Source organism: Chelon labrosus (genome assembly GCF_963514085.1).
Source record: "Chelon labrosus genome assembly, chromosome: 4".
NCBI classification, from domain to species: Eukaryota; Metazoa; Chordata; class Actinopteri; order Mugiliformes; family Mugilidae; genus Chelon; species Chelon labrosus.
In genome coordinates this window covers 6,027,651-6,149,546 of record NC_140340.1, presented here as the reverse complement: position 1 = coordinate 6,149,546, position 121,896 = coordinate 6,027,651, and the positions used below count along the sequence as shown (strand labels likewise).

General features: G+C 43.8%; 9 protein-coding genes across 14 annotated transcripts; 2 read left to right on the top strand and 7 right to left on the bottom strand.

The window, feature by feature from the left end:
* Positions 1–5,311: 5,311 nt before the first annotated feature.
* LOC311486880 (thiol S-methyltransferase TMT1A-like) lies at positions 5,312–11,054 on the top strand. Its single transcript, XM_084542898.1, has 3 exons — positions 5,312–5,868; positions 7,757–8,290; positions 10,500–11,054. The coding sequence occupies exons 1-3, from the start codon at positions 5,374–5,376 to the stop codon at positions 10,731–10,733; spliced, it is 1,263 nt and encodes a 420-aa protein (XP_084399024.1). The 5' UTR covers positions 5,312–5,373; the 3' UTR covers positions 10,734–11,054.
* Positions 11,055–11,187: 133 nt separating this feature from the next.
* Positions 11,188–13,697, top strand: LOC311487129 (thiol S-methyltransferase TMT1A-like; the record flags this gene model as incomplete). Its single annotated transcript, XM_084543273.1, has 2 exons — positions 11,188–11,843; positions 13,461–13,697. Exons 1-2 carry the CDS (start codon positions 11,346–11,348, stop codon positions 13,695–13,697), a joined length of 735 nt encoding a protein of 244 aa, XP_084399399.1. The 5' UTR covers positions 11,188–11,345.
* A 793-nt stretch (positions 13,698–14,490) lies between these two features.
* Positions 14,491–22,039, bottom strand: atf1 (activating transcription factor 1). Of its 3 annotated transcripts, none has more exons than XM_084542412.1 (8): positions 21,272–22,039; positions 20,367–20,470; positions 19,104–19,226; positions 18,870–18,967; positions 18,649–18,782; positions 17,532–17,714; positions 16,401–16,554; positions 14,491–15,362 (listed from the first exon to the last, which is right to left on the bottom strand). In XM_084542412.1, the coding sequence occupies exons 2-8, from the start codon at positions 20,463–20,465 to the stop codon at positions 15,218–15,220; spliced, it is 936 nt and encodes a 311-aa protein (XP_084398538.1). In that variant the 5' UTR covers positions 20,466–20,470; positions 21,272–22,039; the 3' UTR covers positions 14,491–15,217. The 3 variants fall into 3 exon arrangements, with proteins under 3 accessions (XP_084398538.1, XP_084398539.1, XP_084398540.1); XM_084542413.1 differs by lacking the exon at positions 21,272–22,039 and adding an exon at positions 21,122–21,138; XM_084542414.1 differs by lacking the exon at positions 20,367–20,470 and having other exon boundaries at positions 21,272–22,013.
* A 441-nt stretch (positions 22,040–22,480) lies between these two features.
* On the bottom strand, positions 22,481–69,501 carry dip2bb (disco-interacting protein 2 homolog Bb). Its single transcript, XM_084543869.1, has 38 exons — positions 69,177–69,501; positions 50,309–50,380; positions 48,829–48,975; positions 44,013–44,138; positions 43,601–43,921; positions 42,676–42,822; positions 41,931–42,050; positions 41,000–41,197; positions 40,274–40,365; positions 39,165–39,275; positions 38,945–39,068; positions 38,662–38,771; positions 38,467–38,569; positions 38,311–38,375; positions 38,114–38,207; positions 37,909–38,028; positions 37,701–37,815; positions 37,398–37,537; positions 36,146–36,282; positions 35,953–36,033; positions 35,730–35,857; positions 35,415–35,529; positions 34,460–34,661; positions 34,218–34,330; positions 33,448–33,528; positions 33,224–33,347; positions 33,013–33,134; positions 31,507–31,618; positions 30,828–30,937; positions 30,543–30,673; positions 30,291–30,459; positions 30,021–30,191; positions 29,875–29,936; positions 28,550–28,607; positions 28,383–28,457; positions 28,081–28,255; positions 27,173–27,296; positions 22,481–25,934 (listed from the first exon to the last, which is right to left on the bottom strand). Exons 1-38 carry the CDS (start codon positions 69,259–69,261, stop codon positions 25,682–25,684), a joined length of 4,833 nt encoding a protein of 1,610 aa, XP_084399995.1. The 5' UTR covers positions 69,262–69,501; the 3' UTR covers positions 22,481–25,681.
* Positions 69,502–72,003: 2,502 nt separating this feature from the next.
* Positions 72,004–78,757, bottom strand: atf7b (activating transcription factor 7b). Of its 3 annotated transcripts, none has more exons than XM_084543873.1 (12): positions 78,686–78,757; positions 77,294–77,355; positions 76,714–76,810; positions 76,413–76,540; positions 76,134–76,271; positions 75,867–76,024; positions 75,153–75,249; positions 74,906–75,028; positions 74,547–74,696; positions 73,850–74,038; positions 73,654–73,759; positions 72,004–73,507 (listed from the first exon to the last, which is right to left on the bottom strand). In XM_084543873.1, the coding sequence occupies exons 2-12, from the start codon at positions 77,339–77,341 to the stop codon at positions 73,266–73,268; spliced, it is 1,476 nt and encodes a 491-aa protein (XP_084399999.1). In that variant the 5' UTR covers positions 77,342–77,355; positions 78,686–78,757; the 3' UTR covers positions 72,004–73,265. The 3 variants fall into 3 exon arrangements, with proteins under 3 accessions (XP_084399999.1, XP_084399998.1, XP_084400000.1); XM_084543872.1 differs by lacking the exon at positions 78,686–78,757 and adding an exon at positions 78,450–78,668; XM_084543874.1 differs by lacking the exon at positions 78,686–78,757 and adding an exon at positions 78,450–78,665 and having other exon boundaries at positions 73,395–73,534.
* Positions 78,758–79,031: 274 nt separating this feature from the next.
* On the bottom strand, positions 79,032–91,254 carry larp4ab (La ribonucleoprotein 4Ab; the record flags this gene model as incomplete). 2 transcript variants are annotated; one of them, XM_084543871.1, is made up of 15 exons in its annotated part: positions 79,032–81,891; positions 82,019–82,196; positions 82,278–82,435; positions 82,533–82,694; positions 82,818–82,869; positions 83,147–83,332; positions 83,448–83,551; positions 84,303–84,518; positions 85,297–85,350; positions 85,576–85,686; positions 85,951–86,054; positions 87,136–87,272; positions 88,124–88,367; positions 88,680–88,818; positions 90,852–91,254. In XM_084543871.1, the coding sequence occupies 15 exons, from the start codon at positions 90,852–90,854 to the stop codon at positions 81,514–81,516; spliced, it is 2,226 nt and encodes a 741-aa protein (XP_084399997.1). In that variant the 3' UTR covers positions 79,032–81,513. The 2 variants fall into 2 exon arrangements, with proteins under 2 accessions (XP_084399997.1, XP_084399996.1); XM_084543870.1 differs by lacking the exon at positions 90,852–91,254 and having other exon boundaries at positions 88,680–88,824.
* Positions 91,255–94,120: 2,866 nt separating this feature from the next.
* pfdn5 (prefoldin 5) lies at positions 94,121–96,464 on the bottom strand. Its single transcript, XM_084542172.1, has 6 exons — positions 96,375–96,464; positions 96,012–96,114; positions 95,737–95,768; positions 95,549–95,623; positions 94,741–94,846; positions 94,121–94,447 (listed from the first exon to the last, which is right to left on the bottom strand). The coding sequence occupies exons 1-6, from the start codon at positions 96,438–96,440 to the stop codon at positions 94,362–94,364; spliced, it is 468 nt and encodes a 155-aa protein (XP_084398298.1). The 5' UTR covers positions 96,441–96,464; the 3' UTR covers positions 94,121–94,361.
* A 1,179-nt stretch (positions 96,465–97,643) lies between these two features.
* espl1 (extra spindle pole bodies like 1, separase) lies at positions 97,644–110,974 on the bottom strand. Its single transcript, XM_084543790.1, has 30 exons — positions 110,813–110,974; positions 109,985–110,734; positions 109,789–109,890; positions 109,582–109,693; positions 109,345–109,472; positions 109,035–109,228; positions 108,705–108,947; positions 108,415–108,559; positions 107,830–107,989; positions 107,534–107,673; positions 107,196–107,330; positions 106,967–107,083; positions 105,417–105,588; positions 105,171–105,302; positions 104,930–105,086; positions 104,638–104,747; positions 103,278–104,422; positions 102,780–103,185; positions 102,375–102,506; positions 101,884–102,097; positions 101,586–101,791; positions 100,675–100,802; positions 100,326–100,448; positions 100,047–100,196; positions 99,783–99,950; positions 99,522–99,626; positions 99,296–99,411; positions 98,664–98,747; positions 98,388–98,552; positions 97,644–98,229 (listed from the first exon to the last, which is right to left on the bottom strand). Exons 1-30 carry the CDS (start codon positions 110,921–110,923, stop codon positions 98,028–98,030), a joined length of 6,252 nt encoding a protein of 2,083 aa, XP_084399916.1. The 5' UTR covers positions 110,924–110,974; the 3' UTR covers positions 97,644–98,027.
* Positions 110,975–112,080: 1,106 nt separating this feature from the next.
* Positions 112,081–119,151, bottom strand: pfkmb (phosphofructokinase, muscle b). The gene is given in 23 exon segments (XM_084543435.1): positions 112,081–112,483; positions 113,005–113,110; positions 113,213–113,312; positions 113,415–113,526; positions 113,619–113,680; positions 113,768–113,932; positions 114,025–114,177; positions 114,262–114,349; positions 114,452–114,522; positions 114,627–114,777; positions 114,779–114,857; positions 114,860–114,930; positions 115,021–115,085; positions 115,219–115,344; positions 115,425–115,517; positions 115,604–115,699; positions 115,810–115,918; positions 116,095–116,139; positions 116,245–116,410; positions 116,522–116,711; positions 117,431–117,508; positions 117,717–117,790; positions 119,045–119,151. Coding segments are annotated over 23 exon segments (2,427 nt in total). The 5' UTR covers positions 119,130–119,151; the 3' UTR covers positions 112,081–112,341.
* Between the last annotated feature and the right edge of the window lie 2,745 nt (positions 119,152–121,896).

The following is a 121,896-nucleotide window of genomic DNA, read 5'->3' as shown; positions in this document are numbered from 1 at the left end:
AGAATAAGGTGCCGCGGTGCCTTCTGAGGACTGCCAAACTAAAGACGCACCTACATCCTCACGCAATACAGTCTCCAAAGAGATTGCAAGAAGGAGGGAGGGAGGGAAGGAGGGAGGGAAAGAGGGGGGCATTGAGAGAGAAGGGGGAGGGGGGGGGGTGTGGGGGGTAAAACTACCATAGTTAGAAAATAATGGTGGAGAGAAAACTGCTGCCTGAAAATGATTTCGCCAGCGACGCATTAGTCGTGCACTTTGGAGCATACATCCCCGGCTACCGCGGGCGCTCAGAGAAGTTTGACGTGGTCTCACTTCTGTATCCCATATGCGTATGTTTCATATTCTGACACAGTGAAATGACATTCCATGCAGCGGCAGGCCAACTCCCCGAAATAACCTCCCGTCTGCCCGATTTTCTACCGCGCAGCGCGGCAACATCCGCGCATTTCCCCCCTTCCTTCAAAATCCCCATCTTCCCCTACTTCTGCCCGGTGCCTCGCTACCACAATCTGCCCGTGTACTGGCAAGGAGCCCTCCGCGGATGCTAGGAAAAGATGCTGAGGAGAGAGGGACCGCTCTGCGGCACTGGGATGCAGTACGGTCGACAAAGTGGGACCGAGATCCATCCCACGGCGGAGAATGTCAGACAAAGCAGAAAACAGATTGTCTACTTACTTTTTCTCGCATTAACACAAATCCGGACAGCTGTCACTGAACTGCAGATGTAGGAAAGAGTCGGGAGTAACTGCGGCTGTCGCCATATTGTTGCTGCTATCTTCCTTCCCAGTGCGTGCGGCTACCCTGCATAATTGATGACTCTCAGCAAATTGTTAGGGAGTGTCGGTAAATGCCTTTAGTTTCAATAACGGACAAGAGACCGCAGCATCGTAAGCACAAAAAAAAAAATAAAAAAAAAAATGTTCATGTAACAACAGTCAGTGATATTCTGGCAGTGGCTGGTATTGCAATTGACTGCATATGTGTTTTGATCTTAATATTATTTATTACATTTTTTTAACATACATGTATGTAAGATTTAGATTTAGACCTGGAAGTTGCAATAATACACTATAGCCCCAGATACAACTCTGGGGCTATAGTGAGAAGTCTGGGGTTTGAAATTGCAATAAATGATGTCTAAACATTTATTTATGACACGTTATTGATTTAGGGGTTTGAAACTGCTATATAAAATAAGACTAAGACCAGATTTGTGACATTTTGGGTCAGAAAAGATAAGAAAACAAACAAAAAAAACAACGAATGAATGAATGTGTGACCGACCTAAACACACAACTTCTGCTACAGAATACAGCTGACAATTCTAATAGTTGCATTATTTAATGCCCTTTGTTGGGGGCTTTGAAAGGCACCGGGGTTCTTAATATAAATTATTTTTTATATATGTTGTAGTCAATAACAAATGAGAGAAACTCAACCCTAATGTCAATGTGTAAACTTGTGCATTTTTTCCAGACTTGTATTCTGCAAAAACAAAAAAAAAAACAAAGCAACCAAAAATAAAAGGTGAGATCCACATTGTACGAACCCCGTAAGCAAAGTTTTAGCTTCTTCTAAATGTCATGCAGTGTCCGTAAAAAGTCTTACATGGATCCATATTCTGATATCTGGCCTATATGCACAAGACCTCTAATGTAAGGGGAAAGCCCAAATGTAAGTTTGCCAGCCCAACCAAAACGATGCAATGCATATAATAATACAGGGAAGCTTCACATTAGTGCACACATTAGTAATAGTTTTTGATTCCAACCATTAACTGTTAATAGTTCTGTGTGTGTTGATCACATTAGCCCTTAATTCAGAGTCAATAAAAAGCAAAAATCTTTATATAGTTTAGTGATATGGGTTTCAAGCCTTACTTTAACATATACAAGTCAGTAAAATAGTCTATGGGCCATTCAGTTCACTGAAAAGAATCTTTTTTAGTATATATCAGTCTGTCGGCTTCAGCATTCAAAATACCGAGCTATGAGGGCTTTATAAAGGATGTTTTTTCTTTTTTTTTTTGTGACTGTATTCCAACAATGTCTCTATCTGGTGGAATACTGAAGAACTGCACCTTACAGTCTACAGGAAGCCATTCAGCTGCTAAGCGGAAACACAACCATATAAAGCAAACGTGACCCTGTTCGGTCGCCGGGGCAGCAGGACGTTGACACATGTCTGTATCGGTGCGAGGTCTGAACGCCTCCGAGTTGATGACAGCTGAGCGAACTTCATTAAAGACTGTGTGGAACAGTCCAAGCTGCAGCGGTACTCAAACGTCTTTGTCAGTTATCAAGTTTGATTTAAAGGTGCAGGCAATATGAACACAGCGAGGTGGACTCAGATTAGGTGATTTGGTTAATAATACATTATATGACCAGTGTGAACTGCTGTGAACTCAAGACGTGTGTTTAAAGGAGCCATCAGTGAAAACGAACAAATCATTAGCAGAGACCAAACAGACAGTTTTGTTCATTCTGACACTGGTGAGCTCAGCGGCGTCCGCAGAAGACAACAGAGGTGGACGATTGTGGGATATTATCAATGGTAAAGAAAAACAACACCAAGGCATGAGAGGAACCAGCCGCTAAGTCAGTGCAGATCAGGACTTGTTTTTTTTTGTCTGTTATCTTTAGTCTGATAAAAGTATCATGAACTCCCATCTGAGGCATGACCTGCTGACTGATCGTAATTCCACCTTGTGCCACGTGCACATCTTATCACGTCCTTGCTGCCTTAACCTGAAAGGAACCGAAAACCAACTTGCTGTACCCTCCGCTTGCAGCCTCGGTGTCCTTGTCCATTCATTGATACGACTGAAAAACACTCCCCTGTCCTTTGCAAAAGACACTTAGCTGGAAAGGTGCTATCAGAACCACTGAGGTTTGTCCCACTACTGCAGATCCAGCTTAACGCACCTTGAGAATAAGCAATTTCTTTGCCCCATTTTAATTATATCACCAAGCAGATTCATTTAAGTTATTTAAGATTCATGAAGTTGGGTTTATTGTCACTTCCACAACACATTAATAAACACATACAGAGGTGTGACATACTGTTTCTCCTCGTCCAACTGTGACGACGGTATCGATATCTGATCAAGACCTGACACTGGTACTGTGCAATATGTGTCCATATATATTCATTCCTGCTGCTTTGACCTATTTATTACTGTCGAGTTGTTGTTGTTTTTTTTTTGTTTTTTTTACAATATATACTGTGTTCTCTTACCTGCGTCTTATTGTAATTTTTTATACTGTGTTTTTTTTAATGCCGTCTTCTTTTGCTCTTACACAAACCACATAGGAGACGACTTTAAACCCTCGTTGTACTGGGACGACAAAAGCATCCTGATTCTGATTCTGAAAACTATTTCCTAAACGATGTGGGTATACAGGATCTACAAGTGGAACTTTTAACTATACGGTGAATTACGGTGTAAAAAAAACTTTGCACTGGCATTGACATCGACTGACGTTACTAACATTTCCAGCTGTACAGGACGCAGGTCTGCAAGTTTAAGAGGCATCTATACACTGAATGAATTTAAAGTCAATTAATCCAACAAAAACAAACAAACAAAACCGTACAATATAGTTCAACTCCTCATCTGTGTGTGAGAGATGACGCTGGACTGGATTTATTGCACTGCACATTTTTGCACATGGATGTTTGGTTGTGAATTCATTGCAGTTTCATTCTTAATATTCAGTTATTGTATTTGTCTTGTAAATATTGCGTATATACAGTTGCAAGAATAAAGTATGTGAACCCTTTGAGATTACTTGGATTTCTGCATAAATTGGTCATAAACTGTGTTCTGATCCTCATCTAAGTCACAACAACAGACAAACACAGTCTGCTTAAACTAATACAGCACAAAAAAAAGATATGTTTTAATGTTTTTATTGAACGTGGTCGTCCTGTAAAGATGACCGCAAGAGCACGACGCAGAATGCTCAGTGAGGTGAAGAAGAATCCTAGAGTGTCAGCTAAAGACTTACAAAACATCTTTGGCACATGCTAACATTTTAAATCTACAATAAGTTAATCATTAAACAAGAATGGAGTTCATAGGAGGACACCACGCAGGAAGCCACTGCTGTCCAAAAAAAACATTGCTGCACACTTGTAGTTTGCAAAAGAGCACCTGGATGTTCCACAGCACTACTGGCAAAATATTCTGTGGACAGATGAAACCAAAATGGAGTTGTTTGGAAGGAACACACGCCGCTATGTGTGGAGAAAAAAACGGCCCAGCACACCGACATCAAAACCTCATCCCGACTGTGAAATATGGTGGAGGGGGCATCATGGTTTGGGGCTGCTTTGCCGCCTCAGGGCCTGGACGCATTGCGGTGATCGACGGAAAAATTAATTCCCAAGTTTAGCAAGACATTTTGCAGGAAAACTTAAGACCATCTGTCCGCCAACTGAAGCTCAACAGGAAGATGCAACAGGACAACAACCCAAAGCATAGAAGTAAATCAACAACAGAACGGCTTCAACAGAATAAAATTCACCTTCTGGAGTGGTCCAGTCAGAGTCCTGACCTCAACCCGACTGAGATGCTGAGGCATGACCTCAAGAGAGCGACTCACACCAGACATCCCAAGAATATTGCAGAACTGAAGCAGTTTTGTAAAGAGGAATGGTCCAAAATTCCTCCTGACCGTTGTGTCGGTCTGATCTGCAACTACAGGAAACATTTGGTTGAGGTTTTTGCTGCCAAAAGATGGTCAACCAGTTATGCAATCCAAAGGTTCACATACTTTTTCCACCCTGCACTATGAATGTTTACATGTTGTGTTCAATAAAAACATGAAAACATATAATTTTTTTTTGTGCAGTTAGTTTAACCAGACTGTGTTTGTCTGTTGTTGTGACTTAGATGAAGATCAGAATACATTTTATGACCAATTTATGCAGAAATTCAAGTAGAATAGAATTTTTCATTCTTCATTCTGTAGATTTTTATTTTCCTATTTTAGTTTTATTGTTTATTTTGTTATATATTATGTTTGGTATGCTGAGTGCCTGTACAATGCTGCTGCAACAGTGAAATTTCCCAGTTTGGGATTAATAAAGTATTTATTTTAAATTATGTTTTCCCCTTTTAATACTTTTTCACAAATGAAAACATCAGTAATATATATATACCCCCTTCAAGACAATATTGTTTGTAAAAAAGAAAGAAAAGTGTAATTATATTGACCAGGGAGCAAAACTAGCAGAGTAGGTACTATAAGTAGTGCTTCTCGACTTTTATTTTGAAATCGCTTCCGGTCACACTTCCGGTTTTACTTCCTACAACTAGCTTGACGGGTTGTTGTTGACGCCACTGGTCGCCACCAGCCACAGGTCGCAGAAATGACTTTCTTCATGAAATTTTGGTCTTCGGTCGTCAATGTCTTGTGCTTGCCGCTTCACGTCATCCACGCGGTCGGTCTGTACGAAATATACAAACGCATATTCCCAATTTGCCTGTACCGGATATCGATAAATTACAACAAGAAAATGCACGACAAGAAGACGGAGCTGTTTCGCAGCCTGTCAGAGTTCACCAAGCCCGGCGGGCAGCTCACCATCCTGGAGATCGGCTGTGGCACCGGCACCAATTTTCAGTTTTATCCGCCCGGCAGCAAGGTGATCTGCACCGACCCGAACCCGCACTTTCAGAAATATCTGAAGAAGAGCATGGACGAGCACGACCGGCTGAAGTACGAGAGGTTCGTGGTGGCGTCGGGGGAGGACATGGGGTCAGTTGAGGATGAGTCGGTGGACGTTGTCGTCTGCACCCTGGTGCTCTGCTCTGTTGTCGACGTGCGGCAAACCCTGCGGGAGGCTCACCGCATCCTCCGGCCGGTAAGTGTTCAGTAAAGCCTCCCAAAACCGATCATAAGTCCAAACCGAATGCAGTCCCAGGGGCACGCCGTGGCCTGCAGCCGTGGCCTGCAGCCGTGGCCTCTAAATATAAGAGCTGACCTCAAGTGCAGCTTCTGGATTAATGAACCCACCGACCGAACCAGACAACAGTGGACTCATATTGTACTTGCTTTTACAAAGCACAGGCTTGATTTATTATTGTTTGCATTTTAAGGTGCAATGCTGAATAATTAAAATCCAAGTAGATCATTACAGCAGACATGATGGTACAGATATGATCTTTTTAATGTTATATTTAGTGAATGCGCACACTCATGCAAATGGCACAGGGGGCAGGGGTTGTCAAAGTCAAAGGGATAGTCTGAATGAGGTGTTTTCCCCTAGTTTAAGTGTATTACTGACTGTACACGGTGATCGGCACGCCTCCAGTTTGGAGCAGCAGGCGGAAATGCCAGCACAGAAGCCAAGGAATGAATGAAGTGTTTCTAAAGGGCGCAGCAGCAGCAGCAACGTGTCTTTTCAACGCCTTTTAACAGGGAAGAATGCTCAGTGAGGTGATGAAGAATCCTAGAGTGTCAGCTAAAGACTTACAAAACATCTTTGGCACATGCTAACATTTTAAATCTACAATAAGTTAATCATTAAACAAGAATGGAGTTCATGGGAGGACACCAGGGAGGAAGCCACTGCTGTCCAAAAAGAACATTGCTTCACACTTGTAGTTTGCAAAAGAGCACCTGGATGTTCCACAGCACTACTGGCAAAATATTCTGTGGACAGATGAAACCTTAATTGAGTTGTTTGGAAGGAACACACGCCGCTATGTGTGGAGAAAAAACTGTGAATATGGTGGAGGGGGCATCATGGTTTGGGGCTGCTTTGCCGCCTCAGGGCCTGGACACATTGCGGCCATCGACGGAAAAATGAATTCCCAAGTTTAGCAAGACGTTTGGGAGGAAAACGTAAGACCATCTGTCCGCCAGCTGAAGCTCAACAGAGGGTGATGGGTGATGCAACAGGACAGTGACCCAAAGCATAGAAGTAAATAAACAACAGAACGGCTTCAACAGAAGAAAATTCACCTTCTGGAGTGGCCCGGTCAGAGTCCTGACCTCAACCCGACTGAGATGCTGAGGCATGACCTCAAGAGAGCGACTCACACCAGACATCCCAAGAATATTGCTGAACTGAAGCAGTTTTGTAAAGAGGAGTCCTCCTGACCGTTGTGTAGGTCTGATCTGCAACTACAGGAAACCAGTTATGAAATACAAAGGTTCATGTACTTTTTCCACCATGTATGGTCAATGTTTACATGTTGTGTTCAAATGAAAACATGAAAACATATCATTTTTTGTGCAGTATTAGTTTAAGCAGACTGTGTTTGTCTGTTTTTGTAACTTAGATGAAGATCAGAATACATTTTATGACCAATTTATGCAGAAATTCAAGTGGGATAGAATGTAGAATTTAATTTTTCATTCTTCATTCTGTAGATTTTTATTTTCCTATTTTATTTTTCTGGTTTATTTTGTTATTTATTATGTATGGTATGCTGAGTGCCTGTACAATGCTGCTGCAACAGTGAAATTTCCCAGTTTGGGATTAATAAAGTATCTATTTTAAATTACGTTTTCCCCTTTTAATACTTTGTTTTCACAAATGAAAACATCTAAAATAAGTGAGCATATATATTCACCCCCTTCAAGACAATATTGTTTGTAAAAAAGAAAGAAAAGTGTAAATATATTGACCAGGGAGCAAAGCTAGTAGAGTAGGTACTATAAGTAGTGCTTCTCGACTTTTATTTTGAAATCGCTTCCGGTCACACTTCCGGTTTTACTTCCTACAACTAGCTTGACGGGTTGTTGTTGACGCCACTGGTCGCCACCAGCCACAGGTCGCAGAAATGACTTTCTTCATGAAATTTTGGTCTTCGGTCGTCAATGTCTTGTGCTTGCCGCTTCACGTCATCCACGCGGTCGGTCTGTACGAAATATACAAACGCATATTCCCAACTTGCCAGTACCGGATATCGATAAATTACAACAAGAAAATGCACGACAAGAAGACGGAGCTGTTTCGCAGCCTGTCAGAGTTCACCAAGCCCGGCGGGCAGCTCACCATCCTGGAGATCGGCTGTGGCACCGGCACCAATTTTCAGTTTTATCCGCCCGGCAGCAAGGTGATCTGCACCGACCCGAACCCGCACTTTCAGAAATATCTGAAGAAGAGCATGGACGAGCACGACCGGCTGAAGTACGAGAGGTTCGTGGTGGCGTCGGGGGAGGACATGGGGTCAGTTGAGGATGAGTCGGTGGACGTTGTCGTCTGCACCCTGGTGCTCTGCTCTGTCGTCGACGTGCGGCAAACCCTGCGGGAGGCTCACCGCATCCTCCGGCCGGTAAGTGTTCAGGAAAGCCTCCCAAAACCGATCATAAGTCCAAACCGAATGCAGTCCCAGGGGCACGCCGTGGCCTGCAGCCGTGGCCTGCAGCCGTGGCCTCTAAATATAAGAGCTGACCTCAAGTGCAGCTTCTGGATTAATGAACCCACCGACCGAACCAGACAACAGTGGACTCATATTGTACTTGCTTTTACAAAGCACAGGCTTGATTTATTATTGTTTGCATTTTAAGGTGAAATGCTGAATAATTAAAATCCAAGTAGATCATTACAGCAGACATGATGGTACAGATATGATCTTTTTAATGTTATATTTAGTGAATGCGCACACTCATGCAAATGGCACAGGGGGCAGGGGTTGTCTAAGTCAAAGGGATAGTCTGAATGAGGTGTTTTCCCCTAGTTTGAGTGTATTACTGACTGTACACGTTGATCGGCACGCCTCCAGTTTGGAGCAGCAGGCGGAAATGCCAGCACAGAAGCCAAGGAATGAATTAAGTGTTTCTAAAGGGCGCAACAGCAGCAGCAGCAGCAACGTGTCTTTTCAACGCCCTTTAACAGGGAAGAATGCTCAGTGAGGTGATGAAGAATCCTAGAGTGTCAGCTAAAGACTTACAAAACATCTTTGGCACATGCTAACATTTTAAATCTACAATAAGTTAATCATTTAACAAGAATGGAGTTCATGGGAGTTCATGCTGTCCAAAAAAAAAAAAAAACATTGCTGCACATTTGTAGTTTGCAAAAGTAGTTTGCACCCGGATGTTCCACAGCACTACTGGCAACTTATTCTGTGGACAGATGAAACCAAAATTGAGTTGTCTGGAAGGAACACCTTCATCAAAACCTCATCCCGACTGTGAAATATGGTGGAGGGGGCGTCATGATTTGGGCCTGTGTTGCTAAAGGGTGCAGCAGCAGCAGCAGCAGCAACGTGTCCGTCAACGCCCTTTAACACAAGGCCCAGTTAGATTTAGACTTAGATAGACTTTATTGAACCACAAGGGACATTGCTTGGTCATGGAATCTCAGTTGCACATTAAAAAACAATACTTAAATAAATAAAATACAATAGTATAGGCAAAAAAAAAAAAAGATAAAGTGCAATAATATGGATGGAAAAGCTTTGGCATGAATGAGACAGAGTTATCTGTTACAGAAAGGTGAGTTGTTGTACAGCTGGACTGAGTTAGGCTTCACTCTACTGTCAGACAGTCTTCTGGGACAGGTGTGATCCCTGACCCGACAGGAAGCCTCTTCCAAAACGGCTATTCCTGACTTCAAAAAGCGCCTCCCTGGTCTGTGATCTTAACCGAACACGCGATAGGATGAACAAACTGGCGTCAGGCTAGCCACAGAACAGTTTATGACCAAGTTGTTGACTTCACAACACATTGTTTGCCAAGTTACTACATTGTGAAAACACTGTTGCTCCATAACGGGGAGAAGATATGATTGCCTTTGCCTAATCAGCTGCTGAAGTTTCACATTTATAACTAAAATAAATTACAATAAATAATGGCTTCTGATTGATAGGTATGATTTCTTTTTTAAATATTTATAAAAATGCACCTAGCTTTTTATTCCTTTCTATATTCTGATGGTTTTCAGAGGATAGGTTTAATCATTAATCATTTACAACCTGAGTTGTATAACATGCTAGTCCTGAAAACCAGTGGCTAAATTGATTTATTTATGGCTGTTGAGTGTTTTTTGAGTTAAGGAGTGATGAAAAATAAATGTCCCAAAGTACCCTCGTATGTCAACTACGTTAAACAAAAACCTTTACCCAATGAAAATGTACGCACCGGATAACTCGCTTTTCCATTTTTAAACGTGAAATGAATCAAGAGAGAAACGTTCGTGGTGTTTATTTCACCATATTAACTTGTAGTGTCCTTTTATATGACGCCAGCCTCTGGATAGACAACCACTCATTTTGTATAGTGAAGCTCAAACATGCAAGAGAGATGACAATGACCAAAAGAGCCGGAATATTTGTGTTGGATTATTTGGTTTTCTTAGGAACACAAATTGAAAAGAAATGCAACCGGAATAATTGATTTGCTCCAACATGCTGATGCAAAGCAGAGAAATCATCCCCTACACATGCAGCTAGACTATTAACTAATCGGGCTTCAGAGAAAAACAACAACAACAAAATAATAAAAACAAAACGGTAACATTGGCTAATTGCTCTCTTGCAGGGTGGAGCTTTCTTTTTCATGGAGCACGTGGCCGCGGACCCCTCGACCTGGGCCTACTTCTTCCAGCACGTTCTGCAGCCTCTGTGGTACTACTTCGGCGACGGGTGCTGGGTCGTCCGGGAGACGTGGAGCTACCTGGAGGAGGCCGGGTTCTCCGACCTCAAACTGAGACACATCGAAGCGCCCCTCCCCGCCTTAATCAAGCCGCACATCGTTGGCTATGCCGTAAAATAGACGACGCTCCCTTTAGCTTCCTAGAAGGCCACACCCGCAGACCCGCAGTGTGTGAACATGCCAAGCATTTAAATGCCTCTCCTATACCTGTTGTGATCACCACTAATAGAGACACAAGTCACTTTGAAACTAATTTTATTTTTGTATTTGGGGGGGGGGGGGGGGGCTGAAACAGTGATGTTTTGGAGAAAACGTAACATGAATACCTTACATAGAGAGCACACAAAGCTAATTTTGTATACAGTAACAGTCACAAATATGTCTTGGTGTCACTTGGTTCCTCATTCCTCAACTGCTTGCCAATAAACTGATACAACACTCCCTATTGTGTCAGTGTTTATCTGTGAGCACTGGAGTGGTTTGCAACTTTTCTAATAACTCACTAAAAATGTATTTTTTTGCTGTGACTGGGTCAAAGTGTTGAAGGAGTTTTGTCCTGCGGCATGATTTGATTTAAAATAACATAAACAGGCCTCTTTATGTCTCCAGTCCACTTGCGCCGCCGTGTGGCCAAAGTGTGACATTGTCGGTCAAGCATTAAGAGTGTAATCTTATGATCTCCCTAAAGTCCGTCCCGGGGCGTCCTGAGAAAGAAGCCTGAGAGGAAAAACAATGAAGTCTTGTCTCATGAAACTGTGCAGACTGCTTTGTCTGACGTTGAGTTTGCCCTTACGCCTGATGGAGACCACGGGCCTGTACGGCGCCTACAAACGCCTCTTCCCACTGCTCGCCTACAACATAACGTTTTCATACAACGACAAAGTGCACAGAGTCAAGAGGGAGCTTTTCCGGAACGTGGGCAAATTCGCGGACGCCGGCGGCACGCTTCGCCTGCTGGAGATCGGATGCGGCAGCGGCGCAAACTTCAAGTTTTACCCGTGCGGCTGCACGGTGGTCTGCGCCGACCCCAACCCGCACTTCGAGAAGTACCTGCGGATGAGCATGGAGGCGAACAAGCACCTGACTTATGACGGGTTCCTGGTCGTCTCCGGGGAGGACATGGAGGGGGTGCAGGACGAGTCTGTGGACGTCGTGGTCTGCACCTTGGTCCTGTGCTCTGTCACCGATGTCCAGCGGGTCCTGCAGGAGGCCCGACGAGTCCTCAAAACAGTGAGTCTCAGTGTGCTGCCTTCACGTGCCGTAGGAAAACACCGATCATGCATAACATTATGACCACCTTCCTTAAATTGTGTAGGTCTCCCTTGTGGTGACTCATCAGAGAATGGACATGGGCCTTCTGAGGGTGTCCTGTGGTGTCTGGCAACTGAATGTTGTTAGCGGGGGGGGGGGGCTTTGAGGGGAGGGGCCACTATGGATCATCCCACAGATCTAGTGAATTTGGAGGCCAGGTCAACACCTTGTGCTGTTCTTCATGTTTTTTTTTAGTTGTTCCTGAAGTGTTTTTGTGTGTGTGTCTGTGTCAGGCTGCATCCTGCTGGGGATGGCTGCTGCCATCAAGGAGTGTCATTGCTATGGGGTGGGGGTGCCTGGTCTGGTCTAGGTGGGTGCTACATGTCTAAGTAACATCCAGACCAATGGCTCCTTGCCTTCCTCCACTAGTAGGCTACATCCTACGCAAACATCAGTGAGCCTTGGCCTAGGCCGCCCACGACCCGGTCGTCGGTTCCCCGCTTTTCCTTCCTTAGACCACTTCGGACTATGTACCGACCACTTTAGACTGGGATCACCTCACAAGAACTGCAGTTTTGGAGGTGCTCCGTCCCATAGACATACATACACAGACGCCTCATTGAGCGGGTTGGCCCGTTGTTGCGCTAGTCAACGTCGCCGCCATATTTGGGGAGGCAGCTCTGTCCCGCGAACCAATACGAGTCAATGGAGTGAACTTTATTAAGCGTCTTCTACAAAGGGCTGTAAGTTAATGCCTCTCATTTACACATTCACACACGAACGTATATATTGAGGAAACCGATAGGAACCAAAAACAACGTCTGTAACATTAACTACTCAGAATGTAATCAGACGTTGTTTTTAGTTCCTATCGGTTTCCTCAATATATACGTTTGTGTGTGAATGTGTAAATGCTTATAGTACTTTGTAGAAGGCGCTTAATAAAGTTCATTCCATTGACTCGTATTGGTTCGCGGGACAGAGCTGCCACCTCCAATATGGCGGCGACGCTGACGTACGGTCCAGCGCTCAATGAGGCGTCTATGTATATATGTCTATGCTCTGTCCCAGTTGTCTAGCCATCACAATTTGGCCCTCACCCAAGTTCATCCATCCCCTGCGTTTCTCTTCCAACATCAACTTTGAGGACAAAATGTTCAATTTCTGCCTCACTCCACCTGTCAGTCGTCAAAATGTAATGGCTGATCAGTGTGTATTACCATCATCTGTCAAGCTCTACACGGTGTGTGTGTGTGTGTGTGTGTGTGTGCACCCTGCAGCATCCCATTAAGCTTAGTGGCATTGGCAACCTACCAAAAACAAGTGAATGTTTCCTGTTTTACTGGTTCTGCATGGGTGGGTGGGTTCATAGGAATATGCCGTCACTACGAGACATGTTAGGTAATATTGTGTAATGCAGGATCCACATTTGTTGATACTGCGTTTACTTTTTTCCAAATACCAGTAAACATGCAGTGGATCCAGGGCCTTTGACGGCAATTTTGAGCTTTGCTTGCATGTCAGTCTATGAACACGACCACTAAACAACGTGATTTGAACACACTGCGATCTGTTTTTGTTGGTTCTCTCCGACAGGGCGGAGCCTTCTACTTTTTGGAGCACGTCGTCTCAGACCCCTCCTCGTGGACATACTTCTTTCAGTATGTGTTTGAGCCGCTGTGGTACTACCTCGGTGACGGCTGCATGATTACCAGAGCAACGTGGAAAGACCTAGAGGCGGCTGGCTTTGCGGAACTTCACCTAAAACATTTTGAGGCTCCAGAGGTCACTTTAATGATAAGGCCGCACATCGTGGGATATTCTATTAAGTAAACGCAGCGGAGAATGGACAGTTTATATTGCAGCTTGTGGGCTGTGAAAGTATTTTAAACGTGCTTGTATTTACGAAGCTCCTTTACTGGCCGCTAACCAGCAACATTTTCAATGGTCTACTTATAGTTTGTACGGACGTTACCAAAACCCCGGATCCAGTTTAAGGCTGCAGGGGTCATTTTAGCAAAAGCAGTCGACCTGTGTATATTTGCGTGAGTGCAGAAAGACAATTTTGAGAATGATGACTAGAAAAGGCAAAGGCACCATAAGTGTTGCCTATTCATAAACAGGGAGAGCCTCATAATATCTTTTGGCCTTGAAGCTGTTGATTATTTATTTACACTTATTGAAGAGATGTTTGCTGCAAACAGCACAGCAGTTACTTTACTGAGTATGGACACTTCCTTGGTTCATTCTGAGCATTGTGCAGGCTTCTAAAATAACTAATGTCAGAGGAGGAATAACTGCTAAAATCATTGTGTGTAAACTTTCAACATTTTTTATCATGTTACCATGTGCACATACAACAAACAGCACTGTTTGTGGTTCTGAGCACAGCAGAAGATAGTAATCCATTGTTTTGAGACAACAGATGTTGCTGCACAATATCCTATTACGCCCCAAAATGATGGTTTAATTGGTTATAAAGCGCGAACCAGAGACCAAGTTGAGACGCATTTTAATGCTCGGTGTCAATATATGCACTCGCACGCAGGGCACGGGTTACGTGTGAACAGGGCCAAGGATTAGTGAGAGATTTCCATTTTGCATACAGTAGCCACAATAAACGTACTGAGTGAAAATATATTTATTTACTTACAGAATGAGCAACATTTCATACACTGTTTTGTTCTTCTTTCCCTCCCATCCCAAGAAGTACATAATAAATATTACCTGGACACTGTGCTTTTTTTTTTTTTTTTCCCTGATTGTCTAAATAACTGCCATGAAACAACCAAACAGGCCACACTTAATGTCATCTTTTCTGTTACCCTTTAGATTCCATTGCACAAAAATAAGGAATGACAATTGTAACATCTCCTTATAGGGAAATGAGGGGAATTGCTGGTTGACAGAATAAACTGAAGTTATCTCTGTGTTGTAATTAAAACAGTTAAAAATCTGTAGAGGGTGTTAGATAAAAAAAAAACTCCAACAGCAACATTTTTAAAAACACAATCAAAAAGAAGAAAAGGGACACATTTAGAAACTGGGACTCCGCGTTAAAGCTCACAATTTCAAACCTCCCGTTATTAAAAATGTACACAACTATAAATGTTATAGCGTTAGCAAATTTTTAAAAAACAGCAGGTGGAAAAATGGCCAATTTCTTTTTATTTGTAAATCTCACTGCCATAAGTCACTTTTATATCAAATAGAGTAAAAAAAAAAACAAAAAAAAAAATTACAGAAGATTCTCTGCCTGAAATGAAGTGTTCCCAGAAACCCCGTCACGTCCAAATGGCTGAGCTGTGCCACTGCCACACTATCTCTCAATCCTCGAGCTCTATTCAAACAGGTTATCCCGTTTTGACACAATAAAGATCCTTTAATGTTTTGAGTTCTTCAATGAGAGTCTTGTTTTGGTTCTCAAGAACAGCGACGCGGTTTTCCAGGCATTTAACATATTCCTTTTTCTTCCGTCGACACTCGCGAGCTGCCTCTCTGGAAGGAGGGGGGGGGGGGGAGAAACGTGTAACTGTTTGTCCGATTGAAAGATTACGTAATGAGAGCACCCACAGAGCATCACAATGTACCTGATATCATAGCTGTAACTGCTGTTTTTTCATTATAACAACTTAAATCAGTTTTAATAATTTTCAGGTTTGTACTATGGGTTGATGTCACTGTTAATGATTATGGTGAAATTTCTCCTAATTTTTATAATCCAAATTATTCCTCAATCAAACATAGATTAGTTGCAGTCCACAAATGATAAACTACATCTGCAAAATCCCGCTTATACGCAAAATATAATTATCTAAACAAAATCACAGGGGAAACATTTACTTTTTACTTATTTTCTGATTATGGGGACAAAGATTTCTGAAGTGTGTGGTAAAGTAATTATTATTTTTTGTTTTTTTTGTTTTACCAAAGTCAGGTTAACACGTAGAGTGTAGACGAGTGGGAAAACAAGTCCCAGCAGGTTTCTGCAGACACAGAAACAGGCCTATAGAGAGGCAGTTCAGTCACTTTATAAGCAGAGCAGTGACAGAACACAGGCTGTGTGTTGTGTTTGCTGTCACAGAAGTGAAATGTAAAAGGAAGCCCCTGCCACCACTGTTACTGAGGTGTCCTCCACAGTTTTCACACACACAGCTCATCAGCACTGAACTATTTCAGACATCATCTGGAGGAGCCGTATGTAACAATACAAATGTCTGAATCAGTTAGACCAGTGCAACAAACTGAAACTAGTGTGAGTCACGCATGAAATTTTAGGAAGTGATATGCAGAATTGAAATTTAAACATGTTACTGATTATACTTCATATCATCCTCTGAAACCTTTATTCTGTCTAGTTTGTTTTGGGTCTGTAAAAGCTTCCCTGTTCATTCTGCAACACTGCAAAGAGGTTGCAAGTCCTAAGTTTGCTTAGGGTCATTATTGACGAAATGAAAATGACGTACAGCTTCTCAAAGCCACAACCGGGTTGTGATTGTGATACTTTCTGACATTTACCCAGAAATAAACTCTTACCTGTTTTTTGCAAGTCTGATTTCTCTCTTCATTGTTGGATCATCACTCTTAGTTTGGGACAGTCCCACAGGAGACGTCATGACTACAGTCTGAGGCAGAGAGCTGGACGCGGACGCTGTGCGGATCTGGTACGTCTGCATTTCTCCTCCTGCACCTGAGTGAAACACAGCGGTCATTGAATGACAACAGTAGTTATACATACAACTCAAACTGATCGAACTGATCAAGTATCTGTGGGATGATCTACAGAGGCTGCTCCCCTCAAAGGCCCCCCCACTAACAACATCCTGTTGCCAGACACCACAGGACACCCTCAGAAGGCCCATGTCCATTCTCTGATGAGTCACCACAAGGGAAACCTACACAATATTAGGAAGGTGGTCATAATCTTTAGTCTGATCAGTGTGTAAAGTTTTGGTAATAATGTTTCTTTTGATAAACACCAGCAACCTTTAATGATCATCAACTCACGTAGATCAGAAACTTTGTAATATTTGTTTATTTTTTTGGCCTTATTTCCAAACCCTTCTTGTCTCAGAACTGAGGAAATTTTAACTCTGAATGTCCCATGAGAGGCGCAAACTAGTAATTAATGAGGACATCCTTCTAAAAATAACGATCCCTCTAATTAATTAGACAGTAATCAAATCATCTTGTTAGAAGTAAAGTACTTGAAAGTAAAGTGGCATTTCAACAGCAACAGCACCGCATCACGGAAAAAGAAAAAAGAAATCAATGAGCTGTGTTGGGCAAGTTACTACAGTTAAGAGGCGGTAGGCAGATACAAGTACTAGATCCAGTTTGAAGCTTATCAGTCACAAAGACACTACACAGCAGCTCCTACACCTGAGAGTGGCATTTTTACAGCTCTGGAAAGCCGCCAAAGAGGCAGCCTGTTTTGACACTTGTCGGGTAAACGGAAGAATTAGCACAAAGCTGTGTGCCCGTAGCAAGTATTCAACATGGTATGCGTACTTGCCCGTTTTCTCATCTCCGTGCAAGGCCAGTCAGATTGCAGTTGAACGCATTTTTGTATGGCTGCCTGGCAGTTATTTTGCAGCCGAAATCCCAAGAGAACACTATATCAGCAGACAGACATGAATTTTTTTATTTTTTTTTTTATCAGCTCACCTTGGACAACAACCTGATTGCTGGGCACCAGTATCTGCTGGCCGTCAGGTGTCTGCGCATACTGAAGGATGGTGGTGCCTTGCTGGGACCCACCAGAGTTGGCCATGGTCACAGCCTGTAGTCCCTGAAGGCCATCGGAGCCTGGAGATGCCAGCTGGATCGCGCCATTAGCAGCTATGGTAACTAGAAAAAAATCACACAGATAGCACAGATGGCATCAGAACTGGGTAAGACAATTAAAAAAAAAAAAAAAAAGAAAATCACATTTGAGCCGACCAGGTTGTCATTTAAATAAAAAAATAAAATAAAAAGCCAGGTCTCTGATAATGGCTTGAGGCGAGTTTAACACAAACAAATGGTAAATGGTTTATACTTATATTGTAACTTAGTGGTAGTCTAAGCGCCGTTTCATTCAACCATTCAGCCTCAGGTTCAGTTTCTAACTCAAGGACGCTTCCACAAGAAGACAGGTGAGGGATCTAACAGCAAACGCTGGGATTAGTGGACAACCTGCTCTAACACCTGAGCCACAGCTGCAAATAACAGCCAGCTCCCAGATACAGGATAAGCCCAAGCTTTTCCCCTACCACCAGGGGATAGCTGCTGTGTCTTTTTCCACAGCAGGCGAAGTGAAGACAACATTACTTGAGTTGACGACAACTTGTTACGTTAAGAGCTTTCCATAGTGGCAGCTCTCCTGCTGATAATGTTACACCTGCATACCCCCCCAACGAGTTAAAATATTCCTTCTAGATGACCAATAATGTGCACTTGATTCAACCCTATACAGTCCTGACTTATTTAATGTCTGTCAACTCAAGAACCTAGTGGGCTTATATTGTAAACAAAAACAGGAAGTGATGGATGGTATTAATACCATAATGCATTACCTTTAACAGGGCAAAAGAGGGAGGTAATACTATAGGTAATACAAAAATATGACACTTTCTATACAAGCAGGCTTTAAATAAAGTGCCTTTAGCTTCTGTGGTTGAGGTAAACAATGGATCCAGTCACTGTTTGAGGAAATATGATATATCCCACTTGAAGGCATTCTCAGTTTCAAAGAACAACGGACTCCACTTTGATGCTCGCTCCTTTTTATGGAGATACTTACTGTACTGGCCGCTGCTGGTCTGGTAGATTGGGGTGGTTGGTACTGTGACACCTGTGACTACTGTGGATACCGGACTGTTATCCTTTCCCTCAATGTGAGACACTTCCTCCGATGAAAGCTCATTTAGGATTTTTCTACATGGCGAGAAGGGGAAGGTTCCTTGAATCACAATTTGTATTTATCAAACGAGAAGTTTGTTCTTTCAGCGTTCGTTCTTATACCTGTACGACGGCCGTCTTGCCAGTATCTCTCTGGTCTTTTGAGCTGCTGCCCCGCTGTCTGATGAGTCCTGTGAATCGTCACTGTCCGAATCCTGGATCTTGGAAGAGGAAAGGTGGATTAACAGAAGCACGGGAGTGCTTGTGCAAAATGCTATCCTGACAGTTTATTATCAAAATGAATGATCTGGAAGCTGTCATTTAAAATCATTTACTACACCGCCAAGGAGGTCTCACCTGTGCAGTCTGCACCTGAGGGGATTGAATGACAGACGACTGTGCAGACTGGATCACCCCTTGAACCTGAAACTGACCGCCTGGCAGTTGCACAACGGTAACGGCAGAACCACCCAGTGACATCTAGAAAAAATAAAATTGACAACATATTGCACATTCAAAGGCTTTGTGTGTGTGTGTGTGTGTGTGTGTGTGTAAGCATAAAAGTGAGCTCAGAATCATGTTGAAACTTCACAAAAACATAAATTTACCAAACTACAAACAAGATACTCTCTCATTTACTCCTAGTTTTGCTGAGATATTTATTTGCTTGCATTCCTCCGCAAATTGAAAAACTGAGCGGCCATTTGCCTAATCAGAGACCACGTCCCGGTTACTTTGAACCGCTTGCACTTTTTCTCTTGAAGACTTACCCTGACGATAATCATGAGTAACTGTGTGTTATTTTTGCAAAGAGAAATATCATCTCACTTTTTAGTGACATAGTGGCTAGAATCTTCATAAAAAGTCCGTATCAGTATCATGTCAAAATGCGGAAACGGTTGCACAATCCTTAAAAATCTATTTTCAGAAAGCCAATAACTGGTGGACGGATTATAAGTAATTGCACGCAAGATAATCCTTGTTTAGAGTTGCCATCAATCACACGCCTTAGCAGTTTTTAAGAAGCGCATGCTTTAAACCCATAAATATTAGGACTGTCTTGAACTCGGGATAATTCTGGTAATTGATGCTTTTCTACAAACAATATAATATTTGAGACGGCTTATGGGACTTAAACAAGGATCAAGCAAAGAGTGCAACAAAGCGACGAGAGTGACTTGCTATACTAAACCGCAGATCTCTGGATCTATCTTGACTTTTTAATCTATTTTGACTTTAATCTCACCATCCCATATTGAAGCTAGAGATATTTCGTAAAGATGTCAGTGACAAAATGTGAGCATACAAACAGGACATTTTTTTTAAAAACATTACAAAATATCTTTGTGCAAAAATAAATGCGGAAAATCCACCCCAATACGTTTCGGTGATTGGAAAAATACCGTTCTGTTCAGATGGGACAAAAGTATTGCACAAACACTGACCACACTGTCAAAAAATTTATACAAAATAAACCTGCAGCTGAAAGAATAAGTCAACATTTGACTTGTGCTTTCAGGAAGGCATGTATAAGCGAAGCTATTGAGCTACTACTAATATAGTATTTTTTTTAGATTTATTTATTTCAATGGCATTTTAAAAAGGGATGTTTTAAGTTACCTGCTGGGCTATCTGTGAGAACTGAGAGGCAGTGATGGTAGTGGGAATGGTTGCAGTCTGTGACTCAGTGCCATTGCTGCCCTGCTGTACTTCTTCCATAGTAACTGGGAAGAAATAAATCAGTATTACCCGTTTTTACAGTGGCTCTAAGGCTGAGACTCCCTGCATGTAATCACTCCGCTGTGGCCTGCACACTTCTTATGATACCATTTACAGCTCCTAGCGAACAGCATGAAAGATAAATATGTGCGATATCAAATCACACTTTCTCACTTGAGACAATTGTTTATTCAGAAGTTTATAAAGCAGGCGAGTTCAAGCTAACAAAATTAAAAAAAACACTCGACTTCCTCTTTAGTCGTGTTAGCCTGTGCAAGTTAACATGGAGTTGCGAAACATAGCTAGGCCCAACGGTCAACACTCTACTTTTCCCGCCCTCCATTATTTAATGCTTAAAATTACAGTGTGCAACTTCATCCCGAGCAAAAAATAAATAAATAAATACAAGTAACACAAGTGTGGAGGGAAAATGCAAGACAAGCCAGAGCGAAAGGGCTCTCTAACGTTCCCGCTGCTAGAAAACGGAGGCTAACGTTCGGTAAAAAACTGGACGTCAAGCCGTTCAAAGCGTTTAAAAAACGGCCGTTTTAAAAGCGGCACGCGGGGCAACTTTCGCCGCTCCCGGTTCGCAGGATGGAAGAGCTTTAGTCTCAATGAGCAAATATGTGTAACTCTGTCACTGGCACGCAAGTTACCGCGTCAATAGACGTCAGCGATACGGGGAGCCATTAAGCTAACTACACCTTCCCTCTTCGTCAAAGCGGCGATGAGCTGACGCGGCCGCCATTACCGCCGCGGCGGAGCTGAGCGAGCACAGAATTACCGCACGGCGAGGCACAATTTACCTTTTCAAAGGCGGCGTAACTGCTCTCGTTCACGGCGCGGTGGACTTCGGGCGATTCGTGAATGTGTGCTTTTAGTCGGGAGGAAGCAGCCCCGAAAAAAAGTTACTTAGCAGCGACGGCTAACAAGCTAAAAACACAAAGATGTCAGCTTTAAAAAAAAAAAAAAAAAAAAAAAAAAAGAAAAAACGCTGAGCACTTTCACAGGAAATGGGCGGAGCTGCTCCGCTGAGGAGGATTACGTAATAGTTTCTGTCGGGGTTGTGATTGGTTGAGAGAGTTTGAACAGTCAGTAAACAAAGAAAGCTGTTAAAAGTTCACTTTATCAGTGCTTCAGATTTTATTTGCTGATTTATATCTGCACTTCAGCACATTTCATTGGAAGATATAGTATTCTTTCCTCTGTTAAAGGGCTTACCTACACCGATCAGGCATAACATTATAACCGGAGACAGGAAGAGTGAATAACATTGACCATCTTGTGACAATTCAGTGTTCTGCTGGGAAACTTTTGGACCTGGCATTCATTCATGTGGATGCTACTTAGACATGTAGCACCTACCTAGACCAGACCAGGCACCCCCACCTTATAGCAAATAATAGTTTCACATTCTGCCTCACTGTGCGGCTCAGTAGGTAGAGCGGGTTGTCCACGACCCGGAGGATTAGCAGAAAATGCAGAAGTGTCCTTGAGCAAGACACTGACGCCCCAGCTGCAAGAATGTCACTGTGACTAAAAAGCATTTTTAGTAGCAACAGGTAGAAAAGTCCTATATAAATACCATATGCACACATATCCAAAACATTATAATCACTAACAGGAGAGGTAAATAACATTGACCATCTTGTGATAATACAGTATTCTGCAGGGAAACTTTTAGACCTGGCATTCATTCATGTGGATGTTACTTAGACATGTAGCACCCACCGAGACCAGACCAGGCACCCCCACCCCATAGCAATGACACTCCTTGATGGCAGCAGCCATCCCCAGCAGGATGCAGCCTGACACAGACACACACAAAAACACTTTAGGAACAACTAAAAAAAAACATGAAGAACAGCACAAGGTGTTGACCTGGCCTCCAAATTCACTAGATCCCAAACTGATCAAGTATCTGTGGGATGATCCACCCCCCCCCCCCCCACTAACAGCATTCTCACAGGACACCCACAAAAGGCACATGTCCATTCTCTGATGAGTCACAACTGTTTTGGAGGCACAAGGGAGACCTTCACAATATCAGGAAAGTGGTCATAATGTTATGCCTGATATGCATGCATTTCAAAGCCAAGATGCATGCCCACTCGAGACTTTGCCCTCATGTGATCATCTAATAAAACACGATGCATTATTGTGGATTAAACAACCCAGCAGTGCTGAAAATTAGTTTATAAAGCAATGCTTCAGAAACATAGGGCCATTCTGCGTATTCATGCCGTACGTGTTCTTTCCACACTGATCCATTGCTACATCACAAATGTTACAGCGTCTTTGAGTTATTGCAGTAACACTGAGGACATCGTTGCTAAATCCACAAACATCCAGACACCTGAAATGATTAAATGCTTCTGTTTATTCCGTATTACTTATACATAAAGTATAAAACAAAGTACAACAAACCAAAATAGAAAACAAGTGAGAAAAATGGGAAGGGGTGTACCACCTTGATTTATTGATTTATTTTTTAACTATACTTGTTAAAACACCTCCGTAGCATTAAAGAGTCGTCAGTGGACCACACCCTCCCGGAGCAAGTTTAGATTTCACCAAGTAATTAAAGTACAACATACTAAGAGTGCATACACAAAGTACTGACAGAACAACTCAAGAGATGAATACAGTTTTTAAGTACACTACTGGTTAAATTTCATCAGTCCTCTGTTCTTAGTTATTACAAAAAAAAAACGACAACAATGTATTAGCATCATGTTTATTTCACCAGACCGTGCAAGCTTTGAAATTAAATTGCACCGTCGTTGGGATTGCATAGTGTGTAAGATCTCTGACGGAGAAAAAGAGTGGATACCAGAAGAAGCCCTTGCAGACTTCCCAGCGAAGCAGGCAGATGGTGGATGGACACTGGTTGTCAGTTAACCTCTCTTTCTGCTCATCGGGTTCGCAAAGGTCTGCAGTAATTACGAGGAGATTCGTTTTTGACGGATGTCTACATTTTGTGGGTTCTATTCACAGATTGCACCAAGGGACCGCCGGGTCCATCCCTGTGTTATGAGTTTTGTTCCCTGAATAGTTTCATACATATTTCTCTCTCTCTTCCGTTTGTGCCTCGAGACGAGATGTGCCTCAAGCCAGTTTCTCCCTGTGCTTGGCTGAGTCATGCAAACATTCTGCTGCAAATGCATGATGCAAGGTTAAAGCTAAGACGAAGTGCTATTAGACTTTTTTTTTTTTAATCGGTGGGCTTAAAACTGGACAAAACCAAATGTCAAGCAGTGTATATATATATTTATATAGCGAACAACGTGACATGAAAGAGGAGAAACCCACTGTAAGTACCATTAGTGCAAAGTGCAGCAATTAAATGGTCATCATATACCTTAAATGATTAAAGACCTTTCTAAAGTTGTGTTTGGCATGATTGAATGTTATGATGGGAGAGCTGTAAAAGTCCAAAAAGAACAAAAAAAAGAAAGAAAAAAGCTATTTACATGTTGACATTAAGGGTTCATCACTGAACTACAGTATAATCCAAGAACCTATAAATTATTATGGCAAGGAGCACAAGGAAAGCACAAGATTGCAGGAAACCAAACACATTTTTGCAAATATATCTCTTAATGCAATTATTATTATTTTTAAAAAACTTTATACATTATTCTTTTTTTTTTTTTAATTTGCCAATCACCGATGTTTAAAACCTGGCTCAGCTTTGCAAACTGCATTCACAAGTGCTTAGAAATCCAGTGACTGAAAACAGGAAAAAAGAAATCCAGATAAATGATGATGACCTGCCTCACAGCACCAACAAAAAGGCTTTTGTAATCCAGAGTACTTATTTACAAAGTCGCACAAAGACTGAATGAACCTTTCAGTGCCGAGAGGAAAAGGGCCAAACTATTAAACACGTGCTCTTATGTAAAACCGAGAAGGGCATGGCTGTCCAGCAAAGCACAAAGGAAAATGGATCATAGATGAATAGTTGTAGCCTGCTTTTTAAATTCTTTTTTACAAAACAACCTGGTAGCCTGAAAACAGTCATATTATAGATTTTAATCTTCATTTCTTTTACTTTTTTTTTTTTATTTCCAGTGGCCGACAGGAAGGATTCCTAGCATAAACAGTGACGGCCCTCCCAGCGCACTCTTCAAAATAATATACGCCCCGTTGCTTGTAATGCCTCGTTGTTATAATAAAATAGACGATTTCTCGAGAAAGTGCAATGTTATATGTATCCTGGCTAACAATGCTTCATTTATTTATCTCTACCCTCCGTTATATAGCTATTGTCTTTCTTCAAAAAGTACTTTGAAAACCGTTTTATTTACACATTAGCTTCTTTCTGCTACTATTATAGTCTCCCAGCTCGGCTAACTGTCCTGAAACCATCAACTGAGAGAGGCGCATTTATACATTTATACAATTAAAAATATCTATACAGCAACGTACAGTATCTAAAATACAATGAGGCCCTCGTTAGGTACAGTACAGAATATGGCCTCTTTCCTCTTATCCCTTTGGATATCTGTCAGGAGTTCCTCTACTGGTCAAACCCAAAGGAGAATAAACAGCCACTAATAGTAAATTCGTTAAAAATTAAGATAGGAATGTATGGCTGAAGTTTTATAAGGCAGGAAATATATTAGTGAGGAAAATCTATTTGGCTTTAGTATCAAGGGGGAAAAAAATATAAGCTTTTGGAAATAATGCACACATGATGCGGTTTCGCCCCCTGGTTCATCCGTGTTGGTGAGAAATGGGCTCAGCGCATGCGTTTGTGTGCGTTTGTTTGCGAGCTGCATGTAAAAAATATTTCAAGTTGTCGATTTCAGTTTAGTAGCTCCACGTGGACACAAAAGGGAACGTGTTTGTCGTATCTACAGAATAAGAAAAACGTTCACAAAGACACTAGTACAGTATTCATTATAAAGTGGTCCTGTTGTTAGTGTTGTTTCGCCCTTTCTCCAGAAAATTAAAATAAGTGCAGCAGGGACTTTTCTTTTCTTTTTTTTCATTGCAATGTGCAGAACATGTCGCCTCTGTCCCGTCTGCAGATTTTTATCTATTAAAAAAAAACACAGTGAACAACTCCAGACATGGCAGATCCAATCACAGACATGCAGTGGCCACGATATGCTGGTGTCACACGGGGCTGGGCGTCTGTACACGTGGTTCATGCGTTTGCTTTACACCCGATGGCGCAGAAGGCCGCGGGCGGCGGCTCGACGGGCCCCTCACATGTTGTAAGCGACGTAGATGGGATCCAGCTGGTCGGCGAGGAAGGAGTCGCGGAGGTGCATGCGCTGCTTCTCCCCCCTGGAGTTGATGGGTATGACCCCGGGGTCCACGATAACCACCACGCCCACGATGAGGTGGTGCTCCTCCAGGACCACGTTGGTTATCAGAGGCACCAGGTCCAGGGCGTCCTGCTCCGAACCACACAGCTCTGACACCACCACCAGCAGGTTGGTCCATGTAAACACAGCACTGAGAGGGAAGAGGCATAAGAGATCGACACGATATTATATGAGGATGTTATGGCTAAAGTACGCCAAGACTTTAATCTGAGGGATAGAGCGATCAGGCGTAACATTATAATATTGTGTAGGTCTCCCTTGTGCCTCCAAAACAGTTGTGACTCATCAGAGAATGGACATGGGCCTTCTGAGGGTGTCCTGTGGTGTCTGGCAACTGAATGTTGTTAGTGGGGGGGCCTTTGAGGGGAGGGGCCTCTGTGGATCATCCCACAGATACTTGATCAGTTTGGGATCTAGTGAATTTGGAGGCCAGGTCAACACCTTGTGCTGTTCTTTTTAGTTCTTTTCTTTTCTTTTGAGTTGTTCCTAAAGTGTTTTTTTGCGGTTGTGCCTGTGTCAGGCTGCATCCTGCTGGGGATGGCTGCTGCCATCAAGGAGTGTCATTGCTATGGGGTGGGGGTGCCTGGTCTGGTCTAGGTGGGTGCTACATGTCTAAGTAACATCCACATGAATGAATGCCAGGTCCAAAAGTTTCCCAGCAGAACACTGAACTGTCACAAGATGGTAGGTGTTATTTACTTCTACTGTCTGTGGTCATAATGTTGTGGCTGATTGGTTTATACAGTATATAACAGTAAATATTCATAACACATGTATATGTCTTTTGGTCTTGTCAATTTTTAACACTAGAGCCAAAAGTTCTTCAACACAATGTGACTAAAGACGTTATAATTTGGCTATTGGAGCAATAGTCCCTGTATTAAAAAGTCTCACCATCTTGCTATCTTGACCACTTCAACTATAAGCTATAATATCACCAGACAAATCTGATGAAAAACGCTTTAAACGTTGGCTGACTTTAATAAAAAACAAATTTACAACAAATACACAAGATTTAACGACTTCATTTACGGCTCAGTCAACAGCGCCCCTCTGCAACCGACGTCTCTGGCTCAGGTTCAGCAAAGCACCTGAACATACTGATTTGCGTCACAGACGTTGTGAGCCAAGGAAAACAAGCCACCAGATAAGTCAAGAACACTTACACCACCTGTTGTCTGTCTGCAACTGCATCCAGACAACTAACTGTCCAGCACCTTAACTGTGCACACATGTCCAGCTGTTATATAGTTTTTGGTGGAGGGACGAGAAATGTGTCGCGAAGTGTATAAAGTGTGTGTGTGTGTGTGTGTGTGTGTGTGTGTGTGTGTGTGAAAAGTAGATCATGTGTATCAAGAGCATTCTCACCTCTCAGCAATACTTCGGTGAGCCCGTGACACTGATATTTCAATGTCGATGGGGTGGTAGCGCAGACCTCGCAGCTCCAGCGTCTCGTCCAACGAGCCGACGACAAACAGAGCGTCGTGTCGATCTGGCAGCAGAAAGGCAGGGAGCGTGAGGAACCGAGATAGATTAAAGTTGAAGAAGATGTGCCGCTCTAGGACTTGCTGGGGTAGGTTTATAGGCTTAAAGTTATTTGCTCAAAATCTGGGTTCCAGATGTTGCATTAAGCTCCAATGTGGGACAAGTGACCAGCTTTAGGTACGCGTGTTCAGACCTGTCATTAATATACGTCCCCAGATCCGATCTCGACATCATCTGGGGCTCAGTAGAATATTTTAACAGCTGATGTCTGTAATGGATCTCTACCGCTGCTCCAGAACCGAGAACAGCTCTGTTTTATATGTGCACGTCATGACTTTGGCTTCACACATTAAGTTATTATTTATTGAGCTCCACCCTGACGTTGGTTAGACCTGCACAAAACTCAGATTATAACTCCAACCCCGGATGTTTCAATATGCACCATAACCTCTGATAATAAAGGGGAAATAAAGACATTGGTGATTGAGGAAATACGTAAGTTATGGTGCTTTTTCCACTTCAGGTTGTATGTTTTTTTCTTTCTTAATGAATGAGTTTAGGAGCCCCCCTATTGACTATAGGAGATCTTAAATGAGACTCAGGACGCACTGCGTTCACACTACCAAAGGAATGAGGACACATGTGACCCAGACCACCTCCAAATGTGTTCAGAGATCAGATCTTTCAAATGAGATCTCAGTGATCTCTTTCACGGGATCGGATTGCCCAGATCTGATCTCAATGCAAGGTCTGAACAGGTCCTAGGTTTTAGTTCCGTTGGATCCACTTACCACCACTGGCATCCAGCAGCTCCGTCCTCTTCACAAATCCCAAGTATCCAGTTCTGGCCCATAACGTCTGCGGGTCGCCGAAGCTCAGCTTGGTGTTGAAGTGGTCGGCCTGAAGACTCTCCTCTCCGTAGATGGTGTAGTAGCCACTGGCGTTGTGAGGGCTGTTCACCCAGATCTTAAACAAAGAGAGAGAGAGTTTCAGAGAAAGGACGACGTTACCCTCATATGTTTAGTCTTTATTCTGTCACGCAGTCAACGCCAAAGAAGAGCGTAGCGAAGAAAGAAGGTTGTTTCTCTCCCACCTCTCCTAGATGAGAATCACCAAGCGGGCCTTTGGTCTCTGGATTTACAATTATCACCCGAACACCAGGTAATATCTGAAAATAAAAAAAAAGAAATGCAATATAATATAATATAAAGGTTTGACAAACTGACTGCACACCACAGAAATGAATGAGAGCTATCTCACCTTGCCAGACTCCATTAGCGGAAGACTTTGAGGGGCTCCTCTCTCCACCAGCCTCACTCTGAAAAAAAATCACAAAACATATGCAGTCATTCATAATTAAACACAGGGGTGACAAACGTGCGGCCCGCAGGCCAAAACCGGCCCGGCAGAGCGTCCAGTCGGGGTCCTGTGGGATGAATTTGCAAAGGAAGAGGGAATAAGAGGATGAGGAGAAGGATATGGGTAAGGAGAAGGAGGAAGGACGAAAATGAGAAAGAAGGGAGAAGGGCGAGGAGGTGCAAGAGGAGGAGTAGGAGGAGGGGGACAATTAGGAAGAGGAGAAGAAGGTGGAGAAGAAGATGAGGAAGGAGAAAAAGGAGGCGGAGGACTGAAACAATTGAGAAACAACTGAAGAAGAAGAAGAAGGGGGGGGAGGAGGAGGAGGAGGAGGAGAGGGAAAATGAGGAAGAGTAAAAGAAGATGAAGGAGAAGAAGAAGACGAAGGAGAAAGACGAAAAGGAGGATGAGGAAGATGAAAATGAGAAAGAAGGAAGAAGAAGAAGGGGGGAGAAGGAGCAAGAGGAGGAGTAGGAGGAGGGGAGAAGTAGATGGGGAAGGAGGAGTGGAAGGAGAAGAAGGAGAAGATGGGGAAAGACAAAAAGGAGGAGGGATTGAAAATGAGAAAGAATGAAGAAGAAGGAGGAGGGAGAGGAGGAGTAGGAGGAGGAAAATGAGGGAAGAGTAGAAGAAGGTGAAGGAGGAGGATGACGAGAAGGAGAAGTAGACGGGGAAGGAGGAATAAGAAGGAAGGAGGAGGAGGAAGACGAAAAGGAGGAGGAGGAAGGTAATAATGAGCGAGAAGAAAGGAAGAAGGGGAGGAGCGGGAGGATGAGGAAGAGGAGAAGAAGGTGTAGAGCAAGAAGATGAAGGAGGAGGAATGAGGAGAAGTAGATGGAAAAAAAGGAGAGGAGGATTGAAAATATGAAGGAATGAAGACGAAGATTGGAGAGAAGGAAGAGGAGGAAGAGTAGAAGAAGAAGAAGAAGAAGAAAGTGCCAAAACTACATAGAAGACCGGAAAAAAAGGCTTCAATTTGCTAGGGAGCATAAAGATTGGACTCTGGAGCAATGGAAGAAGGTCATGTGGTCTGATGAGTCCAGATTTACCCTGTTCCAGAGTGATGGGGGCATCAGGGTAAGAAGAGAGGCAGATGAAGTGATGCACCCATCATGCCTAGTGTCTACTGTACAAGCCTGTGGGGGCAGTGCTATGATCTGGGGTTGCTGCAGTTGCTCAGGTCTAGGTTCAGCAGTTCAGACAGCTTCAAGGACTTGAAGTGTTCTCACCTGTCATGGCGGAGGGACTTCATGTCCACATACACCGTGCAGGGATCAGGACCAGTGGTGCCCTGTAACACACAAAGAGCAGGTACATAACAGGCCCCTCTGTCGCATTATTTCCAGCGATAAGTGTGTTTCCGTGCTCGGCGTACCTGCAGGCAGACGGCCAGGTTGACCCTGGAGCCGAACGCGGTGCTGACGGCTCTGGACGACAGCCCCACATCCTTGAACAGCTTGGAGAAGGAGTGCGAGAGGGCGAGGCGGGGGCGCTCCTCCGCTATCACCACGCAGCTCCGCACACACGACAGGCTCACACCACGGGCCTGAAAAAAAAAAAAAAAACAACAACACACGACGACGATCAAAACCCAACCTGTGTGCTCTGATTCATGACCCGTGGCGACGTGTTGTGGGGTTCTCACTTTGAGTAGCTCGGTCTGAGTGCCGAGTCCTTTGGTGCAGAGCTCCATGACGGAGTAGGAGCAGAAGGTGTCTCTGATGCGGTACTGACTGAGCGTGCTCAGCCACAGAGACAAGCAGGTCTCCAGCTCGAAGGGAGGAATCAGGATGGACTGGTGACCTGAGTAAACGCTGCAAGAAAGAAGAAATGAAGGTGAAAACGGTGCAGGCGCGGGCGACGGAGTGCGAGCACTGCAGGTGGCGGCTGACTGTACCTTGCGAGGCACCACAAGACAAAGCCCAGACCACAGTACGGATCCAGGCAGATGGCTATTTGGCGAGAGGAGTACAGCTCACACTGAAGCTTTATGGAGCGGCAAAGTGCACTGATGGCTGCGTGAGAGATCTGACACAGAACGAGAGGATATGTTAGAAACTATCAGAGCTTCCAGAGGCAACAGTCTGTGGCCGTGTTCCAGACTTTTAATTCATTATTACTTTGTAAGAAGCACATTTTTCCGCAACACGACGACAGGCACATAAAAACCCGCGAGCCTCACCTTGACCCCAGTAAGCATGCCAGTAGTGGACACGCTGAAGTCCAGATAAGCTATCATCTCCGCTGTGGGCGGCTTGTAGATATGCGGAGGCCGCCGGCGAGGGAGGTCATCTGCAAAACAAGGCCGACGCGGGTTTGACAGGGTACAGAGCAAACAGAAAACTCTCCAAGCTAAACATTATACAACAAAACTGCATCATTACGCAATTTAATCTTGCGTTCAAGCATTAGGTGTTCAGTCAGACGGTAGACGGTTTTGCATCTTTCCAGATGTGATACATATATATATGCATAAAAAATAAAATAAAAGTACAGCTGTAAGGAGAAACCAAGTGAACGTTCTAGCTACTGAGCAACTTTCACAATATCTGTAGAAAGCAGTGCAGAGAAGTTTCCCACTTCCTGTTTGCCTCAGAGCTGGAGCCTATCCCAGCTGTTTCACAGGTGTTTTTTTTATGTTGCAACTGAGCTACAATTTCCCTTGTGGATCAATAAAGTCTACTAAAGTCTAAGTCTATTTCAGGTCAGGACAGTCTGAACTGATGAACAGTGCAGCCACAGGAACTGCACTTCTGTCTTAATTAAAATACATTGAGCAATCGTCGTCTCGTCGACAAACCGTAAAATGAGGCACCTATCGCATACGGTGAGGGTGGATTCATTCGCTTTGGGCTCGTTACCTGTGTCGATGATTGTCGGCCAGGTTTTGATGTTCACAGAGGCAGCGGCCTCTTTGGAGCGCAGGGTCCTCATGAGGGTTTGCGTGGTGAGGATGCACGCAGCTTTACTGACCTGGGAACAAAACACGAGCCTGATTCAGGAGAAGCTGCCACAAAAACGTTTGAAATGATTTATCTTCAGGATGCCACATGTGGAGGCGAGACGCATCTATTTAAATTGTGAAGATAGAATCGGTGGCTCATTAACAGGTGAAAAGTGCAGACCAACCCTATAGGAACAATTTGCCTTCACAATTTAGGTCTAAGTCTAATAAACACTTGCAAACTGGAGGTTTAACACGGTCCTCCTTCTCAACGGTCAGCCAAAATGAGCCCAAAATCTCTGTCTTTAATTTATGTTGCTACATAAGCATAATTAACCCTTATTTACTACCCTCTGGACACCTTCATGGCAAAAATGTACACGCACAAAGACATAAAATCCTCATACATCAATATTTTTTTCTACTTTTCTCTCATAAATGTCTTAAAAAGCTTCAGACTTGTTCAAAACTACCAACATTTCAATAGTTTTCAGGATTTTAACCCTTTAAATGCATTATTTTTTACAAAAAAAACACAAAAACTGAATGATTTTCCATAAAATAAACAGTAGGGGGATGAGGCTTTGGTGGTAATTGGAGTCTTGGACATGTCAAAGATCAGCAATAAAATTTTTGTAGTGTCAGATTTAAAATTTTGCACCCTCTGGACACCTCCATGGCCAAGAGTCAGCCATCTGGCCATAATATACGTAAATGGCAAATTTACAAGAATTTCATGCATCGGCCTAAAATGGGAAAATGGTTGAATCTGATCAAATACAGTAAAAATGTCAAATAGCACTACTTTTCTTCTGAATTAAATGCTAACTTTACAGAATGCATGGTTTTATACTGTACTGGCTGTGGGATAAAAAAAAAAGAAAAAAAAAGTGAGTTTGAATGGAAGTCTATGGGGCATTTCTGACCATGAAGGCGTCCAGAGGGAGTATCTGGCACTATTTAAAAAATACTTATGCAATCAAATCAGTTTTATTGCTAATCTTTGACATAACCAAGACTCTAATCACCACCAAAGCATCATCCACCTACAGTTTATTTTATGGAAAATAATTCAGTTATTGTGTTTTTCTTTTGTAAGATTTTCAGACTGGCATTTAAAGGGTTAAAATCCTGAAAACTACTGAAATTGTGGTAGTTTTGGTCAGGTTTGAAGATGTTCAAGGGAGTTATGAAATAACTGACGTATGAGGGTTTTATGGTTGTTTTTTGCACGTGTGCATTTTTGCCACAAAGGTGTCCAGACGGTGCAAAATGCATCATGAGAGTATAAATGACACGAGAACGTAAAGACACTGGATTTCAAAAATTTGACTAAAAAGAAGAGTTCCTGCAGAAAACAAATGTACAAAAATGCCCGAGGAGGACATACTGTAAGGGTTAATCTGCATATCTGCAGGCTTACATCAATAATCATGCGGACAGTCGGCAGCGTGGCGGCCAGGTTCTGAGGGTGCGGAGGCCTGACGTTGACGGGAACGCATCCGGCGTAGAGACATCCGTAAAAGGCGGCAATCAAATCGATGCCTGAGAACAAGATGGAGAAAAAAAAATAAAAAATAACTCTTCACGATGATTAACGCTGAAACGTTAAGAAAGCTAGAAGCACATCCCACCGGGAGGATAGAGCAGCACGACGTTCTCGCCGGTGTTGATGCTGCCTTTCTCCATGAGAGCCGCGGCGATCTTCTCCGCTCGCTTGTGGAGCTGGACGCAGGTCGCCGTGCTGACCGCTACACCCTGAAGGACGGGGGAGGGGAATGAAAATGGGTCACACAGGGTGTAACTCGCATTAAAAGTGAATTAAATGTGTGCATGGACGGTTCACCGCAATTGGTACCTTTGCATTAAGAAGGACGTAGAGGACATGGTCCGGGTCCGTCTGTGCTCTCCACTGCAGAGCCTCTGACAAATACTGATGCTGTTATTAAACGATAAAAACTATTAAATAGTGCACATCTGAAGTGTATGCATTAACACAAACACAACCACGGAGGGCAAATACAGGATGCTGATGGAAGTATCTGACTTAATACACCTAAATAAAAAGAAATTAAGCTCAGTCGACAACTGTCTGGCATAAATTATCTCACTCCAAACACCACACACACACACACACTCTGAGCCAATCCAGCTCTTAGAATAATGAGCAGTAACTCAGGATGTGAACGGGTGCGCAAGCTTTAAAACGAGGGACAGCTACACGAGGTGCAAATCTTGTAAAAACATGCAAACACTCAGAGTTTAACACGAGCACGCCAAGTCAAACCACACAGCACAATGCAGATCAGAGCACGAGCAGATTAACGAGGGTGCGGGGAGCGTGCCAACTCTTACCATCACAGTGGGCCACATACAGAGCTACATCCGGAGAGAGAGAGAGGGAGGGAGAGACGAGAGCAGAGAGAAAGAAGAGTCCAGGTTTTTCTACAAAGCTCAACTAACCGCCGGGATAATGTCTCACTGCAACACTCTTGCTATTAGTCGTGTGCACAGGCTTCCCGAAGGACACGCACTCGTTTGGGTCGGGGGAATGCAGTTAACAAGTTATCAGATTCAGAGTTAGTCGCCGGTTAAAAAAAAGTGTGCGGTGTTCGCGGTTAAATTTACCTTCCGGACAAGATCCTGGTCTTCGATCAAGCCCAGGTCCCTCCCTGCAGCCTGGGCGATCCTTTTCCCCGCCACCAGGTTGCCCACCATGACGGACGCAGGACCTACACCAACTACAAGAGGACGGGAAAGAGCAGGAGAGACAAAGAAAGCTTGAGACAGGCTGTAAATATGTTAATATATTTACTCTCATGTCATTTTCCGTGCCCTTGCCTGATCTACAGCGGATCTATCGGACGTACCTGGCTGCTTCTGCCGGGGCTTGGGCAGGTTGGTGACACAGGTATGGGGACACATCAGGATGTTGCAGGGGTGCAGGTTGCCGTCTAAGAAAAACTGCTTGGTGTCAGAGATGTGGATGCCACCCAGGGGCGTTTTGGGCAAGGTGTTGGCCGGGACCAGAGCCAGACAGTAGAGGCCCACCTGGTGGATGCTGTCGATAGCCTACACGCGGAGCCAAACATTGAGAACAGGTTTGTTGGGTGTAAGATTACACGGTGTCATTGTAAGGCCGGATGTTTTCATTCAAACACTGTACGCCACAAAATAATAATTTCACATTCTGCTTCACCGTGTGGCTGGTTGTCCACAAACCGGAGGGTTAGGAGAACATGCGGAAGTGTCCTTGAGCAAGACACTGAAGCCCCTGCTGCTAGAATGTCACTGTGATTGAAAAGCGCTTTTAGTGCTATACATGCACCAGTCAGCCACAACATTATGACCGCTAACAGGTGAAGTAAATAACATCGACCATCTTGTGACAATTCAGTGTTCTGCTGGGAAACTTTTGGACCTGGCAATCATTGGTGTGGATGTTGCTTAGACATGTAACACCCACCTAGACCAGACCAGGCACCCCCACCCCATAGCAATGACACTCCTTGATGGCAGCAGCCATCCCCAGCAGGATGCACACACAAAAACTGTTTAGGAACAACTTAAACAGCACAAGATGTTGACCTGGCCTCCAAATTCACTAGATCCCAAACTGATCAAGTATCTGTGGGATGATCCACAGAGGCCCCTCCACTCAAAGCCCCCCCACTAACAACATTCAGGACACCTTCAGAAGGCCCATGTCCACTCTCTGATGAGTCCCAACTGTTTTGGAGGCCTGCACAATATTAGGAAGGTGGTCATAATGTTATGCCTGATCGGTGTATATATAAATAACCAGAAGCATTTGAAAGAGTTCACCTGCAGCACTCGGCTCATCCACTGGAAGCTGTCCTCCTCGCTGGCGTCCGGTCTCTGCTCCGCCACAATGATGACCCTCTCGTCATAGAACACAGTGACTGAAAACACAGCAATCCTGACACACACACACACACACAAACACACACACATAGATATTGACTCTGGAAGCTGACAGCAAACTATTTCAGTTTAAAGCAGCCCGCTGTGTTTCCTCTGCACCACTAGATGTCAGTAGTGGTGTGAATTAAGATTCACCCACCAAAAAGATTTCATTTTTATTTTATTTTTAGTTGTTGTTGAAGAATTTCTCCTCACCTGCCGCGGTACACGGTCTTAACCGGCTCCACGGCGAGGGCGGTGGCCACCAGGTCGTCGGCGTTGTGCCTCCGCCCGCTCACCATCAGCAGACCCTCGATCTTCCCCACCACGAAGATCAGGCTGCCCTGAGCGCAGCAGGCCAAACACAAGCCGGGTCATTACACCACGAATGAGAGACGGATGGTTTCACGTTTACCACACATGTTCGAGTCCTACTCACTGGGCCAACGAACCCCAGCAGTCCCGACCGCACGAATGGAATCTCTCCGATGGGAACGCCGTTAGCATTAACCGGTATTACCTGAAAGAAGAGGCGCGCAGACATGACACAAGAAGAAGCAAACCAGCTTTATTATTTTTGATCACATCGGCACAGAGAGAGCACGGTGCAGGTTTTAATGGCGCTTTAATACCTCAAAGGTGTTTTTGGTGACTCCGGGGAGGCCGTAGTACATGGTGCCTCCAGCGCGGGAGTTTATTATTATCTCTCCAATCTCATCTGTTTTACACAGCTGAGGGGGTCCGTCAGGCTTCACAATACACATCAGAGCTGGAGAGACACAAAGAAAAGATGGACTTCATATACACACTTTCCGTTTTAGCCCGGTTTTAATGGACCGATCCTCCTTCTGGATAAAGTGCCTGAAATAATTTTATTAAGCCTTTTTTAGCTGCGCATTTAAAACTTCATATTCTTCTTCAAGCAAGCTGATATTTTAAAATTCAAAAGTATCCAAGAGGAACAAATATAGTTGTGTAACTTTGAAGAAGTGGAAATCTTTACATTTATGTATTTATTTTCCACATATTTCTTTCCGCTTACTCATATGCAAGAGCCAGGACAACAAAAGGACCTCACACTGATCAGGCATAACATTATGAACACCTTCCTAATATTGTGTAGGTCCCCTCTTGTGCCTCCAAAACAGCTGTGACTCATCAGAGAATGGACATGGGCCTTCTGAGGGTGTCCTGTGGTGTCTGGCAACAGAATGTTGTTAGTGAGAGGGGCCTCTGTGGATCATCCCACAGATACTTAATCAGTTTAGGATCTAGTGAATTTGGAGGCCAGGTCAACACCTTGTGCTGTTCTTCATGTTTTTTTTTTTTAGTTGTTCCTAAAGTGTTTTTGTGTGTGTGTCTGTGTCAGGCTGCATCCTGCTGGGGATGGCTGCTGCCATCAAGGAGTGTCATTGCTATGGGGTGGGGGTGTCTGGTCTGGTCTGGTCTTGGTGGGTGCTACATGTCTAAGTAACATCCACACCAATGAATGTCAGGTCCTAAAGTTTCCCAGCAGAACATTGAATTGTCACAAGAAGGTCGATGTTATTTACTTCTCCGGTCATAATGTTGTGGCTGATCGGTGTAATATTTTTGAGTCATTTACTTTGAAATCTTCTTGGTAATCCATCACAGACGACATTTGGTTAAGTTCTTGATGGCGTGTTTAAACATCACGGCTGCAACGCGCCACTATTTCACATCTACGAACCAACGTGTTCAGAGAATTCATTTCTGCTCATGGAGTTTTAAATTTTAACATCATACTCGTGCGTCACTGTTTCTCGTGGCAGCCAACTCTGAAATCTTGGATCTTCACGTTTTCCCCACGGGCGCCTATCCGTCACGCTTTCCCTTTGACTCACGCGTCCCCCCTACGCTCACCTCCAGGCATGACGTGTCCCACATCTTGCACGGTCAGGGCAGAGTTCTTGTCCTCCGTGTTGACCCGGATGACGCCGTGGCTCAGGCCGCCAAGGGAAAGGATGGCGCGGGCGGGGAGCGGCGCGCCCGGGACTCCTGACCTGCACGGTGGGGAGGAGACATTTGCATCGAACATGAGCGCTTCCGTCCGTCCCAGTCAGCCATCTGCCCACCCACCCATGTACAACACCACATACTGTACGGCTTCCTCCGCCTGGCTGGACCAGGGAAGAATAAACCCTGAATGAAGCAGTGTGTCAATACCTGCGTATAGCTACTGTCATGGCCTCAGGAGAGGTGGCGCAGGGACAGATGACCTCAGGCTTCAGCCCGTGGGACTGGAACACGTTCAGGAAGGCGTCGCAGGAAGACACCGACCCTAGACGGGGAGGACGGGTTGGGGGTTAACATGTAATTCTCCGCTGTCTGAAAAGACCCAGTTTTACAAAGCAGGGGGCCGTGCGGCACTCACATGGGTTGGCACCGTCAGCGACAATGAGCATCCGCAGTGAAGCCAGGCTGGTGTCCCTCTGGTCCCGGTGAGCCATCATGGCCCAGTGGAGATCGCGGCACTTCACCAAAGCTACACGAGCTGCAACAGCGACATAAAAATATTACACATTGATTTATTTTTTTATTTTTTTACTTAAAAAGCAGGAGCACTCAGTGGAATATACCTTTATGGATGTGGACTCTCTGCACCCAGGAGAGCGGACAAGCTTTCATCACGGCGTAGGGAACACTGATGGTGTGTATCCTGTTCATTACAGCCTGGACACAAACAACCCAATTAAGTAGTGAATATAAAAAACATTTGCTTTTTTCTTGGGATCATACTGAGCTGTACGAGTCCGTCACCCGTGGAAACACTCACCGTGAGCACCCCATGCCATAGGCCCATATCCTTTTTGAAGTCCAAGACATTCACCAAGGTCTCCCCTTAAAAAAACAAAACAAAACGAGACACAGAAAGACAGAAGTGACTTCAGCTGCGTCGAAACAGTTAACCAACGGGCGACACTGGACTCACCTTCGCAGTAGTTGCAGGCCTGGGTCAGGGCCTGGCAGTGGGTCAACATGGCCACTTTGGACACAGCCACGCCCACCACCGTGCCCTCTTTACTCGCCTTGTACTGCGCAGAGAGGGGACACGGCAGGACGTTCAAAAACTTTCAAAAATTAAGGTCTGATCGTCTTGTTTTAATCTTAATTCATTCATAGTTACCTCTATGTACGCGGGGTCGGTGTTGGCGGTGGGGATGTGAGGCTGCCAGTCTTTGGAAGGCTTGGTCAGGTATTTGGAGTCCGTTACCACCCACTTTAGTCTTGGCCAGCCTGAAGGCGTCGGGGAAAAAAATAAATGTCACTTCGTTATTAAATCTCAAGGGTACATTGGAACCATTTTGTGTCTGAAAGTGGGCCAAACTAAGCCGATGCACCTTTTGCTTTCAACAACGTTTAATAAATGAGGAGTATTATCTTTCCGAAGGCTAAAATAACTCGCCTACCTTTGAACTGCATTATTTCACCAGTGGGCGTCTTGGGAAGACCCTTCAGGCAGATTTCACTGGTCAAAGCCAGACCAACGCCACAGCTGCCGAGCAGAAAACCCACCTGGCTGATACCTGCGTCCTAAAAACACCACACATAGGTTAAAATAAAAAAACACACACTGTCAGATCTGAAATTGAGATATTTGGATAAGCACACATGCTCCTGTGCTCGTACCTTGCGAGATAGCGGTACCTCAATAGGTACGGGTATAACTTCAGCCAGGAGGCAGCCATAGAAGGCCACCCAGAACATCCCAGGGTCGCTGTTGGGGTACACCAACGCCACCTACGGAGACAATTAACTTTAGCACCCTTTTAACGTACAAGTCTGTCTTTCTCATGTCTGCGAAGGTTCTCAGTCGTGGTTTATCCAAAAAGCGTTTAAGAAGACATTTCGCCGCTCATCTGAGCAGCTTCTTCAGCTCTGAGGTTTAAATAGGAACCTCTGTGGGTGTAGCCCATCTTTCTGACCACCAGCTCTGAAGTCCCTGCAGAGGTGGCTTAATGTGCAATACATCCGATGCTGTCGCTAAGTGCTGGCAGCAAAAATAATGTAATGTCGTAACCTACACTCAGCCCTTTGCACACACTGTGCTGCAAATCAGTCAAACATTTACAACCACTCTAAGATCCCTTTGATCTCAAAGTGCAGGCCTACTTGTGGTTCCTAGAATTTCAAAAAGTAGAATGGGAGGTAGAGCCTTCAGCTATCAGGCTCCTCTCCTGTGGAACCAGCTCCCAGTTTGGGTTCGGGAGGAAGACACCCTCTCTATTTTCAAGGTCAGGCTTAAGACTTTCCTTTTTGATCCAGCTTATAGTCAAGGATGGACTGAACCGTCCCTTGGTTATGCTGCAACAGGCCTAGGCTGCTGGGGGGACGATGCACCGGACACATGTCCTCTTCGCTCTCGCAACCTCCACTTTCTTTTCTCTGGCACCGAGCTCTTGTCCTCTAACTTCTCATCTACTAGTAGTCATGCAATTCTGTGCTATTACTGTATAGCATGCTAACTGCTGCGTGTCCCTCTTTAAATACTCAGTCCCTTGTATTGTACTTAGTCCTGTGTCTTCATGCAGCTCCACAGTCCTGGAGGAACGTCCTCTCACATCAGTTCTACCTCTGGCTTCTCAACAGGCCCCTCCCTCTTATCCATATATGGCCACAACTTATTTTTTTTTTATATATTTCTCTCTCTACTAAAGGAATTTATCAGGACAACACCACCCTTGCTATACTATGTAATTATCTGTCCGTTCAGATTGTGTCAGTGCGTCTGCTCTCACCCGGTCTCCAGGTTTGAGGATTTGCTCGTTCTTGGTGCCCAGCTTGTTCAGGAGGGTGTACGCCAGCTTCACACTGCGACTCCAGAGCTTCCCTTAACAGACAGAAGGTGAGATGGAGGGGGGGAGTCAATACGCCCAAATGTCTCCAGAAAAATAAATCTCATGTTAGAGTAGTACCCTGCAGTTATGACTACCGGCACCTTTATTAACAACTGAGTTGACAAAGAAAGCATAATTCCACATTTTCGTCATGCACCGATCAGCCATAACATTAAGACCAACTTCTAATATTGTGTAGGTCTCCCTTGTGCCTCCAAAACAGCTGTGACTCATCAGAGAACGGACATGGGCCTTCTGAGGGTGTCCTGTGGTGTCTGGTAACAGAATGTTGTTAGTGGGAGGCCTTTGAGGGGAGGGGCCTCTGTGGCTCATCCCACAGATACTTGTTCAGTTTGGGATCTAGTGAATGTTTTTTTAGTTGTTCCTAAAGTGTTTTTGTGTGTGCCATCAAGGAGTCATTGCTATGGGGTGGGGGTGCCTGGTCTGGTCTAGGTGGGTGCTACATGTCTAAGTAACATCCACATGAATGAATACCAGGTCCAAAAGTTTCCCAGCAGAACACTGAGTTCTCACAAGATGGTTTAAATGTTATTTATTTCTCCTGTCATAATGGTCATAATGTTGCGGCCGATCGGTGCATTAAACAGTTTTAACTTTGCCCCTCACCATAAGTCAGAGTATAGAGCGGCCTGCCCGTGATGTCAAGAGCAGTGAGGGCGGGGCTCTTCCCCTGAGTGGCCCCCCAACGGGCCAAAGCTGCCTGCAGGGCCGGGGGCCAGTTGCTGACCACTCCCAGAGGCTCCCCTTTCACTGGCATGATCTGACGGCCCTCCGGTCTGGGCGTGTTGGGGTCCGGCTGGGGCACTGCGACGGAGAGACAAAAGAACGCGTGCAAAGTAGGTTAAAGATTAATGGCATCGCTTATGGACGCTGCCGAGATAAAAGGAGCCCGCACTACCCTGCTGGCCCGTACAGTAGATCAGTTTCACTTAACTTCCCTGTGTTCTTTCCCTTCTTCTCACCTTTAATCCCTAATCCTTTTCATCATTAACTTCTTAACTTTATTAGCTCATAGTTATTTATTTCATGCTCTGCCTTTCTTTTCATTCTCCCTCATTCTCCCAACGTTTTCCCTTTCAACTGGTTTGACATACAGAAATGAATTATCATTGAATTACAACTTTGGACCTAAGGTAATAAGGCCTCCTTTATAAGCTGCTGGTTAATTAGTCACGTACTATTCATTTATAGCCAGCAATAAGCGCGTTTGTGGTGCCAGGTTGTAAAAATTGCCTTTGGTTGGACAACTTTTGCATTTAACTGGACCAGAATAAATGTTAATTTGATACCATTTACAACTGAGGAGCTAGTAAATGCGTTGTCATTAGTCACAACATGAAAAAAATAACCTTTACAAAAGCGATCAGCACCTAAATGTGAGTTTTAAAGTGAAAAATGTGTGCTTTTTTTTTTTTCTTTTAATCCTTCCTGCATATATTACACATTATAAATTATACATGCTGGAGACTGCAGCAGACAGAAGTTCTGGTTTTGTGTGAGTAACTGTAAAAATACAACAAATACAACTGTAGCTCACCTTCTACGATCTCCTCGGAGTCGTCGGTGAAGAACTCGCTGAGCGGGGGCCTCTTGGGCCTCTTTAGGGTGTTGAGCAGCTGCTGGATCTTAGTGGACACCCTGCTGCTCACAGGAACTCCTGGAAGCACGGGGGGAGGAGGGGGCAAAGGTGAAGAGGGGGGCAAACGCACAGCGTGGCTCACGCATAGTGACAAAACGCCACCTACTTAAACATCTCAGCATCTCATAGTCCTGCCGCCCTTCATCCCGTGACACGCGTCCTCAAAGCTTTGACAAATTTGCGAATTCAGACTTTACCCTGAAATGATTGTGACGCGCTCTAGGGATGAAAAGCAGCAGCGTAGGTAGGTGGCGTCAACAAAATTAAAAGTGAGAGGTGGGATAAAGTTGTTTTTTTTTGGTTTGGGATCACACATGAGGATTGACTTTGTGCGTGGATTTTGCTTTATTTCCTTTTTTAGAATCATTCATTCCAAACAGTAGGGAGAGTAAGGGTACACCAGCAAACACAGGAGGCTGCGGACACCACACATTAAGGAAGTTTCCTTACTCTGGGTATTACCTCTTCCTACCAGGCAGTCAAATAAACATGTGACAATGTTGAGAAGAGATTGAGAAGAGAAGAAAGAAGCAGTAAAGTCGGATTAATGGAGACCGAACGCCGGAAACTTATTTGAAGAAAGAGAAATCAGACACAGGCGCCCGCACGCGAAGACACGGAAAACACACGAATGTGGCGTTACCATCGGCGGTCTCCATCATGCTGGAGCGGCTCTGCCCGCGGCTCATCCCTCGGACGACGGCGTTGGAGGGCAGGTCCACCCGGGGGCCTCTGGCTGGTGGGGCCACGGCGGTCACGTCCGGAGGAGGGGCGCTGTTCACCGAGGGAGCTGCAGGGAAACACTGTGGTTTTACTATGAAGTAGTCTTATTGTGGCTGTGATGTTCAGTTAAATCAGTTTAATGTGGGAGGCCCAGGTCTGAAACATCTGGCACGTCATTTGACGGTTTTAGTTTGAAAGCCGCTTGGGCGGCACAGTGTCGTGGTGGTTAGCACTGATGCCTCACAGCAAGAAGGTTCTGGGTTCAAATCCGTTGGCCTTTCTGTGTGGAGTTTGCATGTTCTACCTGTGTCTGTGTGTGTTTTCCCAGGGTTCTCCAGCTTCCTCCCACCGTCCAAAGACATGCTGGTTAGGTTCATTGGTGATTCTAAACTGGTCGTAGGTGTGAGTGTGAATGGTTGTCTGTCTCTCTGTGTTAGCCCTGAGATAGACTGGAGACCTGTCCAGGGTGTACCCCGCCTCTCGACCAATGACAGCTGGGATAGGCTCCCAGATGTGTGTGATGTCTGAGAATGTGTGACTGGGTGCGATTGAGTCTCTAAATCAAAGAATATAGTGGATGATACCTGGCATTTGTGTGGTCCAAAAGTTTCCCAGCAGAACATTGTATTGTCACAAGATGGTCAATGTTATTTACTTCTCCTGTCAGTGGTCATAATGTTATGCTTGATCAGGGCATATCTCTATAGACCTCTTACTGAAGGTCATTTTATGAGCTAGTAGTGTTCCTGGTCACAATCTGCTGATATTCCCTGTTAAATGAGTTTGAAGGAGCTTGTTGGACAAATATTTGGTGTCCCAAGTATTTTAAAAGCAGAGAGCCTCACCAATGCGACTGTGAGCCATCATGTCCGTCACTGCAGCGGTGCGGGTCTGCTGGTGCTGAGGCTGGTACTGTGGTTGGAGCTGCGGCTGATACAGAGGCTGGTACTGAGGCTTGTACTGAGGCTGAGGCTGGCTCTGAGGCTGAGGCTTGGCCTCCCCGTGGGACAGCGTGGAGGAGGCCGAGGAGGAGGTGGAGGAGCCCTGGACGGAGCGGTTGATCCAGGACTCCGGGCTCTGCAGGTTGGGATTGACCGGAGGCGGGGGAGCCACCACCGAGGACTGTCTGCGCGCGGACGTCTCGTCGTCAGAACCTGATGAGGAGTCTGAATGCGGGAGAGCAAAGGGTGAACATCCCGCACTGGATACAGGTCAAAGGTTAGAGTCACCGCAGGAGAGGAGGATTATCCCATTTACCTGGTGGTGTGCGAGTTTCGATGGGAGACTGGACGTAAGTGGAGCGCCGTTTGGTAGGCATGGGAAGAGCCATCTTCTCCTCCTTATGTTTAGCCAGGGCAGCTTGTACGGCCTCAGTGTGGATATCTGCAAGGACAGAAAACAATAAACACTTTATATTTGCACTTTTGTTGCTTTGCATTCAAAACAACAAAACAATGAACTCAACTCAAGAGACATCTTATTTAAAACACACATTTAAGGTCTTATTTTTTCCTTTACATTAAAGATTTTTCTATCCAAAGCTAATGTTCTTAGTGCATAAATAGTATTATTGTACGGTTGAATTATTTCAGTGAGCTGCCTCTAGATTAGTGGATCTCAACCTACAGGGGGCAGTAGTGAGGGAACCTCAGTGGCATTTCTGAAGACACTGGTGAGGTAAAAAAGAAGATAATAAAAATAAAGCAGAGAATATTTGTACAATTATTTTTTAAAGAAAAAAAAAACAGGAAATGAATTATTTTTATTGCCATCGTGTAGGCAGCAGGATGAACGTGGCGGGTTGTGGGAGAATTAATTGGACAAAAGAGAAGGGAAAAACATAATTACTGAAATTAAATAACCTGAGGGGGAAATATCATTTTGGATCGTTTGTTGAAAATAAAATAAAATAATAATTTTAATGAAAACACATCATTTTTGTTTTAACCCTCATAGCCTGTTACTATACCACTGAGGGACAAAAGTGTCCTCTTCAAAAACGCCATAGAAATAGCATACGTTATTATTTCTTTCTACTTTTTTTTTTAACTTAAATTCTTTAATCAACTTCAGTCCTAATCATAAATACCAAATGTTTAATTAATCTCAGAATTTTAACCCTTTATATGTCAGTGTTTGTGACGGCATTGCAAAGTTTTCTGAAAAAAAGAAAATACACATAGAAAAAATTTAATATTTTCAATAATCTGAAAGAAAAGTGGATTTTTTTTTTGATTTATTACAGATTTGGATGTCAATGATTAGTAACAACACTGATATTTATGGATTTTACGTTATTTTTTTATAGTCTCAGATTTTTAAAAATAGAAATGGAACAAATAAAAAAATAGAGTAAATATATAAATCTTTTAAACAATCACAAACTGCAGCTTGGCAACAGCTGCTTCCGTCGTTTATAGTACCTTTCGATCGCAAAATTACAGTTTTGTTTTAGGAAGATTAGTGTGACGCCATTTTCAGCGTGAAACAGCAAAAACCACGAGAGGAGAGAACGGATCTGTGTGCATTAGCCCACTCACGTCCCTACACTAAAAAAAAAAAAATGAACAAAGCAATAAATGCAGAGGCTCTTTTACTCGATGACACCCACAGGCGCGTTCAAAAAAGCGCCATGTAAGAAAAAAACACGCGCAACAAAAGACCACTTACTGAAGAATCTTATCTTTTTTACTGAGGGGACATCATTTCTGCCTCCACATCAACACATTTCAATAAATCATCAGGCACAGCTCATTACACAGCAGCAGCAGCAGCAGCAGCAGCGGGGACCAGGATTACATAACTGGCATTCTGCTGAACAGCTCCCTCTGAGCTAAATCATCATCTCTCATAATCACGCCACAGCACACCCTCACAGAGGAGCGCCGGGACAGGCCCACTCCTCACACATGTCCGGGAGGATGAGGGCGGTCTCCACGGCGATGGGCGCGGTAGGGTCCAGCTCCCATCAGTACTTGGGCAGCCTACAAACCTTAATCTCATTTTTTTTTTTTAATCTTTCGCACATTTTGATTTATTAATTTCTACCTGTCGCACTGTTTACACTGTGAATGTAAAACCGTACCATTGTATTTTGCCGAATGCAGAAGTGACATGTTTTCTAAGAGGTGTAATAAACACTAAGCAGTAATAACCACTATTATTACAGACATTATGACATGATGAGTGTCCGTGTCAAAACTTCAGACTTAATCTCAGCCTGGTAGCTGTCAGCCAGTTCATCACTTTAGTCGAGTATAAAATAACCAGAGGTGGAAAAAGTACTAAAATATCGTACTCAAGTAAAAGTACCAATACTTGGATGAAATATTACTCAAGTACAAATGAAATTACCCATCTGAAAAATTACTCAAGTAAAAGTAATAAGTAGCTAATTTAAAATGTATTTTAAGTAAAAGTTACTAGTTACATTTAAAAAAAAAACTGTAGAACGGGGCGGGGGATCTCTCCCATGTAGTGAAAATAGGACATGGGGTCATACATCCAAAACTGTTTAGTTTTTAATTAAAGAACAATCTATACAAATGTATAAAAATCTATACAAATGTATACACATGTAATGACAACATAACACATGTCACACATGACATGTAAGACCCTTAGAAAGGTATAATGTGCAATTTTAGATCTGACCCTCCCATAAAACTTTTTCAAACAATCAACTGTCAATCAAACTGTCTCTGAACCGTCGTCGCTCTTCTGATCCACCTCCATCTCGTTCTCAATCTCCTACAGAAAGACTTGGCGCTTGGTAGTGGTAGCCTACATGCTGACCATACGTCACTCACTACGTGGTTCCGGGCGCGATTTTTTTTTTCGGTTTTCTTTAGTCAACGTTTTTTTTTTTACTCAGTAACGGATGGGATTTGTAATGTAGCGAAATACAATACTTCACTCAAAACGTAATCAAGTAAAATTTAAATTACCGATTTTAAAAACTACTTGAAAAATACAAAATACACAAAAAAACTACTCAATACAGTAACGTGAGTAAATGTATTTCGTTACTTTCCACCTCTGAAAATAACTTAGTAATTTAATTTAAGGACTGTCCTGAAACTTTGCACAGTTTCCCCAGAGGAGGATGCCGACTGACTTTTTCCTCTAGCCTCACCGCAACTTAATTTAATAACCTGAAACTTGCAATGACAACCTACTCAAACGTTGAACTATGTGATGTAGACTAAGATGCATGAGGAGCCGTGTGTCGTATTTTACTCAATCACAGATGTCTTTATTTTTACTATAGATTACAGTGTGTAGTTCCAGTGTTGTAGACTGAGATCGAATTTGCATGCTAATGCCATGTCTGAACAGGCCCTAATGGCTGTTGCATACTCCGCAAGTTTGTTCTCGCTCCTCCGGCTGTGAGAATAGACCGACGTCATTTTGGTTCTCACGGCCATCGTTTGGGAGTTCTCGCAGCGTGTTCTCAACACGTCAACCTGGCAGAACTTTTTTATCCCGTCAATTATTCTCTGATTGGTTAGAAACCGGAGTGGGTGCGGTTAATGTTGAAAAGCTGAAATGCTAGCGGCCATCCTGTGAGCTCCCAGCGCCTGCTAATCTCTCCTGGGTAGAGATCGGCATATTGTGTGCGAGGGTGCGTGATAGATGAATGAACGGCGCGATCCGACGGACACAGTCGTCAGAATGACTGGCCGACTGACCGAATCACCCACAATGTTTAGCGCATGTGACGTATGCTGCAGTGGGAGGGGCCTATGAGGACTTGCCTGGAGTTCGGCGCTTGAGTTTCTTGTGAAGTATGAATGACCTGGCCAGAATGAACTTCGTTTACTCACCCATATAACTTTTGTGTAATTTGTAGTCCTTTGGGAGATATTTAGATCAGCGTATATCCATATAGTGGGAGTGAATGGGGCACCGAAACACAGCATCTAAATAACGCATTATCTGCCAAGAAACTTGTTCATTTCACTAATATTTTGTTATCGTACGTTAGTGCTACTCCCTGTTGAGTCCAGAGTTAGCTGTTATCATCATCCAGGGTCTGTAGATTGACCTACAGACTCCAGATGATGTCTTCTGACCTGGATGATGTCATCTCTGAGCGCCGCGCGCACCCGCAATGGTCGGCTTGTTTACCTGTAATTTACTACTGCTAATTTTTTGCAACATGGCTGAAGATTTTTCCGATTCTGAGGTTGTGGACGAAACATAGCAGTAGCACTGTCGTGGGTGCGCGCGGCGCTCAGAGAAGACATCATCCAGGTTGTAAAAAACAGTAGTTCCCCTTTAAGAAGTCACTTCTCACTGTCAGAGTATTTAATCACATCAGATCTTGTTACTTCAATATATTTACTTCCTCATCATCTCTCCTTACTCAAATAAATACACATCTCTCAAAGGAAGCAGAACAGTTCTGTTTGACTTTATGACAGAATTCAAACCATAATCTCATTAACTGTGAACTGAAGTCGCCTTAAGACATTTCCCCCAGTATCAGGAAAGCGACACGACAACTCCTCTAATGGACCCAGATTCCACTTTTACTACTCAACTCATTGTACCAGTCTCATGTCAGGCTCTGCAGAACTAAAGATCCTGATCCTCTGTGTCAAAGACTTCAATCAGAGGAAACAGAAATATGTCATTCGTCAGATTTTATATAAGACTCCACCAAACCCTAACCCAAAGGATGGTGTTAAGAAAAGCAACAGCAGGGTGTGGACCTGTCTGGAGAGAGAATTGCTTTCATAGTCTGAACAAACACTGGTAATACCCTCCTCACATGCTTTGTGCTCTTTCGTCTTAACAGTGCCGCTCTGTTTTTTTTTGTTGTTGCTTTTTTTTTTTTACCCTGGCCGACGTCAGGTTTTCCAGCCTGCTAACACACATAGCCAGGCAATGACATCACTATTTATCCTTAATTGGTCCCTTTGAAACAGCCCAGCATCTGAGCTTTAAAACCACTCCGGCTCCACAGGCGGAGCTGATGAAAGCTAATTTCAGATGGAACCGACTGGCGCTTCCGAAGTGCTGCAGGATGTGGCTTCTCCCCTGACATATCAGAGGACTTCCGGCTGACCTGATCTGTAGCGGTCATCCCTGGTCCCTCCGCCCCGATGTGCTCTGCGGGAGCGGCGGTCGCGGTAGCGGGACGAACTGGAGGGGGGAGGCCCGTGGCTGGAGGAGCTGGGAGCGGGAGGCTGCACGTCATTCTGAGGGGGCGGCGCTGTCCAAAGCAGACACAACAGGAACATGAGTAAAAATTGTTGTTACACTGCCTACTATTACCTTCTGTGTATCCCTCATCATTAACTAAAGTTGCATGTGCCTTAATAAATATCCACTAACATCAGCCACAACATTAAACCCATAATCTCCTTACAATTCTAAGATTTGCTTGGAAACCTTTGGTCCCGGTTACTTGGACACGAACCACCCATTTAAATGTGGCCAGGCAACCCCACCCCATAGCAACAACACTCCTCCCCTACAGCCTGCAACCATCCCCAGCGGGACAATGAGCCCAGGACGCATGAAACATTTGCTAAGGTGCTGACCCAGATTCAAACCTCCCAAGATCTCCGGCTCTCACTACCCATGTCCTGGTGGCAGATAACCCGGGACACGATTACGACGAGTCAGAGCTGTTTTTGGAGGCACAAGGGAGACCTACACAATATTAGGAAGGTGGTTTTAATGTTGTGGCTGATCGGTGCAGGGAAATTAGAAGACAGATTGCACCATTATCATTATCAGGAATTAATGTGCAATAAAAGACATTAACAGAGCAGCATATATCCAGTGTACAACTTTAACTTTGGTTCTTGATACACACCGACCAGGCATAACATTATGACCACCTTCCTAATATTGTGTAGGTCTCCCTTGTGCCTCCAAATCAATTGTGACTCATCAGAGAATGGACATGTGCCTTCTGAGGGTGTCCTGTGGTGTCTGGTAACAGAATGTTGTTAGTGGGGGCCTTTGAGGGGAGGGGGCCTCTGTGGATCATCCCACTGATACTTGATCAGTTTGGGATCGAGTGAATTTGGAGGCCAGGTCAACACCTTGTGTTTTTCTTCATGTTTTTTTAGTTGTTCCTAAACCGTCAGGCTGCATCCTGCTGAGGATGGCTGCTTCCATCGAGGAGAGTCATTGCTATGGGGTGGGGGTGCCTGGTCTGGTCTAGGTGGGTGCTACATGTCTAAGTAACATCAACACGAATGAATGCCAGGTCCAAAAGTTTCCCAGCAGAACGTTGAATTGTCAAAAGATGGTCGATGTTATTTACTTCACCTGTCAGTGGTCATATTGTTGTGGACGATCAGTGTATATCACCCCATAATTATTCCGAAACTAATAGATATTTTGTGATTTTATTTGTTTAGCAAAATACATTTACAGTGTGACATAATGGTTTAAATAAAGTAATAAGCAGAGAACTTTGCGGAACAGTGCCACGGCAATAAGACGCTGAAAATACATTTAAAAAAAAGACGTAGATATCAAAGAACAAAAAGACACTTGCTCTGGGAAAGTAAGAGGTGAGGAGTGGATACCTGGAGTGTGGATGATGTAGGGAGCCAGGAGCTTGGTCCTTTTCTTCTCATAGCCCTTCTGTGTAATGTCACCTGTGAAACAAAAAGAAACAACATCATAGTTTTAAAAATACTGAGCATTAGATAGATAGATAAATAGATAGATAGATAGACAGATAGATAGATAGATAGATAGATAGATAGATAGATAGATAGATAGATAGATAGATAGATAGATTCAAACACATTGCAAAGTGTTGTAATAATATGTCGTGAGGCCTTTGGTGATTCCCACTTTTGAGATATTTTATGTTAACGTGAATAATATTTCTAAAGTATAACACAATTTCTCTCTTCTTAAACTTTCCTTTAACAGTCTCAACGTGGTACGAAGCAAGTGACAACCATGATTCATGAGCTGAACACTTTGTAATTCGATAGTTGACCAAACGCCACACTAATTGGCTTCCTCTGATGTGTCTGACTCAGTCGCCGCCTGTTTAAATGCAATGTGACGACGACGACGTGGGGAAGGAGAAAGCTGCTGAGATGAAGCAGACAGGTAAAGGAAAACAAAAAAAAACTAGTAATGAGGAAGATGAAAACACAGATGGACGCGCGCGGTGTTGCTGTAATCTCCAGGGACGGCCGGCGGCGTCGGCGGGAGGGGACGGAAAAACAAAACACGGCTAAATCTGGAAACGTCGTACGGAAGCGCGGGCAAGGGACGGGATGATTCAGAGACGCGGGGAGAGAAAACGGAGGACGGGAAAGGTGGGAAAGACACGGCGGTGAGGCGGAAATGACGAGAGCGCAGAGGAGGAAGAGATGAAGAGGAGGAGAGGAGATGACAGAGGTGAGAGATTCCAGGGGGGACAGGAGAGGGGGAATCCTGAGTCACACGACCCAAGTGGTGGGAAAGCGAAATGTGTCCTTTCAACACCTCCGTCAAAATCTCCTGCTGACTGCCCATCTGCAGCCCCCCCCCCCCCCCCCCCCAGGCGGAACCCAAAACGGGCTGACTGAGCTCCATGCTGGCCCTGAAGCGATGCAGTGACTCTGCCAAACTCCTCCGTGGGCAAAGATGTCAGATTTTCAGGCACATACTAAAAATCCATCTGGAGAGTCAGCATTCACTCCTCTAGTAACCGTGCTGAGCGGAGATGATTCATTCAGTATGTCGGCTGCCCTGGCCGCTCTCAAACCGCAAATCTGTCATGAGGACTGGCTCAGTAACAGAGCTCAAACCTGTTATCACTACACACAGCCTCCGTATGTGGATAAAGAACGAGAGACACCTGGTTAGCACGTCTTCTAAAGCTCTGAGACACGTGAAAGACACGCCGACGGGTAGAAAGCAGCGCGAGACGGACGTCGTCTCTGTCGTCTCTTCCCAGTTACACCACAGAGGACAATAGAGATTAAGACAAGGATTTCCTGGTACCATGACACACACTAACAGTACAGGCCAGAGGACAACATGGTACGATTCAGGGGGAATCTACTGGCAGAATAGGAATATAGAATTACATTTTCTTTAGTATCGAAGCAACTGGGTCATACATAACCTTTAGTTATGTTTACATCCAAGTACACCGATCAGCCAGACATGTAGCACCCACCTAGACCAGACCAGGTATCCCCACCCAATAGCAATGACACTCCTTGATGCAGCAGCCATCCCCAGCAGGATGCAGCCTGACACAGACACACACACAAAAATACTTTAGGAACAACTAAAAAAAAAAAAACATGAAGAACAGGACAAGGTGTTGAGCTGGCCTCCAAATTCACTAGATCCCAAACTGATCAAGTATCTGTGGGATGATCCACAGAGGCCTCCTGGGCTGAAAAACGAAGGTGGCATGGAAGTGCCAAAACTTCAGGTATAAAAACCAGCTTTGGCCTCTATAGCCAACTTCATCATTCGTGACAACTACGTCCCACCTTTTGCGCAATTCATGCGCGATGTTATGAATACTGGGTTCCTGGTGTTTATACAGTGACTGTTCAGAGTTGAGTGTTAGTAGCTTAAAAGGTAAATACAGGCAAATTAACCTGTCTATCTGTAGTACATCTACTTTATTTGCATAGTTGCTGGAGGGGAAGCAAACTGCATGGTTGATCTTCGTTATCAGTTGTTGGCGTGAGAATAAATGATCACCTCCGAGGGATGATCACATGCATAACAGCACATCACATACAAAAAAAATAAATAAATAAAACGCACCAGTTGCAGATCTGTAAATACAGACCTTTTTTCACGTAGAATGTCAAGTTGTGACGCCGTGTTTCTACAGTAGCCCAGGAAGAACAAAACAAACACTAACTCTAGAGACAGCCTTTCATGTTTTTACACTTGAAAAGGGAGGGGGCGCATTCAGCTGGTTGCAATCTTCAAACTCACCACTAGGTGTCACTAAATCAGACGTACTGGTCCTTTAATACTATAATAAAAATAAGTCACAGCACTTGAGGATAATTTGCATTTGCTACAACGCAGGTATTATTTTCACATCTTGGGCATAAGAAATTAAATAGCATTAAGACGAGGCAAGAAACACAAAGATGATCGGTTAGCTGAGAATCAACTCTCAATCCCAGCAATGAGTTCTTAAGTGGCCAATGCCTCACATAAACTGTCTGAATGCCTTTCAGGAGTGTGACAGTACAGCCCACATTTAAACAGAATCATATCCATTACCCAAACACTCGGGATAGACGACACATTAAACCAATCTGACTGAACATAAACATTTGAAGTGCTCAGGAAACCTTTAATTTTGAGTCCATGCCAGCTTCTTCATCTGCAGGGGGAAAAAAAAACATGGGATACGACGGCAAACTACTACAAGCTATTAATGGCTCTAGGGAAGAGCATTTTTGGGAAAAAAAACTGAGCGAGCACAAATGTCATAATCTATCTTTTTTTTTTTCCCCCCACAGGAAGCATGAGTGGGCTCTCATCTGCAGACCAGGATTTTGGTTTGTAAAATGTATTGGTTTGGAATATTTTGGATAACAGTCACTAAAATTTCAAGTACGCTCCACTAATCCGGATGCGTCTTGAACGTCTGTTTTTGCTTCTTGCTACTCAAGTATGAAAATCAGACATAACTCAATTGAACTCAAAGTGTTAGACAACGGAAATTGTGCAACGAGGACGGGATACGATCCAGACCACACATGGACCCAACTTCATTTGATTATTTTAGCTTTATTGTGAAATCCTGACATGTATCATGTTACTTCATTACAACAACCAGGGCAGCAAAGCTTAATCCACTAACGCATCTACACAGATAAACAGATAACGCTGCGTATATCACTACAGACAAGATGGAAACACAGCAAGATTGTTCCTGTTTGGACGATATCGCCCGAGAACCCGCTTCAACGCAATATCCACTCGAGGACCGGAGCCAGTTTATTATTTATTTTTTTCCCCCGGGGCCAAAAATGGAAGACAAGCAAACACTTCCATAAGTAATGCATGAACGGTACAGTTGGCCGCGCTCAGTCACATGATTTATTTTTAGCTTATGTGAACAGGCAGTTTCTCTGCAGAAAGACGGAGAGGGAGGGATGGAGTCAGCGATGGGGGAGGGGGCTGGCACGGCATTAAATGAATCTCAAAGTAATCACTCTTCCATCTGGATGATTTGAAATTCATCTGTTTTTGTTTTTTGTGTGCTCGTATCATCAGTCTCCAGCGGTCGGAGCGCAATGGTTAAAAGAAGTGCGTCCTGTCAGTGAAGTGCAGGTGAACGGGGGGAGGGGGGGGGGGGGGGGGGGGCCTGTTCGGACCTTGCATTAAAGGGGAACTATTGTTTTTTACAACCTGGACATTATTTCTGGCATAAAATATGATCGTTTACTCATAACGTTTGCGTCATTTGGAGTTGTTAGGACTATATCCATATAGTGGGAGTGACTGGGGCACCAAAACACAGCCTCTAAATAACACATTATCTGCCGCGAAACTCGTTCATTTCACCAATATTTTGTTATTGTACCCTAGTGCTATTCCCCGTTGAGTCTGGAGTTAGCTGTTATCATCATCCTTCTGACCCAACGGGGAATAGCACTAGTGTTCAATAACAAAATATTGGTGAAATGAACGAGTTTCGCGGCAGATAATGTGTTATTTAGAGGCTGTGTTTCGGTGCCCCAGTCACTCCCACTATATGGATATACGCGGATGTAATGGTGCGTTCTATTTGTCTTGTAAGCGCGACTTGCAACTCGGGAGTGACGTCACATCCGTGTCGGAAAACAAGTTACAGCGGGTTTTTGCGTTCTGTTTTGTACACAACATGACAGGTCGGAGAAAAGATGTTTATAGTGTTTATCTTGTTTACAGTGCAACCACGGCGGATTTCACATGTTCATTACATATTACACAAACATATTTCACAGTTTGATATCTGAATATTCCGTTTTGATTAACGTTAACGATAGGCTACTGCTCCGCTTTCTGCTCAAGACTCGGCATTGTTGTCATAGCAACATGGAGCGTCTCTAGCCAAAATTAGACTGCACAAGCTACAAAATAACTTATTAAGCGGTATTTAGCTGTAGCGACATGCCTATTAGGTAACCGTATACACTGCTATGTGTACGACTTCTACATTTGGTTACAACAAAGACAAAAGTGCTTAAAATAGTAGAAAACCACAATGTTTACTACGTGTGATGCTCGTGGTAGCCATCTTGGAAACTGAACTCGGGGTCCTCTGAGCCTCGACGAGTTGACGACTTGTAAATACGACCTCGGGGGCGTTCTATTTGCAACTTCCGGTTCGTAACTCGGGAAAACAACTCGGAAAACGAGTTCGGTGGACAAATAGAACGCCCCATAAATATCTCCCAAACTACAAATTACAAAAGTTATATGGGTGAGTAAACGATCATATTTTATGCCAGAAATAAGGTCCAGGTCGTAAAAAACAGTAGTTCCCCTTCAATATCCGATCTGGGCTATCCCATCGCAAGTGACCAGCTTTAGGTACATGTGCGCAGACCCTGCTTTTTCCTTTTCAGGTGATCATTTATAATAGTGGTCATATATTTTTTTCTTAATGAATGATTTAAGCTCCAGCGATGCAAGACCACCCCTGTCGCGTATACCCAGGATACATTGCGTTCACACTATCAAAGGAATCCGGACACATCTGGACACATGCGAGGCAGACCACCTCCAAATGTGGTCAGAGATCAGATCTCGCAAATGCGCCCTGGCGATGTTCACACCTGTCTTTCACATGATCGGATCTTAATGCAAAGTCTGAACAGGTCCAAGGAAACTCTTAAAGACGGAGCATGAAAACGTTTATTTGCGAGCAGCCTGACTTTTTGTCCTCACAAATAAAATGATGAGGATCGGCACCTCTCTGCTCACGATGTACACTCAAATAAACGCTCAAACAAATCTGCTTAAGAGGCAAATCACAGCTCCACCGTGGAGACGAGGGCCTCACTCGTTAACCCACTTTCTCACAGTGACCCAGTCACGTCTGTCCTAATGGGGGAGGTCACAATCAAACTGCTTCAGCATTACAGTCACGTATGAGGCCACCACAGCTCTCCTCTGCCAACCTGGTTTGATAAAACTCGTGTGTTTATCTTTCATTTCCCACAACCTTTGAGAAACGCCAAAGCTGCGATGTCGCCCCAGCCCTGTACACTTTCACGCTTTCTAGCTGGAGATTACTTGAATTGCAGCGAGACTGCTCTCTCCTCCTGGGCACTCGGTCTGAATAGTAATTAGCTACCAACCTCTGTTCTCTCTCTCCCCGCTCATCAAATCAGTCGCTCTCACAAGAAAAAACAAACTCATGTCAACACCTGCTCCTCAACAATTACATGAACACGTATTAAAATATTACAGGGGCTTCCAGCTGCTAATCTCAGAGAAAACGAGACTTAGTCAACAAGGTCTGATATTGGCTCAGACTCAAAGCTCCAAGTTTGATCTTCCAAATGTTTTATACACTTATCAGGCATAACATTATGACCACCTTCCTAATATTGTGTCTGTCTCCAAAACATTTGTGACTCATCAGAAAATGGACATGGGCCTTCTGAGGGTGTCCTGTGGTGTCTGGCAGCAGAATGTTGTTAGTGGGGGGGCCTTTGAGGGGAGGGGCCTTTGTGGATCATCCCACAGATACTTGATCAGTTTGAGATCTAGTGAATTTGGAGGCCAGGTCAACATCTTGTGCTGTTCTTCATGTTTTTTTTTTAGTTTTTCCTAAAGTGTTTTTGTGTGTGTGTCTGTGTCAGGCTGCATCCTGCTGGGGATGGCTGCTGCCATCAAGCAGTGTCATTACTACAGGGTGCGGGGGTACCTGGTCTGGTCTAGGAGGGTGCTACATGTCTAACTAACATCCACATGAATGAATACCAGGTTCAGAAGTTTCCCATCAGAACACTGTATTGTCACAAAATCTGCAGAGCACACATCCTACTGAAACCTCCCTGTGGCCTCATCCTCCTCCACACACTCCTTGTGCACATGCCGCCAACAGTTTGACATACTGCACTCCCCCTGTTCTTTCACACGCATGCATGTTTGCTGTCAGTCGGGACTCCACCTCTGTCCTCTCTCCTACTTACGTCTATGACCACACAACAAACAGCTAGCATATCGTCAGTGTGACATTTACATTTAGGATAACATCTAATTGTGACAACATTAACATCATCACAGCTACATTTGCGGAATGACAAGTGTCTCCATAGCCCTGTTCAGACCTCGTATTACATTGTGAGCTATACACCGATCAGCCAAATCATTAAAGCCACAGGAGAAGTGAATAATATTGTTACATCTTCTGCTGGGAAACCTTTGTACACACACAAAAATGCTTTAGGACTAAAAAAAAACATGAAAAACAGCACAAGGTGTTGACCTGGCCTCCAAATTCACCAGATCCTAAACTGATAAAGTATCTGTGGGATGATCCACAGAGGCCCCTCCCCTCAAAGGCCCCCACTAACAACATTCTGGTGCCATACACCACAGGACATGTCCATTCTCTGATGAGTCACAACTGTTTTAGAGGCACAAGGGAGACCTACACAATATCATGAAGATGGTCATAATGTTATGATTGATCGGTGTATTTGACAACATGAATAGTGTCCGGTCTTTATGTCTGTGAATATTCTCCAGGTCATAATATATTAAAACAAAGCTGAAACAAAGGTAAATGGACTTCTCTGATTTTTCAACAATCGTCCAAGTGGCTTCTTTGGTTTTAAATGACTGGTGGGGAGTTCAGGTTTTTGTTTCGAACTGTCTGGGTGACGCCTACTTGTAACTCACATCACTTGGGGGCTATTAATGACCCAAAACTCACCCGCAGTTAGAGGAAGTTGTTGAGAACTGAAGAAGCCACTTGGATGAAATGTCTCCAAGAATCTCTACAAGTCCGGTTTCCTTTGTTGAGGCAGAAATACAGCAGCTTAAGTCCACATGGCTGCTTTGCATACATCAACATGATCACACACCAATACAGAATTACACATAGCCCACTCATGTCCAATAACTTCTATGACTCATTTATTAGTTTAGTTACTTACCAGCTCCAAGGACGAAAGACACGAATGTGGGAACAAGCCGAGTGATCAGATGTCAAACATGTCCTCAATTCATTCTGGGAGTGTTCACACTAGACCAGCCGACTTGCAACTGGATCACTCAAGCATGCATGTTAACAGCCGGTCTGAACAGAGCCAATGTACAAAGCAGCGAGACTTTGGAATTTCCTGTTTTTCTGCATTAATCTTAAAATATATCAACTAGGAGTCATTCTTACAAATAGACAGAAAAATGGACTAAGGGTTTCCTTTAAAGACCCTATAACAAAGCAGCTGAGAGCTAGTCTATCCTAAGAGTATTTTTTTATATAAGGATTTATTGAACACATCCATCAAATATTCCCAGTGCTATCAAAAAAAAAGTATGTGGACGCTTAGATTTAATAAGTTCTTGAACCTCCTTTGTTCACAATAATCTCAAAAACAATGGTTTTGGGTGGCGGCAGATCAAACCCGCAAAATGTTCAGGAGGAATTCCGGATTACTGGTCCTAACAGAGATGCTTCGGGCATCGCATTTTAAGGAGGTCTGGTGGGAACAACTTTCTCAAGACCAATGATTAGAGAAGCAGACTTGGGACCGAAGGGTTGTTAGGGTTTCGGGTTATGAGCAAGGCCACTTCCGCTGCTCCCAGGGCACTGCATCCAATACAGTTGATTTTCTGAAATAATTCTGTAGTTTGAAGAATAATTGTCCTGCTGGATCTCCAGAGTCAACTCAGTTTCAACTGGACGGTCACCCTGGCATTAGCCTGTGACGATACATGGATAAACTTGTTCTATTTTAATTTTCTATTGGATGAGAGCGAGCTGTCCAGGCCCAGATCATGATGCTCCCTGCCATCTTGGGTGGCTGTTCAGAGCGTTTTAGACACCATATTTGCAACCATAAGAGCTGCTTATAAAAGCTTGGCAAGCCGAACAATGGCCGACAGTCCTTCAAACCTTCTGCTGATATTCTGAGCTTCTTTTCAGAGTACATTTCAATAGAGGACTGCAAGGATGTAAACATTTAGGGTGTCAGTGCTGGCCACAGAACTTACAGAGCTTTCATTAACCCTGTAACTTAAATATTTTCCACTTTCTTCTTCTTTAAAGTATGGACGTCTTTACAAAATATGATAGTAAATCACAGCGTTATTTCAGTAGATGTTCTATCCCTCAAAGAGAAACTACACATATGCCTTTACTGACAATAAAACTGGAATTACAGACAATGTTGAGTGAAAGAAATGCTTTGAAAAAGCCTAAAGCCCTTACACACACACACACATATTTTCTCTCTAGGTCTAAGGTAATACTCTCAGTTTGAAACAGCAAGCAGGGTGCGGCCCACTCAGGTAACAGAGTGAATCATGTTTCCTTCCACACACTCATTATACCCAACTTAGACAGGGAGTAACGAAAACCACACAAACACACATTTTTGTATGGCTATCTTTGTGAGGACATTCATTAACGCAGTGCATTCCCCTAGCCCCTTAAGCTTGTTACATACTCCGCAAGAGGCGAGAAATTTGTTCGTTTTCCTCGAGGTGGCAAGAACAAGAACAAAGCTCGTTTCGGTCAAGTGATTTATACTTCACGAGAAACTCAAGTGCCGAACTCCGGGGAAGTCCTCATAGGCCCCTCCCACTGCAGCATACGTCACACACGTCAAGCATTGTGGGAGATTATTTTTGAATGTCGGCCAGTTGTTTTGACAACGGGTCTGTTGGATCACGCCGTTCATTGAGCATGCGCCAACACACAGCGATCTCTACCCAGGAGAGAAGAGCAGACACTTCCAATTTTTGACCAATCACAGAATAGTTGTTGGACACCACACGAGAAAAAATTTATGCCCAGATGATGTGTCGAGAGTATGCAACAAGCTTAACCTTAACCCTAACCATTGCCCTAATCCCAATTGTAACCTAATTGTGACCGTTACCCTAAAACCATCTTGTAAAGAAGTGAGGACTGGCCAAAATGTCCTCACTTTGCACAGATGTCCTCACATGGTGTAAACTCACACTGGTCCTCAGAACGATAGCTGTACAAGAACAAACCATACACACACACACAAACACAGACACAAAGGCCCTAGAGGACCAGCAGAAGTAATAACAGAGGTTACAAAGCAGAAGAGCAAATCGGTGCAGTGAGTTAACTGAATTGAAACTGTGACTCAGCCAGTGACTATATTTCCACCTCAGGCCTGTCAGCAGCAGGAGTAGATAAAGAAGAAGAGGGTGTGACTGACACACCTGACAAACGACGCTTCACTCATTTCAACACTCGGTCGCAAAGCTCTTACAAATGAGGGTATACCGTCTTGTGGGATTTACACATTGCTACGAGACGCTTTAAAGCGACACAGTTGTCTCTGAAACAAGATCTGGATTTTATCACAAACTACAGAAACACAGTGTGACAGTTTTGTGGGTAAAACTGAGTAAAAGTGTGTAAGACAACTTGCATGTCACCGACATTGTTCAAACGCCGGTTGAACATATGTTGCGGTCTGGTCAAGTCCAGGCAAGTTTCTTTGTGCAAGTCACTTTTAACGTACAATTTGAGCTTTGAGGGAGAGGGACACGGTGTGAGAATAAGAATAGAGGATCAGGGACTGGAGCTGAGGAGTGGATGTGTTGAACAGCAGATGAGGTCAAAGCAGGTTAGCTCTATACTGGCATGACTCCACCCAAAGTACCAGGAGCCTTTAGACCACGGAATGTTTGACTAAACGTTTTTCCCAAAAACCCATAAAAATCAGTCATATTAGGCAACTGACGTATGAAAAGTCAAGGCTGTCCCCGACAACATTTTTGTGCAAGACTAGACAGGAAACAGCTCATCTACAGCCCAGTAAGTGTCTTCAAGCCTGCAGAACATCTTTTGGTGTATAATTCTTCATTGTGGGTTTTAATCAGTTTCAATTTCCACTTGATTGTCTTCTCAGTCACAATCAATAAGGCCTGGACTTTTCATGAATCTGTCGTATTATTATTATTTGTCTGTACACACATACTGTACATGCAGTACAGCAAGTCTTTAAAAATGGTGGTCTGAAACGTGCAGGACCCACTTCCTAATACCTAAGTTTCTGCTATGACAACAGATAAGAACAGATACTTTTTTCATGTCACTCTTCAACTTCACTGCTGAAACCTCGTGATGCTGTCCCAGTGGCAGAAATCTAATTAAATAGGTTTAAACAACTGGATTAAACTCAGGGCTTAACGTACATCCTATCTGATCTCATGACTGCATGTGTTGTTTGCCTGACTCCAGTCCAGCGATATTGCTTTAGAGAGCAAAATGTGAAAGTAACTGAAAAATCCACTTTGAACATTTGAGAATACTTTAAACAAACTACTGCACATTCTATGAGCACAAGCAGCCATAGCCTCTCACTCTAACTTACTGTTTCCAGGAAGTGGAAAGGTCACATTTACATCTTGTTTTGGTCTTCAGTAGCGCATACAAGGATAATTAAGGCGCCAAATAGTTGTGTCTTAATTGAAGGGTTTCTTCCTTCAAAAGGCTCAACTCATGCAGATACATGATTCAAAGGAACCTGAAAGAACAGTTGAAGCTGCACCACCTCTCCAAATAACAAAGTCTAGTCTCTAAAAGACAATGGACACTTGTCATCAACTTATTAAGTCAAATTATTTCCAGATTATACACTGTGAGGTTTCCTAGAGACGGTGAATGTCAACACAGGCCACGTTCATTGAGGCACAAGTCTACAAAATGACACCTGGCAAATTCTGGACCAGATTTTGGTAGATACATATTAGGTACTGTATGTCCTGGTCGGTATCGGGAGATCGGTATAAGAGCCGATAAGGGCATTTTTGCAATGATCGGATAAGGTCAGGAATGGTCATTTGCCAAACCTGATCTTATGCAGTTATTTGTTTAAGGTCTGCCACAAACTAAAATCACATTCTGGTAGCGTCAAAACACCTTCTTCTTTTCAATGGTAGTTGGCTGGAGTCAAAGCTGCCAAAGACAAGAAGAAAGAAGAAGAAGCAAAATGACATGACTAAACATGTCCACCGTGTGGAAGTACTATACTGTGGAAAATGACGTCAGTCAAGACAGGAATTTGTGATTTCTTTGTAAATTGGGCAATGCGGATGTTTCCGGGGGTGGTAGTAGTGGATCATCATTCAATACCACCAACTTGACTCAACACCTACGATAAGAATCACAAAACGGTATACGCCGATTACACTCAGGCAAAGGCTTCACCACAACAACTGAACGCTGGGTTTAAAAGAAAAGTTTCCGGAGACAGCATCAAGGAGAAAAATATTTCAGAGAGGGTTAGGGGGTTTATGCCGTTGGATGACCAGAACATTTCTGGAGTAGAGAACACAGGTTTTCACCGTCTGTTGGAGCTCTGGAGCCAAGCTTTGACAGACCTATTTATTGGCAGTTGCACGGTGCACACATGATGCAAGAGAATAAGTAAGATAAGAAATGTCTGTATCAATCTCCATGAGAGGAAATCTTGTTAATTTAAGGGTTAGGGTCAGGGTATGGCTGTATTTAACAATACATCCAATTGGCCTTTATTTTGACCAGTTAACAGAGGGATGATCTTATTTCAGATACATGAAATATACAACACGGCCACATATTTCCTGATTTTACCTGCTTTGATTTACAAGACATCCTCAAAATCCATGCAAGAAACAGCTACATGATCACATTCGGAGCAGCACAAGCCTCGCGTTACCGCTGTAATGAACCCAGCAGCTTAACACCACGCTCAGTTGCGTCGCCTCAACATATGGCTTTTTTTTTTTTTTTTAATCTGGAGAGGGTTTATAGAAAAATTCACAAAGTAAAAGAGAGTCTAAGCAGGGGTTTGGGGGCACCACATGGGCTGTGTCCATAGCAACCAGGCCCATGCGGCGCTGCATGAGGGATCATGGGACGTAAAACCATGGCGATGATCCTGGCCGGCAACATTTGGAGAGGGCTGCTGCTGACACATCAAATGCACCATGAAGTGTTAGAGTAAAGAAAATGATCTGCGGAAGGAAACTGCTTCACTTCAGTGTAAAATCTGTTTACCTTCCAAAGACTTCATCTACAACGAATGCATCACTTTGTCCCACCTGCAGTCTGAACCTACATACACCGATCAGGCATAACATTATGACCACTGGCTGAAGAAGTAAATAACATTGACCATCTTGTTACAATTCAGACACTCCTTGAAGGCAGCAGCCATCCCCAGCAGGATGCAGCCTGATACAGACACACACACAAAAATAGTTTAGGAACAACTAAAAAAAACATGAAGAACGGCACAAGGTGTAGTGATCAAGTATCTGTGGGATGGTCCACAGAGGACCCTCCCAACAATCCATAGGCCCTGAAGGCTACCACTCACAACATTCAGGACACCCTCAGAAGGCCCATGTCCATTCTCTGATGTCACAACTGTTTTGGAGGCACAAGGAAGACCTACACAATATAAGGAAGGTGGTCATAATTTTATCCCTGATACGCATATATTTAAGTTCTCAAATTAGACGACAAAACAAGAGAACGTTTGGCATTTTTAACAGGTGGAAACTTGGCTGAAGAGGTGAACATTTCATTCGTGAGCTCGGTCGGTTTGGCTCAAAAGAGAAAGTAACATGTAAACTAGGATGAAACTTGGATTAAATGGCAGAGCACTCACTGGTCTGAGGCATGGGCTGCATGCAGCCTCATGCTACTTCCACTTGGCAGTTTTGAATAATTCAGAGAACAGCACAGTGACCTGACCACTACATACTCCTCTCTCCACCACTATCACCCTCACTGTGGCATTTCTTCAGAGCTTATTGAAAGCTGCTGAAGCCAGCCAACTGATCAGAGGTCTTTTCATTAGCTGAGGGTGTTGTGTGGCACATCTTTGCAGCCAAAAGGGACTGAGAACCCACCTGAGGTTCACCGTGAACTTAAAAGTGAGAGGAATCAGCTATACACACGGCTGACAGTGCGTGTCTGTGTGGAGGTGTGCGCTCGAGTCTCACCTAAATAATTCAGTCCTTTTTCGAACACAGAGCTCCGGTGCATTGTGACTGTTTGTGCGCGGTTCACATGTGCGTGGGCCTGTGTTCACGGGGGAATTAGACATATAAGCTTTTATATTACATAATACGCTCAATTCATCAATTTAAAAGACAGAATCCTGCTGTTTGGTTTCTGCTTGGACACGAGTGGCACAAGAGGTCTTCCTTTCACGGTGGAAGATCAAGCCTGTGGCCGGGGGCACTGAAGATCAGAGGACGGCTCCTCTGCAGCAGTTAATGAGCTAAATCAACTTCCTTCCTGTCCGTGTCAATGCTGCGTGGTGCGCACACACACAGACAAAGACACAGGCACACACAAATAGATGCAGCTGCAGGCTCTGCAGCACATATGCACACACACACACAGTCACTGTTCTCCAACTGATGAGCCTTTAAGAATTAAGCCGAAGATGGAGACGGAGATCTATATACTTTCTCTTGCCAACGAAGACCAAAAAAAACGAAGCAGCCGTCGATGTGTTTGATTTATATTTTTATTTGTGTCACAGCCTGATATGCTGTATATCCCACAGTGCCAAAGAACGCCAGCGTTGTGCAGAAACAAATCAATAAGGGGCGACCCCATGGCCAACTGTTCAGGCCGGATGCCACATGGACGAAAGAGCCGTTAGCAGCCGTGTCCCCGGATTCTTCATGTCATTCCCCAGCTATCTTTTCCCACATCTATGACTGCAACAACTGCCCTTTTGGAGACATTTTAGCTGTGTGTAAAAACGATCAAACCTTTTTAAACTGTTTTATTTTTTTAAATGTTCTAAAAAAGATCTGAAATATGGAAAAATGGTCCGAAATAAGAGAAGATGAACTAATGCACAGTCTGGAATGCATCACTGAGCAGCTGAAGCTTCATCCTTACAGAATGCACCTTGTTTACCTTCGTGGAGAAGGAAACTAGATGGGGAAAGTGGTAAAGTGACAGAGAGAAAGTCAGCGGTGGTGGTGGTAGTGTCGGGGTGGGAGGAGAGGGAGAGATCCCCGGCAGCAGTCCCGGCCCAGTGTGACTCACGGGGCTAAATGAGCCAGGCGTGTTGCCCCCTGATGCTCTGTGACCTAGATTGAGAGACGCAGGCAGGGTTTATAATCTCTCATCCCTCTCTCTCTCCCTCGCTCTCAGCGTGGAGCAGGCTGCCGACACGAAAAACCCGCCTCTCCTCGCAGCGTCGCAGACAAGACAGCAGGATGGATGCTTTTCATGCAAACAACGTGCACGTCCACGTATTCGGACAGGTCGTCGCAGCAAAGGCTGAGCCGCCATCGTCGGGTATGTGACGGATTTATAGCCACACACGAGCTCGTTCGGACAGTGGAGATGGTGCTCATCATTGCTCGTGTGTGCAGCCGCGTGTCATCTGAAATGTACTGCTACAAGTGTCGGAGTTATATCCAAGTTTCACCAAAACACAGCTACTAGCAGTAAAGCTCTTGGGACGTCAACGTTCAGTCACGTTTCCATTCTCTGTGGACGGTTTGGAAAGTTTTCAAACCTTCATCGCAGAGTTTTTGCACATATTGTGTATTGTTCTGCCTTTTCATTCTTTAAAAGCGTCTTTTTGCAGGTCTGCTGCTCACATGTGCCTGCCGGTTAGCGCTGACACCTCACACCAAGAAGGTTCTGGGTTCGAATCCTTACTCTGGTTCCCTCCCACCGTCCAAAGACATGCTCGTTAGGTTCATTGGTGATTCTAAATTGGCCGTAGGTGTGAGTGTGAATTGATGTCTGTCTCTCTTTGTTAGCCCTGAGATAGACTGGAGACCTGTCTAGGGTGTACCCCGCCTAATCGCCCAGGACAATCGCCCAAGACAGCTGGGAAAGGCTCCAGCCCCATCGCGGCCCTACAGAGGACGAGCGGTTACAGAAGATGAATGAATGGACGGATGGAAGACCACAAAAATCTAATTCCCAATCTTCAGAGGGACATATCTTCTGTCAAATCAACACTTTGCTTTCTATCCAAATACATAAGCTAAAAACACGCTTGCTTTAGCATTAGCATGCTAGTGTCATTTAACTCTTCTTAATGCATGACTTTGAAGGACAAAAAAAACAGTTTTTCATTTGAACAGAAAACTAAAAAGTTGCCTTGATGCCTTGTATACCAGACTGTTCTTTTGTGTGAGCGACATCTGCACGAAGCAAACTGTTCTGTGCGAACGTGCTGCAGACACTCCCGATGCTCACACAGTCTCAGCCTCAGTCTTATCAGCTTCAGCCGTTGTGGTCCAGTGCTCTGAATTCCAGTCCAGCTCAAACATCAAGTCTGTGACCCCCTCAAAGCTTTTCTTTGTGTCCTTACAGTAACGGAGGTTAAAGTAGGAGGAGCTGCTCGCTTTCTTTCTTTCTTTCTTTTCTTTCTTTCTTTCTAAAAATAGAATAATAATAAAGCTGCTGATGCACATTTTCCTCTGTTTGTTGCTAGGGGAGTCCCGTCCACGGGGACAACAATGGGGGGGATTGTTGCCATGTAAAAGATATCCATGAGAAAGCTCCAGACTCACTGGGCGTCCAGCTGCCGCTCGCCTTGCGCCATCGGCCCCGTGCAGGCCGAGCAGACGGCGCTTCATTACACTAGAAGCCGTGGAGACAGAAGCGGGGCATCTGGACAGCACCGAGCCCTTTCAACGGCAGAAGAAACGTGTCGGATCTAAAGTTACAAATGAGGCCGCCGTCCCCCGGCATGGCGACGCGGCGGTGTCAGCTTACCGCCGAGAGACACTTAAAAGACTGAGGCCGTCACTTGTGCTGCAACTCTGACGAAGACCTCTGCTTGAGCTGTCATTAGACTGGAATCACACGTCAGCTCTAATATGACTTGAGGAAATGTTGACGACAGGTCTCTCTTCAGAGCAGCTCCACAGGATGGGACGCCCCGTCACCTTAAAGCACAGCGTTTGGCCAGCTATGAGTGATTGTCACTGTTAAACACATAGGGCCTCTCAGTCAAAATCAAGCCTTGTCCCATATCCCACTATTAATGTGGCTGCTTTCATCAAAATATGCAGATCAGGCATAACATTATGACCGCCTTCCTAATATTGGGTAGGTCTCCCTTGTGCCTCCAGCAGCTAATCTCAGAGAAAACAAGACTTAGTCAACAAGGTCTGATATTGGCTCAGACTCAAAGCTCCGAGTTTGATCTTCCGAATGTTTTATACACCGATCAGGCATAACATTATGACCACCTTCCCAATATTGTGTAGGTCTCCCTTGTGCCTCCAAAACAGTTGTGACTCATCAGAGAATGGACATGGGCCTTCTGAGGGTGTCCTGTGGTGTCTGGTAACAGGATGTTGTTAGTGGGGGGCCTTTGAGGGGAGGGGCCTGAATTTGGAGGCCAGGTCAACACCTTGTGCTGTTCTTCGTGTTTTTTTTTTAGTTGTTCCTAAAGCGTTTTTGTGTGTGTGTCTGTGTCAGGCTGCATCCTGCTGGGGATGACTGCTGCCATCAAGGAGTGTCATTGTTATGGGGTGGGGGTGCCTGGTCTGGTCTAGGTGGGTGCTACATGTCTAAGTAACATCCACATCAATGAATGAATGCCAGGTCCAAAAGTTTCCCAGCAGAACATTGAATTGTCACAAGATGGTCAACGTTATCTACTTCTCCTGTCAGTGGTCTTACTGTTGTGGCTGATCGGTGTACAAGAGCAACACTGCCAGCATCCCCGTCCCTGAAAGATCTTGCAGGAGCAGCTACAGCTTAAAACTATTAAGATAAGGTAAGATGGTAGGTTCCTTGTGAATACAGGTGAATAGATAATACAACGACTGATTTTTCAGATCAACCTATTTGTGACAGGCCTTGTTATTCAGACCAGGTTAATTCATCACTCACTGGACCGGATTATATCCTCCACAAACTAGATTCAACAAACAGAAATGTTGCGTAATAACAGTCATGACTTCGCTGTTACCGTATTTTAGCTCACTCCGGTTAAGTGAGCTAAAGGAGGCACAGTGATCATCCCATCCTCCATTACCCAACCCTCATTATAACACCGCTGATTGGAGTCTATTATTAACACTCTACCCTGCAGAGGCTCAGGTCTGAACAGGCCGAGAGAGACACCGTGGATCCTGCTAACTGTTAAAACACACTGTCTGCCGAGCCGGGGAGCAAACCTTCGAACGCGAAGAAGAGCAGCAGCATTTGTTAAAACTGAAAGTTGCCAAAAAAAAAATGAAAATCTGAAACAAAATCCTCAACGTTCAAAGTGAATCTTCAACCTTGACCTGAGAGATTTCTTCCTTTTTAACGCTACAGAAGAAAACTGGCTGAACGCGTGTGTGTGTGCACGTGGACGACGGCAATCAGCTCCCACACCAGTCGCTCTCAGGTGACGCCAAGTTTCACCTGTCGCCCCGCATGGGAACAGCACGGGGCAGTTTCAGGTGTCCGTGAGCATCTGCGGAGCTAGAGGGACTAGTGGCCCCCTTTACTTTCAACCCCTCTGCGAAACACAGCATTACTCATCCACCACCACCACCACCACCATCCCCCCCAGGCACCTGAGGACTGCACAGCACCAATCAAGCTGCTGCACAGTGATTCACAATGTGAGGAGGAGACTTGCATAACAGCCAGCTCCATATCCCCCCCATCCTTTTTTTTCTTCTTCTTCTTCTTCTTGCAGTTAGTAGTATAAGACAAATATTAATCACACATCCGATGGTTCAGGGTTCAGAGTCTGAGAGCTGGCCACGGCCTCCTGAAGTGCCCAGTGATGTCCGAGGGTGCACACACACACACACATAAACACACATAAACACACAAACACAGGCCTACGGGATGACAAACTTGACCCATTTTCTTCGACAGGAGTGTATCTGCTCATGTAACTGTGATGATAAACAATGTATGACAGAGACAGAGATAGACAGAGATAGACAGAGAGAGAATGTGGATCACAGGGAAGGATATGGAGGAAAATAACAGATGCATGCTCAGAATATATTTAAAGATGTAAAGATATTAAAAGCAACAGGATTTCAATAAAAAATAATAAAATGACAGCTGAAAACTGTTTTTTTTTTCTCCCCCCTCCTGTCTTGTAGTCGTGCTCTGATCCTCTGCAGCAGCTTTTAGTCTAATAACCCTGCTGACACAGGAAGATCCGTTTGTGGCCAAAAAAATAAATAAATAAATAAATAAATTAGGATCCACACTCTAACTTGCCCCAAACCGGACGGCGGACACCTTACCTTCAGATAGCTCCAGATCCAGCTCCGCCAGCTGGTCCCTGACCTCTTTAGGCAGAGCCGCCAGATCAACGCCGCGGTCGGCCATCGTCGGAAGCACAGCAGCCTGCGGGATGTTTGTGGTTTCTCCAATGGCAGCGGGTACAGTCCAGCATGAAGCTAAGAATTATAATATGTGTGTGTGTGTGTGTGTGTGTGTGTGTGTGTATAAATATAAAATTAAGATGTAGTGGTGGTGGTGGTGGTGTTTACTCCATCTCCGCGACTCCCCGACACCGCCATGACTGAAGGGAGATGGGAATAACTCGCCACGGAGGAGTCAGTGAGTCACGTGACCGGGGCTGATGGCGATCGCTGGGACTCGATGTGAGAGACACGGCGGCCCCTCTGCTCCCTCTGCTGTCAGCTGGGAGGGAGGAGAACCAAAAACTCTTCTGAGACAGCTCACCTGCCGCCGTCCGCTCAGGTAGACACCCGTGTCACGCATCAGGCGCGGAATTTGCCTGACTTTTTTTATTTTTTTCCCCAGAAAAACAAATAAATAAAATAAAAAATACGACTATAAATGCATCCAAAACCCTTAAGGTCTATTCCAAATACTTTTATATATATATTTTTTAAATGAATTAAAATACGTTGTTTTTCAGACTGCGCCTGTGTGATTTATTATTATTTTGTTTTTTTGTTTTTGAATAAACTTTATTTAACACCCAATTTGCAAACAAGACGTTATAATTGCGGTAATAAATAATAATAATAAAAAACATTTAGAAACGTTTAATTTCGGCATAATGTGAAGCTGATGAACGAAAGAAGAAAGTATGGTTACAGTAAAGAAAAAATAAATAAATAAAATAAAATAAACGTCTATAAATTCTTCCAAAATCCTTAAAGTCTATTCCAAATACTTTCATATTTTTTTTTAATTTAATCAAGATACGTTGAACTCACTTATTTTCTTTGACTGACAAGACTTCGTAATTGCAGTAATAATAAAAAAAAGTAATTTAGAAACGTTTAATGATGACATAATGTGATATATGGCTGCGTTAAAGAAAAAAAATAAAATAAAACTGTCTGAAACACGCTACTAAAATTTGCAAAAGGGCTGAAGGGAACTAGAATCAGTTGTTATTTCTGTTTCCAACAACAGAGCAAGCTCTACAAGTAGCCAAGAAAAAAATAATAAATCATCTCAATTTACTATTTTTTTCATCCATATTATTGCACCTTATTGCACCTATACAGTATATATAACCATCATCTCACACCTTCTAGTGTGGTAATTTAACTCCTTTTTTGTATCTTCTGCATCTCGCACTGTTGTTTCCTGCCGCTGTAACGCCCTAATTTCCCCACGGGGATGAATAAAGTCTTATCTTATCTTATCTTATCTTATCTTATCTAGTGAATTTGCATCCTGGACAGGTCTCCAGTCTATCGCAGGGCTAACACAGAGAGACAGACAACCATTCACACTCACACCAACGGCCAATTTAGAATCACCAGTGGACCTAACCAGCATGTCTTTGGACGGTGGGAGGAAGCTGGAGTACCTGGAGAGAACCCAGACAAACTCCACACAGAAAGTCCCAGTTGGCCTATGGATTCGAACCTTCTTCTACAAGGTATTGTAACTATTAGACATTTAATGTAGATACGAGTGGCTGTGACCTACTATTTGTTCATATATGACAAGGATGCAGCTCCAGAACAAGGTTTTGTAAAGCTGGCTGTTTACTGAGTGGATTAAAGCATGAGCCTTGTGTTATGCGAGTTTTGCGACTCTATAAAAGGGAGGCAATATGCAAAATAAACTTTTTTATTATAAGGTAATTACATGTCTGATATGGACGCATAATATGTCAGACTATGGTTTCTTAATTTCCATACCATCAATCAAAAACAGTGCCTCAATGTGCTGTTGAGGTATTAGCATTAGCTCATCATCGCCCCCTGCTGGTTGAAACTCCTTTGTTTTCGTTGTCGGCCATATTGGTTCTCCTTCCTCCTTTTTCACTGTGATATCTAAAAGGCACCAGCAGCAGCAGCTCTTTTGTGCAGTATGTTAAACTTGAAGGGCACGTTCTGGGGACACCTTACATTAAAAGTTGATACAATATTGGATCTTTAAAGTAAAAATATTGATGAAAGCTGCTTTAAAATTTTGGGAAATTGACTTGAAGATGATTGGGTGTTTATATTTGAAAACAAAAGATGCTTAGCTTTGTGAGTCCAAGGTAATGATAATCTGAAGCCAGGTGCAAACACACCCAATGAACTTTATCCATTTCATTAATTTATTGTATTATTTGCCCGAGACAACTTATTTATTAGTTGAGACTATACACAAGTAATCTTTCCCATCTTGAGGCCTGAGTATTTGACCGTACAGAAATCTCCAAGACAATTCTTTTTTTTTTCCATGTGGTTCAACCTCTTGAACATAAAAACATAAAACTTGTTTTTTAACAAATTAATGGGACATACCATCACATAATGGAAATAAAACCTAAAAGAGAGGAAAAAAAAAAAAAAAAAAAAACATCTTTAAACAATGTTTAAATAATGTTATTTTTTAAAAAGAAAAAAAAAAGACATGGGGTGGAAAAACAACATGATAGTCGGGGAAGTACAATGCCGTATAAAATAATCTGCAAAATTTCATCAGAAGCACCTTGCTCAAGTATTAGGTCGACTTCATGAAACAAGACGGCAGGTCAAACTTTTGTAAAGCACCCAAGACCGGGACACCTGTAACTTTCCATAAATATGCACTAATCACCGACCCCCCCTCCCTCCCTCCCTCCCTCCCTCCCACCCACACCCCCATTCATCCAGGAATACTCATCTTCACATTTGCTTTGGTCATCTCATAACTTTAGCTTTCCACAGAATTAGACCAAACCTCACACATCAGCTAACCGCAAGAACATCGATATTCAATAGAAAAATATATTGCACTACTCTTTCCTCAACTGAAATGCACGGGTATAGGATTTAAAATCTATGTTTGATTATCATTTGAAGGCCTCCTAAAAGACTAACCTTTTCAAGTGTGTTACGTCAGGACAGAGGAGGAAATCCTTACATAACAAGGACGATTTTTGCATCAATTAATTCGACGTTTTTTTTTTCAGAAACAGAAGAAAATACAGTGATAGTATGATTACTCATAAACAGTGGTATCTGCCAGCCTTGAATAATCCATGCAGTCAATAGGGTTTGATACATAGGACTAATATAAAGACATCCATTCTCAATGGGTAAACGTAGATGGTAAAAATAAACAAAACAAAACAAAAAAAAAATAAGTCAGGCACACAATCACAAGGTAAACAGTATACACATCTACATTTTGGTTTGTTATGAACTCGGCTGACTAAAACAGATGCGGAGAATTAACTGAAACCAGAAAACTAAACAAATAAAAACAGCGTTAAAACACTTTCCGGGCTGCCGTTTACTGCAATTAGCCAGCCAACCTGTCACCAGACTTTTACTGCATTAGCAAAACATTATGTCAACAGCTTGTATCAGGCATAAAAATCTTTTTTTTTTTCTTCTTTCTTTAAACAAATGAAAAATACAAGATATGTTACAGTGAAAGAAACAAGCCTCATCACAGCCAGCGTGTGGGAAGATATTGGACTGAAGCTGCTTTTAGAATAAAAAAATAAAAAAAAGAAGAAAACAAAACAAATGGTGATTCTGATGTTAATATTTTTTCATTCAGTGTTTTTCTTCCACATAAAAAATAGTTTCCGACCGTCGCAGCTGAACGAGAAGTAACCCCCAAACCCTGCAGAGTGAGCGTCCGACGCGTTTTTCATATTTACATACACAGAGTGACGAAGCTTCACTGAAAGAAGGGCCCGCTGTGGGGTGGAGGGTTGACAGAGGCACTGTGCCATGTCTTTGTGTGATTATCGTTGGCTGTGAGGGGAGAGGGTATCTCAGTCTGGGGTGGTGGTGGTGGTGGTGGTGGTGTAAGGGGGGGTTTGAGGGTGGTTCCCGCTTCTCAAAAAACTTTGCACCAGTCCGGCCTCCGAAATGCCCCTCGAGTTCTCTCTGGCTACCCGTGTCCGCGCATCATCTCGGGGCGGACGGTGAGTGCGTCGCCATGACAACCCCTCCAGGCTGACCCGATCCCATGCCAGCCAAGACCGACATGGCCACCGCCTCTGCAGCGCGGACGCTCAGCCCGTTGATGGTGGCTCCCGGGCTCGAGGCCGAGGCCGAGGCCGGGGTCGACGGCCCGTGCTGAATAACCGCAGCCGGGGAGCCGATGGGTTCAGTGGAAGTGTCCCTGGAGGTTTCCTCTCCTCCTGCAGCTACAGACAGAGAGAGCAACATTCACCCTTAGAGAGGTGAGCGAGTAAAAATAACGCATTAGATGGATGAGATGACAGATGAATCCTGACACAAGAACATAATGCGATACACGTGTGTTGGTCAGTGCGCGACGGTAAAAGATTACCTAAGAAAGCGGCCTTCTTCTGCATGAGAGTGACAGGACAGTCTTTATGGGCCAGGAGGAGCTGCTTAAGTTGTCCCACCTCATTCCTCAGCAGGGTTACTTCATTCTGCAAAATTTACACAACACAAGTCATTCCCAGCAGGTCGCATCTTGCCTCATCGTCAAGGAGCGCGTTTAAACGGTGAAGACGACTCACCGACAGGGAGACGTTCATGTTGGCGAGATCGTCTGCCTTCTTCTCCAGGGAGTTAACCCACAGCTTTCGTTTTTGCCTGCAGCGCGAGGCGGCAGCGCGGTTCCTCTCGAGGAAGCGCTGCCTCCTCTCATCGGGGTCCATTTCCGATGCCCGCCGCCGCCGGCCCCCGGTTGGCTGAGCAGGGGACACCTGGAAAATGAGGAGGGGCCGGAAGTGAGCTAACTTGCAGAGCCAAATGTGGACACAGGAGGAAGCGACAATGACATTTTCTTTACAGCAGCATCCAGGAAATAATCACCTTTGACTTGTGTCATCTTATTAACATTCAGCGTACAAAACAACAAGACTTGTTTCGGTGAATGATAAGAGTTTAGAGAGTTTATTGATCACTGAAGAGAAATGTAGGCGTTAAAGTGACAGAGCAAAAGTAAGAGTTAGGCTAAAAAAAACTAAATAAGATAAGAAGAAAATAAAAATTACCGTACTAAATTAAAGTTAGGTGAAGAAAAGGACAGAAGTGGGGTATCATGAATACTGACACCTCCACCAGGACAATAAATAGGTAAAGTTCCTAAGACACAAACAGATATCTTCTCCAGAGGATGTGCTCAGTGTATACATTCCAGTAAATCAAAGCTTTCCTTTACGTCGCCGTCTCATCCCAGATATGATCTGTGTGCTTTGTGTGCTTTGGTACCTGTGGTTGGGCGGGTGACGGTGCATCTGAGTTTTGAGTGGGCTGCTGGCCCTGTTCCTGTCGCTGGGGGACAGCAGGGATGGATCCTGACCCCCCGCCAGCTCCATCTTGTGCTCCTGGGCCCTGATGAGTTAGAGCTGCCTTCAGCCGCTACAACGACACACAAACAACCCTCCATGTAGGTCATATAAAGCTAAGCTCAGAAAAAAAAAAAAAAAAAAAAAAGATAAAAGATCTTAAAAATCATCACATGTATTGTAACGCAATTTAAAATATAAGGGCAGACTGAGAAATGTAATGTATGTGATTATAGTGCGATGTTTTTCCAGAGCGCGCGCACTGTAAACCGATGATCTCACCATCTTGGCTTCAGAGTGCAGAGTGTACCCAGATGGGGAGGATGAAGCGCTGCTCGCCCCGCCGACAGGAGGTCCTGGTATCCCAGGGATGTTAGGCACGACCGTGTTCAATGGCCTCGCAAGCTGCACAGCGCAACAAATATCCATGAAGAGAGAAGCAAAAAACACAGATGGGACATGTTAAAATACCATTCCAAGAAGCATTTGTTACAGATTTTTATTTATTTATTTATTGAAAATGACTTACAGATATAACTGAAGTAATCTGAAGCGGTCCAGGCGAGAGAGGGACCGTCTGCCCATTGGGAAGGTGCCTCATCAGGGGATACGCGCTTGTGGGGGAGCTGTTGACAAGATCAGACCTTTGTAAACGGCTGACTGACGAGAAGAGATTGACAAAATATTTTTGTTTTCCCAATTTATTTTAATTAGTCTCTCAAGCCGCACGGTATCATTTTGAGGATTTTATCTTTCATTAGTAGACACACGTCGAGAACTGGAGAGATACAGAACTGTCGGTCTGTTATCTTCCATCTACACCTGCCTCACCTGCACAGATGAATCAAGAGACAAGAGGATGGAAGAGGAAGAAATCTCTGCAATAATCTTTTGGAAATGTAAACAAAACGATTGCCTGTCTGGGCATGTGTGTGATCTGCATCCCTGACGATACTGTGACCGTCATCATTTTATCAGTGGAGCTGTAGGACTTATAACAATACTGGCTCCAAACAGACAATTTAAGGTTTGACATAAGCCACATGGAGAATACTGAGATCTTTCTATTTAATACGAGCGACATTTTCCCCACTATGCTCAGTGTTGTTACTGTTTTACTTGCCGGATATTTCATGATGTGATTTTCCCAGGCATTACTTGACTGTTAAGATGGTTGGCAAATAGTCCCCCGGGCCAGCAAACATCAAGAACGGAGAACAAACATGAACAGAATGTGTCTCACCTAAGCTGTCTGTTGGAGGGTGGAGCTTGGGTGATGACAGACGTTGGAGATGGCAGGGTCGGGTGTAGTGGGTCATTGCTCAGATGAAGTGGTAGAGAACCTGGACGAACAATAGTTGGAGTGGGAGCAGAGCTTGGCACAGGCTTTGTGAGGATCTCCTGTTAACAAATTCAAAAACAAATACGACCATTTATTTTTCATGCATAAATGGAATAAACAGAAATGTATAAACCTGTTTTGCAGACAACACAGTTTGTGGCAACGCACCCTGCCTCTCTCCCTCGAGTCTCCGCTGTTGTCCGACATGCTAGACGAGGAGTCGGGACTTGAAGGAGGGGAAGAATCAACTTGTAAAGGACCCTCATCGTCATCTTTTGCTTCAGAGGGCGTTTGTAACGGTGCGGCCTTAAAAACCAAACACGCAGGGTGATAAGAGGAGGGCTTTCAGATCATCTAAGATAACGAAACGAACAATGCTGACGTACTTTTAGCAGCCGGAAGAAACCAACAATGCATCATTCATTCAACATTCATCCCTTTTCTCACCGGGTGTTTTGTCCTCTGCTCGTCGTCTTGTGCTTTGCAAAACTCCTGTTCGAAGGAGGTGGCCAGCTCATTGAACAGACCAACCTCCTCACAGTTCTTCAGGAAGCGTGTGGGTGTGGGAGTCTGGTCTGTAATAAATAGAAAAATCATTTATTACGTTAGTCAACGGCGATAGGGGATAGAAATATCTTCTTCTAAATAGACACAAAGCAGTGTATCGATACAGATTTTCACTGAAAGCCTCATTACTCCTCAGGTCAGCATCATTCAATAAAACACTAACAAATGACAAAGCCATTACCTGCAATGATGACAGAGTCTGTCCGAGCGGGACCAAATTTTAACGTCATTTCATGCTTGTGTTTGTGGACCGACAGGTGGTCTTCATTTGTGAATCTCTGCAAGACATACCGCAGCCAATAAGAAAAACACAGGAATTTAGTATCAGTGTAAATAAAATAAATAAATACAAAGGATGGCATTAGTATGTTTGCCATGTAGCTGAAACAAGCAAAGATCTAACCAACATAACACGATTACAGCTCATGTGAGATGAATTATAGCACACGGTTTCTTCGCTTCAGAGAAGTAGGCCACTCTGAAAGCGATGTCCTTTGTGCTTAATCATTGTCTGCACTGTTCATTACCTTAACTGTAAACTTATGTGTAAAGTTAGCTCCAGTGAGTCGTGTAGTGACAATACTAAGACGAATATTTGCCTCGGAAAAGCTGAAAACAGAGGACAACGTGTACATTTCAGCTTTACAAACCCTTTTTTTTGGACATGCGATGACCTGGGTGACTGAGAACCTTCACAGGCACATTTATGTACTAAGACTGTGTGAAATGATGTTGCACAGACATGCACTGAGAAATCGTACCTGCCCACATCCAGGGGCGTTGCATACAAAGGGCCGATCATCCCCCATCTCAGACGAATGTTCTGCAACAAAAAAAAAAAAAGATAATGCACTGACTTGTAATCTAATTTATTACAAAAGGCATGAGACAATTAAACAGCAGTCAAAACACAAATGCTATTACAGCCAGTGATTAAATCCTACTGTAATGTCACTGTTATCTGTCTACACAGCTATTAGACTAATGACAATGTATATTCATCTGCTATTAGCTCGCAAGGAAATGTGTTGGGGTTTATTATTTTGGTATGTTGGCCTGCGTTTTAACTTGTGTCAGTGTGCCGTGTATGCGTATCATTCATGCCCTGCACCTGTTGAGAACTGCAGCGTGCGTTAGCGCCATTAATCCATGTGCTAACCTGTCAACAAACACGTTTAAAGCCAGGTAACTTAGTCATACTGTTGAGGAGGGACACAGGCCTGTTTTGAGCATTTGCTTCAGACTCGGTTGGGGTATAATCGAGGACTAGCCTCCAAACGATGAGGCAGCAGAGCCAGAGCATGCTTACTATCCAGTCTTCCCTCCGGTGTCATCAAGTCATTGCCGTTAGCCGCTTTCACTGTCGAGGTCGTGAGCCTGTTTAGCTACAAGCTATGTGGCTTGGGTTACAGACTGTGGACAGGTTAGCCTAACGTGCCAATTCTTTGGCTAGCCTTGACTTTATGGGAGATGGGCCCTCAAGGCAGCATGCCCTTACCGCTAACCACAACAAAACGTTTTGTTTCTCCACCCTGACGGACGTGTCATTACAACGAGCGTGGAGGCTAACGTCGTGGGAGCTAATTAGAGATAGCGGCCGACCGGATACGCCTCTCGGGGGGCTGTTTATTATTTTAGAGTGGCTGCCAGTCTCACCGCAGCTAGCACGGCTCATGCTAACTGCTGCTTGAAGCTTCGTTAGCTTCCCTTGTGAGTTTACACTCACAGGTCCGCCAAGTTAGTAGCTAGCGCCGAGCGTTAGCGCGCTAATGCTAAAGGGAGCTCTCACAAACTAAGCTACGATAGCGTCAGCTCGACACATTATTCGCGAACGCTGACGGAATGTGTGTACGTTTTCTTTTTATATACAAAACATTACAATTGGTGTGAAATTAACCGAAATGTGCCCTGACTCACCCGACATTTAAACCGCCTCTTCACTCCCCCCTCCCTGCTCCGGACAGTGCCTCCTCTGAGCCGCTGCTGCCTGGCCGTTGTTGACACTCTGACACTTCCATTAGCGAAACACCGCGAGACTTGGGGCCTGGCAGGGTCTTACGTAACAGGATTGAACGGGGCGAAAACGTAAACACGACGACGCAACACACACTAATAAAAAAAAAAGCCCTCTGAATCTTTAAATATCCTCAAACCTTTGTGTTAATGTGCCACCTTGGCTCCACGTCAGTCCCTACTCAGATGCTTGGCCGCTGCGTTAGTGTCACCATCTCCTGAATACACCCACTTAAGACTGAAAGCCAAGCTCTTACATAATGTTAAAAGGTTATTTCCGGATCTTTACTTGGCAGCTGTCAGGTAAAAATCCTTTAACAAATCCTCTCTAGTACAGCGTCCTGTCCACCAAATGGACATTGAACATTGGCCACTCCACTACTACTACTACTACTACATTTATATACGTATAAAACATGGTTTGCTCACAGAAATATTGAGCAAAGGTGCATTAAAAACTGTAAGACATAGCCATTTAAAAAATATATATTTATTTTCCATACATCAGGCTCAGTAATAAAATATTCACTTGATAAACCAGTGTGTACTTGGGTGAACAGCTGCAACTGTGTGTGTGGCTGATTTGTGAAAAAGGATTTTGATATAAAGATTGAAACTGCATTGATGAGCAAACAAAACAAAATGTATAATAGACACATAACATAACGGACAAGATTATGCACGCATACACATTTAGCTCCGCTCCAGCCGGCTCCAGCACTAAACGGACATTTACACTGGAGTGGATCTGGTGTTCCCATGCGTCATTATGATGTTGGATTTTTGACAAGCGGCCACGTTCAGTGTGACTAAATGTGCTCCAAATTCTTGGATAATTTACACTTAAAATAAAATGCATTTAAGGCACTGGAGGCTTGGGATGAGATAATTCCACGCCGTCTGAAACAGAAGCTACATTTTTTTCTCTCTTAAACTGAATTCACAATGAAAACTGAACTGTTGATTACACACTTCGCCACAAGAAGAGCTCCAATTCTTTATCTTCACTCAGGTTTTGCTCATTGCCATTTCCTTAAATTATTTAGATTAAATGAAAGCACAAAAATTCAACATTTAAGCACAAACCGAGCAACATTTCATGTGTTCCTTGTGTAATGACGAAAAGCCTTGAAATCAGACGATAGTGAATTTCAAACGACAGGTGTGTGTCGTGCCAGTTGCAGAGCCAAGAGTCGCAGTACAGATGTGTTTATAACCCAGTTGTTAATAACCAAATATATTTTCTCAGACGAATCAAGCAACTGGCAATTATTACTGAGACATTTACCACCATGAAGAGAGAAGAAAAAGTGACAACTAATACACTAAAAAAAACAACAACAAAAAAAAACAGATGAAGACGACATCTGTATACACACACTCAATACAAAGATACCACATGTACACGTTAAGGACAAAGAAACTCAAAAAAGTGGTTTTAGCTACATTCACTTGAAGTATTTTGTGTCCCATCAAATCAGATTAAACAAATCAACTGAAGGTTGTAGCCAACCTCAAACAGCTTCTATAATCAAGCTGTGAAAACATTTTGTTGAGAAGTCTATTTGAGCTCCAGGTCCAACAGATCATCCATCAGCAGTTCACATGCAGATACGAGCCACCACTGAAGGACAGCTAATTCTCAAGGTCTACTGTTCCAATGTAAAAATACAGAACTAATCTATATCATGCGTCCCTATTATACTTAAGTAGTAAAGTTAATTCACAAGTGACTTTCAGTTATTTGTTGCAGTAAACCCTGTGCATATGAGACACGTTTTTTTTTTTGAAGGACCAATAAATTATGTTACACCAAACATTTATAGATCCGTCTCACACACATCCCAGACCAGGAGGAATTTCTTTTCCCCCCCTCCCCTTGAGCTTTAAAAATAACTCTTAAAACAGTTCGTCCACTAATGAAACCAACTGTCATTTCCCAGAGTTGCATCTGTGGGCTCGTCTTCCTTCTTTCCTCCCTAAAACATGATTTTCTGATGTACTTGTGAGAGAGTGAAAAGAGAGGAGACTCTCACAGGAGGGGAGGGCAAGTCATGGTCTCTGTTCCCCAAAAGTCAAGGTAAGCTGGGAGTTGACACTGGGCTCTGATAAGATACGAGACAAATTACTCTTTACAAATAACGTAAGATGCAAGAACTAACAACGGGAATATGATTATCAGTAAAGACATAATTACCAACAGTACCCATCACTAGAGCGTTAAATATAATCTACTCTGGAATACATAAACCGTGCACCACATTTTACCACAGTGAATTAGTTAATAACTGCAGCTAAACACCGAAAGCCTGAACTGAAAGCAAAGTTAGCAAACCAACCTATTATTCTTGCCTAATAGTAGGTTATTTGGCAAACATATTAGCAGTAATGGTCTATTTACATCACCAAGTCAACCACTGCCAAATGCAACTAATACCAAATGAATACAAGTAAAAGACACCAAGTATTCACCAGCTTATTTCTAGATAAGCTCCCAAAATCTCCTCGAACACGGCTACTTGCCTAACGTCCAAAAGTAACTCTACTCGTTCTATGCTGCGCTGGACTCATCGTGTTCCACGTCTATAAATTATCAAATAATCTTAATTTTAACGCAAAACAACCTTGATGAAAAGCTTCACACGTATCACACACAAAGAGCTATTGAGAAAAAATATTAAATGTGCATTTTTCTACTTTGTAGTTTATGGGGGCATCCCTTAATATCACATCGATATTACTTTAAGCAGAGTATGTTTCCCTCTGCAGTTCTGTCTGCAGACTGTACGTCTTTTCCTACAATGAATATCTACTCTTTCCAAATAATTTCAGATTTGCAAAAAAGTGAAGAGAATCTTTGACAACGTCTGTCAAATGAAATAATGAAATATATTCATCTGTCTATTTACATATATATTATATATTTACATATATCTTGTTTTAAAACGTTTTTTTTTTTCTCCTTAAATTATTTAGGGGAACTTGGGGGAATGTTCTGTTCCTTCCCGCTGCGCCTGGCTCCCCGCTGTGGGGAAAACCGTTTGACAGTATTCAGGCCTCTCTGATGCTCCCGAATCTTCAGCCCCGCACCTCCAGCTCTGGCTTGGCCACCCGCCCCTCTAAAGGGGCGTAATGGTTGCCGAGGAGGTCGTTTATCTCCAGGTTTCTCCGTTTTGTCCGCAGTGCGTCTGGAGTTGGGCCGAGGCTCCTCAACCCTGTTGACCTTGAGCTCTTGCAGTGGTTGGCTGTCTGAAGAGGCGGGAGGGGAGGGAGAGGGGGCCGGCGCTGGTGGTGGGTCCTTAGCCAGCTTCTGGCACACTTCTGCATAGCTGAGCTTTCTCGGGCCCTGGTAACAGGATAAATCAGGAACATTAAAAATCAAGATGTAAAACAAACACAATCAAGAAAAAAAAAAAATCGACAAAGTCAAAATTAGCTAATGTGGTTCTCCAGATCAGGACGGCAGGCCTTACCGGTTCTGATGTAGGAGAAGGAGGAGATGATGAGGGAGACTCTGTAGGAACAGATTGGCTGAGGGTGGAGGGGGCATGTTCTGAAGTTGTTGGAGAAACGGGTTGTGTGGAAGAGGAGATTATTTCCTTTGGAACAGGAGGTTCATTTTTATCTCCTTCCTTTACTGGAGGACAATCACTGAAATAAACACCAAGAGTTAAATCATTTTCCACGTACATGCTTTTCACCAACATTTGACAAACCTGAAGTAAGTGTTACCTTGAAACTGGGGGAGTCACCGTTTGCAGCACCACCCCCGCCACCACCGCCGCCGCTGCCACAGCAGGTTTAGCAGCAGGTTTAACAGCAGTGGTCACAGGATCCGGTTTGCTTTCACGACTTTCCAAGATGTTTGCATTAACATCCCGGCTCACAGACTGTTTAAAATATGATGGGAATTTATGGTTTGATTACCAACTTATCTTGAGACTCTTGTAAGAAGCATTTAAGTTACAAAGAGAGCAAGATATTTACCTTGGTCGTCACCTTTAGGCCACGCACAACGTCTGAAAGGCGCACCTCCGTTGTACTTTCTTCCTGCATACTGACCACAGATCCCGGCAAAGGAGGAAAGCTGGATGCTGCGAGGTCAAACTTGGGAGGTGGTGGCTTGGTTTCCATCGGTGGGAAAGGCCTCTGTTTTTTTTTTTCATTTGAGTTAAAATGCAAAATTATCAAACTTTAGAAACCAAACTAAAGCTTGCAATAAAAGAACTGTACTGACAGACAACCGAGGTGAAAAAGAGGAAATATGCTGACCGTGGTGTGTTCATCTTCTCTTTTTCTCCTCATGCCTCTGTGGCTGACTCTCCTGCAATGAAGACAAATTTAGATTGGGAAATGCTACATGCAAAATAATTAAAACCACCAAAAAGTAGACAATGCCTTGCATTTTTCTAAAACTGATTATGTAAGCTAAAAACAAGTCTGGATCCTCTGCCAAGTCCAGACCATAGAAACTGTAGATATTTTTAAGTAACACAAACTGAAACGGAGACACAACCGTCACAGTCTCACACTTTGATTAGAAACCATCAGCACAGTGTTAATGAGCATACACGTTGATATGCAGAAACAAATGAACTGACCTTCCCCGTCCAGACCCGCTCAGATCTCCACTGGGTGTGGTGGCTGGTGGAGAAGTGCCAGTCGGTGTCCCAGACACTTGGAGAGCCTGAGGACTCAAGGGACCGGATGTGCAATCCACCAGAGGGCCTTGAGCCAAGGAGGACGGGGGCACATCTCCAGACCTTGGGTGTCCCTTTACATGGTTTCTGGGTCCGAACAAAGAATAAGCAGCTTATACAACTGAAAGTCAGCTCACAAAGCAGTGTATTTTCAAAAAATGAACGAAAAGAGATTTTTTATTATGTCAAGGGTTCCACCTACCGGTTCCTGCTAATAGGACGCAGAGGGTTGATCAAGTTTGAGTTTGCTTTGTAGTTGCCAGGAGTGCTGTAGCCGTTCATGAAGCCAGAGTTAGGAAAAGGCGCCTTGATGTAACAGTGACAGAAAGAAACCTAGTTACATAATGCCCTTGGGTGGAGGATCAACAGCTGTGACCTCAATTAACAGTGTTGAACCTAAAACGTCCTTTTAGGCCCTGTCCACACGTACGAAAACGATCTTTTTTCTCGCCGTTTTCGACGTCATCGTTTCAAGAAATATCCGCGTCTACACGGGTCCGTTTCTGCTCGACCGAAAACGCTACTTCCTATTCCAGGCCTATAAGTGGCGCTGTTTCGGTTTCAGAAATTCACCAAAAATTGAGAGGAAGAGGCGGAGCATGCGCACAAAGCTTGAGCGCTGTTTACAAATCGCCTTTTTTGCTCAGCGTGGTGGGTACAGGAGCATGATATTTTGCCCTAGTAAACCTAATAGGCTCAATATCTTCTCCAGCAGGAAAACTAGCATGTAGTCCGCCATTGTTGTTGATGTTGTTATGAGACGTCTCGCTCACGGGAGGTGTAAGGCTGCTCAGGGGGGGGGGGGGACGCATACGATGACGTCATCGTTTTCGTTTTTCTGTGTCCACAAGGAAACGCTAGAGCTGCGTTTTCAAATGTATCCACCCTGGGACCCGTTTTCAGAAAAGTGCGTTTTAGGGCTATGTGTTTACAGGATACGTCTGGACGCTCGGCCAAAACGATTAAAAAAACCTCCGTTTTGGCGTATTTGCGTTTACGTGTGGACAGGGCCTTAGATGCTTTTTAGATATTTTGAATAGTACGTTTAGGATCTCACCAGTGGCGTTTCAAAGTATGGCATGACTGAAGGGTTCCAGGAGGGAGACACCACAGGATAAACAGGATACTGCTGCTGAGGGTTGAACACCTGCTGCATGTAGACAGGAGAGCCGTACTGGGACTGTGACTGGGCAGGCTGACTCGGGTAGACACTTGAATCCACGCTGCGGAAGCCATTCTTTCCAAAGAACGTGTTAATGGCCTTGATGCGGGCCTAGGGCAAAGATGACAGAAGTCAATCAAGAATGCATGCCATGAATGCAACACTTGTGGCACAGCTATACTTTGTGCTATCATATCTCTATCCACCCTAAGTCCCCTCAGATCTCATAATCTCACGGTCATTAGGCCATAAAACACTGCACTAACTAGGGGAAAGAAATAGGGAGGGGTGAGAGTAAAGGGTGGATGGAGGTAGGGGTTGGGTGGGGGTAAAAGGAAGATGGGGGGGGGGGGGAGTAAAGGTATAGCATAGAAGCAGAAAGAGAGCTACTGAAAAATTCCTCCCAGCTAGCCACAGTGCATATGGGTCCTTCCAAGCGCGATACTGATCATCACTGGGGTTTAGACAGGACCATTAATACGTCGCAGCGTCATTTATTTATCAGGGCAAAATGTCAAATCCAAGTATAGCTGAGAAAGCATTTATATAAAAAAATAAAACATGAAAAGCAAAAGTAAATGTCAAACTGAGATAAGAATCAAACTGTCTGGAGATATGGCTTCCTAACAGCTCTGACAAACACTACAGCAGAGACCATTGGATTTGCTCTTTGCTTATCAAGTATATATTCCTAAGGTCACTCCTGAGGCTACGGCTTAACCAAACAACCCGAAGAATGATGACGTGACATCTCACCGCCGCACAACTAGTCTTGTGAAACACAAAAGCTTGCTCCACACTACTGTGTAATGTATAACCAGTAATGAGTAGGATTCCACAGCTGAAAACTTAGAAAGAAGGTGAATAAAGCACATTTTAGGTCACTCACCATGATTGGTTTCCCCTGGAACATTTTGACCTCCTCTCTCAAGTATCTGTAAGCCTGAGAGCAAAAAAAATAGCCTTGCTTTATGGTGACCCACCCACTATGCTGCATTCAACAGTGAGTGAAACAAACCATTTTGATTGAAAATAAGTAATTAAGTATTTACACTAAGATTAAGCATTAAATCTTAAAAAATCCCACTGAAAATATCTATGGTATATTTATTTAGGTAATACTGTCAGTTTGCGAAAATAAATTGCATGGTTATTGAAGGACACATACCTGCAGGGCGTCCATGTCTGACTGGAATGTTATATACCAGTTGCTGTTGTGCGCAAACTCGACACTCAACACTTTCGGACAGTTTTCACTCTTAAAAAGAGCCTCGACCTCCTGTGAAAGTAATGTAAGGAACATATTAAACATTTCTGCCTGGAACGCAGAACTTAGAAAAAAAACCCCACCCCCCAATATACCCAACAACAACAACAAATAAATGCAAGCTTTAAAATATCTAAAATGCAGTGAGGCAGGTACTGGAAGCACTTTTATCACAGCGAGCAGAATCGTGTGGCACAACCTGGTGTGGAGGATTTACTGTAGAGTGAGATGGGTGGGTGCTGCAAAGAATTTGGCAAAAAAATACAGTATATTTACCTCAACTGGGGTAGTCTCAGCCACTTCTCTGAGAATAATAATGCAGCGACTGTGGTTTGGCCGAACTTTCTCACCAGTTGCATCAACTTGCACCATGGGGGAAGCTGTAAAAAAAAAAAAAAAAAAAGTGCTTTGTCAATATGGAAGAAAAATATAATTGTGGCCATACACTTGTACGCCTGTCCAGTTAAGTTGTAATTTTTATTCATGTCTGTAAACTGTGAAGGAAACTGAGGGTGTTAATTTGGTGGAATGGAAATGATCACTACCCTGACAAGTACATTTGCCATATGATCCATCAGCAATCGTGAGGATGTTTGGCTGTCGTACAGGGAGAGGAGAGGAAGTAAAGGGCGTGGATTCCTGTTGGAAATGTGTGCAAAATCTATTATTATATTAGTGTGATGTATTTTGGTTGTGCCACAAGTGTATTTTTGAACATCAAAGTCAAATCAGTTCATCCTTGAGCCCAAATTTGAAGAAAGTTGGTCAAGGCAATCCCAATCCATGGTGTTCACAACAAGAAGGCCTGATTTTGGCCATGGCTATCACTAGTGGCAAAAAAGGACCCAAGGACACCTGTGGAGTATTAGCCAGGCATTAGGAAACTCTAAAAAACTCATTAATTCTTTGTGAAGTTTATATTAAATTCCACAATACAATCAAAAATGACACAAAGCTGATCTGTTTTCAGTTATTTGACAATCATCCGCTTAACATTTACACTTTACAAGTCTGAAACCTTTTTAACAGAAAAGAACATCTTCGACACCATCTCTTGCGACACATGCCGATGTATGAGAAGAAACTTTGTGTCACTGCAGTAATTTAAAGCTGGCAGTCACTGTGTGATTAACACCTTGTACAGTGTGTAAAGTCACACGACACAGTTCTAAATGCGTGGACCGTGACCTCTCTGCTCTGCTCTTAACAAAACAGAAGCAGCAACTCTAATGTTTTTCCAACAAGATGACCGAGTTGTTGCACATTTTATTAATTGTATTTATTTTATACTCGAGGAATAGAGGTAACAGACATTACACACTGTCAAGCTCTCTCTAAGTTACTTAATAACACAACCAGACGTTGACTGGTAAATTACAAATGTAGTTTATGTCTAAACTATAGCATCAGTCCATCTGCATGCGTTTCTTATAAATACAATATGAACAGTGGCGACGGTACCTCGCAGCACATCCAGAATGAGGTCCATGTCAGCAGTAAGGGCCTTGATGTCCTCCATGCAAGCAATAGTCCAGATGGGCACGAACTGATCACTGTCCATCTGGGATATCAGGTAAAGGTCCTTCGATAGGTTCTCTCTGTAAACACCCCAAAATAAAAACCTTTTCAATGCGTCCATATAAAACACGGGTTTGAATTGCTTTCAACCTCAACAGAGGAAGTCCTCTCCTCACATGAAGCAGTCATACACTGATTTATTTAGTGCCATGATTAAAAGTAAAGTAACTTCTGGCAATCCTTTTTGACCTATTTCCATGATTCTTATACAGCATAGATTGTAACAGGAGAGCATGAACATTAGGAACCCTTGTCAGGCTCAAGATTTTGATTTTGATAAGCCTGCCGACTGCCTTTTTTCTTTAAGTAAAAGGAAATCCGCTATCTTGTTTTCTTCCTTTTGTGTGCCTTCTACCTAATTTCTCTAAAGACAGGGGGTGGGGTAGGGGGTAGGGGGTAGGGGGGGGTAGGGAGCTTCTTTAAAATCCTTTTTTTTTCTATGTAAATTTTTGCGGGACATCAGTTTTCTGATACCATTTGAAACTGCAATAGCCCAACCTTGGGATGTTTTGTGGAGGGCATTTTTGTTACTGTTGTGATATACATCTGCAATGTATCACTGTTTCGTGTGTTTTCATTGTGAAATGATAATAAAAAAAGATTTGAAACGAAAAGTAAAGTAAATTTGGTACAAAAATGCTCTTACATAAACTTTTAACTAGGTTTGTCCCTGTAGGAAAATAAGGACATCCCCGGATATGGACATTTAATTAGACTAACCACTGCTGGATCATGGGTTGCACAACCGGATCAAAAAAGTACAAATGCTCAAAATGAAATCTAAACACACAGACGTGTTCAGGCTAGAGCGACATAACTAACATGATGGATGAATTTAAACAGTAAAAGTGTTTATTGCTACACCCCTCACCTGGAAAAGCAGAACTCAAGTCGTTTCTTTAAAGCTTCCCTCAGACTCTCTTCGGACACCGGTTCTTCCTTGGACATGTTATTATCAACGGTAGCTTCACACTGCGAGTCAAAAACTAAGTAACCCAAATCAGGCTGCTCGATTTCATCCACAGTGCCAATGGGTAACGGTGCAGACTCAGCAGTGCTGTCCAGGTACTCTGCGTCGTATCCTTTACCTCCTGAAGAGGGAACGTCTGAGAAACCTGAGAGAGGAGGCAAGCAGTAGCAAAATGATTGCGAAATAACTGCCATGTTTAAAGAACACACTGCCTTGAAACAAGCTTAGTCATGTTTTGCATTTACTGCATTGCCCCAGAGTTACAACTATGTCCTCATATACCACATCTATCTGTAATTATCTGGGTGAAGTGCAATAGATAATTTACACGTCTATACTTGCCACATACTGGATCTCCACATTTTGTGTGTACCAGTGCAGGTAGATGCGGAGTTCACAATATGTAATACTAATATTTTACTACAGTAGAAGGATAACTAAAAAAAAAAGAACATACCGTCATTCAGCTCAGCAGGAGGAGGGTACGTCTGCAGCCACGGAGAACCCTCTGTTCCCCCTGGGATGTCGTCCTGTTGGGCAGGGATCTCTTGCCAGACTTTGGCATTAGGGTTCAAACCCGCTCCCTTTGTGGTAACCTGCATCATTATCAGAAAATAGGAGTTAGAAGGCAGGGGTTTCGATCATTTAATGAGACTGTGTACATTCATATAATGACATGGGGCTGTTTGTAATGGAAACTATTACACCACCTGGATGGGGAAATTGCACCAGGCAGGACTTTAGATAGATAGATGGATAGATAGACAACTTTATTGGTCCCTTTGGGAGGTTCCCGCAGGACATTTATACTAAACGTTGCAGGTTAAGGGCCAAAAAGATCCTGCAACAGCCCAGTCACCCCTGACACACTCTCTTCTCCCTGCTGCCATCAGGCCGGCGTTCCTTCTGTCCGAGGACAAAGACTTGAGAGGCTGAAGAAGAGTTTCTATCCCCATGACATCCGTCTGCTCAACTCTGAGCCTTAACCAGGCTTAAATACCACTGCACTTTAATCACATAGCTGCTTTCAAATATTGTAAATGTATGTGTATACGGGCTACCCTCTTTAAGTTTACATTTCAAGTTTACAGTCTATATTTTATTTTCAGTTTTACATTTATATTGCTTACCTTGTGTGCTATGTGCAATTACTGCTGTTTTGCTGTATTACTTTTTTACTACTGGCTGCAGGTACAAAAATACATTTGCATTGTACTACGTATAACAGTGCATGTGACTTATCTTACAGAAAGTGGGTTCAAAAAGTGGAACAAGGATAGAATCGTGAATTGAGAAGAAATTTAAAAAATACGTGTGTTACTTAGTGTGAAACTAAACTGCTCAAATAAACATGTGAATGACCATGTCAAGCCTTCAAATAAGACTTTAACACAATATTGAGGCGTGCTCAACGTTTAAAGCGGACTTAGTTAAATATACACACACACAGGCCAGGCCAATGAATGAAGTTAGTTCAGCGGAGATCCCGTAATCCAGAGTTTTCCCTTTTTTGTACATGCGTCGCCACACGCTAGTCGACGTCCGAGATTTTCATTGGCTTCCGTCTCTCGCCCGTAGCCCCGCCCCCTCACTCGGTCACATGTAGCCAGCCACTCATGGCGCAGATCCGCCTCTGAGCTGCAGCGTGACGTGAACGTAAAGAGTTTGACCTGTCATTCATTGAAAACGCTCAGCGATGTTCACTAAGCAGGACGTGAATGTTAAACAACCACCTTCCAAAAAAAAACAAAACAAACAAAAAAAACATCTCAATTTAACCCGACTGCTTTTAAAAAATTCCGTTACAAATCAGCAGCTCAGGATTTTTTACAGTTTACGCTAAGTCGACTCGAGGGTCGGGGAGGAGCACATGGCGCCGATGTGCTCATGGAGTTTTTTTTTTTTTTTTAACATAGGACTTTAAGATCACCCTTTAACTTGATTTGAACAGAGCACATTCTGTGTACAAAGGGTTTGCAGCTAATCGGTTAATAACACCTCAACCTCCTCTTGATATCCAGTCGTAACGTCTCCTCCTCGGACTTTCATGACCTCTAATTACGGAACACTTCCATACTAGCCACTACAGCTACATTCGCGTAGCAGCTAACGTTTAACACAAATCACGTGCAGCCGGCTTCCCAGAGTTGTTGCTGCTCGTGTAATTTACAGAAATAATAATAAAAAAATGTAGTTAAAAAAAACCTGGACCTGTAGGTGTCATGATTCCTCTTAAAAGAAGCAGACTATGCTCGTTAAGTGGCCACAAGTTAACTAGCGACACCACCAAAATTTAGCTAACTAGCTTGTGTTTACTCGCAGACCAGTTGGAACCGGCCTAGCTTCAGACGGCTAACTCAGGCTAATTTGTTTGGCAGGTTCAAGAAAACACACACCGTCCAAGTGGGTGAATTAAGGTCGTGGTTTTAAAGCATTAACGCCGCCACATAGCAAATGTTAAAGTTACGAGAGCGGCGTACATGGTTGTAGACGAGCTTCAGATAGCACCGAGTATAAATACATATATATATATGTGTACAAAAAAAAAATAATAAAACCCCGAGGAAGGACGCAAACAGGTTGTCGCACGTTAGCTAGCGTGCCCCGTTCCCAGGCCCCGAAAACTCACCATGCTGACTTGTTCCTCGCTGTTATGTCCTTCTTCAGCTCAGAGAAATGAAGCTGCCTTGTAGGTTTTAAACTCCTGAACAAAAAAAAAACTGCACTTATTTTGAGTTGCCCTTAACTACCGTCTCCCAGCAACTGGTAAGTAAGGTTACTCCAGCGACAGAACGTGCTCGTGTCCTGTGCTACTGACGGTGCGCTCCCGCGGCGGACCACAACTTTTTTTTCCAGGTCGTCTTGGAAAAAAAAATATAAGCAGCGGTACTTATTTAGTTTGCGAGGTTAAAAAAATAAAACACAAAAAGCGCTTCCCATTTTACGAAACGTGTCCCCCCCTTCCGCTCAGTTCTTCACCCCGCAGTCAGCTCCGGGTGCAGCGCTCACATGTGACAGCTGCGTCCTCTGTGTCTGCAACCGTCCGTCCCAGGCAGCCTGCACTCCGCCTCCTCCTCCTCCTTCTCCTCCTCCTCCTCCTGCACCGCGGCAACGTAACACTGCTGTGACCTCTTTGTGCGGAGAGACCTGACAACACAACTTGACAACTGCCTTGTCACGACAAATAGCAGAAAAAGAGGGCATGCCTTATCATTATGTCCTCCTGACTACCAGTAGTTCAAATGTGTCCTCTGTGGAGGACATTAGTAAACCTAAATATCTCCCACCCACTGCATACTACTGAATTAACTCCTTTTGCTATCTACAGAGGACATTTAGAGATTTCCAGTGATACCAAATGTGAAGATTGATTGGGGAATTTAAATTAAAAGAAAATGTGATTGGACAATATTTTTTTGTGAGGTTATACAGTCTCAAATTACATGTGCCAAAACTCACAGAAGACATAACAAGGTCACAACAAAACTGATAACACGAACTGTCCAAATAATAATTGCACAAAGAGCAAAGGGTAGGCTAGTACTTCAAATTAAAGTTTACTACAAAGTGCATTCATCTCCTCATATGTCAATGTGGCATCATAGAACATATTTACACCTGTGTGCACATAATTACAGAGTTAATGCAGCACAGGCAAGTGGAAGTAGAGGTGCATGCCCCAGACATAACGTTAGGTTTCACATGCAGTCTGCATCCTCTCTTGTCTATTCGACGTGGCGTTTAAACTACATTACCCAGGGGGCACTACGTCTTTCTTTCTACAGCACACAGAGAGCGCTCAGCTAGTTAAGGAGAAACTGTGACTAAACAAAACAGATAATTTACATATTGAAAAAGTTCCAATTATAATAAGCAATATAACACAACTGATAAAAAAAAATGATAAAAGGGTAGTTTTTTGATTTAATAGTCCTTTTAATGCTTCAAAATATAACCTCATTTCATTGTTCAACTGGTGGATATTGGGTTCAGAAAGAAACCTCTGAAGAAACGATTCCTCTAGATCTTCAAAATAACTGGAGAGACCCAGCCTCACGCTGACCTCTGACCTCTGCAAAACCACATTAAGTTATGCGGCTATAACTGACTTGTATTCAAACGAACATAGAGAATTGGCAGCCCACTAAAACTACGACTAAAACTCCAGCTGGAAGTGAGTCAGTATGAAAACAGGTTAAGCATGAAGACTTACAGATGCTTTGGGAGAATTTGATTGTATTTACCTGAACTGCTGTTTAATTGTAGAGCATTTTCTTGTTTTTAAAGGTACTAGCCTGTATAAAATTGTAGTTATTATCATTATAAAAAGGATGGAATTAAGTCCTAAAGGTGCAGAAAGGTTTGATATCACACAAGAAAACTGCTGTCTGAACCTGTTGTGTGCATGAAACTTACTGTGACATGTTTTTGCGAGAACTAATTTGCACAGGGTCTTGAACTCTCTGGCTGAAAGTGGCTGAATAACACACTTCTTCACACCCATTTGCAGGCCGGTGTGCTGTCTGGATCAGAGTTTCATGATCACTTAAACCCTTTGCCTGTTTTAATGAAGGGGCAGTTCAGTCTGAACGGAGCCCAGTTGCTGTGTCCTGTAATAACCACTTACACCTGTAGAGGTCGCCGTTTCTGGGGTTTAACTTCAACCTGCTGCAGACCTGGTTTATGTTCATGAAGTTCAGTCTAAAGCACAGGTGTCAAACTGATCCGTGAAAGGGCCGCTGTGGCTGCAGGTTTTCATTCCAACCATGCAGCAGCACACCCAACTTGGCTCAATCAATCAACTGAACTGCCTTCACGCAGTCATTTCAGGTGTCCTCTTGCTTGATTGGAACAAAAACTTGCCAGCCACACCCACTGCATGGGTGCTGCATGGTTGGAATGAAAACCTGCAGCCACAGCGGCCCTTTCACGGATCAGTTTGACACCCCTGGTCTAAAGGAAAAGCGTCTCCACTGCTCTAGAGTCCAGTGGCAGCGTGCTTTACACCACTGCATCCGACGCTTTGCATTGCACTTGGTGATGTATGGCTTGGATGCACCTGCTCGGCCATGGAAACCCATTCCATGAAGCTCTCTACGCACTGTTCTTGCATTAATGAAGGCCACATGAAGTTTGGAGGTCTGAAGCAATTCACTGCAGAAAGTTGGCAACCTCTGTGCACTATGCGCCTCAGCATCCACTGACCCCGCCCTGTCATTTTATGTGGCCTGCCACTTTGTGGCTGAGTTTCTGTCGTTCCCAATCGCTTCCACTTTGTTGTAATACCACTGACAGTTGACTGTGGAATACTTAGTAGCGAGGAATTTCATGACTGGACTTGTTGCACAGGTGGCATCCTATCACAGTACCATGCTGGAATTCACCGAGCTACTGAGAGCGACCCATTCTTTCACAAATGTTTGTAGAAGCAGTCTGCATGTCTAGGTGATTGATTTCATACACCTGTCGCCATGGAAGTGATTGGAACACCTGAATTCAATTATTTGGATGGATGAGTGAATACTTTTGGCAATATAATGTATTATAAGTTGAAATACCTGCTTCGAAAACGATTATTTCATTGTCACATTGTACACTGAAGTCTATGGATACCCAAGAAGCAGGTTTACTTTCCCATGCAGCCACACCTCACATCAAGTTCCAGTTTAGCTGGAACCCTCCTAAACTGCAACCAAGTTACTTACAACTGAAAAAACAGCAACCGAGAAACGTCTTTATTTGCCAGAATAAATAAAAATGCTTCTGTGAGAGTGTAGAGTCTTGAAGCTGCACTTAAAACGATTTAATTTAAATATAATTGAAAAGATGTTTACAGTCTCCTAAATAAGAAAAGTCTTAGTAGTAATGGTAGGTGGTAGATCCAACCGATGAAGACTCAACAATGAAAAACACTTTATTGTTCCGTGACTCCACAGTGACCTCTTTAATAATCAAACTAACTGGACACCCATTTAATTTGGTTAAAACTGACCAAGTACACATGCTTTCTTTTCCATCAACAGAGCCTACTTACACTTGCAACAAGGTCAGTGCACTTCAGATTGATTCTTGTCCTACAACATCAGACGAAACTTAAAAAAATGCCCCCAATCATGTGGTGTTCAATCTGTGGCTCTCACTAGGCCTTGGCGGTCCCAACCATCTGTGATCCTTGCTGGCCCGGCTGTAACTGCTGGATCTTCACATTCATTACTTCGAGTACAGCTGGAAGAAAGAACGGAATGCGTGAAGAAAATCTTCAATGTTAGTTAAATGTTTTTAAACTAACGGTCATCATGATTAAATGTGGAAGACAGCCCAAAGTTCCTCCATGTAGAAACTTTTCGTGGGCAAATTTCAGTCTTGAGTCGTTCAATTCGGAGTAAATATTCTAATTGCTTGGGTGGGTTTCAGAGAAAAGCGAACAGACAGGTCATCCAAGCATCGTTCAGATTGAATTTGTTTAGATTAAGAGTGGTAGGATTAAAAATACAGTGACGAAACATAGCGGCACCCACCTTGTTTCATGCCATGTTTTTCCTGAAGGGTTGGCTGAATCTTCTCTATCTGCTTTGTGAGGAAGTCTATTTTGCGCTTGAAGAATGCCTTTGAGTCTTCCACGTTCTGCAGACGGAAACGAATCAGAATCAGAATCAAAATCGTCCTTATCGCCACGTATGTTGGCACGTGTGAGGAATTTGTTGTGTTGGTCGATATAATAAGCATAAAAATAAATCAGGAAAATCTATCAATATAGAAAAAAAATATACAAAGAGAGGCAAAACTGTACAGATTGTGCACGAAAAGAATTTTATATCTAAATTTATATAAGGATGTTCTGCATAATTTATATAAATGATTGTGGTATGTTGAGGGGCTTTTTACTTGCCATGTTTAACTTTGCACAAGAATTCCAATGTACCGGTGCAAATGGCAATAAAGTCTATTCTAGTCATCAGGTACACTAGGCACAACAGTCCTGCGCTAAATCTGAACAGAGGTTATGGTATTGAGCTGTTGATTTAACTGTGTTTTGATTTTCAAGGCCGTGGCTTGTAATACTATTAAAATGTATTGTGCTGTGTTGTACTGTACTGTACTTTTATACGTGTTTCTATTATTTTGGGCTAGGCTAAATAAAAGAAACACTTTTCTGTTTAATATCACCATAAACTACATCCTCCAATATGATCATACAGTTGAATTAACACCTTTCTAGAACAATACAACAGTCGTGAAGCAAAGCTTTAACGCAGGACTGCTATATCGGAAAGGATCCGTTTTCACTCGTGCACCGAATGAAGTGGAAAGTGAGCGCGCATGTACCTTTTCAACATAGTATCCGGTCCCCACGTTCACTAAAACATGTTCCACGTCACTTAATGTCCCGGGCACGTACATCTGAGCAAAAAACAACGTTAAGGATAAAACACAGAGAGCTCAAGGGGCACACGGGGTTCGTTTAAAGCAGATCACAGCAAAACATGCGTTGACACAGTGCACTGGGAGGATACAGAACTGGTAAGAGGCACGAGCAGCTCCTTTCCTGTGTGGGAGAGAAGATGAGAGAGGGAAGGAGGATTAAAAGCAGTTCAGTTTGGCTGCAGATTCAGAAGACATGACACTACAACTTTGAATATATAAACTACACACTTCTGAGCACCACGCTGATTGATGTACAGTGAGGAAAACAATATCTTTAGATAAAAATAACAATATGCATTCAATATGATATTCCTAAATCAATCAATAAAAATGGTGTTACATTGATAAACCACAGTCTACGCACCTTTATTGTTTTTGTTCAGGACATTCAAACTATCTTTTGCTTCAACATACTTGGTCTGGACAACTTTGAACTGACCTATTGAACACGTCAAGAACTCAATGTCCTGAAAGAAACACACAGAACAAAGAAAAAACATCCGAGGTTAGACATGCACACTGTTAATAATGTTGTGGTTTGACAACAGGAGACGCCAGGTGACAGGGTGCTTCAGTCAAGCTAACGTGTGTACCGTTAGCGTCAGTTGTGCTAACCCGCTAGCAGCCCCGCCCTCCCGTTCACACCCGGGTTATCTTTCCCAAAAGGCCAGTTTACGCAAATACATTCGTCGCGAAAAATAAATATAGTCGAAACCGCTTCTATTACCCGGTCTAGCTGGGATTTCAGCGCCTCTAACTGAGTCAGAGAGAGGGTTGTGAGATTCACCGCCATGTTGGAAGCGTGATGCCGGAGCTCTTTTGGTGACGTCGCTTCCGGGTGATGGATCTGAAGCCGTCATTAGTCCGAAACATCGCCCCCCTGCGGACATGCGCAGAATGGCCACCTGCTCATCAGCCAATCACATGAGAGAAACTGACTGACATGTGGACACAGTCAAAACAATGTGGATAAGTTCAAATGAGGGGAAAAGAAAAGGTTGTTGGTTTCAGACCGGCAAGACTTAGACTTTATTCATCTACAAGGGAAATTGTTTGGTTACAGTAGCTTAGTTGTGCATAAAAAACACTCTTAAAAACTCTCTAATATGACATTAAAAGTCATAATTATGAGTCATAATTATGAGATAGAGTTATAATTATGATAGTAAACCATAATTATGAGATTAAAAGTCATTTTTTGAGGGTAAATCTTAATTATGAGACTTTAAATCACTATTATGATATACACAATTATAATTATGATATAACTGAAAATAATTATTAGATTAAAAGTCATAATTATGAGATTTAAAGTCATATTTACGACATACCATGTGACTCGATTGTTTTTTCAAGCGGTAGAAATGAGCGTCCCAGAGGTCTGAGGAGAATTGCCAGACTGCTTCAAGCTGGCCAGTCATGATGATGTTCAGGTACGCATGGAAGTAAATGTCAGCGTGCACCCTCACCTCTGCAATCTCAGCCTCAAGAAAATGGGAAACTTTGGCTGTTGATGAGTATTTAATCAACAATAATGTTCCTCAGTAAATTAGCCTTTGCTACACCCAGATCAGATCATTCCTGCAGGACTGATTCAGCTCAATGTCAAGTCTCCTCTGGGGCTGATGACATCTGGAACGCCCTCACAGGACAAGATCAAGGAACTAATTTATCCCACAGTAAGCCAAGTACAGCTTCTCTCCAGAATTAGGACTTTAGAGCACGGACACTGTGCATTCTGAACATTACTGGATGTAAGTGGAGAATATATGAGGTCAATAAAAATTTGAAACTATATTTTCTTTAATACAAATTAAATTTAACATTTTCTCTGTACTCAAAACAACAACAGATATTATCAGTATGAATACATAAAGAATATCTGATGTTTTGTTTTGACTTAATAACAGCCAGCCCAAAGTCTCAGTATCTACTGGTCCCAGTGTCAAAGGTGTATACTTGAATCTTTGTGAACATTTGACATTATCTAACATAATAGGAACCTGTTCACTCATTAAATATTCTTCAGGCTTTGGGCTCCACCTCTGAATAAATGTGACTCGTTAGAAAGTCATTTCCACACAGAACAAACACAGATTGTGAGAACACATTTATTCAGAAACTGTAGTTCATCAACCATGCATTCAGATACTTAAAATAAAAAATAAAAGATCATTAAAATACACAACAAATACTGGTTTAAAATTCAAGCCAAGGATTGGTTTAAATTAAGATAATGTAGTACTTTAAGCTTGAACAAAAAAAGGATTTATCTTCGAGTTAAAAGGTACGTCCTCCAGCTTGGGCGCTGAAAGAATAAAATTTTGATACTGCATAGATTGTTTACATCCTGTTGTTAAAAGTTTTTAGCTCTCCAGTCCTACTGCAGGTGAACAGGTAAGCCATAGACCACTGGGGCAGCTCCTATGAGGTGTTTCAGGTGCGTGGCCTGACGTGACGGGCCCATGTAATCCAGGAGGGGAGCTCCAGGCCCAGCAGATAACCAAGACTCCAGCAAGGCTTTAGTGAAGCGATCGATATCCCGATCCGTCACGTCCCACAGGTTTCCCAAAACAAAGGGGCTGGGGAAAAAAAAAAAAAAAAAGAAAGAGTCACGACACAGAGATCGCAGGAGATTGGCCAAATGAGCTCTTAAGGGTTCAGAATAATTATAACGTGATTTTCAGCATCAAAACGGGAAACAACACATTGTCCATTTAACAGCAGACAGATGCCTCACCAGCCTGCTATGAGGTAGTTGAGAATGATCCCATGTCCCTCTTGATCCCCGCGCACTGCCAGTGCAGCACTACTGCAGCCAAACAGCAGCGACGCGGCTCTCATCTGTCGTTTCAGGACCGTCTGGCTGTCGAGGAAGCGTGCGCCTGCTCCGTGGCCGACATAGCTACAGCACAGACAGATGGAAATGACCTTCATATATAATTCTGACATTCTTGAGACTTCTAACCATTGAAATGCTACTATACTGTTTTTCTTAAGATCATCTCAAACTCACATGTATAGATCCTTGGTTGCAACAGCTTCTTCTAGCTGACTCGAGTCAGGAGGAACTCCACACACACCCTGCCAGTCCGGTTTACTTTGGGGAGAATGGTTATGCATTTAATGAACCAGACAAATCAAAGCTTAACAGGCGGTTTAGACAGAAGCTACGGCGCCAGCGCAGACCCCAACACCGTAGCCTGACGTGCACCTCCCCAGAAATGTAACTACACGGTACGGCGCCACAGACCACAAGAGATGTGATTGGTTCGCTTGGTAGTAACGTGTTTCCGCTTTAGTATTTCCGGCTGCTTCTCCATCTCCGAAATTTTCGAATCGATTGTTTTGGATCGAACACATCGAGGAAATGTTAACTGAGGAGGTTCAGAAATACAAACATTTCTATGACTCATCTTCGGCAAAAGTTTCAGTCGCCATTGTTGAAAGTGAAGCAGGAAGAAGAAACAAAAATGAACGCGACTGACAAAAAAGACACAGTGCCGACGAGAGTTTGGGTGGTGTTGTTACAAAGCGAGCCTGACTGACGAGCTCACAAGTATAAATGGTTGACGTAGGTTACACCGTCTGCATCCCAAAGTACTCTTAAAGAGCCTTAATGACGTAAGATATGAGTATCGGCCTCACCTGCAAAACCACTCCTTGAATCGGTCCTGAGAGTTTCCCAAATTGGCGTCAGGGTCCAGCACGTAATACACCTTCCTTGTATCCACACCGTGCCTCAGGATAGACTGAGAGTCCGTCTAAATGGGAGGGTTTAGGCAACGATGTCATTATCGACGACTGAACCTGACAACTGTAAATTACATCGGCCCCACAGACCAAACTGACACAGTTATGAGGTATACGTTACCTCTCTCTGAACGCTCAGACCAAGCAGCGAGTGCAGGGAAGGCATCCGGCTCACGGAGCGAGACTTTAAGATGGAGATGCTCTCCCATGGCAACTTCTGGAGGTACTGTATGAAACACAGGACAGACGCTGATGAGCATTAAAGGTTTCCTTTTTTATAAATGAGATAGTTGAACTGTGCTTGTTGGCCGTTTGTGACACACACTCCTGTCACTCTTTATATAAGAATTAGTACTTCAGAGAGGATGATGATGATGCAAACCTTGTCCAGGATTAGAACCAAATGGCCTCGGGGCTCCTCTCTCTCTGACAGCTGGGACACAGCCGTGTGGAGCAGCTGATCGCACTCAGTGTCCCACTGTGGAGAAACTCCTAGTGCAAATCTCTTAAGATCTTCCTCAGAAAGCAGAGGAGATGAAGAAAGCACAGCCTAAGACACAAGTCAGAAGTGTTAGAGGTGGTTCTTTGACAGAATAGCAAATTTAGAAGCTGCTGCTAAAAGGATAGTGGAGCAAAAACAACCCACCTTCAGCATCTCCTCGTCCACCGTCACTCCTCTTGCAGATAAGGTCTTGAAAAGTTGCTGGGCCTGTTTTGAGAGCCCAGGATCCAATGAGAGGGGAAGAAGAAGGCTCCTCCAGCATCCAAGCAACGCATCCATCTCCTTCAACAGCCGCTGAACAAAAGACAACAGCGTGTTTCAACCTTTTTTTGGCCATAACATCTGAGTGAATAACTTTCAAATTAATTTAAATCTAATTGATTATTACGAGGTCCCGTGAGACGCCCCAGCATTACCACTCACCTCAACTCGGGAGTCGAGAGCCCGGCGGCCCTCCCACCACTTGGCTTTATCAGACACACAGCTCACAGCCTTCTGATCCACCTGGATACTATCCATCTCCTGCACCAACCAACTAATGGGATGCTGCACAACAGAGACAAAGTCAATGTCATTAAGAGTCTTGTCTAAACTTATATGATGGGACCAATTTCTCCATATTGCTAAAGTACAGACACTCTATTGGTTTTAGATTGTGGTCATCATGATTTTGACCCAGATTTTGAACTGTGTCTGCAGACATAACACTGGCCCAGAAGTAAGAAATACAACAACATCCATCTAGAAAAATCATTTAAATGATTGTCCTTACCTGCCGTTGAGATGTGGGGATGTGAACAGAGACCGGGGAAGAACCTTTCTCAAGACGTGACAGTAGGATGCCGTCGCCCATTTCCCCAGGTTTTACTCCAAGCACAGACATCACACACACCGTCACCCCTGTCCAAGAAAAGATGCACTGATCAGACATAACATTATGACCACCTCCCTAATATTGTGCAGGTCTCCCTTGTGCCTTCAGAACAGAGAATGGACATGGGCCTTCTGAGGGTGTCCTGTGGTGTCTGGCAACAGAATGTTGTTAGTGGGGGACCTTTGAGGGGAGGGTCCTCTGTGGATCATCCCACAGATACTTGATCAGTTTGGGATCTAGTGAATTTGGAGGCCAGGTCAACACCTTGTGCTGTTCTTCATGTTTTTCTTAGTTGTTCCTAAAGTGTTTTTGTGTGTGTGTCTGTGTCAGGCTGCATCCTGCTGGGGATGGCTGCTGCCATCAAGGAGTGTCATTGCTATGGGGTGGGGGTGCCTGGTCTGGTCTAGGTGGGTGCTACATGTCTAAGTAACATCCACATGAATCAATGCCAGGTCCCAGCAGAACATTGAATCGTCACAAGATGGTCAATGTTATTTACTTCTCCTGTCAGTGGTTTTAATGTTGTGGCTGATTGTGTATTACATAAGTATAGGGTTTCTGCTTTTGCTTCGATGCTTGTGTTGATATAAGATTCCTTATTAGATAAAAACTAATGTGGCCCTGATTAGTAAAGATACAGCAGCAAAAGGAAGAACAGAAGACCAGATTTATCACATCCACTCTTAACTTTCCTTACAGAAAATTTTATAACCCCATTTCACAAGTCTCAAATATTAAATGAACTCCTTTTACTACAGAGATAGAAAAACAAAAAACAAACAAACAAAAAACAGTATCTATTATCCTACCTGGAGGAAGGTGTTGAATTTGTTGGACAAACTCTTGGCAGTGGTTGTGAGGGAAAGTCGAGGAGTCAGCAGTAGGGAAGGAAAAGATGTTCTCCATCTGAGACAACCTCTGCTCAGTGGACGTATTAGACTCGGTCCTACTGAGATCATCCAGACTCAGAGCGTCCATCTTGTCTGCCAGCTCACCGGAAGCCTTTTTCAGCTTTCTATTAGAATGACACAAAGAAACAAACGTGTTAAATCTTTTTTTTTTTTTTGAACGTGGCTGACGATAACATAACATTGACGCTGTGCTTACTTGAGACAGCTGGCCAAATGCCTGATGGTGCGATGGCGACTGGTGATGCCCAAAGACTGGACGTGCAGCATTGCTGTAGTTGCGGGGTCCTGCTGGCCCATGGTCAAGGCCAGAAGAGCGCACAGCGTTGGATAAAGAGTGGGAGAGGGGAAGTGCTGAAGGGTTAGCCAGGCTGAGCGGAGCAAGGACTGAACGTCCTCCAGTGAGAGATTGTCTGGGGAAAAATATACAAGAAACTGGATTAGGAGCTTCTCGTCTAATATGTTTTCAGGACACGGACACATTTGATATTATTCTGGCTTATCGATGTCACATTGGGAAGGAAGAAAAAATAAAGACACAGCATGCAATGATTTTAAAACTTTAGTAGGTGTTGTAAATGAGGTGAAGAGTTAAGCTTTAATAAAGACGCATACTGTCTTCTGCATTATTATCTGAAGACGGAGTAAACGTCCCACACTTGTAATATTATGTGACTGAATTGGACAAACCTGGCCTGTTGTCTGAATAAGAGAGGTGGGTTTGTGGAACTTCTCTCAGATGGCCTCGGCTCTTCAGTTCAGACAACTCGTCTCTCTCCACGTCACAACAGATGTCCCTCCGCAACACCTCAAAATCCACATCTGGAGAGAATCAGATATGTTTGTTTAAGATACCGTGATGACTGTCGATGACATCTGCCTTGCATTTCATGGAAATCTTACTCACACAGTGAACAATAGCACCAACAGAATCTACAAGTTTTCCTCAAGCCTACTGTCGACCTTCTGAAACTCAAACTTTGCACTGTCCTGAGTTTGGGCTTGAGGTTGACTAAATGAATCAAAGATGAGCTGATTAATGGTAAAATCTAAACATATCATTTGTCTCCGTTTGCTCAAAATACATACTGATACCTCTGCTTGAAGATGGATTGGCTTCAGCCTCAGTATCCGACGTCCTCAGCTGTTCAATGCTGATGTCCAGAACCTCCTTTATTTCCTCCTCAATGGTCCTCATTTTGTCCGGCTCCTCCGCTGACTCCACGTCTGTTTTCGACGGCTGCTTTCTGGATCTTCCTCTTCTTGTTGTGGCCGGCTGACAGACCAGAGTCTCATCATCCTCAGAAGTGGCAGCACGAGACACTGCAGTGGTCTTTTTCCCCTTTGCCTGTCGTTTGGGCTGGACCTTGTCTGCAGGTGGATCCGGGGTCGCTTTAGCATTGTGGCCAGCTCTTCTGGTGGTAGTTCGCTTTTTGGGAACATCTGCTTTTTCTTTTGGCTCTGCTTGGGCCTCTGTGTCACTTTCATCACTAAATTCCACCTGTATAAAAGATTTAGATGGAAGATATTTTTCATTAAAACAACACATATAATTTAGAACAACAACAAAAAAAGAAAATGAATAGTGCCTACCTTAAATCGTGACTTCTTTGTGCGTTTGGGGGCAGCGGGCACGGGCTGGGCTTTGTCTTGGACTGGAGACAACTCTTCATACACGTGGAACTGCAGCTTCGAGGCAGTCCTTGGGGCTTTCTGCACTAAAGCGGAACCTTTCACCTTTTGAACGGGAGTACAAGACAAAGTGGGCACCACTGTGTTGAAATCAAAAGAGCCAAGGTCCCTAACGGAGGACTTCGACCTGGCCATGACTGGTGTCATGGGAACAAGACCCTTTTCTTTGGTCGAGGAGCTTGCCACCTGAATCTTGGTTTTAACAGCCTTGGCCTTCTTTGCCTCCTTTTTGCTTTCAGGAATATCTGGGATTTTAACAGTGTCTTTTGGTTTCTTAAGCAGGGATGAGGGAGGCAGTGTTTTCTGTTCTGATTTCAGCACTTCATCTTCTTTCGGTGCATTCCAATTCCAAGCATTTGAGAAGAGTTCTTCTGGGGTGCAGCCCTTTTTGTCAGCCAAGATAATCAGTGACGCAATGGCTTTGGTTGCCATTAGACCTGCTTTCACAGACCTCAACACGGGGGAAGGTGCAGAATCAACAAACGCCAAGCCAGCTTCCAGTATTTTCCATATACCGCCGACCTTGTTAAGCCTAGGTTCCAACCCAGAGAGCGCCATGCGCAGGTAAACACGTCCCACCACATCCTGCATTAAGGAGGGTTTAGAAATGACTTTGGCAGGAACGCAGTTAGGAAAGAGTTTAGCCAATTTTCCTCCCAGTTTGGCGGAAACACTCTTACAGCGGGATAGCGTTGCCCGGAGGAGCTTTGAACTGACGCCGGCATCACTGGGATCCAGCTGCAGAACCAGATCGGCCTGTGTGGCCGCCCAGCGAGCAGTGGCGCGGCCCAGACACGGCTCAGAGCAGCAGGGGCACTGGCAATCCGGTTCATGCGCCAAGGAGGAGAGCCAGCGACGAGGCTGGGCTTTCAGCGGTGGAGAGCATGTTAGATCCTTCACTACAGGTTCGCTGGCAATCCACCTGGTGCTCAGGATGTCCTTTAGATCATCCTCCATGGCCGGAAGAGGAGACTGCGATTTCTGCACCGGCCGACCTTTCCTCGGCTTGATTTTCACATCTGTCCTCTTCACATAATCAGAAGACTCTAAGGGAAAATGACAAAATTATTTTAAAACTGGGGCTGCAATTTACTTGAATAAAAAGCAATATCTCAAGTGTTTATCACATATAGGAATCAAACCTGCACCAGTGCAGTAAGGATTTAAATTAAATGTAAAGATCTTGACAATGTCAATAAACAATAAATGTCAATAAACAATATTAAATCAGCACACATGGTGGAACTGTGCGTTAACTCACCTGTGCAGAGCTCCAGAAGGTTTCTGACTTTGTCTAAATCAGTTCTACTTTCCTCTCTCTCCCCCTGCATCAGCTCCAACTCAGCCTTCATCACAAGCAGCTCGGCACATCTGAAGCAATGACGGAAACAAAACAAAAGACGGATTTTCACGCCACACTTAAATACAACATCTTAGACACATCTTTAATTGCACCACCACAAAGGAAAGCCTCAGAAAACAAGGAACCCAACTGGTATTTACTCCTGATTCCCTAATTGCATTTCAACTAACTAGAATGAACGTGTACATACTGGCTGAGTGCCTGCAGTTTCATGGCCAGTTTCAGGGCTTCAAGGCATTGGAGTCTGGCGTCATTGATGGCCCCACAGCTGCTCCTCACTGTCACCATCTTCACAGAGCAGTTCAGCAGCTCTGAGAGCAGCTGCCACTTCAGCACCAGATTATCGCCTGCTCACAGAAAAGAGGAAGAGATTGACAAAAAGCACAGACGACATAACTGGTACATTAAGATGAACCGCGGGACAAACATACCTTGAGCAACGAAGCGCACATCCGAGCCGGCGCCGCTGTTTGTCCCATATAAACCTTTTCCCACTAAAGTGACCAGCAGGCTGCAGAGAAGCTTCAAACTCTCATACAGGGCAGTGTCTGGTGTGTTTATACCTGAGAAATGTAAAGAGAGCTCAGTACTTTGTTGTGGATGACACATCTATAATCTCACAATACAAATTAAAATGTCATTTGGTAAAACGAAGTGCTGCAAATTCTTCTACGAACCTTCTTGTGCGATAAGGCTTCGCTGGGCCTGCGTTAACTGAGACGTGTCCAGATTCAGATAGGAGCTGCAGGTCTGGAGGGTCCGTGCACGCAGCAGGTACCAGCTCTTTGACTGTCTCTGCTCATTCACTTCTTTAAGAACCTCACACAGATAAGGAACTCCACAATCCACCTGAAATACAGACGACAGAGAAACCATTTGATTTAAAAAAAATATATATATATATATATATATATATACACTATATTACCAAAAGTATTCGCTCACCTGCCTTTACTCATTCTATGAACTGAAGTGCCATCCCATTCCTAACTCATAGAATTCAATATGATGTCGGTCCACCTTTTGCAGCTATTACAGCTTCAACTCTTCTGGGAAGACTGTCCACAAGGTTGAGGAGAGTGTTTATAGGAATTTTTGACCATTCTTCCAAAAGCGCATTGGTGAGGTCACACACTGATGTTGGTCGAGAAGGCCTGGCTCTCAGTCTCCGCTCTAATTCATCCCAAAGGTGTTCTATCGGGTTCAGGTCAGGACTCTGTGCAGGCCAGTCAAGTTCATCCACACCAGACTCTGTCATCCACGTCTTTATGGACCTTGCTTTGTGCACTGGTGCACAGTCATGTTGGAAGAGGAAGGGGCCCGCTCCAAACTGTTCCCACAAGGTTGGGAGCATGGAATTGTCCAAAATGTTTTGGTATCCTGAAGCATTCAATGTTCCTTTCACTGGAACTAAGGGGCCAAGCCCAGCTCCTGAAAAACAACCCCATACCATAATTCCTCCTCCACCAAATTTCACAGTTGGCACAATGCAATCTGAAATGTACCGTTCTCCTGGCAACCTCCAAACCCAGACTCGTCCATCAGATTGCCAGATGGAAAAGCGTGATTCATCACTCCAGAGAACGCGTCTCCACTGCTCTAGAGGCCAGTGGCGGCGTGCTTTACACCATTGCATCCGACGCCTTGCATTGCACTTGGTGATGTGTGGCTTGGCTGCAGCTGCTCGGCCATGGAAACCCATTCCATGAAGCTCTCTGCGTACTGTACTTGGGCTAATCTGAAGGTCACATGAAGTTTGTAGCTCTGTAGCAATTGACTGTGCAGAAAGTCGGCGACCTCTTTGCACTATGCGCTTCAGCATCCGCTGACCCCTCTCCGTCACTTTACGTGGCCTACCACTTCGTGGCTGAGTTGCTGTTTTTCCCAAACGCTTCCATTTTGTTATAATAGAGCTGACAGTTGACTGTGGAATATTTAGGAGCGAGGAAATTTCACGACTGGATTTGTTGCACAAGTGGCATCCTATGACAGTTCCACGCTGGAATTCACTGAGCTCCTGAGAGCGGCCCATTCTTTCACAAATGTCTTGTTTCACAGTCTGCATGCCTGAGTGCTTGAATTTATACACCTGGGGCCAGGCCAAGTGATTAGAACACCTGATTCTGATCATTTGAATGGGTGAGCGAATACTTTTGGTAATATAGTGTATATATATATATAGATATATATATATATGAGAAATGCCACTAAAAGACATATTACATACCTGTCCTGTGCTGTAGTAGTACTGAGCTTTCAACAGAACAGCCAGCATGGAGAGGGAAGAAGGTCCCTCAGCGCTGGTGTCAGACTTCAGATTTTTTTCTGCTTGCTCTAGCTGGGCCTAAAAAAAAAACACATTTATTTCATTTAAAAATGACTGAATAGTACTGAGTTGATACAAAGGGGCATTACGCTCCTCTTTGCCAAGAATAATCATTACAAAGCTGCATTACCAGAGCCAGTTCAGGGCTGCCAATATCCAGGAGGAGGCTGGCTGACTGACAGAGGGAGCTGGCACAACCCTGAGCATCAGCAAGTTGATGTGAAAACCGAGTCACAAGTTGGTACGCCTCCAAAGCCTTCAGGGGCTAAATATGAGATAATTTGGTAAATGTAGAAAGAAAAAGAATTAGAAAATGGCTGAATTAATGTCCACACATTATAAAATACCCATTTCACAACAAAGCTATGCTATAATGCTACACAAATCATATGAATTCGAAGCCTTCTAGAGGTTCAAAATCCATTTGTGGACAGAAACAACCCAAGAGGTAACATTTCGTATCGTTACCTTTCCCATAAGTCTGAAGAGAGCTGCGGCCAAAGCAATGGAGCTACAGGTCTGTTTGGGGTTCCTGACAGAAGGCAGAGCTCGACTTTGAAAAAGAGCCGACCACCCATCCAGAGCTCTTTCCAAAGGCTCACACAACTCTTAAAAGAAAAAAAACAAAAAACAAATGTGTAAATCTCACAAAAAGATGACAAACAACTGACTGACAAATCAATTTACGGTACAATTTATGCTCAACGTACGAAGCACGTGTCTAGAGTAAGACAACTGATCACGTGAATAAAAAGCATTCCTACTGTTTTCTGCAGCCAGGTTGAAATGCAGCCCTTCATAGACCAGAATACTGTCCTGTGTCTTCTGCTTGTCTTCGTAATCAAAATCATTGTTTCCTATGGGGTTGGCCACACACTGGGTCTGCTCGCGCAGCTCTCTACGTTTTCTGTCACTTTCCATGGCCTGGGCAGAAAATAAACATCATTAATCAATCACTCGAACTGTATTAAGCCAAGACTTAATTCCACATGTTAGCAGAGGTACCAGTTACAGAGCCATCATCAGTTATTAAAGCTAATTCAGCAACGTCCGATGAAAGCGCTTCTGACTGAAAATCTCTTAACACAAATGAGCTGGAAACTTTTACCAAGAAAGAGCTTGCTGACGGTGTCTGTTGCAGCAATTTTGTTCTGACTTATCATACGTCTTGATATTTCCAAAGACAGAAAATTCAGTTTATTGTTCTATTTTATTTTAATGAAAGCCTCCTCAGCACCGTGTCACCACTTTTTTCTCGGGGTAAGAAAGCTACATAGACACACACCTTTAGTCCCCAGTTAACATACTACAAAAACAACAAATATCCAGGCTGTTCAAAGAGAGCTCACCTCCTCAAGATTCTTCTCCAGAGTGCAGATATAAAGCCAAAGTAGAGCATGGGCTTTGTCATCCTTCAATCTGTCAGCGTTCTCCGGAGTCTCTGGTTCTTCTTCGAGGAGCCGCAAAGCTTCGTGGGTAAAATCGACTGCCATGCTGTCGTAACAAATAAATATATTAAACAGAGACAACGGCTTGGCCCGGCGATATCCAACACACAACTTAATTGCATCCAGAATATTGTATGTGAGTTTATCGAGGACCACACAACGTTAAAAATGATGTAAATAAAAGTCCTCACCAGTCAGTCTGTTCACTGAAATCTTGGAAGCACACAACTTGGGCCATTTCACAGAGGTAGATGGCGCGTAGATGGGTGTAGGAACTCTCCTCATGGCAGATGTCCAGTAGATCACACAGAGTGTTGTAACGCTCTTGAGCCGTGTCACTTGCCACCTCCTTGTAGAGGCGCAGCTCTTCCTCCAAAAGGCGAAGCATTACTCGCTCCTCAGGGACGTCAGGACCAAAACCATCACGTAATGTCCTGTTCCCGGACAAAGACAAACAATTTCATCTAAATAAATATGACAAACACAAAACCAATGTGAAACATGCAAAGACTTGTTTGTACCTGAGCCTTATGTCTTCCTCAGAGTTACGGGCTGCATCGGTCTTTGTTTTCACCCACAGAGAGACGGGTTCGGCCATGTGAGCAGGGATTCTGTCGCCCAGCGCCTTCAGCCACAGTATCACCCAGTCCAGAGCTCGCTCCAGCTGGCCAGCTCGCCGTGAAGACTGCACCGCCAGCATGAAGGGTCGAGTCAACTGGGCGGCGACAATGTAAACATTATGAATTCAAACAATTGAATTCCTCTGCAGCAATTAATGTCAACAATAAATAATTTAAAAAAAATAAATAAAAAGTAATTTGAAGAACTTACCCTATCAACAGAGAGCGAGGCAGGGCAACTCTTACACAGATCCTTGCAGAGGGTCTCGACGAGCTTGAAGGCCTGGTCATAGAGGCGTCGGTTGTACAACCCACATGCCAAGTTGCTCACTGCAACCACTACAAACCAGATCGTAAACAAACCATGAAAAACGTTAAAATAATAAACTACACGTGGAGATGTTGCAATATTTGAAGGGAAAACAACAACAACAAGGAACTTAATCACCTGTTTTGATGACAAGGTTTTCACTAGAGAACTTGCGCAGTTCTCTCATCATCAGTCCGACTGTGGCTTGGCAGTACAGCAGCACTCTGTCCATCGTGTCACTGTCCTCCAGCTAAGCACAACAAGTACACAGTCACTACTGCGGCAAAAATGTTTTAACTCTGAGATTCAATCCAACGAAACCGGACATCACAGCAGCACCCTCACCTGTGATGCGAGCATGCTTTCGTAGGCAAACACAAAGCCTTGGTAAATGCTGCAGCAAAGAGCCTGCTGCAGTCTGCTGCCCTCAGCCTGGCCCAGTGAGTTCTGTAAAAAAAACAAACAAATGAATCAGTAAAACTTCAGCAAACAAGCACACAAATACAAGCTCTTTACTTTACATGTCAGCTGACACACTGACCTTGTTCAGTATCTTCAATATCCGCTCTTGGTACTCCTCAAGAAAAGAAAACAAAGCCAGGAGCACGAGTCCACTCAGTCCCTTGTTGGGCCCACTTTCGACAGCCCACACCACAAGACTGCATCCGTCCAGAACCGCATGAGCTTCTCTGTCATCCAGGTCAGCCGAGAGTGACCTCAAGGCCCTGGCGCACTCAGTCAAAGCCTGGCCGCTCTCTCCTCCAGCCTTTATTGTCGAATGGATTTTCGCCCCCCATTTGCCGAGCACCAGCGCTGTACACCGACAGTCAGCACAGTCCGAGGCCTTGCTCTCAATTTCACCCAGGAAGACGGAGGCCATACTGTAGTGTCCGGCCTTACAAAGCACCTTCACTACAATCAATATCATTTCAGAAAGCGTGTGAAAACTTGATGTGTGCTGCTTGGACCCGTCCCCGTCACACATTCGACCAGGAGTCCAACATTTGTTAAAAAGTGTGTGTATTTCCTGGAGCAGAAAGGCTGCACCGTCCTTCGTCAGCGCGCCACAGCTACTCTCAAATTCAGTGAGGGCATCCTCTGTGTAGACGGGAGCTTTTGAGAAAGAGGGAGTTGCACTTTCCCCGTCCAGCAACAAGAGGAAGCTCAAAGCTTGCACCTGGCAGCGAAGTTTCTCTCGAGGGTCGAGGATTTTCCGGTCTTTGGCAGCAGACAGTCCATTCCAGAGGACGGAGAAGCAGCTCCGCACGAGAACGCAGTAGTCTTCCTCAGCCTGCGGACCACACAAGCCCTTTTTTAAAGCTGACAGCAATTACGCGACATGTATAAGGGGCTCTTGAGTGATACATACCTGTTGCGTGGTGGAAAGCCTGCCGTAGAGGAGCTCCGCGACACTGCTGCAGAGAGCGTGAACTTCTAGAGAGCTCAGCTTCTTGACAATGTGGAAAACTATCTTTTCCATGTACAGCGGACTGCTCTGAGCAGCAAGTGCTGCAGAGATGTCATAGCCGTGTAGGGAAAGCTCAACAAGCTTTACCAACTGACTGATATGGGCAGAGCTTGAGGATCCAACGCCAAGCTGATGGTTACAGGCTCTGATAACCCTGTCACACAGCGTGCGACCCTGAAGCCCGGGTTGACTCTTCACATAAGTCTGAAAATGAAGACCAAACGAAAATTGTGTTTTCAACCCATTTATAAAACGTTTAGTTTAGCATTTTAGCTAATACCAAATGGATATACGTCATGAATTCTGTGTTGGCATGACACCGGTGCTCAGAACAGTAACAACATTAATCTTATTATTATTATAAACTCGTAATTATGCCCACCTGTAGTTCTTGAAACAAAAGCTCCGTCTCTTTCACCGAGGAAGTCCTCTTGATGTATTCGTCCACTTTCAAACACTTCATGACGACAGCTGTAGAAGACAAGTCAGTCAAAACAAGTAAAGCTAGCTTAGTTAGCGTTAGCGACAACGTCAACCGCTGTTCCGCTAACGTAACGTTTGTTGACTGCGACTTACTTGTGGTAGTCGACGTTTGTGCGAAGATTTTGTATTTACGGCAAACAGGCTGTAGGTTCGTATTTCGCAACAACAACCATTTCAGAAGCGACACGGTTCCTGCTAAAGTTAAGACTTAAATCGTGTTTAACTTTAATCCTTGGGAAGGCAGGCACCCCCGTCCTGGCGCACTGTTTTTTGAAAGATTCTTGCTAACCAATCCGAGAGCACGTCCGCTTTTAGCCGGAAACGCAAGGACTTGTGGGTATCGTAGTTTTATTGTGTTATCCGCCAAAACCCCTTTTGAAAACGGTGTGCTTCAAAGAAAAGTACAGCAATTAGGTTATTCTGACTTAATCATCCATGATCATGTTTTTAAGAAGATGTACACCCAAGTTGTTTTCTTTACAATTATGATAAAATTACATTTAAACTGTAAAGATACTGTAGGAAACGACGCATGACGAGAAGACAGTCAGACAGACAGATAGATAGATGGATAGATAGATAGAAAATTCAGTGATTGATTGACGATTGAGAAACATTATTTCTCTTTAAAATGTGCTATTGCTAGCAACAAATACACATAGAAGGAATTGTAAATGACTTAATAAGAGTATGTAGTTAGTTTTTTTCATGACAATACGGAGGGACAGAAAATGGACTACACACACACAACAGACAGAACAAAATCACTTTTAATTGTAGTGCAATAGCTGTTGTTCAAAAAGAGCTTCAGTGAATGAAGATGTTTCTAAAGTACTCTTGCAAATAAAAATATATCACTTGCGGGATTCAGTGTGTGTTCTTGCACTCTCCTTAAACAGCGCTTACAAAGTGCTTTAAAGTGTCAGTCCTGAAAAATCACAGAAAGGCTATTTAGGAACCAAGCCCCTCTTCTTGATGACGTGTTCCATCGCAGTCCTTTCAGAGGTGTCCAGGGTGATATCGTACTTGGCCAGGATTTTCAGGATGGGCCTCAGCCTCAGCCACCACTGTGTCTTGGGAATACGATGTCTGCAGAGGGAAACATGCAGCAATGAAAAGAGGAAGTGAAAGCAATGAGATCAAATTCTCAAGCTCAGTGCACTCAAAGGATTTATACAAAAACTTTAGTTAAAGCTGCATTAGGTCCTTTTCTACCACTAGGGGGCAGACTATGCACACACTTCCTGTGCAACAAGACCAACATGGGCATGTTATTTAAGTGCAATATTTTCTCGTTTCAGATATTCCTGATTTTAATCATTTCTTCATGATTTTGCATTATATACACAAATACATAAATAAAACAAGGTGTTTTGTTTTAATAGTATGAGTTGGAGAAACAAAAACATTGAAATAAAAGCTACTTGCCAAGTGCCAGCTTTGATTATTAAGTAGGATACGTGATAATAGCAGAACAGTGACTCTACCAGCAGTATTAAGGTTTAATGTTAATGTAAAAACACATTGGCCAAGGATTTAAGGTAACGTCAGAGACGCAGTGACAATATGTGACAAGAAAATACAGTGAAATGACAGAAATGAAGTCTCACTCAAAGTCAGTCTCATCTTTAAGTTCTGCCAGAGGCTGGAAAACCAAAGATCTCTTCCTCATGCCCAACACACAGGCCGAATCAGGGGAATTGGCAAAGATGCGACCTAGTGGTTTTGAGTTTTAAAACAGAATATGTATTAGTCCATGGAGCACAGGCAATAGGAACGGTAGAATTAAAACCAGCATCAATGACATCAAGTCCTCACCATGTCTGTAGCATTCCTTCAGCTTGTCTGTCAGCCAAAGGACAGACTTGATGCCCATCTTTGTGGCAAAGTTCCTATCAAAAGGAGTGGGCGTTCCACCCTGGCAATAAAGGATAGGTAGTTTTATAATTATGGTAATGAACTGCGTGGTAATTAATGAGTCTGTGCACAACAAAGAGAGTATCCACATTGAGTAACACACCTGCTGCATGTGTCCAAGTACGTTCTTCCTGCAGTCAAACACACCCTTGCCCTCCTCTGAGTACAGGTTGAAGATGAAATCAGTGGTGTAGTTTGCGTTGGATTTCTCATTCCTACAACCAAAGCGGTGTAACGTATTATGCATGAACCCCCAGAAAAACAGTGTAAGGGATTGATGAAACGAATTGTGCAAATTTACACAAACCTCAGAATGAGCCCCCTCTTCACTGTGGTCTTCATCTTCTCCACAAGATGCTCCACGTTCAACTGAAAACAAACCAACCATCAGACCACTGAGTTTAAAATATGTGTGCATATCCAGCCCTCCCTCATTGCTAAGCATAGACTGAAAACCTCAAGGTCACGAATGTTGAAATGCTCCTCATAAATGTAGGCAGCGTCAGCTCCAGATGCCAGTCCGGCCATGGTCGCAAGGTAGCCGCAGTATCCTCCCATAGTCTCAACAATGAACACTCTTCTCTTGGTTCCAGCTGCAGATTGCTTGATCCTGTCACATGTCTACAAAATTTACACCCGTCACTTGAAAATCATTTTTAAAACTGGACAAACATGTTTTTTTGGGACTGTCTTCTGTTCAGTAAGAGCTTTACCATGGTTATGGTGTTGAGGGCAGTGTCAGCGCCAACGCTGAAGTCAGACCCAGGGACATTGTTGGACACAGTAGCAGGGATAACCACAAGTGGAATACACAGCTCCTCGTACTTCTCTCTGGCTTGCACCATCTCCAGACCTCCTATGAATGCCTGGCAGAAGGAAAGCAGTAAAACTGACATAACCGGGATAAACAGCAATAAATAAAACCCCAGAGTCTCTCAAGCATTGCTCACCTCAAAGCCTCCAATAATGACTAAAGCATGAATGTTGAACTTAGTGATGGTGAGACTGATCTCCTCCATGAACTCATGTGGCAGGGATCTAGAATTAACCGTTTTGATGAGCATTAATGCCAGTCAGTGCACACTTAAAAACACCAAACCATGAGCTGGTTAGCAGTGTGATATGTTTAAAATGACTTACCTCTTTGTTCCTAGATTAGAGCCACCCTTTCCAGTCCATCCTGCCACTCCAGACCAACCAATAGGCTCAATCTGTGCAGGGACACAGCCTTTTCTCAATCATCTGTGAGGACTATGCATTACCGGCTAATTGCACCAACTGTTAAAGCCCTCTTGCTTGAGCATGTGTGTGTTACCATTCCATGAGCCAAGCCGTCAAAACTGTCGTGCACTGCCAGCATCTGGTGGCCCTGCAGGAGCCCGGTCCTGACAGCTGAACGGACTGCAGCATTCATTCCGGCACACGGAGCTCCCACATTCATTATGGCGATGTTGATGTTACTCTGGTAACGACAAATTCACAGAGTCAGAGAAACAAAACAAAACATATTTCCGCTGAAACTTTGCAGTACGATGATAGAGATGTAGTTCCTCGCCTTTGAATCTGGGGGGTGCACATGAGCCAGCATTTTGTAAGTGTTCCAGTTGTTCTCAAAGCTCCTGTTGTGAAGCAGAAAAAACAGCAGGTTTTCAAAACTCAGGGCAACACGTGTGAATTTGAAATGAACAAGACAAAAGTGCATGCCTCACTTTCCCCTGAGCTTCACTGCATCGTCATATCGCCCTTCAGCCATGGCTACCGTGACATCTTTAGTCTGGTATGGAAGAAGAGGAAAAGAAAGAATCTGAATATTGCACAGAATATCTGACATAATGCTTCTTCTGTTGTATTTGGAGAGCTCGACAAACCTCCCACCATTAATGTTCAGCCAATAGGTTATGACTCACCACTTGCACACACTCCATGAGAGGCAGCCTGACAGCCATGTTTCCTGACAAGCTGACCACACAAGCAGGAGTGTCTGGTGTGGCCTCCAGCAGAGCCATAACGGCTTCAACACCCATCCTGCTCGCCTGGATAAAAACAAGGAAGAGAGGAGTCAGGAGAGGCACTGAGAAGGATGGATTATAAAGGGGATTTATTGAGGTATTACCAGAATCCTGTCAAAGGCGGAGGGGGTTCCTCCTCTCTGTACGTGGCCCAAGATGGTGGTGCGGGTGTCAAAGCCGAGCTTCTTTGATACCAGCTGCGCAGACGGATAGTTCACGAGAAGTCACCAAATGCAACTCAAGCCTATACGTGCTCGCAAAATGAAGTTCCGCCGTTACTCACTTGTTTGACATCTTCACAGGTGATAGGTTTTCCGGCGCGGTTCATCGCTCCTTCTGCAATGATGATAATGTTCAAACGGGAGCCACGGCATCTTTGCTGAGAGGGACAGAGTAAATACACATAAGACCGGCATTCACGTGTCCCAAAGCGAAGTGACACGAAGCCAAGCTCGTCACGAATGTGATGACGCAGAGAGGGACACTTACATCTGTCAGTCTTCTGCACAGGTGGTCCTCCCAGCCGTCGTCTGGGGGCATCTCTGGGATGAACACCCAGTCAGCGCCACAGGCCAGAGCTGTCACCAGAGCCAGGTAACTATGGACAGAGTTGTAGAAGTACTGGTTGTAAAACTGAATCTGAGTGACTGAAGCGTAGGTGTAATTCATAATCATGTTTATTGTATAGAATAAACAGCCAAATATAGTCCCGGTAGTACGTTATGGGACTACTGCAAATAAAGCTCCACTCACATATCACAGCTTTGTACTCACCCACAGTGCCTGCCCATGACCTCCAGGATGAAGGTCCTCTGGTGACTGCAGAACGACAAATATTTAGTCAAGAATCTCAAAATCGGCCAATCAATCAATCAATCGCTCCATCGCATCATCTTTTAAAAGTAGAAATGCGTGCATGCATACCTCTGTGCAGTGGTGGTGATGGCATCCACTATCTCTATGATGCGATGGAGGGCGGAGTCAGTGCCGATGGTCATGTCAGTCCCACAGAAGTCATTGTCAATGGAGCCCACCATACCAACGATATTGAGGTGGGAGGAAGACTTGGCCTCGTTCGCCGTGATCTTTCCTGAGAACGAAGGGAATTGACGACACCTTCAGGCACTCTACTTCATATGCATGTTTCACAGCAATGTCACTTTTGCTTAGAAGAGTGAATTTTTCTGGCCACGCCTCTCACCAGTCTTGACCAGGTCCACCAGCAGCTCGCTCCACTCAGTTCTGAACTGGTTAGCACCTGTCAGGCTGCCATCACCTCCGATCACACACAGGTTGGTGATGCCCAGCTTGACCAGATTGCAGGCGGCCTTGGTGCGGCCCTCCTTGGTGCGGAAATCTTGACAGCGGGCGCTACCAATCACGGTCCCACCCTGATGTCAGGCAAGGAGGAAGGGTTTGAGTCTCAAACAGGAATCGCAAGAAGGCAAATAAGGCGAGGGGATAAGATTATCTGAAACCTAAGCACCTCAGATCGTAGATCTGTTAAGTCTGGCTATTTAATGAACCTTGGCATTTAACTGACTGTCTGACCTACAGAGCTGCACTGTAGACGTGAAAAGCTACACTGTGAGGTGCTGATTACAAGCTAATGACCACAGAGATAATACACACACACACATATACACCGATCAGCCACAACATTATGACCACTGACAGGAGAAGTAAAAAACATTGACCATCTTGTGACAATTCAGTGTTCTGCTGACCAGATGTTCACCTAGACCAGACCAGGCACCCCCACCCCACAGCAATGACACTCCTTGATGGCAGCAGCCATCCCCAGCAGGATGCAGCCTGACACAGACACACAAAAAAACATGAAGAACAGCACAAGGTGTTGACCTGGCCTCCAAATTCACTAGATCCCAAACTGATCAAGTATCTGTGGGATGATGCACAGAGACCCCTCATCTCAAAGGCCCCCTAATAACAACATTGTGTTGCCAGACACCACAGGACACCCTCAGAAGGCCCATGTCCATTCTCTGATGAGTCACAGCTGTTTTGGAGGCACAGGGGAGACCTACACAATATTAGGAAGGTGGTCGTAATGTTATGCCTGATCGGTGTGTATTGACATTGTTCTCACCAGCTGGAGCATCATTGACACACTCTCCCAAGTAGCGGGGCGGATGTGGTCTCCCCCATCCACCAGACCCTGGTAACCCTGTCAACAAACAGAAACACTGTCAACACAGTATCACCTCCTAGAAAAGGGGTCATTGCCGGGAAGAAGGAGGAGACTAAACGATGCACCACACATGTTGTTAGGCAGTGGAGTGCTAGTTCATAAGAAGCGACATCTTGTGATTTACTTTCTCTGCAGACGTGCTCCAGTTTACACATTTTTCTTTGTACTTGTAGACTGTACTTACCTCATGGACAAAAAACACTCTGGCTCCGGTGTAAATTCCCACTCGAACTGTGGCCCTCACAGCAGCGTTCATACCTACGGGAACAGGGTGTATGTGCGTGAGTGCACATCGAATTAGGTCTGAGAAATATATGAGTTTTTGGGCTATTTTTAATTATACATTAGTACACTAACTTGTTTTGCCAGTAATCTACTTGATGATAAGCTTCATGGATGTTGCACAACTCCTCTATTCAATACTATCAGCAGTTTATTTATAGACTCTACTAGCACTGCATGACTTGTGATCAAACAATACAGTGGTACTATACTTTTTAACCACTGATGATAACTGAATAATTGTGAGGGATAAACTTAGTTCATTGCTGGAAAGGGAGCTCAACCTCCTCCTGCTCCCTCGACAGGGTTGCTTAAAGGACAAGATGTGGATAGATTAGCTTCAAGGGTGCCAAGAGCATCTCAGCTTACAGAGAGCGGAGAGAAAGGACGGGAAAGGACTGCCCTCTCACTCTACCTCACCACTTTACAAATACATGACAGAAAGGTCAGGCCTCTAATATTAGCCCTCATAACAGACACAGTGCTAGAGAGAAAGGAGCAAAGAGGGACGAAGAAACTAAAGGACACCGGAGTCGTGTAATGAGGATTATTCGCCGGGGAAAAGAAAAAAAGAAGACATAGCCAGTTTTGCGTTTACACCGGTCTGAAAGAACTTGTGAAGTTCATCGGACGGAGAAAAAAAAAACAGCAGATGGATCGCTCACAGTCTCATGCGCTCACTCTACAGAGCTGTGTGGGGGTCACTGACACACCTCCCAAAGGTCACGGTTGAGATATTCCTCATCAAGTTAAAGGTCAGAGGATGTCTGTCTCCATCTGTGGTTCCAGCAACTCTGGCTGAAGTAATTCCTGCTCTCTCTTTACATATGTAAGTTAGTTTTATGCACACAGACAGCAACGATAAGTCTCTTCTAGTAGGGAAACTATTAATGATGATCAGTATAAGTTGATGTAAAAAAGGAGGTGCAGTCATTTGTGCAGAATCATTGGGTGTAAGAATATGGCCAAAAAGAAGGGTCTGTGTCGAGGCTTCAACACAGGTTTCAAAGTGAGGCTGAACCTAACGATATATGCACAGTATTCAAAGTGTTCTTGTCCTTGCGATTGGCGACAATTTCAAACACGTCAAGCCTCTTTATCTGACATTACGCTGAGCCACTAAACACGGCTTCCTACATACCAGATCCTCCCAGCCACCTGCCGAGGAAACAAGCAGCACTGTCTTGGCACTTCACTCTCACCATGCCAGCCTGGACACCGTCCACTTACCTTGGGCATCTCCTCCGGAGGTCAGCACGGCGATCGCCCGGCCCACTCCCATCTTGCTGGGGTCGATAGGAGTCGGCTGCGCCATGGTCCTGGAGCTGAAGCTGGCTGGGAGAAAGGGAGGCCTTGAGTGTAAAATAAAAATCCCTGCTACCCTGCTACCCTGCTGTACTGCGAGGAGCTCAAGGAGCCTCTCACCTCTGGCTCTAGCCTGCCTGCTATGGAAAGTAATAGCAGTTGCAAGTGCACAGCTTAACTATCCCCTTGGCAGAGACAGGGGCACACATAGTTGCACTAACACATTTAGACACACGCACGCATCGAGTGTATACAGTGCCTATTAAAAGTATGAAACCCTCCTTACCCACGTCAGGCACTTTGTCATTGTTCAAATACTTTATTTTATTTTTTTAAACATTGAATCATTGATATAATAAGGATTTGTTTTATGCTTAGCACATGGAAACTTGATGAAAATGAAATATCACTAAGTTAAATACATAACGTCTGTGTTGCACACCTGCACGCTTGTTGCATGGGGGGATTGAGGGAACAGCAAGTTTTGCAACAAGTTCAGGACTGGACTGGATTAACCCATCCTTGTTTAGCTTTGGATTTATGCTTGACCTTGACTTGCTGAAAAAAAATCAATCTTATAGTCCCTTGAAGAATCCAGCAGCTTCTGCTCCTGTGCATTTCTCTTGATTTCAGTTTTTAAGTTCATTCATCCATTCATCTTCTGTAACTGCTTGTCCTATGAAGGGTCGTGGGGTGGCTGGAGCCTATCCCAGGCGGGATACGCCCTGGACAGGTCTCCAGTCTATCACGGGGCTAACACGGGGCTAACACAGAGAGACAGACAACCATTCACACCTACGGCCAATTTAGAATCAACACTGAACCTAATGAGCATGTCTTTGGACAGTGGGAGGAAGCTGGAGTACCTGGAGAGAACCCACACAGACACAGGGAGAACATGCAAACACAGAAAGGCCCTATTTTATAAGAAAGGGGGGAGGATGTAAAATATCTCGGTCATTAAGTTTTATATTCCCCTCCCGTTTCGCCCTTGTCTCAATTCTCGTCCTTGTCATTTATCTATTAAGCCATAAATGTCAACAGTTAGCTGTCCAACAAGATTTCAAATGGCTAATATTTATTCAGGGATCCCAAATGCAGCTGGTGGGAGTGATCCAGAGCAGCTTCTTCATTTAAAAAAACTCTCAGACTGTATGTGAAGGTTCTCAGTCATCCAGATCACGGTTTATCCAAAAAGAGTTTAAAAAAAGGCAACTGGACTTGTAGAGTTCTTAAGAGAAGAAGTTTCACCACGTCCAGGTGCCTTTTTAGATATAAATCTCAGACTTAATTTGCCTTTATCTGTGTCAAAAAACCCCCACCTCCATTCAGATTCAGTTGTAGCTACTAGGATATTAAAGTAACTGATTGTACAACAAGATCTCCGAGTTCGTCCACCCTGGAACGGGTTGTGATAGCTGATTCGCTGCAAATGTTCTTACCGGCATCCCCCGCTGAATCAAAAGTCGGGGTTGTCTTACGTTCACATTCAGATGCAGAGAGGTCACCGTCACCTGAGGAGGCAGAAGGACACCAACCCAAAACTGTGATCCGGTCGTATTTGACTGTAAGGCCAAGTCGTCGGTTTTTATTACATGAAACACACCCACGACTCATCCTAAAGTGCAAGGTGACGTCTCACTCACATGATAGACCCTCTCTACAAAAGATGCAATAACATGTAAATATACTGTATGATCTCTGTAAGTCATGTTTACATTTGCACTTTATTCACTTGTAAGTGTATTACAGTCATCCTCCATGGGACAGTTTAGATAGTTAACACATTTATGGCATAGTTCTTTCCTTTTGTATAGACTTTGTATTGTTCTGTTTATTTATTTATTTTTATCCTTAAAGGTGTCTTGTACTTGCACGTCATGCTGCTCACTTGTGCCTTAAATTGCCCCCACGGGGACAAAGTTTTCTGAATCTGAATCTGAATTCCTGCATTTTCCTGCATCCCATTCATTTTGTCATTTATAGCATTCGCCTTTAACATCCTCTATTTGTTCATTACAGGCCACTTCACTCCCACTAGTCTTATGTTATCTTCTGCAGTGCAGTTGATAGCTGATCGCTGTGAATTTATTTTTGTTTCATTCTTATCTATTTTTTCATCCGAGCTCAGCCTCAGTCCAGATACGTCCAGTTTGATGCAGGGCCAACAAGGCCACTGAGTATCCCCAACCGGTGGCTCCCGGCTCTCAAAGCCTGTAATTAACACAACCACTGTACGGGTGCTTGTTTCTAATCACTGCACGCAGGAAAATTTAACTCCCGTGACAAAACCGTCAGCGACTTTCCCTTTCTAATTGACTCCAGCAGACACATTAGCTCTCGTTAGCTTGCTACTCATGTCTGGAATTACGAATCAGGTGAGTAATTACTGAAGATACAGCACAGTAGTACCCGATACAGGCTTGTGTCTGAGGGGATTCTGGGACTATTGAACTATTTGTTCAGTCACTGCCAAGGCAAAGATGAAACTTGTGTAATTTTAAATTCGGGATGTAAGTGTAATTGACAAGCGAAGGAAACAAATGGCACGGCGGACCGGAGAAGGAATTGAAGTGTGAAATAAAGTTTGAATAAATGAGAGATGTGGGACATGTCAGTTATTGATCAGCTGATTGAAGTTGAAATAGAAAGAATCAATGAGGAACCAGAGAGAGAGACACAGAGAGCGTCTGAGTCTCGTCTGTTGCAGGCAGCTTGCTGGAGTCGCCTTTAAATAGACAGAGGAGCTGCTAAAACTCACACAGGACCCCTCCTCT

Bases quoted from the DNA above. Each gene is read 5' to 3' on its own strand.
- LOC311486880 (XM_084542898.1), top strand. From the start codon at position 5,374: ATGACTTTCTTCATGAAATTTTGGTCTTCGGTCGTCAATGTCTTGTGC. The intron at 5,869-7,756 runs GTAAGTGTTCAG...TGACGGGTTGTT, and splicing joins CTCACCGCATCCTCCGGCCG to GTTGACGCCACTGGTCGCCA. The intron at 8,291-10,499 runs GTAAGTGTTCAG...GCTCTCTTGCAG, and splicing joins CTCACCGCATCCTCCGGCCG to GGTGGAGCTTTCTTTTTCAT.
- atf1 (XM_084542412.1), bottom strand. From the start codon at position 20,465: ATGGAAGAAGTACAGCAGGGCAGCAATGGCACTGAGTCACAGACTGCA. The intron at 19,227-20,366 runs GTAACTTAAAAC...TATTTTTTCTAG, and splicing joins TCTCACAGATAGCCCAGCAG to ATGTCACTGGGTGGTTCTGC. The intron at 15,363-16,400 runs GTAAGAGTTTAT...CCCTCCTTCCAG, and splicing joins ATCAGACTTGCAAAAAACAG to AGAGGCAGCTCGCGAGTGTC.
- dip2bb (XM_084543869.1), bottom strand. From the start codon at position 69,261: ATGGCCGACCGCGGCGTTGATCTGGCGGCTCTGCCTAAAGAGGTCAGG. The intron at 39,069-39,164 runs GTACGAGCACAG...TGGTGTTTTTAG, and splicing joins AGGTACCGCTATCTCGCAAG to GACGCAGGTATCAGCCAGGT. The intron at 30,938-31,506 runs GTAACGAGCCCA...CTTGTTTTGCAG, and splicing joins GCCGACAATCATCGACACAG to ATGACCTCCCTCGCCGGCGG.
- atf7b (XM_084543872.1), bottom strand. The intron at 76,541-76,713 runs GTAATGGCTTTG...TATTTATTACAG, and splicing joins AGACTCTGTCATCATTGCAG to ACCAGACTCCCACACCCACA. The intron at 74,039-74,546 runs GTACCAAAGCAC...CTCATTTTCCAG, and splicing joins CGTCACCCGCCCAACCACAG to GTGTCCCCTGCTCAGCCAAC.
- pfdn5 (XM_084542172.1), bottom strand. From the start codon at position 96,440: ATGGCGGTGAATCTCACAACCCTCTCTCTGACTCAGTTAGAGGCGCTG. The intron at 94,847-95,548 runs GTACATGCGCGC...TTCCGTCTGCAG, and splicing joins CCGGATACTATGTTGAAAAG to AACGTGGAAGACTCAAAGGC. The intron at 94,448-94,740 runs GTGGGTGCCGCT...TCTTTCTTCCAG, and splicing joins AAAACATGGCATGAAACAAG to CTGTACTCGAAGTAATGAAT.
- espl1 (XM_084543790.1), bottom strand. From the start codon at position 110,923: ATGGAAAAGATAGTTTTCCACATTGTCAAGAAGCTGAGCTCTCTAGAA. The intron at 104,423-104,637 runs GTGAGTTAACGC...ATTTTCCCTTAG, and splicing joins CCTTCTGGAGCTCTGCACAG to AGTCTTCTGATTATGTGAAG. The intron at 98,230-98,387 runs GTGAGGCATCTG...TTTTTTCCCCAG, and splicing joins AACTACCTCATAGCAGGCTG to CCCCTTTGTTTTGGGAAACC.